The 144,179-nt window shown below is 32.7% G+C and overlaps 5 protein-coding genes across 9 annotated transcripts in view; 3 read left to right on the top strand and 2 right to left on the bottom strand.

The window, feature by feature from the left end:
• The window catches only part of LOC143052492 (uncharacterized), a 55,413-nt gene extending 12,612 nt beyond the window's left edge, over window positions 1–42,801 (bottom strand). The window contains exons 1-3 of one of the 2 annotated variants that reach the window (XM_076225538.1): window positions 42,732–42,801; window positions 11,360–12,323; window positions 7,909–8,049 (exon numbers count right to left, since the gene is read on the bottom strand). In XM_076225538.1, coding sequence (XP_076081653.1) covers window positions 7,909–8,049; window positions 11,360–12,310 — 1,092 coding nt within the window. In that variant the 5' untranslated portion in view covers window positions 12,311–12,323; window positions 42,732–42,801. Of the gene's footprint in view, window positions 1–7,908; window positions 8,050–11,359; window positions 12,324–25,004; window positions 25,063–42,731 lie in introns of those variants that run through there. The other variant, XM_076225537.1, reaches the window with a different exon arrangement.
• A 7,014-nt stretch (window positions 42,802–49,815) lies between these two features.
• On the top strand, window positions 49,816–81,611 carry LOC143052490 (uncharacterized). 2 transcript variants are annotated; one of them, XM_076225534.1, is made up of 20 exons: window positions 49,818–50,157; window positions 55,046–55,168; window positions 55,619–55,780; window positions 57,547–57,613; window positions 60,074–60,156; window positions 61,001–61,186; window positions 62,243–62,455; window positions 62,870–62,995; window positions 66,219–66,383; window positions 70,641–70,762; window positions 71,016–71,175; window positions 72,962–73,038; window positions 74,071–74,224; window positions 74,643–74,812; window positions 75,236–75,347; window positions 76,208–76,406; window positions 76,766–76,835; window positions 77,581–77,810; window positions 78,745–78,880; window positions 80,340–81,611. In XM_076225534.1, the coding sequence occupies exons 1-20, from the start codon at window positions 49,956–49,958 to the stop codon at window positions 80,550–80,552; spliced, it is 2,970 nt and encodes a 989-aa protein (XP_076081649.1). In that variant the 5' UTR covers window positions 49,818–49,955; the 3' UTR covers window positions 80,553–81,611. The 2 variants fall into 2 exon arrangements, with proteins under 2 accessions (XP_076081650.1, XP_076081649.1); XM_076225535.1 differs by lacking the exon at window positions 78,745–78,880 and having other exon boundaries at window positions 49,816–50,157.
• A 5,391-nt stretch (window positions 81,612–87,002) lies between these two features.
• Window positions 87,003–91,457, top strand: LOC143052489 (ornithine decarboxylase antizyme 2-like). Its single transcript, XM_076225532.1, is given in 5 exon segments — window positions 87,003–87,172; window positions 88,739–88,793; window positions 88,795–89,084; window positions 89,560–89,645; window positions 90,675–91,457. Coding segments are annotated over 5 exon segments (657 nt in total). The 5' UTR covers window positions 87,003–87,074; the 3' UTR covers window positions 90,803–91,457.
• Window positions 91,458–96,370: 4,913 nt separating this feature from the next.
• Window positions 96,371–125,159, bottom strand: LOC143052488 (cytoplasmic aconitate hydratase-like). Of its 2 annotated transcripts, XM_076225530.1 has the most exons (22): window positions 125,113–125,159; window positions 121,831–121,923; window positions 120,933–121,101; window positions 120,318–120,455; window positions 118,571–118,678; window positions 116,413–116,482; window positions 114,630–114,813; window positions 114,023–114,162; window positions 113,337–113,508; window positions 112,010–112,110; window positions 110,192–110,320; window positions 109,004–109,151; window positions 108,290–108,425; window positions 107,553–107,637; window positions 106,425–106,581; window positions 105,877–106,001; window positions 105,308–105,412; window positions 103,372–103,514; window positions 102,633–102,780; window positions 100,183–100,305; window positions 97,255–97,440; window positions 96,371–96,720 (listed from the first exon to the last, which is right to left on the bottom strand). In XM_076225530.1, the coding sequence occupies exons 1-22, from the start codon at window positions 125,126–125,128 to the stop codon at window positions 96,610–96,612; spliced, it is 2,787 nt and encodes a 928-aa protein (XP_076081645.1). In that variant the 5' UTR covers window positions 125,129–125,159; the 3' UTR covers window positions 96,371–96,609. The 2 variants fall into 2 exon arrangements, with proteins under 2 accessions (XP_076081645.1, XP_076081646.1); XM_076225531.1 differs by lacking the exon at window positions 118,571–118,678.
• A 3,886-nt stretch (window positions 125,160–129,045) lies between these two features.
• Window positions 129,046–142,383, top strand: LOC143052486 (solute carrier family 25 member 44-like). 2 transcript variants are annotated; one of them, XM_076225529.1, is made up of 4 exons: window positions 129,046–129,122; window positions 132,413–133,293; window positions 133,718–133,845; window positions 137,468–142,383. In XM_076225529.1, the coding sequence occupies exons 2-4, from the start codon at window positions 132,630–132,632 to the stop codon at window positions 137,654–137,656; spliced, it is 981 nt and encodes a 326-aa protein (XP_076081644.1). In that variant the 5' UTR covers window positions 129,046–129,122; window positions 132,413–132,629; the 3' UTR covers window positions 137,657–142,383. The 2 variants fall into 2 exon arrangements, with proteins under 2 accessions (XP_076081644.1, XP_076081643.1); XM_076225528.1 differs by having other exon boundaries at window positions 129,056–129,182.
• Window positions 142,384–144,179: the final 1,796 nt, after the last annotated feature.

Below are 144,179 nucleotides of genomic sequence, written 5' to 3'. Positions count from 1 at the left end.
AATCCGCCAACCAATGCGGACGGTGCAAAAAAAAACGATTTCTTACTAAATTTGACAAATATGTTATAGTTATTACTATGTCATTTATTAAGAGCTATAATAAATGCAACTGTAAGTTTATTTTCCTCCGATGACAAGAAAAAAAATCGTTTATGTCCCGATTTAAGCACCAGTTATCAATCCGGATTTTCCGATTTTACCGACACCGTGACCGACTTTTAGAATGATAGAAGAATGTGGTCTCTTTTGCGCTTGATTACACCTAGTAAACGAGTGCTTGAATAAAAGCGCCGATAGACATCGACAAAATCTTCGATCTTTTATCAAAGTTTTTTCTCGTGATTTAATAAAAATAAAAAGCAGATATGGGAAAATTGAAGAGGACCAGGAAATTTCAAGAGTTTTTCGGCTTCCCCGAACTTGAAAATTGACTTACCACCGGGTGACAAAGGCTAACCAGATGCTCCGCAGGGCGCAGCTTTATACGACCGCAGAGGTTGAACCCTGAACGGTTGGGGCAAGTATGGACACAACATTCAACCTGGATTCAGCTCTAAATTTGGATTGTGATTAAATAGTTGACACAGCATAGGTTTCTGACACAGAATGAATGTGGTCTAATGAATTTAAAATTTTTGTTTTGCCTTTGAGCAATTCACTATGCTGTTGAATATTAATCCTCTCAAAACAAATGTTTGAATAAATTTTCTTTTTATTTATGAAATCTGAAATGAAAAAAATTGACCCCCCAATTTTTTTTTCACATCCCCCTTTCCCTTATTTCAAAACTGATCTCAATTCAAATTTCTAATGAAGTTTGCAACAATAACTACTCATTTAAATACATCATAAAATATTAAAATGTAAAAAAAGTGCTTGCTATTACTGAATGGTAAAGATTGTTTTAATCTATCAGTTGGTAGTAAAAGTGAATAAACATTGTATATTGTATAAAACAATGATTTAAGTTGATTCAACTACTATTCTGGACAAAGAAAGATAACTCCAATTGAAATCCAATTGGAATTTCTTGCTATTGCACAATATTGTGCAATTAGATATTTCTTGCTATTGTGCAATACTGTGCAATTGAAAATATTTGCTATTGCACAATACTATGCAATTGAAGATTTCTTGCTATTGCACAATACTGTGCAATTGAAGATTTCTTGCTATTGCTGAATACTGTGCAATTGAAAATTTCTTGCTATTGCACAATACTTAATATAATAATTTTGGATCCTGATATGGACCAATTTGAAAACTGGGCCCATAATCAAAAATCTAAGTACATGTTTAGATTCAGCATATCAAAGAGGCCCAAGAATTTAATTTTTGTTAAAATCAAACTTAGTTTAATTTTGGACCCTTTGGACTTTAATGTAGACCAATTTTAAAACGTGACCAAAAATTAAGAATCTACATACACAGTTAGATTTGGCATATCAAAGAACCCCAATTATTCAATTTTTGATGAAATCAAACAAAGTTTAATTTTGGACCCCGATTTGGACCAACTTGAAAACTGGGCCAATAATAAAAAATCTAAGTACATTTTTAGATTCAGCATATCAAAGAACCCCAAGGATTCAATTTTTGTTAAAATCAAACTAAGTTTAATTTTGGACCCTTTGGACCTTAATGTAGACCAATTTGAAAACGGGACCAAAAATTAAGAATCTACATACACAGTTAGATTCGGCATATCAAAGAACCCCAATTATTCAATTTTTGATGAAATCAAACAAAGTTTAATTTTGGACCCTTTGGGCCCTTTATTCCTAAACTGTTGGGACCAAAACTCCCAAAATCAATACCAACCTTCCTTTTGTGATCATAAACATTGTGTTTAAATTTCATTGATTTCTATTTACTTAAACTAAAGTTATTGTGCGAAAACCAAGAATAATGCTTATTTGGGCCCTTTTTTGGGCCCTAATTCCTAAACTGTTGGAACCAAAACTCCCAAAATCAATCCCAACCTTTCTTTTGTGGTGATAAACCTTGTGTCAAAATTTCATAGATTTCTATTAACTTAAACTAAAGTTATAGTGCGAAAACCAAGAAAATGCTTATTTGGGCCCTTTTTGGCCCCTAATTCCTAAAATGTTGGGACCAAAACTCCCAAAATCAATCCCAACCTTCCTTTTGTGGTCATAAACCTTGTGTTAAAATTTCATAGATTTCTATTCACTTTTACTAAAGTTAGAGTGCGAAAACTAAAAGTATTCGGACGACGACGACGACGACGCAGACGACGACGCCAACGTGATAGCAATATACGACGAAAAATTTTTCAAATTTTGCGGTCGTATAAAAAATGACTTACCCGTTGTCCTAATCCACTTACCCCGGGTAACGGTTAATGGGAATCCTAGAACACTGAATGGCGACCATGTTTGTTGATAGATCAAAACTTCGGATACAATTTATAAATTAGATACCCTAAGGAACATTCAGTTAAAGTTTGAAAGTATTTGGCCCAGTAGTTTCAGAGGAGAAGATTCTTGAAATAGTTTACGACGACAGACGACGACGGACGCCAAGTGATGGCATAAGCTCACTTGTCCCTTTGGGACAGGTGAGCTAAAAATGGTTAAAAATTGACTATAAAGGGCAATAACTCCTAAAGGGGTCATTTGACCATTTCGGTCAAGTTAACTTATTTGTAGATCTTACTTTGCTGAACATTATTGTTGTTTACAGTTTATCTCTATCTATAATAATATTCAAGATAATAACCAAAAACAGCAAAATTTCCTTAAAATTACCAATTTAGGGGCAGCAACCCAACAACGAGTTATCTGACTCATCTGAAAATTTCAGGGCAGATAGATCTTAACCTGATGAACATTTCAACCCCGTCAGATTTGCTCTAAATGCTTTGGTTTTTGAGTTATAAGCCAAAAACTGCATTTTATCCCTATGTTCTATTTTTAGCCGTGGCGGCCATCTTGGTTGGTTGGCAGGGTCACGCCACACAATTTTTTAAACTAGATACCTCAATGATGATTATGGCCGCGTTTGGATTAATTTGGCCCAGCAGTTTCAGAGGAGAAGATTTTTGTAAAAGTTAACGACGCCGGACGACGGACGCCAAGTGATGAGAAAAGCTCACTTGGCCCTTCGGGCCAGGTGAGCTAAAAAGTAGTTTTTTTTAGGAATAATTACATTAGATGTTTGTTGCATTATAATACTTTATTCTGATTGGCTAACTGCACATCACGTGTTATTCCGTATGCAATTGCATCACTCAATAAAACTTTTCATTCATGTTAACACGTGGTCTGACAATAAAGTGCACAGGTCATGCAGGTGAATAAAATATTATTTTTTATAAAATTCGTATTTTCATGATCATAGCTTAAAAGGTAATTATAAGTATTGAATGCTTCTTTTTGTAACTTCATAGGGTTGTAAAAGCGTTGACCGTGCACACATTTTTAGAATGAAGCCCTTCCGCGCTTCATACAAAATGTACTTCGGTCAACCCTTTTACACCCCAATGAAATTACAAAAGAAGCATTCTTAATTATTCAATTGCATTGAGCTTATGGAAGCAGTATAAATTTTCAAAAAATTTGGACCAACTTGAAACTGGGTCAATAATCAAAAATCACATTCTTAGAACATTTAGAAAAAGTAACTACTTAGATTCAGCATATCAAAGAACCCCAAGGACTCATTTTTTGTTAAAAATCAATTAAACTAAGTTTCATTTTGGACCCTTTGGACCTTAATGTAGACCAATTTGTAAACGGGACCAAAAATTAAGAATCTACATAAACAGTTAGATTTGGCATATCAAAGAACCCCGTGCAATTATTCACTTTTTGATGAAATCAAACAAAGTTTAATTTTTGACCCTTTGGGCCCCTTATTCCCAAACTGTTGGGACCAAAACTCCCAAAATCAATCCCAACCTTCCTTTTATGGTCATAAACCTTGTGTTTAAATCTAATAGATTTTTATTTATACTTATACTAAAGTTATGGTGCAAAAACCAAGAAAAATGCTTATTTGGGCCCCTTTTTGGCCCCTGATTCCTAAACTGTTGGGACCAAAACTTACAAAATCAATCCCAACCTTCCTTTTATGGTCATAAACCTTGTGTTTAAATTTCATAGATTTCTATTTACTTAAACTAAAGTTATGGTGTGAAAAACAAAAGTATAAGGAGGACGACGCCAATGTGATAACAAAATCCAACAAAAAAAATTAAATTTTTGCGGTCATATAAAAACCAAACAACTTTAATACATATTATTTAAATCATTTTTTAAAAATCTATAAATACCTGACCTTATTCTATTTTCAGTTTCAACACAGACAAAAATGAGACATTTATTCATTTTGTTTGTGCAATTAACAAGTGTATTTTTGTTGTATTAAAAATCAATTATGATAATAACTATCCATTCATGTAAATTTTGATTTGAAGCAAGCTGTTTTTTTTATTGAATCTGAAATAAGATCTGGTAGCTGTGTCATCATTTTGAGTACACAAGTTGATTTGGATCGGCATGACACAGTGTTAACATTAAAACACAATGGCATCTTGTTCTGTGATGCTCCCAATATAACTGAAGTTCAATAAGTTATTCTTAGCGTGCTCTTATAATTATTTACATAAGTTGCAAGTGCATTGACAATCTATTTGTCCATGTAAAAGGTTTATGTAATTACAACAGCAAATGTGCACGACATATGTTGTTTGTTGTTGTTTTAACTATTTGTACTTATTTTTCAAAATAGCCAGATGTTAGCCCTTTGGTGTGGGCAAGCTGTTTAACAAATTGTCCAATATCTTTGGTATTATATCTGTTGCTGAACTGTGAACTAAAATTCAATCCTTAATATTAAAGATTGTCTTGCTTGGAAAATGATAAATTCCAATTTTGCATACAACTGCAAAAATGCCAACCCCCTTTTGACACAAACAGTAACAAACTATCAAATTTTCCGTATTTTTGAAAAGAATTCAGTAATCATTCATAAATGTGCATTTACCAATATAAAATTACTGACGAGTGGTTGCATAGTGATGTGCACTAAAATTTGTCCTTTCACATGTTGTCTGTAGTATGTATTCCATTCATTAATTGTTCAGATGTTCTCGACTCAAACATTTTTGTTTTGTCAAGGAGAAGTAGAGAAAGAGGAAAAGCTACTTCATAAAATGCAAGTTTGCCTCTTTGGAAATCTGTTTGTTACCCAACAATAGGTTGATAATTCCCGAGAAACCGGAAGCATTACATGTACATTGGCGTTTTCTAAAAACCAGACCAGGACGGAAAAACTCATGATAAAAATCCGCCCTTTACCAGTCAAGGATCTAACTTAAATAAGTTATTAGAGAAAAATAACATACATGTTGTTATTGTGAGCTGAAATATCAAAAAACTGTAATAACATATGTATGTTACATGTTTCAAAGGGAAAATATACAACCTTTATTTTATTAAATTTTTCTCAAGTTCTATTGATATTATAATTTTCTTTATGTATACTAATCTTTGCAAATATATAACAGCTCATAGCTTACCAATCATGCATAGTACTATAACCAGTATATTTTAGATGTCAGAATGTTAAAATGTGGAATTCAAATCATTGTTATAAGTTAGTATTATAGTTAAGATATTTATCACTAGCTTAAGAAATAATTTACTTGATAAATAGTTAATATAAATCTTCACAATTTTAGATAAGTGTAAAGCAAATTATTATGTAATCCCCTGAGGCCTAAATGACAATAGAGAATTAAGGATTAAAGAAGTGTTATATATATACAAAAAGGATTTCTTACTTTTTAAGATGATTTAAGTTATGTCACAAAGACTTGATATTTGGGAATATAGATAAATAAGCATTATTATGTAAATTAGCTATTTGAGTATTAATGTTATGTAAATTGAATAATGAAACAATATATATTAGTTGACCATGTAGTTAGGGACACTTGTTTGACAGTCACGTATTGGACACTTGTGTTTTATACTTGGATTTAGACAGTTGTATTGAATTGATATTAGACATGCTGTTTTAATATGTCTCATGAACTTATGATGTGATTTAATTGTGATTGATAACTTTACTGAATGCTGATTAATAAACATTATATATTGAACTTTGAATCTGTGTTACGTTGACATGTATTCATATCAAAGCTACCAGCTAGTTCCCCCAACCTAGCAAGATGAATAACCAGGTCAGGAACGTGCAATGTACTGGCCTTGGTTATAGTACACCTATGTTATTACAGAAAATACATTCCTGCAATAACCAATGGGTGTTATTGCAGCTTCTCTAGATCTCTTTAAAGGCTTTGCTCTGACTTGCATAAGAATGTATTTCAATTCATTGTAAGAAATGATGATCAGAGCTTGTAATGAGGCACTGTGCAAGATTCCAAGTGTCTCATTTACTCTGATATAGTAAATTACATGCTTGTAATAACATAAGCCTTGTTATAACAACTTAATTTCCCTTAAAAGCCTTGTCTCATTGATTTACCATGGTTAATCATAATTGTATTAAAGGAATTAGAAAATTAGTTATCAAGGTAATTTAATAAGCTACTGCGCAAAAGTTTCTAAGAATTCCCAAGTGCCCATTAAAGATAAACATTTTTGGTATATTTCACTGTCAGATAACCAACATATGTTATTACAGATTCAGGAAAAAAGAGAAGACAACTCATGAAAGTGTCTGTAATAACAACATGCATGTTATTTTTCCCTGATAACTTATTTAAGTTAGACCATTGACTGTTTACAAAATTGAACAGCGATGATTGGAAATCCGTAACTATTCGACTTTGATAGTAATAGTGTAGTTTTTATGGCAAAATCGGAAAAACTACGGAAAAATCGTAATGGTTGGCATCTATGCAACTGACAAAAAAGAAATATTTAAAGCCCAAGTAAAATATGCTTGTTAGCAACTGCTTAACCTTTTACTATCAAATGACAGTATACCCACATATTAGGTGTCATTCCATTGTTAGCGTTATATATATATATGCAAGTCATTGACTGATTAAAGGCATGTACAAGAATTTCATTGACACCCCTTTTTTCTACCCCACGCTCTATTACTCTATTCTCAAAGCAATGGAAGTGTTTTTAGTTTGATGGATGCTTTTGTCACAAATGTTTGTGCTTTTTTGTAAAATTGTTTGATTTAAGATTGTAACACAGTGATGACTGCTGTACTTTGACTATTTTATTTATTATGTCTGTTTTGTTCAGGCATCCTGGTTAATATAACGGAATTGATAAGACTGTCGTACAAGTGAGAAGTTTAGCCCTATAAGACCAGACCTGTTCAATCCACCATTTTCTGCATTTGAAAATGCCTGCAGTGTATCATGTCAGAAATATGACAGTTGTTGTTCATTCATTTGATGTGTTTTGTTATTTGATTTTGCCATATTATTAGGTATTTTCCAGTTGAATTTTCTTAGAGTTTAGGAATGACATCAAAAGTTCAATGTAGGATAAAAAAAACTTAATTCAGATAGTTTTTTTAATGACCCCCTACCCTCCTCTTAAATTGATTGACCCATATGGATATATGTAAAATCGATGTAGGATAAACAAAACTTGCAGCACAGGCCATTCATTAGGAGGCGGTACCCGGTACTTTTACCCTCCTATGATATTGACAAGTACCGCCTAAATGTAGGAATTTTTATATAAGATATTCATGGAATAAATTGAAAAGTACCACCTAGAAACAAGGAAAGTACCAGTCAACATGAAAGATAATGAAACCACTGGCAGCAAGTTTAACCCCCCACCCCCAAACTATTTGAATTAAGTTCTTTATCCTTCATTGATCTTTTGATGTCATCCCTTAGTATTTTTGTGATTTTACTTTTTACACACATAACAGTATACACACCTCACTGAGCGAGTCCCTGGAATCAGTACTTCTTGTCGGACTGTTGACTTGATGATGGTCTGTCAGCTCTCCACTACAACTGGGTTCCACTGACTCCTCACTCTGCCTCGGTCTGAAGGAAGGTAATGGAAGAAGATGATGCTGAAAAATAAATAAATCAACATTAGTAAAATAGAGGCTAAAGATACCAGAGGGACATTCAAACTCATAAACTGAAAACAAACTGCCATGGCTAGAGGCTAAAGATACCAGAGGGACATTCAAACGCATAAACTGAAAACAAACTGCCATGGCTAGGGGCTAAAGATACCAGAGGGACATTCAAACTCATAAGTTGAAAACAAACTGCCATGGCTAGGGGCTAAAGATACCAGAGGGACATTCAAACTCATAAACTGAAAACTAACTGCCATGGCTAGGGGCTAAAGATACCAGAGGGACATTCAAACTCATAAACTGAAAACAAACTGCCATGGCTAGGGGCTAAAGATACCAGAGGGACATTCAAACTCATAAGTTGAAAACAAACTGCCATGGCTAGGGGCTAAAGATACCAGAGGGACATTCAAACTCATAAACTGAAAACAAACTGCCATGGCTAGGGGCTAAAGATACCAGAGGGACATTCAAACTCATAAGTTGAAAACAAACTGCCATGGCTAGGGGCTAAAGATACCAGAGGGACATTCAAACTCATAAGTTGAAAACAAACTGCCATGGCTAGGGGCTAAAGATACCAGAGGGACATTCAAACTCATAAGTTGAAAACAAACTGCCATGGCTAGGGGCTTAAGATACCAGAGGGACATTCAAACTCATAAGATGAAAACAAACTGCCATGGCTAGGGGCTAAAGATACCAGAGGGATACCAGAGGGACATTCAAACTCATAAGATGAAAACAAACTGCCATGGCTAGGGGCTAAAGATACCAGAGGGACATTCAAACTCATAAGATGAAAACAAACTGCCATGGCTAGGGGCTAAAGATACCAGAGGGACATTCAAACTCATAAGATGAAAACAAACTGCCATGGCTAGGGGCTAAAGATACCAGAGGGACATTCAAACTCATAAGATGAAAACAAACTGCCATAGCTACAAAAGAAAATTCAAAGAATAACAATAGTACACAAAACACAACATAAAAAACTCATAGACCTAATCATTTCTAATACAACTCCCACCCCAACAGAAACTGGTGGTGATCTAAGGTGGGCTAGAAGGGTCAGTGATATTGTTTGCCTCAAATTGCAGCCGAAATTCTGCCTTTTCCCTCAGAGAAAATTCCCATTTAATTAAACAAATGGCTTTAAACTCCTCCCAAAAAGTTTTACATTTTCCCAAAACAGTGATGCCATTGGTAGTAATGTTTGTAAATATCGTATTCATGTTATTATTTTGATATTAGAAAGCACTTTTGACAGGCCTCTACATTAACATTTTTTCTAACTTGTCCCTTCGGACAAGTGGCAAGAAAATCAGCTTGTCCGAACTCTTAACTCACTTGTCCGAATTCATAATTGAAAACCTAACATATTGATGATTTATGCAATAATAACACTTGGGCTTTGATTGTACCTAATAACAGGAGCATTTTGTAATGTTATATGAATACCGCATATCAAAATACATTTCATTATTTCAGAATGAAAGTTTTTTTGCAAGACTGTGTTCTCTGACTCAATGTCACTATCATTTGTCAATCATTAAATCATCATTTCTTCCCAAACCACTACGTTCCCCTATGGACCTATTCATTCTTTAGTAGTGGTATGGGTTAAACCAAGAATGTAAATACACCTGACCACCTTGAACATGTATATGAGTAAACCTTTTTAATTTATTGATGATTTCAAAACAAGCTTTTACAATTTATTTTGATTTGTATATACATTGATATATGATCATGGAGTACATACACATTTCACTAAAAAATCTGTCTTTTTAGATTTTTTTTTTTTTTCATCTTAAATTTTTATATCACATGTCATAGATCTTATCAAATAAAACCTCTTTTAATGTATTGTTATGCATAAAAGCAAAATCAAATGAAACATACTTTAATTTAATATTTTAAAGTTTAGGTAAAACTCCATATGGAGGTGCTCCTAATTCAAGGAAGCTTATACTAAGAAGATACATTAACATTGGTTTCTTTCCCCTTACTTATATCCCTCTGGTCAATGCATGGCTGCCAGCATGTTCAAATACTGCAAATCACAGAGACATATTATACAAGTTTTATATGTCTCTGGTTCAATCAATGAATAATTATTTCATTAAGTATGATCAATAAAACAATCATTCATATTTTTGGGAATGTATAAGTCTTGAATTTGATCTATTTTTATCTGACCTTGATTTTTCACTTGTCCCATCGGACAAGTAGTATGGTGAATCTACTTGCCCGACACCTGTGTGCACTTGTCCCGGACAATCGGACAAGCGTTAATGTCGAGCCCTGTTTGAGATCCAGTTTTCTGTTCAGAATCATCATGGTGTTTGTAACACATGTAGTTTTCAATTCATAAAGTCATGAAAGTACCATCATTGCTTCTGTTTCTTTCCGAAAAAGTACCTTTCAGGTTGAAAATGTCTGACAACCAAAATATATATGAAAAAACAGTGCAAAAAAGACAGCAAAGGTCAGCAAAAAATTGGAGATGTGCTTAGAATAAAATATACAAATTTCTTAATTTCAATAAAAAATATGCATTTTTCCCAATAAAAAACGGTAGAGGTAGTTTTGAAAAAAGACAACAATATCACTGAGGGTAATTAGCAGATCTTTGCACACATAACTGAGAACTTTAAGCGGTGAAGATTGAAATGTGTTCATGAAACCTTTTATATGATTTTTTAGATTTCTATTTACTTAAACTAAAGTTATAGTGCAAAAACTAAAAGTACGACAACGACGACGCCAACGTGATACCAATATTATACGACCAAATATATTCCTGTTTTTCACGGTTTGTATGGATAGTACAAAACTTTGGGTAAGAGTTGGTAAACTAAAAGTGGTTGATTTTAGACTCAGTTGTCGAGCCTACGAGTTGACATGTATCCTGGTCCAAATAATTATTATGATTATGACGTCGTGGAAAGCTAATTCAAAATTTTGCTTTGACGCTTTCCTGATATGTAAGGCGTCAAAGAAAAAAATATATAATAGCCTATAAAGACGTCATAGTAATTTATTTGGACTATATTAATATTAAGATCTGTGTCATGTATGTCTGTACAGGGAAAACGTTAGTATTACATTTTCCCAGCATGAGGTTGGCCTTGTGTGTACCCAAGACAGGTGAAGGAAGTCAACTTAGGAGCGCTGTGATTGGATGTAAGGGTACATTTTTTTTTTTATTTACCTATGAATAACTGCAGTGTGTAAATTTACAATATATATACTTCCTGTATATTTTGTGGGTGGTTTTTGTCAATATCACCTTTTGATGTCCATGGTTATCAACAGTTTTTGTCTGACTCAATGGAGTTGCTTCTTTTAAATATGTGTTGTGACTGTCATCTATCTCCTCTTTTGTAAGGGCATCAGATCTTGGCTCCATATCTGTTTTGGCGTACTTATTCCAGGTTTTATATCTCATAGTGAAAGTTCTTCCCAAAGACTTTTTTCTATTTCCAAGATTGTTTTTCCTTTTTCTTAATGTTTTGGTACACCTATTACCACTTCCTTTAAAATTACAAGTTACTCTTAATTTGTGTCGGTCTTTAGATAATCTACTTTTTTGTAATTGGTTAATTTGTTTTTCTAAAATTCTAGATACTTCTTCATTTATTTCAATCCTTTGTAGTTTTTGGGGTGAATGCATTAGGATACCTACATCCTCTAAAGCTTCTCGTTTTATAGGTGTAACATTAGAAATAAGCTCAGATATGGTTGAAGCATATTCCACTGGCGTATTGGGTAGTACTACTGGTTTTCCATACAAACTTGCTGTTCGAGGTATGGCTCCTTGTTCTATTTTCTTTTGAGCATAGCTTTTGCGGCGTTCTTTATTAATTGCTTCCTTCTTTTCTGCGGGTAATTTGCTTATATATTTCTGTTTGTCCTCCCTCCATTTCTTTCTTTGATGATTATGTTCATCTATTGTTCTTGTAGATCTTTTTTTTTCTAGTGTGCCTTCTTGTTTTTTCTTCTCTCTGTACCGTCTTTGCCTTATCCTATTAAGTTCCCTCTCTCTCATTAAATCCACTTCAGTTTTCCTTGATTTTATCTTTTTCCTATAGTCTCGTTGGTGTTCTGCATTTAATAGACTACTTTTCTTCTTCTTCTTCAGGGTAAGAGATGTTGATTCTGAACTTTCTGTTTCAGAACCTGAACTGCATATGTCATCATGGTTGTATTTAACGTGTATCTTTCTAGTCTGGTATGCCATGTTAGTTCTAGATCTATAAGAGAAAGAAAAATCATATACATGTATATATGGACCATAATTTGGTATTCGGCCTTTGGTTTCTTTTTGTATCCTTTTTTATAAGTTCTAAAATTTTAACTTTTATTTTGTGGGTTGTGTTGGTGTTAGAATAGTATGAATGGAACAATTGAGTTTTTCGAGAAAAAATTAATACATTTTGATTCACCGTTTACGTGACAGGAAACCAAACAGGAAACCAATCTTTATTTTCTTTATTTTGCACAATATAATTCAAAAGGCATAAATAAACACCATTACTAGTGTTACTTGCTTCATGTTAATATTTAAAATCTATTTTCAATGTTATATTAAAGTTTTTTTTAAACGTGACAGGAAACCATAAGAAACCGAAAGCATTTTTTTAGTTTTATTTTATTACAAAATCTGCTTAAAATAATCTGAACAGTATACTTTTTCTTAAAATCCATCTTAAATGTAACAGTATTATAAAACTCCTAAATATGTGCTTGTTTTGAAAACAATTAGTACAATTTATTCAGAATTTTCCATATTTTCTTCATTGATACAGGATACCATAATCGTTGTATCTTGATGTTTTGGCCAAAAAAATATATTTATATTTGGTTTTGAAATTCCAGTTATATAAAATTTATTCCAAATCATTGGCAATGTAAAATTCTTTAAATCCAGTAAAGAAAAAAACTTTTAACTTGGAATTAAAATCTTTAAAATAGGCACCATGTGATATTTGTGACCTGTACACCATCTACATGGTTTCCACATTTTAACCTACTTTAGTGGGCTAAAATCAATAAAGTACTTCCTTTCAAGTCATGCCTGGTAAAAGTTTACTTTTCCTTTGACAAGTTTATTGCGTTTCTGAAAAGTGTTTGCAGAACATGAATTAAAAAAAATAATTAAAAATTGTGACAAAGTTACCAACTTTGTACATTCCTAGTGTAACGGTATATTAACATGCATTTTTCATTTAATTATCTTTATTCACCTAAAATATCCAGTAATATTTACTGCTGAAGCAAAATCAATCCAACGAACATCGGCACCATGATAAGAGACGTAATTTCGATTGAATTTTCCAAGGACCCTTTACATCGTTATTGGGAAACGTAGTGTGTTTTAACGTCAGTCAAATTTGAAATCGATTTTGTCAAGTCATTGGGCATTTATTTTCACACAAGATCGTATGTAACATTATGCACATAGGAATAATAATAGACCCCCGGCGCAATCTCTTTGAAAATTGTATTTTCCTTTTTTAAACAAGTCGAAACAAGTCTACAGATTATGTTTGCTAACATCCCGTTGGAAACAAAAACAATGTTTAGAACTAGTATATCGTATGTCCGGCTGTAAGGGCGTGATCACATGTTAGTCACATGTTTCACGTATGACCGGAAATGATTAGAACTTGAGGACAAAAACAATTTTAATAAATAACTGGACTTCTGTTTCGTGTGAAATGTAACGCATAACGATAACGTCATTTTCTTACTTAATTATTACGAAGATCAAAACAAGAATGTAAATCATCTCTGATTTACCTGTTTGAACATCTCGCGAGAGTTCATATTTGCATATTGTTTTTAAGAATTCTATTACAACAAAGCAGATTACAAATGTACATCATCTAAAATTTGCGTTACGAAATCGGACACAAAAATCACGCCACTGTTCTTACATCTGCTACATAAATACTTATAGTTCTCGGCATTTTCTTCTCACTATTCTTATTGGTCGATGTTCTTTGTTATTTGAAAGCAAAAGTTACGAATTTGCCGGTGACGATTATCTATAAATCAGTCAGCGTTATGCTCTTCGGAAGCAAAAAGTAACGCGAGAAACGACACAAAAATACGGTTGTAGAATCTTTGAAATTCGTATATTTCAATTTTTTTTCTAGGGAAGAGTAGCATACACTTGTATGTTAATAAAAATAATGGCATCTTTAGATGTAGTTACAACTTTTCTTACAGTAATTCAAATTTTATCACTTTTCTTTAGTTATAGGAAACGGAGCCCAATAGCAAATTATGGTCCATATATATACATATATTCTGAACCTGAGGTGAGCTAAAAACCTCTGCTGATAAAAACAAAGCTTAGACTGAAGTAACTATAATTTTGTATAAAAGACCATGAAGACATTTGTGCTGTCTTCCATTTTCAAATTGGCTTTATATCCATGTGTTCAATGTGATGAAAAATGTGTTGATTGCACCATTCAATGCAGTTGCTGTGATCGTTGGGTTCACAGTGCTTGTGTCCTAATGGATGATGCATTGTTATTGGCCTGGTCAGACGGGTCTCTAAAGTTCCTGTGTAAGGACTGCTGCTTTACAGACAACAAGTATGACAAGGCCAAGGCCCTAGAAAGGTCAGAGTTCGTGAAAAGTGGCAGTCCTCAGGATTTAATATATTTTTAACACCAAAATTTTGCATAGGACTTACACAATTTTAGCATTTTTCAATAGAATTAATAGTGAGGACCAGTAGATTTTCTTCAAGGACCACCAGGGAAAAAAAGATTTCGAGTTTTTATATTATTAATAGAGAACAAAAAATGGTACAAGAAGAATAAAATAAAATATTTAATTTCAAAGGAGACAATCTTTCACTAAGTTTATTATTTTTCATTTATTTCTTATTTCATTTAAAATGTATTAAATTTACTTAATTTAAGTTACTAAAAAATCAGAAATAAAATTAATAAAAGGAAACTCAATTAATATTCTTCTAAAATTAGTATTTACCATTTTTTTTATTGCTACTTTCCTTTATTTTCATTCATTGAACAAGAAGTAATTGTAACAGGATGCTGTTACGAAGTCTCCCAAACAAAGCTCCCATAACTCGCCATTCATATGGTCCCATGTTCATTTGATTTGATTTTTTGTCCCATACAAGAATATATATGGCTTACGAGTAGGGATCTCCACCATTTACAAGTATTCAAACAGGAGGGGGTGGTGGTGACCCCCAGGGAATTTACCTACATTTCATTTCATTTGTTTTATTGTCCCCTACAAGAATGTATATGGTTTAAGGGTGGGGATCTGGACCGTTTACAAGATAATAGCACATTCTCAAATTGAACGGGGTGGGGCAACCCCCAGGAACTTCCCTTTAATTTCATTTGATTAGCTTTATTGTCCCATACAAGAATATATATGGTTTAGGGGTGGGGATGTTGACCGTTTACAAGTTTTCAAACAAGAGGGGGTGGGGTGACCCCTAGGGACTTCCCTCTTATTTCATTTCATTTGTTTTATTGTCCCCTACAAGAATATACATGGTTTAGGGGTGGGGATGTTGACCGTTTACAAGTTTTCAAACAAGAGGGGGTGGGGTGACCCCCTACGGAATTCCCTTTTATTTCATTTCATTTGTTTTATTGTCCCCTACAAGAATATATATGGTTTAGGGGTGGGGATGTTGACCGTTTACAAGTTTTCAAATAAGAGGGGGTGGGATTACCCCCTAAAAACTTCCCTTTAATTTCATTTCATTTGTTTTATTGTCCCCTACAAGAATATATATGGTTTAGGGGTGGGGATGTTGACCGTTTACAAGTTTTCAAACAAGAGGGGGTGGGGATGACCCCCTAGGGACTTCCCTTTAATTTCATTTCATTTGTTTTATTGTCCCCTACAAGAATATATGTAGTTTAGGGGTGGGGATCTGGACCGTTTACAAGATAATAGCACATTCTCAAATTGAACGGGGTGGGGATGACCCCCTGGGACTACCCATTAATTTCATTTGATTTGTTTTATCATCCCATTCAAGAATATATATGGTTTAGGGGTAGGGATCTGGACCGTTTACAAGATAATAGCACATTCTCAAATTGAACGGGGTGGGGATGACCCCCGGGGACCTCCTTTTAATTTCATTTGATTTGTTTTATCATCCCATTTAAGAATATATATGGTTTAAGGGTAGGGATCTGGACCGTTTACAAAATATAAGCATATTCTCAAATTGAAAGGGGTGGGGATGAACTCCCAGGGACTCCCCCTATATTTCATGTGATTTGTTTTATTGTCCTATAATCAATTCTGAAGACTGCATGTATCTATCACTTACAGTTTTTAAGTTATATTCATTTGAAATTTTTAGAAAATAAAATCCCATAGGGTTCTATAGTAAACCCCTTCCTCCTTTCTACCCCCCAAAATACCCCTTAACAGACCCCAATGCACAAACGAAAGATTGATGGCTAATCACCTAGACATATTAGTCTACCATTTTATGAAATTCTAAGTCAATCTGACAAGCGGTTTTGGAGAAACGCTGCGGACAAGTTCATTTTTTAAAGTGGCGGAAGAAGAAGAAGAAGAACTAGATTTGTAATTGCTAGCAATAACGGATGGCACCCTCGTTCCCCGATTGCCAGGCGAGCGGCAGCCATTTTGGAAATTCCAAAGTCAAAGAGTGCATCTACACCTGCAGGTTTTCATTTTTGCAAAATTTCATTAAGTTTGGAGCATTTTGAAATTTTGGACAATTTTGCTGTTTCCATGGTTACGGCGGCCATTTTGGAAATTCCAACTTCAAAATGCAACTCCGCACATGTCAGTCACTATTCCTGTAAAGTTTCATCCAGTTTGCAGCACTTAATTTTTTTTCGAAAATTTTGAACATTTGTGCTGCAACCATGGTTACAGTAGATAATTCCAAAATTCTAAAAGCGTACATCTCATTGCCACATGTCATGTTATATATCAATACAGTTTCATTAACTTTGGTGCACTACTCTCTGAGAAAATGCTGATTTTATGCATTTTTCCATAGGGTCAATGCAAAACTTGGCCCCAGTTTCCATGACAACGGCGGCCATTTTGAACTATCCATATATTGTCTTGACATCTTGGCATACTGGAGAACATTTTCATAAAGTTTCATCCAGTTGGATGTTATAACGAAAGAGTTAGAATTTTTGATATTTTAGCTGTTTCCATGGTAACGGCAGCCATTTTGAAAATTCCAAAGTCAAACTGGAAATCAGCACATGCCAGTTAACATTCCTGTGGAGTTTCTTCCAGTTTGGACTACTTTGATTTTTTTCGCATTTGTGCTGTTTCCATGGAAACGGCGGCCATCTTTTACCATTCCATAGCAAGGTGCACAACTTCAAATGGGGGTCCTCATTATGTTATAGTTCCAACAATATTGGATCACTCAATTCTTAGAAACACGATGGACAAAATGTGTGGAAGAATAATAAAAATAACTAGATTTGCCATTGCAAGCAATAGCGGATGGCACCCTTTCCCTATTGCCAGGCCAGCGGCAGCCATTTAGAAAATTTTTGTTGTTTCCATAGCAACGGCGGCCATTTTGAAAATTCGAAACTCAAAAGTTAAGTCTACATAAGGTAGGCAAAATTTGTTATAAGTTTCATTAAATTTGAAGCATTTTAAAGTTTTTCATACTTTTGCTGTTCCCATGGTAACGGCGGCCATTTTGAATATTCCAAAGTCAAACCCCCGCTGCAATTTTTGCCCTCCATAATCATATACCATTTAATGTCTCTAGAATAAATTTAACATTGATGTTCTGGAATGTTCTGTGAAAATTCAAAGTTTTGACCTTTTTGCATTGTTTCCATGGTAACAACAGATATTTTGGAAATTCCAACGCCAAATTCCACATCTTCCAATGTTGCTCATCGTTACTGTGAAGTTTCATGAAGTTTGGAGCATTTTGATATTTTTGAAATTTTTGGTGTAGTTTCCATGGCAACATAGTAGTTCCAATGAGTGCCAAAATCATCCAACACCTGTATATGGCCGGCACCTACATTATATCAAAATATAATGTTTCCGAGTTTAAGCATATCAAAACAGTTCACCAAAACAAAAAACAAGATTTTTTCACATTTGTTTCGTTTCCATGGTAACGGCAGCCATCTTGCACATGCTAAAGTCCACTGCACAACTTATCATGGTGGTCCTTATTATAGTAGAGTTTCACCAACATTGGTCCATTGGATTCCGAGAAATAAGCTGGACAAAATCGGTGGAAGAAAAATAATAAGAAAAAAAAGAAACGTAGAATAACAATACGTCACCCCAACTCCGTTGAGGGTGCCATAACTAGATTTGTAATTGCTAGCAATAACGGATGGCACCCTCGTCCCCCTATTGCCAGGTGAGCGGCAGCCATTTTGAAAATTCCAAAGTCAAAGAACGCTTTCAGACATGTTTTTCAACATTGTTGTAAAATTTCATCTCGTTTGGAGCATTTTGAAATTTTTGAAATTTTTGCTGTTTCCATGGTAACAGTTACTATTTCCAAAATTCCAAAGACAGGTGCCACTTTGGGACATGCCACGTAATATATCAATAAAGTTTTAATAGATTTGATCTTATATTCCTTTAGAAAATACAGCTTTAATGTATTTTCCCATTTGGCCAATGTTAAACTTTCGCCTTGTTTCTATGACAATGGCGGCCATTTTGGAATTTCTAAATATTGTCGGTATATCAGGGCATACCAAGGAACATTTCCATGAAGTTTCATCTAGTTGGGTCTTACAATGAAAGAGTTGGAATTTTGATTTTTTTTTACATTTTTACCGTTTCCATGGAAACGGGGGCCATCTTGGACCATTCCATAGCAAGATGCACAACTTCACATGGGGGTCCTTATTATAGTAGAGTTCCATCATCATTGACCCATTAGATTCTGAGAACTAGCGTGGACAAAAAGTGTGGAAGAAGATTAATAAAAATAATAAGAAAAAAAAGAAACGTAGAATAACAATACGTCACCCCAACTCCGTTGAGGGTGCCATAATAACTAGATTTGCCATTGCAAGCAATAGCGGATGGCACCCTTTCCCCATTGCCTGGCCAGCGGCAGCCATTTAGAAAATTTTTGCTGTTTCCATGGCAACGGCGGCCATTTTGAAAATTCGAAACTCAAAAGTTAAGTCTACATTAGCTAGGCAAAATTTGTTATAAGTTTCATTAAATTTAAGCATTTTAAAGTTTTTCATAATTTTGCTGTTCCCATGGTAACGGCGGCCATTTTGAATATTCCAAAGTCAAACCCCCGCTGCAATTTTTGCCCTCCATAATCATATACCATTTAATGTCTCTAGAATAAATTTAACATTGATGTTCTGGAATGTTCTGTGAAAATTCAAAGTTTTGACCTTTTTGCATTGTTTCCATGGTAACAACAGATATTTTGGAAATTCCAACTCCAAATTCCACATCTTCCAATGTTGCTCATCGTTACTGTGAAGTTTCATGAAGTTTGGAGCATTTTGATATTTTTGAAATTTTTGGTGTAGTTTCCATGGCAACATAGTAGTTCCAATGAGTGCCAAAATCATCCAACACCTGTATATGGCCGGCACCTACATTGTATCAAAATATAATGTTTCTGAGTTTAAGCATATCAAAACAGTTCACCAAAACAAAAAACAGGATTTTTTCACATTTGTTTCGTTTCCATGGTAACGGCAGCCATCTTGATGATGCCATACCCCACTGCACTATAGAATGTGGTGGTCAACATTATGGTATAGTTCCATCAATATTGTTCAAGTCAATTTTGAGAAATAGAATGGACAAAAAAGTGTGGAAGAATAAATATAATAACTAGATTTGTAATTGCTAGCAATAACGGATGGCACCCTCGTCCCCCATTGCCAGGCGAGCGCCATCCATTTTGAAATTTCCAAAATTAAAGAGCGCATTTACAGATGTCTATCAACGTTGTTGTAAAATTTCATCAATTTTGGAGCATTTTGAAATTTTTGATATTTGTGTTGTTTCCATGGAAACGGCGGCCATTTTGGAAATTCCAAAGTCGAATACCAACTTTTGATGTGCCACTTAACATGTCTGTCAATTTTTAGAAAGTTTGGACCAATTTGAAATTTTTGGACATTTCTGCTGTTTCCATGGTAACGGTGACCATTTCAAAAATTCCAAAGACACCTACCACATTGCCACATGATAAAGAACATACCATTAATGTTTTAATGGTTGGATATACCATATTAAGAGTTTAAATACTACTTTAAGATTTTCCCCATAGGGTTTAATGCTAAACATATTTAGTTTCCATGGCAATATAGTAGTTCCAAAGATTCCCAAAATCATCTAAAACCTGTATATGGTGAACACCAACAATATATAAAAATTTGATGATTTTCAGATCAGGAATATTCAAATTATTCACCAAAAACCAAAAAAATATTTTTTACATTTGTTCTGTTTCCATAGTAACGGCGGCCATCTTGCACATGCCAAAGTCTGCTGCACAACTTCACATGGTGTTCCACATTGTGGTATAATTCCATCAACATTGGTCCATTCAATTCCGAGAAATAGCGTGGACAAAATGTGTGGAAGAATAAAAATAATAAGAAAAAAAGAAACGTAGAATAACAATATGTCACCCCAACTCCGTTGAGGGTGCCATAATAAGAAAAAAAGAATCGAACAATAACAATATGTCACCCCAACTCCGTTGAGGGTGCCATAATAAAAATAATAAGAACTGAGCAAAAACAATAAGTCTCCAAACTTTGTTTGGGAGACTTAATTAGTTTTAATAGTGAAATGTTCAGTACCAGTTGTATAATTTAATAGTGATAATGAGTTAATTTGTTCCAATAAACAGAATAATCATTACCTCACACTTCTGTTATATTGTTAATTCGGTTGTTGTTTACTGACACGTGCCCATTACATAATTAATCATTAAGAGATAATGAAATTATATTACGGTATGGACACTCTGCATTAAACAGGCTTGTGACTGTCTTGGTATACCAAGGCTGCATTACCAACACCAATAATTATAATGAAAAAAAATTTTTTTTTACCATAAATTCTAAATAAAGTATTTTCGCTGACTATGACAGATAAGCCCGTGCCTTGTGCAGGATATCTTAAAAGTTACAAATTTTTTACAATAAATTCTAAATAAAGTATTTTCGCGGACTATGACAGATAAGCCCGTGCCTTGTGCAGGATATCTTAATAGTTACAAATTTTTTACAATAAATTCTAAATAAAGTATTTTCGCGGACTATGGCAAATAAGCCTGTGCCTTGTGCAGGATATCTTACATTGTCTTAGTAGTTCAGAGCTCCAGATAAGCTGTGTATTTGCGTGATCACGCAATACAAATAATAGAAAACCCAATGCCATTGTCCATTGAAGGGTTCAACAACCCAATTCATTCAACGGAAAACCCAATTATATGCCAAAACCATGAGTTCTCAACCCCTTTATTGGCTACTGTTTGTGTTAATTACCATCTGTTTACAGTCGTCGCGTAAACTTTTTTTATAATATTTATCACTGGAAATTTCCTGTCGTTCTAAAAACAGATCCCTGCATCAAGTAGCTGAAATGGGTCCCTGTTCGAGTTTTCCGTTGCTCAATAGGTACACATGTTTTTGTAAATATTTCGATCTTCTCTGTGTTTATCCAATTAGCGTGTGTCATGTAGTCATATTTTTATCGCATTGCTCTGGATTTTCCATAACATACATTGAATTAAAACGAAAGTGAAAGTCCAGTTAAAATATTGGATAGAAGCATTTTTCGGCTTCTTTTGGAAAACTGAGGGAAAGTTATAATGATAACAAGACTCAGCCAGTGTTTTTAGGAAGCGTCCATCGAATGCACGGGATTGTGTGTGTACCATAACGAGAACATTGCTAATAAACACGGGGTTTCATCAAAAACGAATTCAGTTGGAAAAAGTGAAAGGCCAAATCAATTATGAAATGATAAAGCATCAGAAACCAAAAGTTCTAATAAGAGACAACTAAACCCAGATTTATGTAAATTGAATAAAAGAAAATCATTCAAGTATAATTAGAGTTTAGGCCAACTAAAATTAATTAGTAGATTTTCATCCAAATTTTTGAAAAAAATGGGGTGGGTGGGAGGATTTTATTTTTTAAATTTTATTTCATATGAAACCCTTTTGCATGTTTTGTGACGAGTTCTTCATATATATGCAAGTGTAATAATCATGATAATAAGCTTATATCATGTATTGTTAAGGCTGTACAGTGACCTATAGTTGTTAATGTCTGTGTCATTTTGGTCTTTTGTGGATAGTTGTCTCATTGGCAATCATACCACATCTTCTTTTTTATATACACAAGTATGAGGAATCTTACATAATTTTTCAAATCCTTAAATAAATATATCTAATTACGGCTTTAAAAACTTAATAACAAAAACGTGTGAGAAATACTCTCTTCAGTTAGACTACCTACACCAAATGTATTTGGGTATCTAAACAATGGTTTGTATTCCCATAAAATGAAGCAAATGCATTGGTATGCAACACAATTATTATGAGTACAGAATAAAATGAAAACTCAGAGAGTGTTGAAAATAATAGGGTTGGTACTTTATATGCAAGATGAAAATATAATTATCATGTAAAACATGAACTTAATAATAAAAAAAAAGTTGTTTTTTAATGACTCTTTTTGGGTGTATTGGGACATTTGCTGTTTGTCAACATAAAAAAACAGCCATGGGTAAAACCAAAGGGCTTGCACAAATAAAATGCATATGTTAGTCGACTTTTTAATTTCAATAAACGGTCATAAATCTGACAAGTTCGTGCTTGTGTTTCAATATCTATAATCCAGTCATGTTTTCTGTATCAATGGTTTCCAGGAATCTTGCGCTTTGGGTATCATTTACAGTTTAAATTTCCTGAGACAAAGTCATTGCATAAATAAAAAAGTCCGCAGTTTTCTAATCACAGAAATTTGTGACATACCGCGATTTGCAGTCTTGGAAACAGCGTGTTTCTCTTAACACCAATATTTCACGTCATTCTCGTTATCAATCTGTACTCTCGGAAGATGATGCTGTCATCATAGAGCAGCGGAAAGGTCGACTTAATCATTTTTGTTAGATTTACTTGAGGTACAAAACCGAAATTTGAAACAGGTAGCTTTGAGGATGAAACGAAATTTTAACGGTTACCGGTAACGGGAATGAACGAAATCCGGAAATCGTAAATTTTATAAAATAAAAAAATTCGGGGAGGGACGATTTCAGAAGGGCGGGCGGGGATGAAAATCTATCAATTAATTTTAATTGGCCTTATATACTATTTTTTATTCATTTTACAGTTAATTAATGAATACACACACCATGCACACAGCCACTGATCAGGCACTGGTCTCAGAATTTATTATATAAAGGTATAAGACAAGTGCCTGTGAATACACATATCCTTTTTTGTGAGAAAATACAAAACTGGCAAAAGGTTTGAAACGGGACACAAATTAAACCTACAATTGCTCCTCAGTGAATAAACCAAATAAAACAGCTAGCAAATAATTAACCCTAACCATAACCCTAAACCAAATAAAAGAGCTAAACAAAGACAGAAACATATTAATTTAAGATGGAAAAAAATTGGGGTTGATATTGCCTAAATATTCAATATTGCGTCGATGAAAAAACCCAATACATTAGGGAGCTTGGTGGTGAAAAACCCAATTTGATATTAACCTGAGGGGTGAATTGCAATTGATAATGCAATTAAAAAACTTTATCACCCAATTATATAAGAAAATGGTGGGTAAATACCCCAATTTATGAATTCTTATCTGGAGCTCTGGTAGTTATAAATTTTTCACGATAAATTCTAAATAAAGTATTTTCGTGGACTATGACGGATAAAGCCTGTGCCTTGTGCAGGATATCTTAGTAGTTGTAATTTAAGAGTTTTAAAGGGGCTTGGTTACCATCCATTTCTAAATTAAAAATATAAAAAAACGATGCAAATAAGCAAAGGTTGAGTAATAAGAGACGTAATTGAAGTGAATTTTACTTAGTCCCTTTCAATCATTATTCAGAAACGAAGTGTGTTAAAACGTCCATGAAATTTAAAATTGATTTTGTCAAAGTTATTGTAATTTATTTTCAATGAAAATCGTATGTAGCACATTGCACATAAGATAAATAAATGGACCCCATCCTTACTCTTTGAAAATTGTATATTTCTTTTTTAAGGTTCATCATAACCTTTTGGCAAATATGGCCGTATTTACACCCCAAATTTTTCTCTGAGTACAGACTAACCTATGCACGTGCAAAAGTTTAAAGGGATGGCAGGAACTAGATATATAAATTTTAAATGCATTTTATGTTTAAGAAAATTATAAACTTTTCTAGATTTTGACTTCCAGTTTTTTTCGTTCCTGCAGAAGGTGCAAAAATTAACTAAGTAGTGAAAATGATTGAGAAGCTCCCCTCATATAATCAATGTTGTGAGTAGTATTGATTTAAATGGACAATGGATGGACAATAGACACCTGTCAACAATAGGTGATTTAAACTGTGTAACTGAGTGGACCGTATCAAATGAAACTCGGGTGTTTGTTTATTTTGCTATCTACTGCAGACTGAAAAAAACTGGACATGAAAATCTAGGTAAGTTTTTAATATTCTGAAACGTAGATTTCGTATAACTTTTATATATCTAGTTCCTGCCATGCCATAAAACTTTCCTGGATGTACCGTTTGTCTGTACTCATAGTAATTTTTTAGGTGTAAACACGGCCATAGTTTTCAATTCCTTATGATGAACCTTAAACAATATTTTTTAGAAAGAATGTGTCTGCGATCATCTCATCACAAACAAACTCCATACAACCTACCATAACATACAACCAGCCATCTTGTGCTTAACCGGATGCTTCAATCAATACCGGAAATGAATTTGATTGGACGAGAAAATCAATTTTAATTAAAAAAACATAAAAACATAATCAAAGAGCTGAATAGCTCTGAGGGGAAAGACAAGACGGCCCTTGTTTCTATTTCGTTTTTTTTTTTTTTTGGGGGGGGGGGGGTATCTTTTGATAGTCTTCATATAAAGAATGCAAAAAAGATCAGCTTGAACATGTAGAAAGGTTGGCAATATTGAAATCCATTGATAAAGTTCCCAGTTACAACTCTCATCACAGGGATACAGGTTATTATGGAAAAAAAACAATATGATTGATGTTAACTGTGTGAAGTTTGTTTCCAAATCCTACATTTTGAAAATTTGTAAAATTTCATGTATAAATAAGTTTAAACTTCAAAATGCAAACTACAAGTTTGTGCATTTTTTTTTTTTGTTACCATTACAATGATTATGTTGGTACACAAAATTTAGTTTTAATGGAAGACTACTTATCATGTACTAAATGTCACATTTTAAGTGTTTATTTCAGTTGATAATTACTCATAAATTGAGGTACTCCTGAATTGGAGGAAGATTCTCAAAACAGAATTTTACAGAAAATCAAAGAGCTGAAAGCTCTGAGGAAAAATGACGCCACTGTCTCTAATATTGGGATATTTTTTATGCAAGTCTTGATTTTCACATACTGTAATTAATTTAACAATGCAACATGTCTTGTAAGCATATAATTGATATTCGTATATATGTGAGTGTGTGAAGTGACTGTTTTTTTTTAAGACAAATGAATAGGTCAAGACTACCTGAATTGTACAAATAAAAACCGTAGAAAGGCTTGTATATTTCTCACTGGTACATAGTCCCTTCTCTCAGAAAATTTTAATTAATTTTAAATAATCTTTTTGTTACTGTTATCAAAGGTCTAATGAAACTCAGGTAATTTAAAAAAATGATAGTCAAACCGGCACCTGGTTAAATTGGCACCTGGTCAAATCGACACCCTATATAGTCAATTTGTCACCCATGTTAAATATATATTTTTAACAGTATTTTAAGCAAAAAGAGTAAAAATAAGAAAGGGGTTGCCAGATTTGTTTTTAGTATTTAAGCAAAAAGAGTTAAGGAAAGGATTGTCTGAAAATATTAACTTTCACATTTTTGGGGGTTCATGTACATTTTGTATATATTTATTTTTCTCCACTAAATCTGTATGTTCCAGACCGTATGAGTATTTGGACCGTACACGTGCAGTCTGGACCTTATGCGTACTTTTTCAAAATAATCTGATTAATATCATTAAGAAGTGGCTTAAGTTTATAAGTTACAAATGCATGTAAAGTTCATTTACAGCTCAACATAACTAAACTCTCAAATTAATATGTAAAAGTTCCAATAGTAATTGGAATAAAAACGTAATTTTTTAACTAATACAAAAATTCACGCTTATTAAATCTGTTCATCATGTTAATATCTTGTATTTAGCTTGTCGATCAGTAATACATTAATTGAATTATGATCATAGAAATTTACATTATCGGAAGTTAACATGATGTGGAACTACAATTTTAGAATATTAGAAACTTTATAAAATAATGCAAATGCAAAGGAACATGAATGAACTGCACACATGTAAATGTAAATAATTTATCATTAATTGTGGTAGTAAGAGTCACCATAGGAGAGAGTACCAAAATAGGATTCAGATATTCAATTAAACAAATATTTAAATTCAATTGTTCAATTATTCATTTGATCCATTTAAAAGTAATTGTAATGATAAAAATTTATAACCAGGTGCTCCGCAGGGTGCAGCTTTATACGACCGCAGAGGTCGAACCTTGAACAGTTGGGGCAAGTATGGACAAAACATTCAAGCGTGATACAGCTCTGAATTTGGATTGTGATCAAATTTTTGACATTACATGTTTTTTTTTACACAAAACAAATGTCAAGATTTTACAAATCAATTAAAGATTTCTTCTTCAAATTTATTTAAATCTAAAATTAAATAGTTGACACAGCATAGGTTTCTGACACAGAATGAATGTGGTCTAATGAACTTAAAATTTTTTTTTGCCTTTGAGCAATTCACTATGCTGTTGAATATTAATCCTCTCAAAAAAATGTTTGAAGAAATTTTCTTTTTATTTATGAAATCTGAAATGAGAAAAATTTAACCCCCCCCCCCCCCCCCCCATTTTTTTTTTTCACATCCCCGTTTCCCTTTTTCCAAAACTAATATCAATTCAAAATTCTAATGGAGTTTGCAACAATAACTACTCTTTTAAATACATCATAAAATATTAAAATGTAAAATAAAGTGCTTGTTATCACTGAATGGTAAAGATTGGTTGGTAGTAAAAATGCATTGTTTATTGTATAAAACAATAAAAAAAACTTCATCAGCAACATTTTATATTGGCAAATTTCCAATGAAGTTATTTGCATAAAGTTATTGGCAAATAAAAATAGAAAATGACATCATAGTCATGTCTGGCAAATATCCAACATACATTATAAATCTAAAAACATTTTAGATAAGATAAGGAAAAAAAGCTTCATCAGCAACATTTTATATTGGCAAATTTCCAATGAAGTTATTTACATAAAGTTATTGGCAAATAAAAATAGAAAATATCATTATAGTCATGTCTGGCAAATTTCCAACATATATTATCAACTACTATTCTATACAAAGAAAGATAACTCCAATTGAAAATTAATTGCTATTGCACAATATTGTGCAATTAGATATTTCTTGCTATTGTGCAATACTGTGCAATTAAAAATTTCTCGTTATTGCACAATACTTGATATGGAATCCTGATTTGCACCAACTTGAAAACTGGGCCCATAATCAAAAATCAAAGTACATGGTTAGATAAAGCATATCAAATAAGCCCAATAATTTAATTTTTGTTAAAATCAAACTTAGTTAAATTTTGGACCCTTTGGACCTTAATGTAGCAAAAATTAAGAATCTACATACACAGTTAGATTTGGCATATCAAAGAACCCATTTATTCAATTTTTGATGAAATCAAACAAAGTTTAATTTTGGACCCCCATTTGGACCAACTTGAAAACTAGGCCAATAATTAAAAATATAAGTACATTTTTAAATTCAGCATATCAAAGAACCCCAAGGATTCAATTTTTGTTAAAATCAAACTAAGTTTAATTTTGGACCCTTTGGACCTTAATGTAGACCAATTTGAAAAAGGGACCAAAAATTAAGAATCTACATACATAGTTAGATTCGGCATATCAAAGAACCCCAATTATTCAATTTTTGATGAAATCACACAAAGTTCAATTTTGGACCCTTTGGGCCCCTTATTCCTAAACTGTTGGGACCAAAACTCCCAAAATCAATCCCAACCTTCCTTTTATGGTCATAAACCTTGTGTTTAAATTTCATAGATTTCTATTTACTTATACTAAAGTTATGGTGCAAAAACCAAAAATAATGCTTATTTGGGCCCCTTTTTGGCCCCTTATTCATAAACTGTTGTGACCTCAACTCCAAAAATCAATCCCAACCTTCCTTTTGTGGTCATAAACCTTGTGTTTAAATTTCATTGATTTCTATTTACTTATACTAAAGTTATTGTGCGAAAACCAAGAATAATGCTTATTTGGGCCCTTTTTTGGCCCTTTATTCCTAAACTGTTAGAACCAAAACTCCCAAAATCAATCCCAACCGTCATTTTGTGGTCATAAACCTTGTGTCAAAATTTCATAGATTCCTATTCACTTAAACTAAAGTTATAGTGCGAAAACCAAGAAAATGCTTATTTGGGCCCTTTTTGGCCCCTAATTCCTAAAATGTTGGGACCAAAACTCCCAAAATCAATCCCAACCTTCCTTTTGTGGTCATAAACCTTGTGTTAAAATTTCATTGATTTCTATTCACTTTTACTAAAGTTAGAGTGCGAAAACTAAAAGTATTCGGACGACGACGACGCCGACGCCGACGACGACGACGACGCCAACGTGATAGCAATATACGACCAAAAAATTAAAAATTTTGCGGTCGTATAAAAACTAAAAAATAAAGATTCTGATAAATGGTTAGCTCGTACTGGACCATACATGTTTACTCATACGGTCCGACCATACGAGTATTGTCAGACTGTATGAGTATACGTATACCGTCCGGAACGTACAGTCCAAATACTCATGGTCTGGAACATGTATTTTTAATTATATATATGAGGTATATTTAGGAATTAAAGATATTGAATATTCATTTTTTTATGCATTTTTTAACCAGTTGAGCATTTTACAGGATTGTTGGTTTGATGTTGTTTTAACTGTCCTGAAAAAAAACACCTAAAATTAGCTATTATTTGGCATGAAAGTTAGATTTATTGAAAGGGACTCATAGTTTCCATTTTATTTTTCTAATTGTTTCATTGTTAAGTAACAGCTTGAATAAGGAATTCGTTGTTTACCTTTATACACAACAACTAATTAACTATGTACATGTACTTTGTAAAAGTTATATAAAGTTGATTGAATAGAAAATATTATAACAAATATTATTGGATGCCAAATTGACTTCAAATAGGTGCCGATTTGACTATATGCCGATTTAACCAGGTGCCGATTTGAGTTGAACATTTCAAATCCTCTGCGATCGTTTGCGGTATTTTCTTGAGAAACCCTGTTTTCGATCATCAAACAGAAGTACAAACTGTTTTAAAATGATTCTAGAACGCTTCATGATTGTTGAAATAAGTTTAATTCACTTAAAAAACAATTTTGAAACTTTGCGATGTTTTGAAAAGAAGTTTAAAACGCACGTGTAAAAGAAGAAATTACCGGTGAAAGTCGAAATCCGTACATGACAGATATCACTATAATACGATTTTGAAAATAAAAAAGTTCCATCCTTTTGTAAAACAGTCTTTAATATACCTATCACATTAATGTTTGAAGGGTCTAAGCTTATACAAACCAATTTTAAGTCGGTATGAAACATCAAAACGGAATGAACAATAACCGATTACGTTTTGTAATTTACAAATTATAAAGGCAGTGTCTGCGCGTACCCGCATGTGGGTACGAATAGTCAAATTGCCGTTCTAGGCTGCACGTACCCACATCCGGTTTTCTATTAAAATGCCATCGGATCGGGAATGAAATGTGAAATATATACGGAAATTATCGATAATATGGGGATTTCGTGTAGAAAGAGTGAAGAGTATGAAAAATAACATTTTCAAATTGTATTTATTAAATAATGATACATAATAAACATTGCTAAATTAAATGCACAATGATGTAAAATGAAACTGTACAGTCCCTGTAAAAGAAAAACATGATAGAAATTAATACTATTATAAAATTTAAATGAAAATTTAAAGAATAACAGTTTAATAATTTAAAAATATACCCATATGATATTTTAAAATAATCTTTTAGTAAAATGTAAAACAGAAACTGAAATTTTAAAAATATATAAAACTACTAAAATTAAAGCTTGAGTTTATAAAAATTAAAGAAGCAAGTAATAAATCAATTTAAACCAATTATAAAAGATTCATGTAACCATGGAAGTAATATTGAATATATTACTTCCATGATGTAACTGACTAGTCAAGATTTCGAACAAATTTTACAAATACCTTGTATTCGGCCTTTTTCCTGTCGAATTTGTTTGGAATTTTTTCCCACCATGAATGCAGGAAAAATTATTCTGTTATACTTTAAATCTTCTTTAATTTTTGTGCTCCCGGTTCTTCTTTTCTCTGTGGCTGCTATAGACTGCGAATTTCTTTTATACAATTGTATGAAATTTAACGCCTGATAGTTCTGTACAAATCTTTCTAATTCATTATAAGTCTGAAATGTCTTCCCCACAGCTATAATATCACTCTCTTCCATTTTAAGAATATTTACTAACTGAGAAAAAAAACTGTTCACTTGCCTATATATATATGTGTATATTTATAAAAATTCTGGGTAGTTTTAATCAATTTATTCACTAATTGCAACAAATTCCGTATATATTTCACGTTTCATTCCCGATCCGACGGCATTTTATTATAAAACCGAATGTGGGTACGTGCAGCCTAGAAAGGCAATTTGACTATTCGTACCCACATGCGGGTACGCGCAGACACTGCCAATTATAAATGCATTGAACAGAAAGGAGAAATTTGTAATGAAAGGTTTAGTTTTTATATTTATCACTTTTGATTTGATATTAAATAGAAATAACTTATTAATATGGACGAGTTTGAAAAATCATGAGAGCGCCCTCTACAATATCAATAACAAAGATGGCGGAATGTAAACAAACAACCTCGCCGCGAATATTGAACTTGTTCTCTTATTTCTTGCTAATTGTACTATTTAATGCGCATCCCTACTGGAAGGTCCAATTGTTGAGAATAAAAGCGCGGACTATACAAGACTTCCTATGGACAGTCAACATTTTTGTTGTACTAAATAAAATAAAGTATGTAAACTGGTTCTCGTCCGAGGCTAACACACTTTGTTCTAGTGTAGCGGAATACAAGCAGATACCAGTTAGTTTGTAAAATAGTAAATATGAAACCAAGTGCGGTAGGCGGAGGCAATAATCGACTTCCTGTTGTTCTGGTCAATAGTAATGGAAGAATGCCGCTGACGCGTCATTTTCCAAAAATCAAAAAAATCGTTCCTCTCCCCAATGTCATGTAGCCCTCGGACTTTGTTTACTTTGAAAGTTGTTGACTTACAAATTAAAGTATTGCATGTTGGTGTTTGAATCATCTACAGCAAACATAATTATGTTTAGGCAGCAACCATTTGATTTTCTGGGGGGGGGGGGGGCTTTGGGTTTTTTTTCTGTGCAGACTTTTTTTTTCGCCTTCGGGGAAGAGGAATCTATTTTTTAGCGACAAACCGAAAACAATTTTTTTCTTTCAATGTTGGCATAACATAAAGTGGCAGCTGAGGGTGAAACAAACAAATTTTTTTTCTCAGGGTCCAAAACAAATTATTTTTTTTCACCAAATCCTGGAAACAAACTTTTTTTTCCAAAAAAAACCAAAGCCCCCCCCCCCCCCCCCCCGCCAACCCCCCCCAAAAATCAAATGGTTACTGCCTTAAATTTGACAAATACCATTTTTTAATTAGTGCACAATCTTTGAGAATGATTTAAATAACCAGTGAAGGATATCCCTGCTTCTGTGTAGTGTGGCATTCCAACAATGACGTCACTATATTAAAAAATATAATATAGGTTGGATTTATTCATACTGATTTTTAATTTCCAGATTGTCAAAGAAATGTAAATAAGGTTACAAAGGAGAGCTCAATATTTGATAATTTCTAGAGAAACAGAAGGGAAATGTGTAAAAAAGTGTTTAAAGTCAATCTATTCATTTGTGTCTCCCCATCTAATCAATCTCAGAAAGATTTGTTGGGGGGTTTTCCACACTATAAAAACAAAATGAATGATGTGACATAATGTCACTCTGGTCAACCCCATAGAGGATTGACGGCTTGAAGCCGTCTTTCCCCTAAAAAATAGACTTTTGTTTTGGGTGAAATATAATGCATAACAATAACATCATTTTCTAGCATAATTAACAAGAAGAACGAAACTCAAATGTTAATATTCATTGATTTACCTGTTTAAACATCTCGACTGCAATCATAAGAAAGCATGTGATTAACCATTTAAAAATAGCGTTATGAAATTGGAAACTATAGTAACACCACTGTTTTTACACCTGCAACAGAAATACTTACAGTTCCCGGCAATTTCTTCTGACTTTTCCGTTTTATTCATTGTAATTTTAAAGCAAAAATTACGAATTTGCCGGTGACGATTATTTATAAATCAGTCAGCGTTATGCACTTCGGAAGCGAAAAGTAACGCGAGAAACGACACAAAAATACGGTTGTATAATCTTTGAAATTTGTTAATTTCAATTTTTTTTCTAGGAAAGAGTAGCATACACTTGTATGGAATCCATGACAAGTCGCCCCACTGGCAAGTCGCCCCACTTTTTCACCAACTCGCCCCACTTTAAAAAAAAACGCCCCAACCTGGATCACCAACTCGCCCCACTTTTTAAAAAATCGCCCTACTTGTGAAATGTGTTAAATCCCGTTAATATTACTCCTGATTATATTATTAACCAGGATGAATGTAGTAATGCCAACTCGCCCCACTTATGGAAAAAGATGTTATCCCGATGTATATAAGTTAAATTCCGTAAATATTACTCCTGCCAACTCGCCCCACTTATGGAAAAAGATGTTATCCCGTTGTATATAAGTTAAATTCCGTAAATATTACTCATGCCAACTCGCCCCACTTATTTGCTATCCCATTGAAAACCTTATAGAAACTTCTTATATTATTCCTTTTTTTTAATATAGCAGTACGAAGTGAGTATTAATATTTCGGTAACGTGAATGTCAACTAGCCCCACTTATGAATAGTATAAGTATGAATAGAGTTAAAGGCTACAAACTAGCCCCACTTACGAATAAAATAATTAAACTGAAATGTGTGTTGGCTTTCCAATTGGTCCCACTTATGAGAATGTTTGAAAGGCTTCCTTTTTTTGTTGTTCTTTTTGTTCTTTTCTTCTGCATAGTTGAAATAAAACAGATAAAAGGTTAGGAACAGCATTTTTGTGACGTGTTTGTCATGGTAATATATGCAATTTTCTATAAAATAAGTCAAGAATCATGTGTGTTTACATAATTTTATTCTCAGATGTTTGCACATCTACATAAGTATGCATAACAATAACATTTTAAACAAACATTCATTAGATCAATTATGACAAGCACTGGCATGATAACATCAAAGAAGTACTAGATTAAGTGTCAGCACTAGAAACATGAGAAACAAGAACATGAAGACATGAATACATGAATTGTCATTTGAAAGTTCAATAGCTGTCTGCTTCCACGACTGGACCGTTGACCCGACCACACTGGCGTAGTAGTCTGGTTGTTGATATGGAGCCTGCAATATACTGTTCCCACATGTTGAAAAGAATGGCCTCGGACACTAGCTTAATCTGGATTGGTAGTAGTTGCGCTTCTTCGTTCAGTCTCTTGATGAGTTTGGTTCTTGTTGGTTGGTTGAATACGCACCACGTTGCTATTTGGTAGAATGCGCTGGTGATCCATGTCTTGCGGACATAACTGGTAAACTTCTTAAGTGCTGGGTCAGTAACACGGCTGGTTAGCTCTCTACATGTTGGCTCAATGTGACTAGCAGGTAACAATGGTAAGGCCATGATGTTACGGCAGAAAGAGAATACATCATTTCAATTGTTATGCAAATAACTAATCTTAAAAAAATACAGTTATTCTTCAATAATACGAAAATTATTTTTAAGTGGGGCGAGTTTTTATATTTAATTTTATATCTAAATATTACCGTTTTCCATTAAGTGGGGCGAGTTGGCAGGAGTAATATTAAACATGATTTAACCAATTTCACATGTGGGGCGATTTTTTAAAAAGTGGGGCGAGTTGGTGATCCAGGTTGGTGCGTTTTTTTTAAAGTGGGGCGAGTTGGTGAAAAAGTGGGGCGACTAGGTGTGGGGCGACTTGCCAGTGGGGCGACTTGTCCTGCTTCCCTTGTATGTTGATAAAAATGTAACATATAACCGGGCGGGGACCTTTAGATATTATTATCCTCGGGTTCTAACCAGTTTCCTGGGATTTGAAGAGCAATTCCAAAGTTCTAAAGTCAATAAACAGTTAACACTATCACTATCAAATATGAAATAAATACTATACAACATAAAACGAATTTCAACACCTATCAACCTAACCCCGAAACCTGTTTAAAGCCCTTTCAGTCTGATACTTTTTCTAAAACCAACCGTTTGAAACTTCGGTTTGAATCCTAAATGTATGAAACCAGTCTGAAACCTAAATGTATGGAACCGGTCTGAAACCTAAATGTACGAAACTAGTCAGACGGTTTGGAACTGGTTGAAACCTAAATGTTAGAAACGGGTCAGACGTTTTGGAACTATTGTCTGAAACCTAAATGTTTGAAAAAGGACAGATGGTTTGGAACTGGTCTGAAAACGAAATGTTTGAAACGAATGTATGAAAACTATTTCAACTGTTGGACGTATGAAACTTTATTAAAATATACCAGGATATTTATAAAACTGTTGAAACAGGGTAGCACTAAGATATGGTTTAACAGCAAATACTCACTGTAATAGTGAGAGATGTGGAACGCAAAATCTTAGCACTGACCCTGTTTATACAACTTCCACGGAACCCAAACTATCTATTTCTTCTCAGCAGGTTTCAAACGGGGTCGCCCGATATTCCGACACCCCGTTAGTCCGACACCCCATTAGTCCGACACCTCATTAGTCCGACACCCCATTGGTCCGACACCCCAATAGTCCGACACACCAATAGTCCGACAAAGCACGGTAAATAACCGCCGAAATATAAAGGTCAGGGAATAATTGCAAACAGTATAAAGAATAGAGAAAATTGCATATCAATTAAAGAATATCTATATGAACGACCCCTTCCCAAGTCCCTACACTCCTTCGTAGAATCTTGATATTTGAACTATTATTGCTTATGTGTATATCACAGAAACAGATAATATCATGTCACCTGTTTGATATTACCATTGAAAAAGTACCATAACTACGTCCATATAAGAAAACCCAAGGTCCTTGCAAGTTTTGGTAAACTAATTTAAGATATGTTCTATTATGGGAACACATTTTACTAAAAAATAAATGTCATTAGCAGTCTCTCATCATAATGAATCGTGTAAACGTGATAAGGTCTAGGATACAGTCAAAACTGGAAAAACTGTCATTTTACCATAAAGAGGGACTATTGATTCCAACCATTACTATTTCGATTCATATATATACAGTACACGAACTTAATTACCGAACACTGAGAGCCATGGCGAGTGTGTTTAAGTTTATAACATCTATAGTGATACTGTCCAATCGGTTATCATATTTCTATACAAAGAAAACTTGATTAAGGTTAAAACTTCGATATAAATGGATGACATGTGCTGTCAGGATGAACATGAACTGAATAGTCATGAAACATTTGCCACTGGACAGTAGACAAAAATTAACTACCGATCATGTATTCAAACCGTCATGTCCATGAATGATGACATAAGCAACAATATTTGTAAAATTTTTTGCATATTCATAAAGCAGCAAACTTTCTGTAATTATATTTTAGTTATTTTCATTTGTGTTCTTTGTTGCATCTTTAAAAACACTACTTATCCGTTGTCTTTCAAACAAACCAGACAAACATGTGACATGAAAATAAATATAGCTACAAACTCCACTTCTCTTGACATTGACACTGTACAGGAAACTACTTGTTTTCATTATTTCTTTTTACCAGTACAGTTTTGGCTGATTCTTTATGGAGAACGCACCAAACTTTACAAAGTTCTGTTTGGTTCACCTCTATTTTAAGTGTTTAATGTATTTGCTTTAAATAATTCACTCTTCAATAATACACCACACCAAATCAACTTCGCATCTTACATGTACAAACTTTTATTCAGTAAAGCCTAATTGGAGCCTTAACTTTCTTATTTCCCTCCTTTGGGAGAAACACAAAGTAGCGTATCGCCATGTTAGTTATTTGACAAAACTTCAAAATGTACATTTAGTTTTACCAAATGGTCGCTACTCGGCACCTTAGTCAGATTTTCTGTATTTGGTTTGAGTAAATATATGCCATTATTTTCACTATTACCAACCAACCTTGATATTCCTAAGTTGCATTACCTGTCCTCAGTCATTTGATGGACAAGATCAATGAGTTTTGATATCAATTGAAAATTAAGGTGAAAATAGAATTATGATCACTTTGGCAAGTTTTGCCTTTTTCCAACTAGCAGTAAACCTTTGGTGCATGGGACGTCCGTTTGATTGGTCGAGGTCTATAATTTTCCACAAATGTCAGAGAGGTGACGTTTTATCCGATATCTCGTGTAGAGAGAGTACCACGATCTCTGCAGGTTAAAAACATTGCAACAATGAGGGGTCGACGGTAGCCTTTTGTCTGAGCCTGTTGCAAGGTAAATGTGTGTCCCTATTAAATATACGTTTATCATCCAGCAGCACTCCAAGTTTCATGGACCTTTTTTCACCCCTGATGGTATCTATTACAGTACCTACCTGTTGTATTTATTGTTAAATTGTTTTCGCATGTAATATTTGTCACTGTGCATTAAGCAAAATTATAATATTGTAAGTACTTCATGAATTATGTTATTATAATTATGAGGACTCTCAGGTGGATTAGTTTTAACTAATGATATTATTATCTTGAAATGAAGGTAATGTATTTCTTCGTTCATTTTTTCCTAATGTGCTTTGTCTATTATATGCCTTTTCATCTCATCTGGCCCAGCATTTGGCGTTTTTCGACTGTCGTCGTCCGTTAACTTTAACAAAAACCTTCTCCTCTGAACCTACTGGGCCAAATTTCAAATTCAACCAAATTTGGCCACAATCATCATTTAGATATCAGCTAGTTTAAAACATGTGTCCGATGAACCGGCCAAACAAAGCAGTGGCTGGCATGGTTATAAATAGAACATAGGGGTAAAATGTAGATTCTGGAATATATCTCTCTAAATCCAAAGTAATAAGAGCAAATCTGAAATGGGTATAAATTGTTTTCTAGATCAAGATCTATTTGCCCTGAAATTTTCAGACAAGTACAACCTGTTGTCGGGTTGTTGTAACTGAAATTTGTAAATTTTCAGGAAATTTTGCAGTTTTAGGTTATGATCTTAAATGTTATGATAGATAGAGCTAAACTGTACGATCTACAAAGTCAAACATGACCAAAATGGTCAATTGACTCATTGATTTTTCTTCTCCTCTGAAGCTACTGAGAAAAATTTAACCAAACTTTGCCACAATCAGCATTATAGTATCTAGTTTTAGAAATGTGTTTGGTGACCATGCCATCCAACCAACATATAAATAGCAGACATGGCTAAAAATATAACAAAGGGGGGAAATGCAGTTTTTGACTTATATTTCTGAAACTAAAGCAAAAGAATAACGGTTGCATTGTTTCATGCATCAATTATAAATAAAAATATCAGTAAAGCGACACAGGTTCCTTGTTACATGCTTGTTGTTGTAGAGATTAAAACACAATTTGACTATTGTACCCCTATTTTTGACATTTTTACCTATTATGTTTGTTTTAATTTGTTCAAATATTGTTGTCAATATAGTGGAATTTTACACGACTATCATGCAAGAGAGAGGTTCAGAGAATATGTCCATTATGTAATGAGGGAATAGGGATGAGTTTCATATATTGTTCATCTGTAAAAATGCTGATGCAACTGATCTTAAATCAATGTGTATACCATATTATTATGTTATGAATCCAAGCAAGAACAAAACTGGCTTGCTGCCTATATGTAACGTACAGGTTCAAAGGAAATTATAAATTTTTGTGAAAAAATTATGAAATACTTTAAATGATTATACCAATTATCCTTTATAATATAATATGTATTTATGTTTCGTCTGTTCTGTTTTGATATGTATTATATTGACCTCTTGTACACCTGTATGAGTCTGAGGTTATGAATAAAATCTTGAAAATATATCTATAAACCCAGATTTAAACTACAGTTTATAAGGAAATGCTTCTACCAAGTCAGGAATATGGCAGTTGTTATCCATTAATTTGATGAGTTTGGGCTTTTGATTTTTCCATTTGACTAAAGACTTTCCGTTTTCTTCAGAGTTTGGTATTTCCTAATTTTACTTTTTATTAAATGATATTGTTCAATTATACCTGTGTCGGACTAATGCGGTGTCGGACTATTGGGGTGTCGGACTAATGGGGTGTCGGACTAACGGGGTGTCGGACCAATGGGGTGTCGGACTAATGGGGTGTCGGAATAACGGGGCTGCCCCTTTCAAACACTCTACTTTGTTTGACTAAGGGAGCTACCATTTGATTTTTATGGGGGGGCTAGGATGAAATTTGAAAAAATAGGCAGGACAGGAGTTTTGAGTAAAAAAAAAAGGCAGGATGAGACACTTGCAAAAAAAAAAGTCAGGATAAACTAAAAAAAAACCAGGACCGGATTGAGTGAAAAATAACAAGAGGCTCTCAAGGCTCTCAAGAGCCTGTGTCGCTCACCTGTTACTGTATTTACTGATGTTGGTCATCTTGGTTGGTAGGTGGGGTCATTAGACACTTTTTTTTAAATAGATACCATAGTAATGAATGTGGCCACGTTTAGTTTATTTTGGCCCATAGTTTTAGAAAAGAAGATTTTTGTACAAGTTACAAAAATGACGAAAAGTTGTTCAAAATTGACTATAAAGGGCAATAACTCCTTAAGGGGTACTCTCACAATTTTTATCATGCTGACTTATTTGTAGATCCTACTTTGCTGAACAAAATTGCTGTTTATAGTTTATCTCTATCTATAATAGTATTCAAGATAATAACCAAAAACTGCAAAATTTCCTTAAAATTACCAATTTTAGGGCAGCAACCCAACAACGAGTTGTCAGATTCATCTGAAAATTTGCAAGGGGATATATCTTATTCTGATGGACATTTAAATCTTGAAAGGTTTGCCCTAAATGTCTTAGTTTTAAAGATATAAATCAAAAACTGCATTTTACCACTATGTTCTAATTTTAGCCATGTCAGCCATTTTGTTTGTTAGGCAGTGTCATCGGACACATTTTTTAAACTATATACGACAATGATAATTATGGCCAAGTTTGATTTAATTTGGCCATGTAGTTTCAGAGAAGAAGATTTTTGTACAAGTTACAAAAACGGACGAAAATTTGTTAAAAATTGACTATAAAGGGCAATAACTCCTTAAGGGGTTGACTGACAATTTCAGTCTTGTTGACTTATTTGTAGATTTTACTTTGCTGAACATTATTGCTGTTTACAATTTATCTCTATCTATAATAGTAATCAAGATAATAACCAAAAACTGCAAAATTTCCTTAAAATAACCAATTCAGGGGCAGCAACCTAACAACGGGTTGTCTGATTCATCTGAAAATTTCAGGGCAGATAGATCTTTACCTGATCAACAATTTTATCCCCTGTCAGATTTGCTCTAAATGTTTTGGTTTCAAAGATATAAGCCAAAATATACATTTTACCCCTGTGTTCTATTTTTAGCCATGGCGGCCATCTTGGTTGGATGGCCAGGTCACCGGACACATTTTTTGAACTAGATACCCCAAGGATGATTGTGGACAAGTTTGGTTAAATTTAGACCAGTAGTTTCAGAGGAAATTTTTGTAAAAGTTTACGGACGACGGACGACAAGTGATGAGAAAAGCTCACTTGACCTTTCAGGTCAGGTGAGCTAAAAAGGCAGGACAGAGATTACAACTAAAAAAAAATGCAGGACAAAATTTTTCATCCTAGTCCCCCCATAAAAATCAAATGGTAGCTCCCTAATCCTGCTACTAGTCCTTAAATATTATCGGTCCAACCTTTCTATTCTTCTTCTTTCAACGTCTCGGATACGAATGACAATTTACACTGAAAGCTACCCACTATTTATACTTCTAACGCGGACCTCGAAGAAAGCACCCTAGCAACAACTGTACAGGTAAAGCGTCTGATAGCAACCAAGGACATGAAGGATAAAGGGATGATTTTAGATGTAGTTTTCAATGATAAAAAGATTAAATGGGAAACTCATATAAATAGATTACGGAAAAAATATAACTGTAGAAATATTATAGAGGTTACCACTGGGAAAATATATCTGTGATATATATCAAATCAAATATATTTTATTGTCAATTAAAGACACCAATTACAGGCAGAATAATCACAAGTTAAATTTGGTGCAATGATTACAAAATGATTACAATTATTTGAACATTTTGAATACATTTTTTACAATCAAATCAATGATTACAACGAAAAGACAAGAAACACACAATGTGTATTTATAAACTGTATTGTGTTTCAACTTTGACAATTTATACGGTGATCCTAAAAAATATAGGAAACTGAATTTCAATATTCTGGGTTTTCCCCTGGTGCTTTCATGATAGGAATAGAAATCATTGTGTCTACTACTAATTTAACGTCCCCATTTGGAATGAAAATAAACTTTTTTAAGTCAGTGCTTCCATGATGAAACAGGTTTAAAATGTATTGAAATATCGTATGGCAATCTGTACATCTGTTAACATTTGTGTACTTTTACAAAAAAAAATCCTGCGATTTCAATTGTGGTGTTTGAGCCCTAAATAGATTATCCAGTTCTTTTAAATAAAGTGTGTATGGTGTATTGTGAATGAATATTAATATTTAACGTAATCAAGTTTAACAGTTACCTTTTTTATGATTATTTATCAGGGATAAGATTTTTGATTTATATGAGATATTCTGATTGATAGATGTACGAAAAAAACGTAAAAAAAATTCTCGAAAGAATGCCACATTTTACATGAAAATGACGAACTAGATAATTAGTAAACACGTTAAATAAGTTGGTTTTATAGTACTAACAAGCTTATGATCCTGTATCATTTTTTTACATCCGTTTTAAGTATACTTTTAAAGCATTTTATTCAGTTTGCTTCATTCCCGCCAAAATCGCCCTTTTGACGCCTCCTATTGACATTGTCAGTGCCCCCCGAGTATTGTGACGTTACCATGGACCTTTGACGTTCTACACAAATCAACAAGATTTGTGTGTAGAAGCCATAAATGTCCCTTTGGCAGCCAGAGGGTTAAGTAATGGGGACATATACAAGTATTAATTATAGTCAAGGTTTCCACAATAACCCAGTATTGCATTGATGGTGTCATAAGAATTCTTTATAGCTTTGTGTCACAGTTACAGTATAGGGAAAACGGTATTAATACATTTTCCCAGCATTAGGTTGGCCTTTTGTGTACCCAAGACAGGTAAAGGAAGTCAACTTAGGAGCGCTGTGATTGGATGTAAGGGTACAATATATTTTTTTATTTATCTATGAATTACTGCAGTGTGTAAATTTACAATATAAATTTTAAAACCTATTGAAATATTTTCTAGAGAATTATTCGAAAAGGCTTCTAAAATTTCATAAATTTGGTGCAAAATGACGGTGGGCATGGATAACATAACCTTAAACAAGCTCTGTTGGAAATTGGCCGTTTCAGAATCTAAATCATCATGGGTAATTTCATTGTTCGTACCCCAAAATGAAAATAACGTCACGTCATTGGTTAAATTTCCATTGTTTATGGCATTTTTAACCAATAAGGACGTTTTGGTGTACCTTACCTTACCTCTGTATCTTTACCCCCTTCAATGGAGAACCACACAGTTTCTGTGTGTTGAACAGGTGTACACTTTTGAAATATTACACAGGATGCATTAGATTCTGAAACGGCGAATTGGTCATGATACTATTTGGCTTCAATTTTTAGAATACAGTACTAACAGCACACATAACTGTTTTATCCAGGTTTTTATTATAAAAACTGGTAAATTTTATAGAAAGTGTTAGAATTGTCGCCTATGGCATGTATGGCAGAATAAATAGTACCGTTTTCCCTATAAGTATTGTGATGTACAGTCAAGCAAACTGCCTTATATATTGCTTTGCTAATTTTAAAGCTAAATTGCAGTACTTATTCATAAGTTTGTCGAATGCAAATACCCAATATTTACTTATGAGGTTTCAACTGCTTGCCTGTGTCGATGAACTTTCCTGCAGCCGATAATAATACAAGAACGACAACTCTATTGAGTAGGTATACACCGAAAACTAGTTCGGATTAACAATGGAAAATATCCGTATTGATAAGCTATTTGATCAGATGTCTGAACAATGGAAAATATCCGTATTAATAAGCTATTTGATCAGATGTATCAACAAATCGGCACTAAAGTACATCCACCGATTGAAGGTGTTCTTGAAGGCTATAATATCGATAGTCCCTCTAATAGAAGAATTGATGAGATATTGTATGAATCACAAAAAATGGCCAAACTTTTAAGCTTAGAATTAAGAAAAAATGGAAAAGAGAAATGGATCGGGTTTTCTTTCAGTAACATAATGTTTTACTTGAAAACTTGTGCGATTATGTTTTATTTTGTAAGAGTATCTTTAAATCATATTTGTTTTACTGTTAGTTCAAGCTATGTTGTATCCAGACCTTCGAATTCTTTCTTTAATGCAACTTGAAGATTTTTTCACAAATATTTTAGCATTCTCCCTTACAGAACTGAAATGTTTGCAGCAGATCTGCTGCAAACTTGCTGCAGGTCTGCTGTAAACAAAATGCTTGCAGGAACCCTTTGAATAATGTTTGCAGATGTTCGCAGCTAGCTGCAAACCTCCTGCAAACATTGCAGCTTTTTGCTGCAAGCTTGCGGCAAGCTTGCAGAAACAAATATGTTTGCAGTAAGATTGCAGGAAAAACTAAAATATAAGGGATGTTCGCAGCTAGATTGCAGGAATCTTTGACAATTTTATATATGTTTGCAAGAGCATTGCAAGAAACTACATAAAACGACTGAGCATGCCTATTGGTAACTTCCTGGAAGATATAAAGATTTGAAATTTGAAAAGGTTGGTGATGTTTGTGTCATGATATATATTAGTGTTCAGGGAGGCATTATAGTTTTGCAATTAACAGATAAGTTTTCAAAGACATTATTTGTAAGTACATATTCATCGTAGAATGTTAACTTATGAAATTCATTCCTTCCACAGATATCTGCATGAGGTTTAAAATACATTTTCAAATATGTAACCATGCAATATACAGTACTCCCTATATGCTTAGAGATTATTACTTACAAAATATATGTAAGTCTAGTTGAATTTTGTGACAATTTTAGTTTAACTATAGCTGTATATAATCATATACATGAGCAAAGAAATTTTCAAATAAATCTTTTTAACTTTAGATTCATGCATGTAATTAATTGAGAACGTACTTGGAATTAATTTAACTTATTAAACATGTTAAAGGGTATAAACTTATGCTATGACAATTTTTCAAATGATAAAGTAATTGAATTATTTTATGAATGAATGGATGTAACATAACTTTCTAAGAATTTACTGTGTAATATAGATTAAATGATGTGTACACAACATGCATGACATGACATTGGTTAATTGTATAACAGATTGATTTGAATAAAAATGTTTGCAGCAGGTCTGCAGCAAACACACAGGAGAAAGATTAATTTGCATAAATATGTTTGCAGCAGGTCTGCGGCAAACACTCATTTGCATATAAATGTTTGCAGCAGGTCTGCAGCAAACAGGCAGGAGAAATATTAATTTGCATAAATATGTTTGCAGCAGGTCTGCAGCGAACACTTATTTGCATATAAATGTTTGCAGCAGGTCTGCGGCAAACACTCATTTGCATGGTAAATTGTTTGCAGCAGACCTGCAGCGTATTTGCACCAAACACGCCGCAAACACGGACTCTATGTTCGCTGCAAGTCTGCAGCAAGTTCGCAGCAGACTTGCAGCAAATGTTTGCAGGAGGCTGATTTTTTCAGTAAGGGAGCTTGTGTTTTGCATGCTACAACGTTAGTTTGCACCTGAGACAAAAATAGGGAAAATCAAATAATATTGGACAAAAGTTACAAGTAACTCTTTCAAGAAGGTCGTCAAAGTTGAACCCTATATATAGATCAACCATTGTTAACTATTAATTAAAGTGGCATGACATACATTGCCTCAATGTGTCTGTTTGAGGTTTCCCTATCCATCTTATCCAATTATTAATACTAATTAAGTACTATACTGTTTATCCGCAATTATAAATTTATCAAAACTTGTTAAACAGAGATTATGTGATCAATTTAAGCAGAATTGGTATACAACTATTTTTAACTCACCAAAATGTCTTAACTACAAAAATTTTAAATATAATCATGGTTTAGAATTTTTTTAACTTAATTTACCAGATGATTTGAAAAAAGCCTTATGCAATTTTAGATGTCTAAATCATCGACTCCCTATTGAAAGGGGTCGCTTTTGGGGTATAGAACGTGACGACAGAATTTCTGACATATGTAACAAAAACCAACTAGGTGATGAATATCATTATTTATTTAATTGTACTTTTTATAAATAATGAAAGGAAATCTTTATTACCTTGTAATCTTATTACCAACCATAATACTGACAAATTTTATGAATTATTTAATTCTGACTCTTACAATGTTGTTCTTAAAATTGCAAAATTTTGTAAAATTGTACTAGCTGTTATTAATTAAACTAATATTGTTTCAGCCATTAATATGTCCATTTGAAGTTTACTGTCTTCCTTTAAATGCATTACTTTTTCAAATGTATATATGTTAATGAATGTTTATAATGTTCACTGCATTACTTTGATACTTTGTTATTTTGTTATATTATGAATACTTATGTAGTATTTGTTATTGTTCACATATATATATATACCCCTGTTGGGGTCTTTGAGAAATAAAAAACTTGAAACTTGAAACTTGCAAGCTTTCATTTTGGCAGGTCGTGATTGTATTACAATCACTAGAGTGGTATCGAGGTACCGTTCTGGCATTGCATATGTGTGTACAGCTGGTTGATTAGATCAAACATCATTGAGACGTCACATATTTGCTCTAATTTTGAACATTGCATTGGGTCAAGTGGTCAGTTAGCTTGTACGTATAACGTTATAAATCAGACTGAGCTTGTCGATTTATCCAAAGCATAGTATTCTTACATCATGTCAATACACCACTGAGTACTATAAGAATAAAAGAGAGTCCAAAGACACCAAAATGATAATCAAACTCATATGTCAAAAATAAATTGATATAGTCACAACAATAAAAAGAAAAAGGCAAACAACATAAATATAAAAAAAACTATAACTATGGATCACGAGCCCCACCAAAACTTGGGGTATTTCAGGTGCTCCGGATTCCTGATTCACCGTTATTGGCACCCTCCGTATTAGTCACTTAATTACAAACCTGTTAACAATTTTAATATAGTAAGTCATATTTGAGGAAAGATGATGGGATTGTTTGTGGTTACGACATTTGTAACATATGTATAGTCATCTTTGAAAAACATATTCTATAGCGTCCAACTAGACCTTTGCCATAACGGTATACATTGTAAAGTATGAATTTTGAAGACTGTAACATGTGTAAGGATATCAATATATTTCATGTAAACTTGAAATTACATGGTTAATAAATTGTACATATGGAAAAGATGAGCCCTAACACAGAATAAAACTTTAACCTGCCAAGTATTTCTTTATTTATTTGAAACAAAGGCAAATTCTGCACAGTTTTTTTTTAAAGAGACTATTAAATAGGGGAAACAACTGTGCAGTGTGGTATTACTCCTTTACAAGAAGTAATTATATTATAATGATATTATAATAGCAGCAATAACCTGTGTCTCTATGTATGTTTTTAATACAGAAATGTTTAATCTACCGGTTTTTTTTATATGTTGTTTTATTGAAAAATTAAAACTCAGACTTTCCAGTTTAAAAAAATAAGAACGAGTCAAGAAGTGATATGAAACCCGTCTTAAACATCTCATGCATATTTTGACTTGACCTTTGCGCTAATCGAAAGTATGCATTTTTATAAATGTAAGATAATAATAGCTTTCAAAAAGTCGGCTAATGTCTCGTTAGTGATGCTGTGATGTTGTTGGGATGTACAAGTATCCGGCCACGTCCACTTGTTTGTGTAGTATTTGTAATTTTATCCATCTGATGAGTTAAGCCTTTTTCAACTGATTTTTATAGTTACGGTTCCTATGCCATACTGTTATACCACTGTCCCAGGTTAGGGGTAGGGTTGGGATCCCGCTAAGTTAAACATGTTTAACCCCGCCACATTCTCTATGTATGTGCCTGTCCCAATCAGGAGCCTGCAATTCAGTGGTTGTCGTTTGTTGTGTTACATATTTGTTTTTCGTTCATTTTTTATGCCCCATCTACGATAGTAGAGGGGCATTATGTTTTCTGGTCTGTGGCTCCGTTCGTTCGTCTGTGCGTCCGTTCGTTCAGGTTAAAGTTTTTGGTCAAGGTAGTTTTTGATGAAGCTGAAGTCCAATCAACTTGAAACTTAGTACACTTGTTGCTTTTGATATGATCTTTCTAATTTTAAAGCCAAATTAGACTTTTGACTTTAATTTCACGGTCAACTGAACATAGAAAATGAAAGTGGAAGTTTCAGGTTGAAGTTTTTGGTCAAGGTAGTTTTTGATGAAATTGAAGTCCAATCAACTTGAAACTTAGTACATATGTTCCCTATAGTATAATCTTTCTAATTTTAATGCCAAATTAGATTATTACCCAATTTCACGGTCCATGGAACATGCAAAAGGATAGTGCGAGTGGGGCATCCGTGTACTTTGGACACATTCTTGTTTTTATATAAATTAGGCCGTTAGTTTTCTCGTTTGAATTGTTTTACATTGTCATTTCGGGGCCTTTTATAGCTGACTGTGCGGTATGGACTTTGCTCATTTTTGAAGGCCGTACGGTGACCTATAGTTGTTAATTTCTGTGTCATTTTGGTCTCTTATGGGGAGTTGTCTCATTGGCAATCATACCACATTTTCTTTTTTATAATTTATAAGAATATAGCCGAATCCGGTCAAGGATTCAGAGCTTTGTATGAAGGAGATATATTCCGTAATTCAAAATAATTTCCAAAATTTAATTACAGCAAATTTCACCCAGCGCTAGAATTAAATACAACAACACCATGTGTCGAAATTTGGATCCAATTGTTCCGGTGATTCAGACTTCAATATTCTTCAACATATTTATCGATGCTGGACGGATGACAAACGATATAAGGGTTGTAAGATACATATCACAGTAGTTTGTTCTTAGCGATAAATACCGTAACGTTTAGAGAAAACCACAAATAACAGAAAACAAGTACTTTTAAATAATTCAAAAGAAGAAGAATAATATCAATATGAACTGTCAACGAGGAAGTCATATTTTGGAGCAGAATTTACATGAAACATAAATGTTAACTACTATGATATTTTACGTAAATTAATTTAGACATAAGATATATACAATATAAACCTGATAAACTTTTATAATGCATGTGTGTATTTCACCATTGCATAAAAATCTGTCTTATCTACCTCTAATTTCACATATCAATTTATTTGGGCGTTTTTCAATAAGAACATGAATTCTTGTCCCAGTCACTTTTAAAGTAATGTGTTTGGTCTTTACAAGTATTTTTTTGTGAAGACAGTACATTGAAATAGATTCAACATTTGTAAGCAAAGAACCATACTATTTTTAGAGGAATTAATAAGATATTGATTCCTGAATGGTTCAAAATAAACAGAATTGCATGTACCTAGACCTCTTGTTCAACATTAAAAAAAAAGTCATTCATACTCTAAAATATTTAAAAAAAAAAGTAGAAATAAAAGTTATTTTTACTTAACATAAGTTCTTTGATTATTCAAAATTATGTTAAGAGCCAGCTAAAGGCAACAGTAGTATACCGCTGTTCAAAATTCATAAATCGATAGAGAAAAAAACAAATCCGGGTTGCAAACTAAAACTGAGGGAAACATATGTTAATAAACAGTTTTGGACAAAGGAGTTTTAATTTTAGAAGGTGTGTCCCTGACATTCCTGACATAATGTCCACTACGAAACGAAGTCTTTAAATTTTGCTAATAAACAGTTTTATAAAATCAATGTTTGCCAGAGATGTAAACATAAGGGACTTACAATAGAAGGGATGCTTTTATAACGACAGTTTAATTGTTGGCCCAAAAAAATGGGCACATCAAATGGACCAGAGTGATATCGTATTTTTTTAATGTCCACTATGAAATGGGCCAAATCTCCTTCAGTATCTGATTTTAAAATTATGAAAAAAAATATCAGTGTACAGCTTAATATGAGCTTTGATGAATATAATATTTTTTGTTGCTATTTCAATAGAGGTATTGTGGGAAAAAATAAATAAACGTATGAATACATCCACTACGTAACGAACAACTACGAAACAAGTAGTACGGTTCGTAGTGGACACTTTCACTACCATGCAGTAGTTTTTTTTACTCCTTTTTTAATTATATTTGTTCTAAATAACAAGGGTTAGTTTTATGTATTTTCGGTATGTTCAACACAGAATAGGGTTGATGTCAACTACGAAACTTTTTGTCCACTACGAAACTGTATTGTCAACTACGAAACTCATCAAAATGTGCACTACGTAACATGAGTTGTACCTTCATATGTGAAGTACTGTCTAATCTTTATCGATAAAAAAAATGGTTCTCCAATTCAGAAAAAAAAATCTTTCTAGTACTAGTATATAAAATAAAACAAACTGGAATGTCAATAGGAGACATTAAAATGACATAAGATGTGCGTTTAGAAGCAGTTTCGTAGTGGTAGTGGACAAATGTCTCCTACGAAACAGTACATAAATTATGAAAAAAATATCATTTTGAAAAGTATTTGTGATTGCACTTTTAATCACAAACAGTTCTATAAAAGAGATATTCAAAATAACTCTTGAAATAAAATTTTAGACAAGTAGATTTTCCATCCTTTTTAGGTCTGAAATTTACTCATTTATTGAAAAACGCCCATTTATTGAATCTTAAACAATTACAATTTTCAGTGTTTTTAAATGAAAAGTAACCACGAAGTAGGAAGTGATATAACATATGTCTTAAACCACTTAATGTATATAACGACCGGCTCTTTGCCATAACGACGGAATGAATTTGACGACAGTTTGGATATAATTAGCTTTCATAAAGTAGGTTTAAGTAATTGCACGCGAATACTTATGATTATACAGTGTTTATTGCAATACTTTGTGTGTATAATCTCATCAAGTTAAAAGGAGTAACTTGTTGTACTAAAAATGAATGATGTTAGTACTTTAATGTTAACTTTTTCATTATGTATCGAACAAAGTAATGGTTTCTTTGCAAGAACAATTCGAGATGGAAATTGGAGGACAAGGACACACCTAGATATAACAGCTGCTGGAACATTTAGAGCAATTGATAAGTATATCAAACTAAACAAAAGATCTGGATCTATTAACGACTTCTTTAATGATGGTAAGATACCTTGTATGACAATTAATGTTTAACTTTAATATATTTACCCAATCAACACAGTTCATCTATTGTTCAAGTATATGGTTATCAATTACACAGATTAAATATATCAACGATAGCTAAGAACTACTTTGAATTCCATGGTGCACACATGTTATTTTCTTTAAATCGTCATATATATATATATAATTAGTTTAAACACCAGCCCAACAATGTTAGATCTGTAAATTTGCTTTCGCAAATTTTTTGTTCTTCCCTCGCCGGGATTCGAACTTATGCTACTGATATATCGTGACACCAAATTTCCTGCACTGTATCCGACGCGCTAGACCACTCGACCACCTTAGTTTCACTATAATAAAGCTTTCGGTGGTCGGGTGTTTCCTTTCTTCGTCAGTTTTAATCTAGCGTCGTAATATAGTACATGATATATAAGGCATGACAATGGAATTGTTACAGATCAGCTGAATTGTCTATTGTAAAGGATCCTACAAATTAATGCAAGATACAGTCACAGAAATTATGATATATATATAAGTACTCTGCACCAGTGACGACTCTACAACAGATTTATCCGTCGGATCACCAGCAGTGATGGTGATACATGGCTTTGTACATTCTGTATATATAATTCGTCTAAACATCAGCCCAACAATGTTTGAAAAATGATACATAACAAAATAAGTAGAAACTGATGTAAAATTATCCAATAACTAACAAATAAAGCACTTGCAACGATTAACAGTAATCAGAGATAGGTTTGTTTAAAACTGTTTTGACCCAACTCATCCTATGTTTTTGTATACCGACTAATATTCTTTTATTTAGTGAAATTGGTGTTGATAGCAGATCTTATAAAAAAAGAAGATGTGGTATGATTGCCAATGACACAACTGTCCACAAGAGACCAAAATGACACAGACATTAACAACTATAGGTCACCGTACGGCCTTCAACAATAAGCAAAGCCCATACTGCATAGTCACCTATAAAAGGCACTGATAAGACAATGTAAAACATTGTTTATAATGATTTAATTCGCTGTAATGATTTAATGTTGAGATGATTATACATTATATAGACACCTGTCTGTTGTCGAATAGTTATCAAAGGTACCAGGATTATAATTTAGCACGCCAGACGCGCGTTTCGTCTACATCAGACTCATCAGTGACGCTCATATCAAAATATTTATGAAGCCAAACAGAACAAAATTGAAGAGCATTGAGGATCCAAAATTCCGAAATGTGTATTGCCCCTGCATGTCTTTTGTTAATTTCTGTCATTACGTTTTTGTCTCATTGAAATAATTAACACATCTCCTCTTATTCAACTCATAATTATCTTGACAATCTCAGTGTATGTAAAGTGCGGATCCTAAAATATCATTTTTACTGTATATGCCATAAATGTCTAATGTAGAATGATAAATAAACAGACGAACTTTTCTTAATTTTTGAAGAAAATGAAGAAAAATAGTTAAAATGTATATGTTCAGAAATACATAATACTAATAAAACAAAGTAAGAGATGCGAGCGGGATTTATCGCGCCTAAAGCCATCCAACTGTGAAATATATACCAAAATAGGTGAATTTTTAGGACATTTCACGAACAGATCGTGCAGGTGCTTTATAACTAACAGGTGAGATGTTGTTGCAGTAAAAAGTATTTATTTTAATACAATTATTAAAGTTGTATAACGTAGAATATGTTTTCCTCGTCATTCAGTTTCTTCACATTTAACTAAATTTCACTATGATGATTTCGTAATGCTAGTCATGTTTACTGTCGAATAATGATACTATTCTTTCATTTTAACTGTGGAGCGAATCATTAGTATTGTATATGCGGTGCATTTTCACTGTATAATTATTATTTTTTTTATTTATTACAGCTCATTTCTTTAAGCATGTAGAGCAAGACTTTAGTTGATTTGCTTGCCTTTTTATTGGATAATCATTATGATAACACCCAATTTAATTCAAATATTAAAAATACAGGTTAAACTATGCCTATTCATATTGTTTAAAACTGTCAATCTTATTTACAAAGTTCGTATAAACAATTATACAAACAAAGCAAGCAAGCCAACCAAAGTTTTGCTTTACATGCATTAGGAAATTAGCTGTAAAGCCTTAATTTAGCCGACTTGCTCAAATAATAGATAAAGTAAGAGAAAGATTTGATAAAATTTAACTTACGGATAAAAGTTTGGTTTTAAAACACTCTACTAAATTCAATAGAAATAACATTTATTTCAAATGTATTCCATTTAGTTTCTTATAAAGCGTATAGAGATCTTTATCCTTATTTTTTTTATCCATTTCCATGACACTTCACCACTAATTACGTACATCTTGATATAACTGCACCTTTGTTTTCCCGTTTAAAAGGTTTTACACTGGAGCCCTTTATAACTTGCTGTTCGGTGTGAGCCAAGACTCCATGTTGAAGACCGTATTTTGACGTATAATGGTCTACTTTTATAAATTGTGACTCGGATGGAGAGTTGTCTCATTGTCACATACGACATCTATATGGCTCAAAAACGAAACGAGACGGGATAAAAAGGGATGAAAAAATCTACGCTATTTTTTTTAATATATTTATAATGGGCTTTATATGAGTCAAAATAGAGTAAAATAGTGGGTCGCATTTGGCTATAAGCGTCACGCCGGATTGCCGATTTTTTGCAAGCGTGACAGGTGAAAGTCAAATGATTGTGTAGAGAAAAACGGAAAATGAAGTCTAGCGGGACACGGATAATTACAAAAAATTAGAACTGCATAGTATAAGCGGGATACGGGAATCTGACAAAACAATAAGTGGAATACGGGAATCTGCCAAAACAGTAAGCGGGATCCGGGATCAGAACCCCCCAATGAGACCCCAGAAAAAGATATTTTTGTATATTCATCCTATTGTTACAGTCATGCCTTCAATAACAAAAGTATCCGATGCATGCATTTTTTCATATTTTTGGTCCCTTTTTCAATTTTGTGGGGTCCAAATTTATAGACAAAAGTCCTTTAATATAGATATTTGGAATTCGTTGACATGCTGAATCTGACCATGTATCAAGTTTGGGGATTGTTTGCCTAGTTGCTGAAATAGCCCACATAGAGTTCCAAAGGGTCTAAAATCAACAAAAATGAATTGTAGCATGCATTTCGTGTACAATAACGCAAATGTGCATGGTTTTACCTCTGTGGTAGTATCCATTCGCGGATCTAGAATTTTTCATAAGTAGGGGCCCACTGACTGCTTAAGAGGGCCCGCTGCTGTCACGCTCCAGTGATTCACTATATAAGTTAAAATCAAGGAGAAACGTAATCTGAAGAATACAATATGACATTTTGAGAATCGCTTTTGTTACAAGTTTGAAAAGCTATATATTTGATGAAGAATGAATGAGGAGTTTGTATTTCAATTGGAAAATACATGTATCATAAATCCTAAAGTCATCAACTAAGTTTTTTTTCATTTGTTGCAAGTGCATTTATCACATAATTCTACAATAAAAATTCCTCGCATTTTTGAAAATTCTACATTAATAATGACTGCACTAACAGTGATAATTCATCGCATCTATAGTTAAAATGGATCGCTTTCAATAATCGATATGCTATATTATGATGCTTTTATAACACTTATTTGAAGTTTAATGCTATGTTTGTATATTATAAAGACATATCACAATGAAAATATGTTAAAACTTAACTTAAAATCCTTTAACTTGATATTTTCAAAACGTAAACAAATACAGTTTTCCCATGATCCTTTATTCTACAATAGACATACCCGCATATAACAGTAAAAATGAACTAGCTGGATTCGCACTTTATATACACTGAATCTTAGATCTTAGGAAAGGTACCAGAATGATATTGCCAGAGATGTAAATTTACCAATTTTATTCTAATCCTAATCCTCAATGTGAGTGGCAAATGTATATCTAATATGCAAGTATTTAAGGTAGATTCATGGTATACCGCCATCTTGGATTGTACAATCACAGTACAAAATCGGTCTAGTTATTTGCCAAAATCTGCAATTTTTGGAGACAGATTTACAATTAAATGGTTAAACTGTTTATTTATATAAAGAAAACTTGGTGATTTATTGTATTGTACAAAATATTATAAACAAATAACATTTTTGTTTGTTTTTAGAATCATTTTTTTTTCTTCAAATGAGCCATTTATGGGGGGAAACTATTTTATTAAAAAAATTTACTGGACGAATTGCTTTTTTTTATATTTTTACTTGTAGCAAGAAAACAAGTTCGGTGACACCATTTTTTTTCTTTTTATATTCTTAAAAAATATAATAAAACCTATCTTCTCACAATTTATTTCAAAATTCTATCTCATAGAATATTTTTTTATGCACACAAATATGTTTTTTTCATGAACAATCTAACCAAATTAATGCAAATTTCAACGACTCATAGCTTGAGAAATAGCACGGTGACCCTTACATTTTATTATATTTCTCAAAGAAGCATAGTAAGATCTTCATTTTGGAAAATTATAAGAAAATTCTGTCTCAAAATGTCTATAATTATGATCTATCTTAACACTTTCTCTCCCGAGTCCGAGAAACGTATTTTACTACATGTTAGGATACTCAACAATATGTAATAGTACAGCGAATTACCATTAGGTCTTCAACACAGCAAGAAAATCTTGCACCAGGAGTCGGGAATCAGCAGTTCATAAAAAAAAAATATTCACTAGTTTAGTGAATATTAACATGATTAACGTCACACTAAACTCCGAAACATATAAATTAACTAAAATTTAGACTTCAGACAGGCGCAAACATTGGCGGGTTAAATGTTATATGGGATTCCATGCATTCAATGTCTAGAAATATTGTTTAAGATCCCAATGGCATGGATACAATGATGAAAACAGTATTTGCATTGAGAAAGGCAGTTGCTGATACGCAGGAAAACAAGAAGGATACAGCTTATATTCACTGTCATGCCGATCAAATCATCCTAGGTAAATGTTATATAATATAATGCTATTATCGTAGAACGTACATTCATTTGTACCATTCTCCGGAAAAAAATATTTTCTGCTTTTTTGTCTTTTCCTCGGATGTCTCAAGCCTTTTAGAATTAAAACTCGTAAAAGAACAAATAAAAACAACAATCACGCTAATTTCTGTTGCCTTGAAGGATATAGACCAAACAATCTTTGAAAAAGATATAAATATGAGAGTTATGATTTAAAACGCAACAGCATACATTTGTACATTAGTCGAGTATCAAATATTATATCCCTAGTCTTACATCATACGACTTAGGAAGGATACTCGATAATTTTACAAGTGGTTATTTCCCCTTAAATATAATTATCTAATGTTTTTATTTCATAATTTCAACCCCCTTGTTACTTTACATCATGGTAGGTGTTGTAAATGTATGTCATACACACTTTTTATTTCAGCGCATAACTTCGTAAAATCTTGTAAACAGAAATTGATTGCCCGAAAGAATGACCTGGACGAATTCATAACACAGCTGGGAGAATGCCTGTATACTATACAGTCGTTCTATAGTAATACTAACTGGGTGGAAATGTATGGCGGAGTTGCGTATGAAGATTTTGGTAAATATGAGAAAAAGAATACACAAGATACACGTCAAAAGAGACAGGACGCTATTTCCCCATATAGAAATATAGATTCCTACACTGCAACAAGTGTATTACGATATTTCTCCACTCGAGACAGTTAAATTTTATTATTTAAAGCACGAGGCTTGCCGAGCACTTTAAATAACTAAAATTTAACTGTCGAGAGTGGAGAAATATCGTAATACACGAGTTATAGTGTCGGAATCTGTTTCTCTAATGATTTTTATCCTTCTTTTTCAAAGATTTTCAGAAACTTATGTTCATTATATGCGACGTCATCAGGCATTGTCGCCTTTTTCATGACGTCACAATAGGAAAACTCAGAAGAAAACAAAACATTTAGACGTCATAATCAAATTTCGACTAATCATTTACCGAGAACAGATTTTTCACTAGTGAGGAGAAATATTTTTCTCACACCGGTCAGGAAATGTGAAAATAGCACAAAAATTAGAGAAAAAATAAATAAACCCATTTAGCATCTATTTTATGAACATTTTGATGAAAAATTCAATTTGCAGAATTTTAATTAGGAGTAAACCGAATATCACAGAATCGACCCAAAAGTCGTTGATTGCTGGAAGATCTTCAATAGATGTATTACTTGATTTGTTTTCACTTGACTGGATGGAGTTTAACTAGTTCGCTTATTTTAGACAAGTCCATCTATAGACAGGTGTTTAGGGATAAACTCGTCAATTATTATTCGTCCCATATCTAACCCTCAGTTCATTTGTATATCAGTTTGGTGACACTGATAGGTGATTATAAATCAATTGTAATAATAACGACCATTATCCTTATCACACACATCTTCAATAAGACTGTCCTTATGCAAATTAAAACTTAATTAAGCTCCACCCGATCAGTTTGAATTACATTGGTAATACAATAAACAACACATACAATTGATTTGAATGAAGAATTGGAACATACTCATCAAACGCTCATGATGCTAGTTAGCATGGGGGCTGCTTACTATGTCAAGAGCGATAGGGATAAGGCTACAATAAATCATTAGATTTCATGAGCGCAGCTAATTTATGAGCATAACATGGTATTCAGATTTAAGAGTACGTGTAATCCTGATTGGTCGATATGTGCGCCCGTTTTTGGTTTTTTTTATTATCAGAGAATTCCTGCACTGTACCAAATGCAAAATAAATTATTTTTCTTAGAACTAACGGAACTGTGAAGCCTTTTTCAACGCTAGAATGAGACATGTTTAGGTGCAAAATTGAGAGGCATGGTAGACAAGTACAATTTACGTTAAGAAAAGCCAAGGGAACCTATATTTGTCGGACCAAAAAATACTGTCCGAATATTTTTTTATTTAATTCTACCAGGGTTTCGTTAAACAAATTAACTTTCTAAAGTCTGTATTTCGAAAAAGGCTATCATTGTCGTCTATTGGGAAATTAATTGTTTATTACAATCACAAGGCTTTTGTATAGAGCACTATATCAAGACACATGCTATATGAAAATATAAAAATTGAGGTAAAATATCTGATAATTTATGCGGATATTTCGTATGAATCTGAAAAGATTTTTGTTTCTTTCTAAAGATACCATTCAAATCACGGTCGTAAATGCATCAGTCATATTTGTCTTATATGTTTTATCTCTCCTAGTAAAATATGTGTATTAATAAAATTGTGAATTGTTTATCTATTATAATACTGTATTACCCTGAGTTACAAGACAAATAATTATTTTCATCATATCTTTTTATAATAGGAATAAGAAATTTAATGGACGTAGCGGCCTTGGAAGAAGACACCTGTTTAGATAATGCGGATTTTAAGTATGTTAAATTTTATCAGAATTTAATAAACAAGGAAGTATGGGTTTTTAATGTCAACTTAGAGTTGATAGATTTTATCGATTACTAGAACCTTAATGAAATAAACTCATTTGAATATAACTCATAAGTTTTTACCTAAATAAAATGTGAAACTGACATTTATGTAATTTACCAGTTTCATACTTCGAAATTAGTTTGAAAGAAAATGTATTTATGATTTTTTAAAGAAAATTAAAATCATCGATAATCAGAGGAATATGAAACAAATAGGGTTATCAACAGTATCTTCTCCTTTTACACGTCTGTCTGTGGTTAATTAAAGCATTGTTTTCGTTTATAATGTGTCTGCATAAAATCAAATCCTTACATTTTAGTGTTTTCTGTTTGTCTTTCTTTGTCTTAAATAGTTAGATTGTTTACATTTTAAAAAACAATTATACGAAAAAGACATATATAATATATATATATATATATATAGGGTAGAAGGCACATAATCGAGGACCATGAATTAAACATAGGCCAGCAATAGTACATCATACCCCCCCCCCCCATTAAAAACTGTTTGCCAAAGTATGAATTCTTTGAAATACTAATGATTTTCTTAGCCCAGGCACAGATAACCTCAGCCGTAACTGACACAACATTTTCGAATTTTGTACTTGTTTGGCTTTCTAACAATTTTGATCTGAGCGTCACTGATGAGTCTTATGTAGACAAAACGCGCGTCTGGCGTAACACATTACAAGCCTGGTACCTTTTATAACTATATTCAAACAAAAAAGATGTATATTACTTAAATTGAATCACAAACAATAACTAGAATAATACCTTTAACTGTTAATGAAAGCATTTATAAGTAAAATAATTTAAAAAATATTTGTTTTGAATTACAAAATTACTGATTATCCTTTTTACAGTTCATATAAACAATTTCACAAAATCGACACATTAAACAATCAGTTTAGGAAATGCCTGTCATCGGTAACATCTGTCAATGACACACTCGATAGTCATATTGCGTCAGATCTGCATCTGAATGTTAACAACTATCATTCGCTTTTTTTGTTAATCAATGTTAAACAAGAAACAAGATGAAACAAATGATAAAGGTTAGTATTCCTATAATTTATTTAAACTATAGTAGCACCCTGTAGGGTGTTTTTGTCTTGCTGTTGCAATGCAAGTATGTGCCCCCAAAGGCTTCAATTGTTATGTGAGGATCTCACGGAATGCCGAGCTACGGGAGAGGGGTCAGTTGTGTTGAGGTCCATGTCACTATCACACGTACCATTTGCAACTCCATGTTCATCCTGCTAAGAGTAGAAAAATCATTGCATCACTACATGAGGATGCCACATAGATAAGACTTATTAAGAATCTTTATTCTAATATATATATTGTATCTTTTAATTATTTAATCAATTTTTACCTTTTTTTTCTTCAGAAAAACTCATCATCCGATACCCTTAAAAATGTTTTACATGATTCAGGAAAATAACTCAATAATCTCGTTTCATATTATGAGTTTTATGTAGACGAAACGCGCGTCTGGCGTACAAGTACATTTGATAACTATTTCCACTACTGGGTCGATGCCACTACAAGTGGCCGTTTCGTCCCCGGGTGTTTCATCAGCTAAGTAGTCAGAACTTCGATGTTGACATGAATATCATTTATGTGGTCATTTTTATAAAATAACTTGTTTGTAAAGTTTGAACTATTCGAAATACTAAGGATTTATTTTAGCCCAGGCATAGATAACTTTAGCCGTATTTGACACAACGTTTTGGAATTTTTTGTCCTCGGTGCTCATCAACTTTGTACTTGTTTGGCTTTATACCTATTTTGATCTGAGCATCACTGATGAGTCTTATGTAAACGAATCGTGCGTCTGGCGTTGTAAATTATAAGCCTGGTACCTTTGATAACTATTTACCATTCAGAGACTCTAAAGAGTGCTTGACACTTACGGATGTCTATTGGGATCTTCGACAATGAATACTCTCTAACAGTGTGGACCAGAATAGCACAATTTCATTTTTTTGCTGATCACTTTTTATGTGCACATATTTACTCTATGTATAAAATTGAACAAATGTGTCAAATAACTAAGACATTTGACATTTGAGACGAATCTTTTCTACATAAAAAGTTAATGATGTCGGCAAAATTTTATTTATTTGTAGATCCTTTCTTGATTATCATCATTTTTGCTTTCATGAGTGTCCATCTATCTTTTAAGATCAAAATCTCCAGTAAAACAAATCAAATACTTTCTGTCCATTATCATAAAAACTATCAGACGAAAAAATAGTTTACAATGTTTGAAAGGAATATTTGGACGAGTCGATTTCCTTCAAACTTAACGATCCATATTCATATTGTTGCGCTCTTTTCTTTTGTGAAACACTTTTAAATAAATTCCATATTTTGCCATCTTTCATTGAATTATTTTTTTAGTTCTCATTGTATGAACAACATTATAGTGAACGGAAAGCTGACCAGTGGATACCATCACAGAAGAGGCAATACCAAACCTGCAAGTAGGTTACCTTTTGATAAACTTTTAATTATTCAGAGAAAAACGCAAAACAAAGAAAGTAAGATGAACTCATATTATTTTATTTTTGAGAATTCAGATTATAATTTTACTTTGGAGTGGAATTCTAATTGGTGCCGATAAATTTACATATTGAACTGTGAATGAATGGACACATGTGAGGGTCTTGATGCGGTTTACGGAATAGATCATAATAAGAAATAGAGAATAATGGGGTGCTTATTTATAAAGAATAGAGATCTTGGGCCCCTAAAAAATGAAAATAAACAAAACGGTATAAAGACTAAGGAATAAAGAATCGAAACCCCATACAGACCCTTATGCATTATATACATACTTCATTGTTTTTTATTGAGTTAAGAACGGAATTTTATAGTTTGTTCTTCTGTTATACCACAAGGTGTTGATCGGGTTTGGCGCCAACAAACTAGTTTAACGCTGCCACGTTTTGTTAGTGCATGTCTCAAGACAGAAGCCTGTAATTCAGTAGTTATCGTGTGTTGCTGTATATTTTTCGTTCATTGTTTTGTACACAAATCAGGCCGTTAGTTTCCTCGTTTGAATTGTTTTACAGTTATCTTTTCAGAGCCTTTTAAAGCTTTCTAGTATGTAGTACATGTTTTACTCATTGCTGAGGGCCATACGGTGACCTATAGTTGTAAACTTCTATGTCATGTGGTATCTGGTGGAAAGCTGTCTCATTAGCAATCAATCCAAATTTCTTATTTATATACGAAATTAAGTTGCTTTAATTTTAAAATTGAATAAATGATATTTACTTATTAATATGTGAATAGTTTTAAAACTGATTGTTTTTTGTACTTTAGAGGCAATTGGTTCATCAACTGGTAAATGTAGTCATGGAGGTCCTGATGATGACAGCAGAAAACTTGTGGCCAGATGCGGCATCAATAAGGATTCCGTAACTCCTGAATGGTCACCACATTCACATTTACACGAACAAGCATATACGGCCGCTGTCCAGGCTACAGAGAACTTCCTTGTTGCTAATGGTAAGAAAGATAGCCTCATTTTCAGTTATATGATAATTTTTACAAAGGACAAAGTACGATAAGGTCCGTTTTTGGCCCCTTATTTTAGCACTGGCATAGAAAATGTAGCCGTATTTGGTCCAACCTTTTGGAATTTGAGGTCATCAATTCTTTTCAACTTTGTACTTGTTTGGTTCCGGACTTTTAGCTTGAAATAATAGCGAGGTGACAATTCCTTTTTATTATATTTTTGAAACAAGCTTAGTAAAATATACAAATTGGCGAAATATGACTATAATAGTCCGAATAGCAAGGTCTATGATGGGTATGCAAATTTAAATCAAAACGTTAATAAGACAGCAACCGATAGCCTACACAAAATACTAGCAAACTAGAAGTCGATATACTAATGATAAGTTTATTAGACACTAAAAAGTTTCTCAGCAACATGTTTAAGTCATATTTTATTCAGAACAGGTATTAAGCCTCGCGGTATTGTGATTGGACTGTCACTAGTAAAACGAGCTCATCAAAAGTTGTCTATCGTTATAACTTTAAGGCAATTGTGTTGACAAGATGTTGTTGTAGATCTCACTAACATTTATTGACAATTTTTGTACCTTAGTGCTTAATCTATTTTATAACATTAATGTATTGTTTTGTTTAAGCAGATTCGTTGAAGTCAAATCTTCTTTTGTTCACATTTTCCATAGAATATCGTTTTAACACACACATGACACAAGAACAAAGCAAAGTAGCATCATTGGGTTGGTTCACACCAAGAATATGAATATTAAGATGTTAATCTAAAATATCAATATTGCATTATATCTTTTGTGACTTTCCTTATTTGATTCATGCTAACAATTAAATTGTGCAAGATATGTGCAGATTATGGAAAGGGGTCAATAGGTTTTCGTCTAGAAAATGCATTCTCCCAGCTTAACTTTCATCGATTAGTACTTACGCATATACTTCCTTTCCTATAAAAGAAGTCGTTCCGTTTTGGAGCCATCTTTAGACATTCCAATGTATAATATATATATGCATTTATTATACCTTTTCTTTTTCATCAAGGAACTGGATTGTTAAAGACAATTGTATCAAAATTGTTTGAAGATACATTTAAAAAACGGAAGGACATGACTCTAGCTTTTGCAATAGACTATACTTCTTCTATGGCAGATGCTATTGATACTATCAAAAGACATGTGATAGAGTTGATAACAACCACTGTCGGTTCTGCCGATGAACCTGCTGATTATGTTTTATCTTTGTTTCATGATCCAGGTAGGAGTTTTTATAGAATTTTATTTTTAAATTATCGAGGCTCTAATTATTAAATTGCTCTAAAAAAAAAATCAAAAGGCACTCAGTTGATATACTGAGTTTTTCTGATTTCTAATTTTATGTAGTTCGTAATTACAATTGTTAACTTAAAGAGAATGATACTTAACTTAATAAAAAAAATAATTGAAAAATGGAAAAAAGGTTCTGTTTGGCAACTTTCGTCTGGAATGATTGTACTTTTAATCTGATAATTTAGACCAAATTTATCGTTATTTGAAAATCTATTTAGATTGTTTTGAATAAAACTTCTGCATGGGACCACCATATTTCTTTTTATAGATACTACTTTTTTTTCTGTCCTGGTCAGTAACGTGTTGTAACTTGTACTTTGTATAATCGAATTTTACTTTTCAGTAAGTTTGAATTCCGCCCATAGGTACGTTGATGGGCATGTCATGATTAATAAAGTTCAAGCAATTGAGGCAGAAAATGGAGACAATGGAGACTGTCCGGAATATGCATCCGCAGGAATCTTAGCAGGTATCATATAACCATCAGATATAGAACTACTGCCTAAATTGAAGTTAACGTAATCTGCAGTAGAAGTCTATCTTGTTAACATTTAAGGCAATTTCAAACCGGAAATCAAACGTCATTATAAAGCTTTTGGTATTCTCGTTTGCATTGTGTCGCATTTGTTATATATTAATGCCTTTTTATAGCCGACTTTGCAAAATGGGTTTTGCTCATTGGTAAATGTCGTCAGTGAAAATGGTGAACTATAGTAGACATCATTTGTCATTTTTATCTTAAAGTCTGTTCGTTTTATTCACACATCATTGTCAACATAATGCAATTTTAATCGATTGTCATATAAGTGAGATTTTTAGATCGCTATAAAACCAGGTACAATCCACCATTTTCTACATGAAAAATGCCTGTACCTGGACCCGAAGGGCCAAGTGAGCTTTTCTCATCACTTTGCGTCCGTCGTTCGTCGTCGTCATCGTCCGTCGTAGTTAACTTTTACGAAAATCTTCTCCTCTGAAACTACTGGACCAAATTAAACCAAACTTGGCCACAATCATCATTGGGGTATCTATTTTATAAAATGTGTCCGATGACCCGACCAATCAACCAAGATGGCCGCCATGGCTAAAAATAGAACATAGGGGTAAAATTAGAATTTGGTTAATATCACTGAAACCAAAGCATTTAGAGCAAATCTGACATGGGTTAAAATTGTTTATCAAGTCAAGATCTATCTGCCCTAAAATTTTCAGATGAATCGGACGACCGGTTGTTGGGTTGCTATCCCTTAATTGCTAATTTTAAGGAAATTTTGCCGTTTTTGGTTATTATCTTGAATAATATTGTAGATAGAGATAAACTGTAAACAGCAATAATTTTCAGCAAAGTAAGATCTACTAATAAGTTAAAAGACCAAAATGGTCTCAATTGATCCCCTCAGGAGTTATTGGCCTTTATTTACCAATTTTTTTAAATTTGTGTAATCTTTTACAAAAATCTTCTCCTCTGAACCTACTAAGACAAAATATAACCAAATTTGTCCGCAATCATCATCAGAGTATCTTCTTTAAAAAATATGTCCGATGACCCTACCCGCAAACCAAGATTGCAGACATGGCTTAAAATAGTACATAGGGTAAAATGCAGTTTTTGGTTTATATTTCTTAAACTGAAGCATTTACAGCAAATCTGACTGGTGGCAAAATGTTTATCAGATTTAGATATATCTGCCCTGAAATTTTCAGACAAATCCGACAACCAGTTGTTGGTTGCTGCCCCTGAATAAGTAATTTTATGGAAATTTTGCAATTTTTTGCTATTATCTTAGATATTATAATAGTATCTAATGATATCTCATACTATAAATTATGATTTTAACCTTATTTTACATGATTTCCAAAGCATCAGTAAATACAGGTAAGCGACACAGGCTCTTTAGAGCCTCTAGTTTATAACAAAACATAAACACGAATACTTGGCCTTTATATCCTATACAGGAATATATTCTTGCTTTATCTTTTGAATTCAAGATTAAAAGTTGTATTAGCATTTTGTCTTAGAGGCCGCGAATAAGGGCTAAAACATGTATTTCATTGAAGACAACATGTATCATTCCAATTGGTCTTTTTAATGTGTTTTTTTTTTTTTTATTTCTCTTTGAATAATAAACCTGTATCATTTGTATTACCAAAAGATTTGTTAAACGTGAAACAATGCAAATATCAACTAGTGTGGGCTTATAGTATGCGTTAATACCCAGAGACTGAAATCAAGTTAAACACCCAAATAATGGGGCAATACATACTCTTGTATATAATAGTATCTTATCTGGGAGTTGTCATTTATTTTGTCTGAAATGGTACTCGTATAACACATTATATGCCTTAATGTTTGAATATTTGAATGTCTGATTATAAAAAGGTAGATTTGGTATGATTGGCAATAAGACAACTCTTCACAAAAGACCAAATGACACATAAATTAACAACTATAGGTCACCGTACGGCCTTTAACAATGAGCAAAGCCCATACCACAAAGTTAGCTGTAAAAGGTGCCGAGATGACAATGTAAAACAATTCAATCGAGAAAACTAACGGCCTTATTTATGTACATAAACGAACGAAAAACATATGTAACACATAAACAAACGACAACCACTGAATAAATGCTTCTGACTTGGGACAGGTACATATTAGAGAATGTGGCGTGGTTAAACATGTTCGCGGGATCCCCAACCTCCCCTAAACTGGGACAGTGGTGTAACAGTACAACATAAATCGAACTAAAAAAATATGTTGAAAAAGGCTTAACTCGTCAGATCATGGATAAAAATATAAATACAAGTGAATGTGGCCGGGTACTTGTACATCCCAACAACAAAAAGACACTAAGTACAGATCTGAGAGTACTCAAAGTTACTGATAGCTAGTTCAAAGCCACTAACATCTATTTAAAAAAAATCATGCATCTGAGAATAAATTATCAATCAGTACACATCCAACATCCAATGGATTTAGTGTAAATACTTCATAAACAGTCAAAGAAAAACATGACATTGTGCAATGCCAAGATACAGGTATCGACTGATTGCAGATCCATAAATGTGTATATGTATATAACAATAATATTTAGTTTGCTTTTAATTTACTGATAACAAAATCACCATCAATAGCAGTAATACAATATTCAGTGATCTAATTACAGTGTTGGTAACCTTTTAGGGTAAGTTTGAATTGTTTACCAGGATCGTTTCTAAATTTCCGGGCACGCTAAACAACATTTCCGTAAAAATGAGGATGTGCTATCCCGTTTGAAATAAGTTTTCTAAAGGTACAACCAAACTTCAAAACCAAATCTTTATATCTATGGAAGAATCTAGTAAAGATTTTAAGTAATTAGTGGTAACGATCTTTTCTAACCAAGTGTAAACAGTTTACTAATGTTAATGAACCACGTTACTCTTCTTCTTTTATTTGGCAAAACTAGTATACGGCTTTATACAGTATAGTCCTATTCATATTTTGTGTGCTCTGCGTAATGTTATCTGTGGTTCGACAGTTTGAACCTCGTCCTCGCTCTTTTAAGTAAAGGTTTTTATCTGAATATAAACTGCCAATTTTTTTCTGTCAATAATATCCCAAATGATTATTGGTAATTCTAAATTTGTAAAATGTGTATTTGGGAAGGTGATATCACACGCGTGAAAAAAATAGTATTTTCTCATTTGTACAGCAATAGCACTGATGAGAGATAACTCCCTTCTCTATGTTTTTACGGATGCAAATGCAAAAGATGCTGACCGCCAGCAAGAAGTCATTGATGCAGTGAGAGCAAAGAATATAGTAGTGATGCCATTCTTAACTGGTCAGTGTTCTCGCAGAAAAAGATCAGCTTCAGGTAAGTATAGTTATGATACAAATAAAACTGGAAAACGGTATTCGTGTTATTAAGTTCGTCGCAAAACTATTAGTACTGCAACTGACATCGAAAAAGACGCTTAGTTAACGAGTTTAATGGTCCGGAATAACACACGGCTGCAAATTGTTTTAAATGATAGAATAATATCTATATTTTAATTTCCGTCGGGTCGTAAAAAGTTTCTATGGTCACATTTTTGTATTTTATCCCTTTAATGGGGGTACCCCTCAATTTACGGTTTTGGGTAGTTACCTTAAAATCCAAAAATATATTTTTTGGTTAAATTTCCCGCTATTTTCATAAATATTTTCTATGCACATATCATCAAGGATCATCGGAATGATGAAGACATAAATATACCATCTCCAAGTAAAACTTTCAAACTTAAAGTTGGCTGTTTTTTAGATAGAAATTTAACGCGTTTTTCTTTGAAAACGAGAAAACATATGATTCAAAAACAGTATTTGACATTTGAGAGGACACAACATATTATTGCGATACTGCATGCAAATTGTGTTGGGCAAGTTCCAAACAATTTTGTCAAAAACTCAAAAATAAAAACATCATTTGTACCTTTTTTAATTACGGAAATTTCCTATCCGTCAATCAGCTCCACCATTTATTTTTTCATTCACAATCAATTTGATAGTTTCGATGTGATTATGTAGATTTTGTAGGAGAAGTTAATTTATTTTTGAGTGATTTGAATATATATAGTAGTTCTTTCGTGTATTTTCTGTAAATAAGTTATATTTTTGTTAATAAAATTTTGACTTTATATAAAAGTTAACCAAATCCTTCGGATAAGAGGTTTTTCCGGATAATGACTATAGTTGACATTGTGTGAAAATACATTGTATACATGTCAATGTTTAACTTCAGAGCAATTAATATGCATGCAAGTGGTCGGGGGAAAAGTACTATTGAAGTTTCGCAGAGATTTGGTGTGTGACAAGGTAATGCTAAAACCAACTTCCCTTGATATTCTGCTTTCCGTGGGCGAATCATCAGTGATGTTATGAGACTTGCACCAGAAGGCAACATTGGTGCGTCTTTAAATTACATTGATTGATTGATTGCTGGTTGCTTAAAGTCCAGTGGCAAATATTTCATGCATGTTCAGGACGAGAACAAGCTAACAATAAAAACAATAGGTAGGTTTTGTCATAATAGAGGCCATTCGGGATGATGATCTGGAAAATTTAGACTGCCACTGGAAAATGATGGGATATTAGATTGGGACAGAAATTTTCCATTGCAACATGCCACCTACGGACCCCTTAAAGAGTTGATGCAAAGGTTTTTAACGTGCAAAGAACGTGACTTTCCCTTTACACGAGGCAGCGGATTTAACGTCCCCATTCTGACCGGACGTGACTGCGAACTTGATACATCCCGCACAGCCAAACGGACTCCCAACTTCGTTTTACTGCCGGTCGGGGGAAGACCAAGTGACCATATTTCGTTTCCCCAGTCACCCTTGGGGAACTTTAAATTAGAAACAACAGAAATCCATATATGTGATCAAACTGATCGACATATAACCTCACAACCTGACACTTTTATACGATCTCGCGCTCAGTTTCTTCCTTGTAGTTTGGATATGAAAACAGGGTTTTTGTGTAAAAGAAAAACCTTTAAAAAAAAACCAGAAAACTACGTAAAACTGAGTCCTCTAAACGTGTTAACAGTCTTTTAAGTTGTGCTTATTAATGTGCGTAATCATCTATCCATGCATAACCAAGTACTTATTGAAGTCAACACCTGTGCAATTAAGTAAAACAGTCACTGAAAAATAGAATTTGAACTTGCTGTCAGTTCATTAATAACGATTGTTAGTGATGTGATTTGTTTTTTCATAAGAAAAAGCCTTTCTCATGTAGCACATCCTCTATATATACCGATCAATTTTACCCAAGATTGTCTCTGATGCTTACCAAACTGCCAAACTCCAGAACTAACTAGATATTGTGACACCTTACAATTCAGACACAGTGGGGCCAAGGGATATGAATTATAGAGTTTAGCTCTGAACTCAATTTAGGGAATGCCATATCTGCTGCCGGAAAATTGAAGTCTATACTTTAAAAGAAGAACAATTACTTTATCCTGCCACCAGTGGTCTTATGAGCTATGTCCTCGTTTTGGTATTTCTATGGAAATGATGCCCGCATAGCTTGTTAATAGATATAGGAAGATGTGGTATGAGTGCCAATGATACAACACACCAAGTCACAATTTATAAAAGTAAACCATTATAGGTCACGGTCCGGTCTTCAACACAGAGCCTAGGCTCAAAAGTTCATTTGATAGTTTATCGATGAAAAACAACACAAAGGCGCTTCTGAACCGTATATTGTCCCTAAAGATAACGAAAATTCGTAAATGTATGGCTATTACAAAATCAATCGTTTCTATTGCAACACTCGCCCCTTTACATTTGGGACTGGCAGTGCAGATACATCATGCATATGCATATGGGAATATGGGTCACGAACATTGATCGAAACTTTGTACTCACATTTCTTTTGTGTTTCCTATGCAAAGGGAAGACTATATCTGACGAGTTTGACCAAATCATGACGGTATTTACGCTCCAGATAGCATTTGTACTAAAAAAAACTGTATTTGCTTTGAACAAACTCTGTCCTGCGCCGAACTTGTTCTTATAAAAAAAGGAAGTGTCTTGTAATGCTAATACGCGTACTGAATCCGCATATGATGACTAAGATATTGATTCATGTCCCTATTTTATGAATACTTGAGCTATTGTGTGTCGCTTTTAAAAGTTATATAAGGATCATGACTGAATTTGAATTACAACATTAGAAAATTGGCATTGCATTGTATAATTTTTCATCCTTCCCTTAAAAAATCAATGAGTTAACTTTTTTACCAGGATTATCCTACTAAAAAAATGTTCATGCACCAAACTGACTTTGTTTTACACTCAATTTTTTTTTTAAACCTCACATTCGCCTCGAGTGACTATAGTATATTTTGTGTTATTACTGCTCTGTCCAGACTTTGCAAATACACAATATGTATTTATCTATAACTAGATATTAATTTTCACAAAATACACAACCTTTAAGATGCAAAATTAAATACACTGTTTCAGCGCTTGAATTTTGTTTTTTTTCAAAGATAGAAAAAATATTGAAATAATTTGATAAACTGGTGTTTTGTACTTTAGAAAATAATTCTGTAATATACTATAGTGAAAAACTATACACAATATGAAAGTTTATGGATGTGAAAAGGTCAAGGCCACTTCTTCTTTTGCTATGTCTTAAATGGAAAAAAATCAGAAGGTTCCAAATCAACGCCATTTTGTAATGGCAGCTCTTCATATAATTAGTCAAATTTGTCGTTTTAACATCGTTTATAGCATATGCTTATGATTGAATCGTTTTTGTAGCATTCTATTGAATAAATATCAGAATATTTCTCCTTTTTGTTCTTGTGTTTGATATATTGATATTTTTAGGTCTGACCTTTGACCTCAATTTCACAAAATTGTGACCACTCTGGATTTTTACGACCCAACTTTTCTTATTGTACACGTTGTCCTCTTTCCATCGATATATAATTTAGGTGTGTGTTCTTCCGGACCATTAAAGTTTTAAAAAATGAACTCTGGTTGCAGTACTATATTGACAGTATTTATTATTGTCTTGCATAGCCATTTCAATTATCATTATCAAACATATCAAACATTTCAGAGTCATTACATATAGTATAAAAATGTCCAGTTTATTTGGTCTCAAGTTTCCTGATTCGGCTTATCAGCCGCCATAAGATAATACAGAATGCAAGATATATCGATATCGTTCTGAATATTTAGGAAATGTTTGTCACTGTACACACAACTCACCAAACTCGGGTTTAATCTTCAAATGAGCAGTAGCGTTCAAATGAAAACAACTAGAAGGATAAAATCAACAAGGAACTTGCATGGCATTTAAAACAAGAAAAATTCAAACCATGTGGCCAAAACTTGCTAAAGTGTAGGCCATATATGCCCGAATGTTGAAAAAAAATAGTTTTTCGAATTAACTTCTAACGTTTTATGAACAGTAAATTTTCAAAAAATGTCGCTCCATGATATTTCATGTCATTAAAGACTTTCATCAATAAATCTGTAAATTTCGACTTATCCTTGATCTTTGACGTAATTGTAAATTATGTATTAAGTCTGCATTTATGTTTGGTGAATTTGTTCTGATATTTTAGGTCGGCCTGACAGGTATGCATCTGAATTGTCCTTTTTCCAACAAATAGCTGAAGCAACAGGTGGAAATGTCCATGAAACAGACAAAGAAAATATTGGCAAAGTCCTAAAAACTGTTATAGGGGTAAACTCTAATTCTGTTTAGTTATGTCGAACAAATATACAGCTTACACTATAAATTCAGTGTTAAGAACTCAATAGCAATGCGTAAAGAAAAATAATATCGATATCCATAATGTGTTGTGATTCTAATGGTAGGATGGGTTTATATAAGGAAAAAGAACCCAGCCGTCTTATTTAGAATAAAAATGATGTTAGCTTTAATTTTAGAAGCTGTTACTTTTGGGAAATAAAAACAACTTTTCTTTATATTGTAGGAAACATTCCCTTCTACTGAAATAATAATAGACTCGTTTGACTGGTCTGCCTCTGAAACTATTGACAAAAATATTACCATTGATAGTACGATCACAGTGCTCAAGATAAGTGTTACTGGGTCATCTGCAGAAACAGATGTAGATATATATCATGCTAATGGTATGTAATAGTTTGGTATGTTTTACAATATGTGTATTGAACACTAGTTAGCTATAAAACAAAGTTCAATCCATAATTTTCTACAAAAGATAATGCCTGTACTTAGTCAGGAATATGACAGTTGTTATCCATTCGTTTGATATGTTAAAGCTTTGATCTTGCCTTTGATTAGGGACTTTCCGTTTTGAATTTTCCTCGGAGTTCAGTATTTTGCTTTTTTGTTTGATTATTTTTACTAGAATTCAAGATGCATGTCAAACTTCTGTTTTGAGTGGCGGAATTGAATTCAGTACCACACCAAATAGAAGAAGACATTTACGCTAGCTAAGGGTTACGATCTGACCTACTTCTCTTTACCCATGGCAGATTAATACAGTATATGTGTAAACAACGTAGAGCTATCTAGCTACAGACTGAAGTAACATCAACTACCACTACATCACAATTGACCAATGACAGTACTTGTACCCTTTAGTTCAAAGGTGTAAAAAAATACTGTGTCCAATGTTTTATCGTGTTTATAAATTTCGTAAAACAGAAATCGCATTTATTTTCGTTTACATTCCAACCCTTTCACAGTTTAGAACTTCAATTAGTTGATTGAGAACTTCAACAAAATTGTCACTGAATATCGTACTATATTGAGACGCTTTTTAATTTACATTTACACGAAAAAAATATTGATTGGAAGCAGCTGGCCAGAACCAAGTCCGATTGAAAGCATTTCCTCTCGATGGTTTAATTCTGACTTAATCTTAATCTTGACAAAGAAGAACAGTTTGAATCGTAACCCTTAGGCTAGCGAAGATGTAAAGAATTGACATATAAATTAATGAACAAGATTCAACATTTAAAATATACTCTACCCTTCCATGTAACGAAATAAAAGCAACAGTTGCATGCGGATATTCAAAAGTCATAAACCGATTGAGAGAAAATAAATCCGGGTTACAAACTAAAACTGAGGGAAACCAATCAACTATAAGAGGAAACCAACAAAACATCAGAGTGTGTTCCGACTTGTCGAATCTCCATATCATTCAACATTTACGGTTTCCGAGTTACAACTGATGTTTATAAAATTCTTTGTCATGTATTCTAACTGAATCGAATTTTTTTTTCTATCTTCAAAATCAAATATATTTTTTTTCATATCTTTAATATTTGCATGCCTTATGTTGTAACTTTTATTGAAAAAAATATCTGCTGCACAATCTGAATAGCAAAACTGCACAGTGATCAAAGAAGCATGATTTTTAAGGGTACAACTGCACAATATTTCAAACACAACTCCTCTAGGAAACAATAGTGTATCATCGGTATTTGATAGGGTGCGTATTGCTGAATCTATAGGTATTGCTCGTCTTCAAGTCGTTGTTTTTCATTATGTGGTCTGTTTTCAATGTGGTCTGTTTTGTGTTGCCCATTGTTTTGGTTTTTTTTTCCTTGTTATGATTAAACGATTTTAGGCAAATTTGCAACACGAAGATCCGAAAGAAGCAACAGCAAATTTGGTTCATAAAATATGAATAATTAGTTGCTTGCCTACCGTCAAATTAAGAACAAATCATATACATCCAGAAGTTAATAAGTTTACAAAACAGTCATTTTTATGGTTTATAGAAGGCCAAACCTGAACAAATAGTTGTTACATTGGAGACTACGCATGGTTGCACATTAACGGAAACCTTGATGAGATAATTAGCTACTCATATATACATTTTGTTCACTTTATTCGTGTCTATAATTTTAAGGATTTTGTTTTTTATTCTGTATTTTATTATAGGTACATTGGAGATATATACATCTGGAAAGTCAACAAGAATATATACCTCATCAGGCGAAACTATCATATCAATCCAGGTATAATATCAAGTATATACCTCATCAGGCGAAACCATTATATCAATCCAGGTATAATATCAAATATATACCTCATCAGGCGGAACCATTATATCAATCCAGGTATATGTTATTTGGATGGAGAGTTGTCTCATTGGCACTCACACCACATCTTCCTATATCTATAATATAATTTATGAACATATGTAAAACCCTGTTATAGAGTAATGATGTAACTTAAAATTAAAAGTAAAATTTAAAAGATCGAATATTATAAGTGTTCATGGTACGCAAACTTCAATTTGAAAAAAAAATGGTTTTCACAAAACACATAAAGAGGTCTTGATAGTACTTTCGAGACAGGCTTATGCACTTCACACCAAAAACTGACTTGTCTATATCAATTCAGCTTGGTAATAAATTTCATTTGTATTGCCAATATATAACAATGTCCGTTCTAAGTATTGCAAAAGCGGTACAAATAGTGTTCATGTAGACTTGAAGTATAGAGCAGAGCCTCCTCATGAAGTTTTTGATTATCTGATTACTTGGCCGTTTTTAAAGTGATTATCTGATTACTTGGCCGTTTTTAAAGTGATTATTTGATTACCAGACCAATTATTTCATAATTATTTGATTATTTAGTAATCTATGACTGTATTTGGATTATTTGATTATTCTGTTGACAATGTGATTATGTGATAATTTGGACACCCCATAAGGGTCCTCAGAGCAAACTGAAGACATTCTGTATGTGCCTGTCCAAAGGCAGGACACTGTGGTTTCATGACTGTCATATTTTTTTCTCATTAATTGTTTTGTTTTAGATAAGGTCGTTAGTTTTCTCAATTAAATCGCTTCATAGTTTTCAACTATAGGATATGATTTTACTCATTGTTGAATACTTTGCGGGAAGCCTTTAATTGCTGACATCCACTTCATTTGATCTTTGGTTGAGAGTTGTGTCATTCCACAATCATACCACATTATTGTTATATTTGATACCCTGCAATAAAAATATCGATATCGATACAATGATTCTTTTTTATTAAGCATCCTCCCTGTAGTATCATGAACCTAAGAAAGAATGTAATCAGCGATTGGAAGGTAAAAATAACATCACAGAGTTCTATCAAGGTAGACGGTGAACTATTGGAAAAATCAGATACCGGTGAAATGGTTTCGCTGAAAGGCAGTCCAATTTCGGGTAACTATTCTTTTATAACAACAATATTAGTTATCATAATAACATATCTAGATTGAATGCTTTCACCAATTTGTGTTGTTGTGTAATTTAAAACGAATGCATACTCGTGGAATATGAATTGACCTTAAATATTTGTATCCATCCACACACATCTTGCGTTGAAACATAATTTGTAAATAGAGTACAACACCAGCCAACATAAAAAAACGTCTGTTGAATGGGAAAATTCAACTCCTCGTAGCAAAATTTCATGTGATGAAACATCAACAATCAAAACACTGCATGCGCCTTTGGTTACTAGTATAATAAACTCATCATAGATACCAGGATCAACATTTTATATTTACGCCAGACGCGTGGTTTTTATATACGTTCTACACTTATTTATTTATTTCTAATATTTCCAATCGTTTCACAGATAATAACTATACTGTTGAGTTGTTCGTGTATAGCTTGGGACTAAATGGTACATGTCACACCATTGCATTGACCGATAGTACCGGAAATGTTATATCGTCACACGAGGCTTCACAGTTGAAACGTGATTTCGACACTTTGTGTGCTGCAACTTTCAGAATGCCGTATGTTGTAAGTTTATTTTAAAATAACGATTTTTTTTTAAGTCTAACCATAACCATTTGTCCATTTCCTCTTCTTTATTTTATTGAATTGGATTTATAAAAAGATTTATTTAAAGAACGGACTGTGTATTGAAAATAGTCATACGTATTAAATGAAAAACTCAAACACTGACCCCTCATACAAAACTCCGAGTCCATGCCCAGGTTTGTTTCAGGTCTTTGATTATTCAAGTTGTTATATCACTAAAGGGACATTAATTGTCGAAATGCGCACTGGTGCAGTTTACTAATATTATCAATGTTCATAACCGTAAATCTTGCAACGAATGAAGGGTGTATTGCTCTCCCTTTGTAGTCATTCCTATGAAATATGTATTGTTGATAGTTGAACGGTGTTTAGTGTTTATAGAATTCATCATATTCATTTCAGGAATTCCAAGTTAAACTATATGGGAATGATGATAGAGGGAGACCATTCACAAGGAAGCTCTCGGAAATTCACAAACCTTGTAGTGTTGAATTGAGTATAAAGGCATCAACTGGTATGTGTGTTAAGCTAAATACAGAAGGGAATTGTGTCTCAGCATACACAATTATAAATAGACGTTTGGCTACGATTTACAAAATACCTCTCATGCTAACTCGTATATTGATTTTTTGAAAAATTCAAGACACATACATGTATTTCATTTGAAAATCATCACACATTTATGTGTACATTAGTTTCCAGACATACAACTGTCTATATCTTATTTGATACAGGACATAAATCATCCCTGGATTTTGGTGGGGTTATTGTTTCTCAGTCTATAGTTATACAGAAAATAAACCTTTTTGATCCATTGGCTACCTGTAAATTGATCTCCATCGATAAATATGACATTCCAAAATATGTAACACATACCAGCGGCGCGTCTTTGTATCCTTTTTTACATTAGCATGATTAAAATGATATTTAAAGCTCCAGTAAGTGTAGCAAAGTGTATATGACTGTTGAGTACTTACAATTTTAAGACAATTCGATCTATGTATTCACAGCTTATTTAACACCGGTATAGGCTTTAACTATTATTGTTTAGTACCTAAAGCAATTGAAATCTCTTTATGTTTTCCCTCCTTCGTGGTTTTCGTGGTTTGCCTTCGGATAAACATATATATAGTTAACGGTTTCTACATACTAGTGTGTACAAGACTGCATAATGTATCCTTACCTCCTAAATAACTATGTAAACTATCGTTTTTTGTCCTTGTTTAGTCTCCATTCTATTATTCATCCTTTCATTTGTTTCTTGTCCGACATCATGTACTGTCCATTTATTATACACCCTAGAAGCTTACTGTCAAATCATATTTGTTTATATTCCTGCAAAAACACTTTATAACAACAATTATTTTTTTTCAGATGACGTTATACTTGGAAAGATAAGACTAATTGGTTATGAAATTAAAAATCGGGGTACTGTGCCAGAGACGTATCAAGTGTCAATATCAGACGACCATTCATTTGTCAAAGGAACCACAACTGTACAGTACACTCTTCGTCCTGGAGAGAGTTCTAATGGAACCTTTGCTGTTAAGCCTACTACACCTTCTGTTATATTGTATGTTTTATTGGTTGTTATGCTAATCTTCCCATTCTATTATATTACAATTCATCTTTTGTCTTTTAAAATGGTTCATTTGAAAAAAAATCAATTTATGTTGATCACCGTATTCTTTCTATTAAAATTTATTAGTATCCTACTGTGCAATAGTCATATTGTATAATACAGACATGTTTTAGGTATCTCATGGCGACATAATACAAAATCCTATTATGAATGATAAGAATCTTTATGGTAGTTGATATATAAAATAAAGGTTTCGAAAAATAATTTGTTGGTTTGTATTCTTATATAACATAATGAACTCTTTCAGAATAAGACATATATATTCCCTAAAATTTCAACTTTTATTTCAGCTCATATACAATATCAGTTTTAATTGTGTCAACTGGAAAGATTCAACAGAGTATCACCAAGAAACTTGTGGTATGTTCGAACTCTGAAAGATAATATTACTTAACTGTTTTTATCGATGCCACTGATGGTGGACGTTTCGTCCCTGAGGGTATCCCCAGCCCAGTAGTGTCAGCACTTCGGTGTTGACATGAAAATAAACTACGGGCTCATTTTTATTAATTTCCTGTTTATAAAACTTAGAATTTTTCGAAAAACTAACGCGATTTTCTTATCCCAGGCATAAATTACCTTAGCCGTATTTGGCACAACTTTTTGGAATTTTGGATCCTCAATGCTCTTCAACTGTGTACTTGTTTGTCTTTATAACTATTATGATAGGAGCGTCACTGATGAATCTTATGTAAACGAAACGCGCGTCTGGCGTACTAAATTATAATCCTGGTACCTTTGATAACTACTAATATTTGAAAGCTTTCTGGAAAGCATATAATATTATACTGGTGTTTCGAATCATATTATTAATTTTGCTTTTTAATAAAACGCATATAAAAATATGAACTATCAAGACTGATATTTGCTTAAAGCAATATCTCACGAGTATAGTATGCATCAAATGAGTTAGAGAAACTCATTATTCGTTGAACATTTCAGGATCCATACAACGATAAAAGAAACAATTTCATGGCACCATGATAAGAACATTGCATCATATTGCATTTTTCATTTTTGGTTTGAAAATATTTTTCGCAACATTCTTCAAACAAGGTTTGTTATTATTACTTGCTATACATTTTCAAATTTTCCTTTGCATTAGGTAACAGATGTGGAGAGACCTGATTGTACTGTTATACATACTGATGAAGTATGTGGTATATCATCCCTAAATACAGCTAATTGTTCGTTGTATCCATGGACTGCTTTAGCTGAAGTGACATTTTCAGGGACACTGTTAGATAGTATATCTTCCACAGTAGGAACGTCTGTTAAATTGGCTCACGTCAATATAACGGGGTTATCAACTGGACCAATAGCTGTTAACATCGGGTAAGTGCATGACTAGTATGAGAAAGGGGTTTATAAAGATGCGCGACATTCGTATGAGAAAAGGGGGAAATTAAGATTAAGTTATTATTAAGTATTGCAACCATCCTTTCCTATCCGGTTATGAACCGATTTAAACAAACTCGATAACTTAAAATTCAGCTAAAGAGTTTTTTATATAATAAAACTTATATTTAAAGGGATAGGCCAATTAACACAGAAAGTGTTTCCGAGTGTCCCAATGTAATAGATTCACCCTTACAACCTTGTGTTCTCAAACTTATCAACATTCTTATGTGACAAAGATTTGTACTTGGAGCTTGACTCTTTTCTGTCAAGGCAAGCGTGTGACTGAAATGTTTACTTCATGCTACTACAAATAAGTCTGCTTATTAGGAAAAACAGTTCCCTTATCTTGTCATCACACCCCCCCCCCCCCCCCCAAAAAAAAAAGAATAGAAGTATTTCATATTAATGAAGATAGCATGTATTTTAAAAACATTTTTCACTATAATTTTGTAAGTAAAGCGACCACTCACCTGTCGGCATTGGGGTTGTGAGTTAGGATTGCCAGCTGAACCACCGCTGGATCTTTCATTCACTCCTCATTTCACCATCAATACACAACACAGCCAAGAGTTCTGAAAGTCGCATTAAATACCAACTGTTTATCATTGATTTTTATTATGGTTCAATTATTGGGATCTCTTCTTTTAATTTCAAAAAACAACCTCTAATGTTAAGTAAAACAATGTATTATATTACTTTCTGAACTCTGTCAGTCTATGTTTCCTTAGTGACCGTTCATCAGTTGTGATGGAGTTTAAAATTTGGAAAGCCAAATAAATAAAACGTTTCAATGCATAAAAACAAAATGGACAATAGCAATAATGCCCAACTACAAAACGTTTGAGCTCATACAGTTATTTGTTTTCAGTGGTGACTGTTGCACGCCATCTTTATCAATACATGTGATCGATGTTGATGGATTTATATCTCAATGTGATCTATCCTTTGCTGATGGACAGTCAGTTCAGACAGAAGATGTTGTGTCCGACACTTCCGGTTCATCAGTAAGTTATTTATATAGAAACCTTTTACCTGCTTGATAATCCCGCAAACATTGTGTATTTTCTTTTTTTTTTAATAAATATAACTATACTCTGTCTTGACTTTTTTACTGAACTGTAAGATTTTGCAACCATTTGTATTACTTATCTATTAACCGGTTTTGTTTGACAATTTTTATTGACAAACTATGTTGGTATACCATGTATTCCTAAAATAACAAACTGTTAATCCTACTTTGAAGTCTAATATCGCCTTGCTGATTCGGACATACATGTTCAGTGGTTATCGTCTGATTATGTGGTTCATAAGTGTTTCTCATTTCTCGATTTATATAGATAACACCGTTGGTTTTCCCGTTTAAATGGTTTTACACTAATAATTTTGGGGGCCCTTTATAGCTTGCTGTTCGGTGTGAGCCAAGGCTGATCAAGGCTCCGTGTTGGAGACTGTACTTTGAAATATATTGGTTTACTTTTATAAATTGTTACTTGGACGGAAAGTTGCCTCATTGGCACTCATACCACATCTTCTTATATCTATATACATGTTTGAAAGTCACACATTCAACTGACTCCCTTTTACTGTCAACCACAACACTAACCGACTATCGAAGACACAATCTAGTTTTTGCTTTTACCCATTTATGACATCACCAAGAGATATATTGATTGGTGCTTGCCAAACGTCAAGTGAACACTATTTCATGGAAACTCATACCTAGGATAACACAACCTCAAATGATACAGTAGGTATGATCTGGTAAGACCGTTCCGAGGGGGTTGGAAATTGGGACTGTTACAAGAAATATGAGGGATGTTTGAATAGTAGGGGCAGATAATTTTTAAGACAAGAGAGCGTGATACAATATCTGAGCAGGGATCAAGACGTGAATGCGTATATTGATACGTCTGCATATCCGTATAGCCCCAATTATTACAACTAATTTAGCAGACTGATATTTGAACTCCTTACGTCAATTTATTCATATTTGAGGCGGGGCAACGAAGAAGACTAGTTCTGCCTTTAAGTTACTATGGAAAAAAACAGCCAAACTGTGATTTCGGACCATAAAGTTGTCAGTGATCTCTTTATTATCTCGTTAGAACGTGTCTTTTAGTATCTGGACATGAAAAGTCTAAGCAAACATGTTTTCTACTTTATGTACGTTATGTACAGGCGTATTCCACCATTACTTAAGGTTTATATACCCTTCTGTAGCCATTTTTGTACGAATTTTTCAAACCTCAATTGTATCAAAACTAAAGATATAATAAATAATAGAGATAGGCCATTTAGTACATGTTCCAAGGGGAAACTTGATGCAAAGCATTATTTTTTACTGTTTCATTGCATTTGATAGAAAAAGAGGACTTTGTGGCAAATAAATCAAGATTTTTATAGAAAATCCACAGCCTTTATCCTTGTATTCTCATATTTGGCAATTTGATGATTTACTTTCAGGGAACAGATATCTACACAATCATTATTGTAATGACCGCTTGCATAGCAGTTGTAGTAGTTGCAGTAATTATTGCATTTGTTTTGCGCATGGATCAGCTTAGGTCGAAAGGTGCACTGGTCAGATCTAAAGTCATCTTAGATACTTCAACGAATGACAAATTCAACTCTGAAAGGATTTCTAAACAACAAGGATTAGCTATCATTGAACAATGATTGAATACAAAAATTGCTTGTATATATCAGCTGAGCAGACATAAACTTTAATAATAATAATTCAGATAATGTTTAATGCTAATTTTAATCTTACTTTTTCAAATTTCAAATAGTTTTCATCTCCTGTAATTCAGAAATAATTGGACGTTTATTTATTAATGGAATAATGCGACGTGGTGGGTATCACAATAACATCAATAATAATTAAGAACTTGCATTTTGATATCTGATATATATGTATGCATATGTGACTTTTATCGCAATTATTATTTGAATTTTACTCTTTTCTTCAAAGAAATTTTGTCTATTCTTTTAAAATTGCAATTATTAATCTTGTATTTTGGTCTATTCTTCAAAAATCGCAATTATATATAAATGGACGCACCAATTTATGTATTTACAGTATTCCCACATAAATGTATTCATCAAAGTTGTACAAAAATCGAACATATGTAAAAATGTTGTTTGTTTATAGTTGGTTAATTATAGTAAGGTCGGTTCGATTGGGATATGGAGTTCATGCACGAGTGAACTGGGTGGTTTAAAGTCATTCGAGCCATTGCAGTCAAAATGTACAGTAGTATTTTGCCAAATAAATCAAATAAATAATATTATTTATTATATTATTTATTTTCAGATTTATAAACTAGTATGGGTAAACCAGTACATGTACAAGCTGCTTAATACCTGTGTATTTATATGAACTTTCCACAATATTATACTCATATTTATAATAAAATGTGCGCTTGTCTCTGCAAGTGGCGTCTCCCATGTAAGAGTTTGTGGTTATTTGATAAATATTTTATGGTCGTTTGAGTTAACGAATTCGAATTTAACAGTCATTTGCCTAATATTTCAACTATGTTTAATTTTAATTGCAAAGTAAGTGTTGATTGAAAGATATATGTTTTAATAAAGTTTGAATGTGTTATTGAACTGATTGGCGTATCATGTGTATCTAAAGACTGTGATAGTGTATTGTGCCAAAATTATTTACATATTTATTCAACAATGTTCCATGTATATTTTCTCTGCAATATAATTAAAAGCATAACTTAATCTTGTCGTATTGAATAGGGCTCTTCACGGTTAATTCGGCCATATTGGATTGGGGCAGATTTTATTGAAAAAGGTGGAAATAGTATGAAAGTGTGGGAAATCCTATGCATGTTTCTAAGAAACTGCTCTGTTTTAATGATGTGTTCTTGTATTTTTCACACCATTTTTACCTCCATTATGAAAATCTGCCCCCTTTCCAATATGGCCGAACTAACCGTGATGAGCCCTATATAATAGTCACTGTGATAGTTGAAGCTTTGATGGTTCATTCATCTTGTCTTTCTTTGTTGATTCCTTGTTGTGTGTTGTTGAAAGTCCAATGACAAATAGTTCATGTATAATTTGCACAAACGCAAAAGGAATAGGTTTCAATTGAATTATGTTTGGCCAGGGCTATGCAGGGCATGAAATTTGGACAAAAATTGCATATCGAAAAGGATTTACTTTAGCCACGACACTGCAGGTTAACGAAGAATAACAACTTCTATTTGAGGGAATCTACGTCCCAACAATTACTCCGAGTTTTTTGAGATTTATCATCTTCTTAGGTAAAAAACCGAGACTAGCGATATAGTTATAATGACTAAAAAATCCAAATCCACGAAAAATCGTGCAATGAAGTGTATGGTGGCGAAATACGTGTACACGTCATGTGACAAAATGCATGCGTGTAAACCGTTGAAAAAGCGTGTAACGCACGCAAATATGTGAGTTGCCTTGGCAACTATAATAGGCCGGGACCCATATGTGGTTTGTCGCAGGGCAGACTAGCTGTTTATCTCTATCGAACATATCCTCACCTTCCAGTGACAGCCCATATTCATCGCTCTTTGCTCCTGTCATCACACCTTGCAAACGCTATCATTTGTAGTAATTATTATTATCGTAAACATTTTGTTTTTTCTTTGTTGACATAGTTGATAGTGGTTTTTATTAATCATTAAGACAATAGCATAGTGTTGACTGCTGTAGCCCAAATTTTGATATTTTTACCTATTATGTCTGTTTGTTTTGCTAACGCATTTTTGTCAATAAGAACAAATAGAAATTGTAAGTTGTGTAGTCACATGTAATGCCGTACGTACCCATGATAAGATTCCTGCATTAATATAATGGAATATAACAGTTTCCTTGTGAGCAGTCCTCTATTAACGAAAGTCCCGAAAGGAAATGCAAACTCCGGAATACTAGTATCGTATCAGCCGAGAGATTGTAATGTGGCAACATAAAGATGGAAATTTCTCAATTGATAAGCTGATCAAATATACAAATCATCTCCTTTAACAGACCCTCGTTGTCAATTTCTAGATATGGATCAAGTTATGAAGCAGACTTTAAACTGTATCTGCTGTATCCATTATTTCGAGTTCGATGGGATAGATGCGTTCAATAAATTTTAAATGATTAAGTGAGAGGACATATGCATCTTGTACATGTACCGTTATGTGAAATATTTTTCCAAAGAGGCTCCTTTATCATGTTTATTAAGTCAGCCTCGGCTGTATGAAAGAACAAGTCAGCAAGAAGAAGAGCACAGTTGCCTCACATGGGAATGTCGATTGTTTGCTGAAAAGACTTTGTATCTCAACTATCATTGATGATAAGACTGGTGTTATTAATTGATAAATAGTAAAGGTTTCGTGAAGCACTGCCCCCCCCCCCCAAAAAAAAAACCAAACAAACAAACAAACAAACATCAAAAAATAAAACCAAAAAAACTATATCATAATATTATTTGTAAGCACAGTTATGTAATTTGGGGACGGAAGATTTGGTTTTTCATTTTTGGGTGAATTCCAAAACAACAGACCTACAATTATCCTGCAGGTTATCTTTCTTGGTAAGTTTCGATGGGGAATTTTCATTGAAGTGAATTAAAACGAGTTTTTTGGGTAAATTACTGTACCAAGTCAATTATATAACAGTTGTTTTTCACTTATTCCACTGGTCGATAACGTTAGATTTATATATAGTTTTTATTAACTATATCCGTTTTAGCTTACCTGGTTCAAAAGAGGCAAGTGTTTTAGATTACCTGGTTCAAAAGAGGCAAGTGAGCTTTTCTCATCATGATATGTGTCTTCAATGATCGATCCGCTCATCAAACAGGATGGCCGTCATTGCAAAAATGCAGTGTTTATCTTGTTTCTCTGAAACTAAAGCATTTAGAGTAAATCTGACAAGGGGTAAATTATCATCAAGTCTAGATCTATCTACATGTACCTTTTTTTGGTTAGTATCTTATATATTACTAGAACACACCCGTGATATCGCGGGTCCGTGACTGAATTAAAGTATATAACTATGCGTATGCCTTATTTTAGTATTGATATTGTCATCTGATAAAGTCAGTGCCGATTATAAGATGCACAGTTTTCTCTGCTTTCAAAATCTTTCTGTTTGAGCCCGTCGAGCTGGAACCTATCAATTATTCGTAATATTAATAATTTGGAAAAACAAAAGGGCCTGGAATGGAGTATTTTTTACTCAACAGTATACAGCAAAATTCTAAATACACCGTTTGGTGGTGCGCCTGTCAGATGCGGAACGTACAGATAAGGTATAGTCCGTTTGACTTCTATAAATCTTCAAAAAATAATTCTTAAAATTTCATTTTTAAAGATAAATATTTTTTTTCTTCATGTATGTTAATGTATGATATATACGAACTCTGACTATGAATATCATAATTTTAAACCTATAATCAAGAAAGTTACTCATTAGGTCTCTATGTTACTTCAATTTATTTTAATATAAAATACTCAATGGAGTACGTATGAGTAGTGTAACAGCCTTCCATTCAAAACAAAAACATTAGACATGTGCTCTTAACCTGTTTCATTGTACCATGTGACTTTACTCATTTAAATAACTCTGGTCATGTGTGCATGCTTTTGTATTTCTCATTGAATACAGAAAGCTCAGTAATCACATGACCAGAGTTATTTAAATGAGTAAAGTCACATGGTACAATAAAACAGGTTTAGAGCACATGTCTAATGTTTTTGTTTTGAATGGAAGGCTGTTACACTACTCATACGTACTCCATTGAGTATTTTATATTAAAATAAATTGAAGTAACATAGAGACCTAATGAGTAACTTTTTCGATTATAGGTTTAAAATTATGATATTCATAGTCAGAGTTCGTATATATCATACATTAACATACATGAAGAAAAAAAATATTTATCTTTAAAAATGAAATTTTAAGAATTATTTTTTGAAGATTTATAGAAGTCAAACGGACTATAATAGGTAACAGGTGAATATACTATTGGTATCGGTGTCGGACTCGATCCGGAACTTCTTGAATTATTAGCAATATTAATTACGTGGAAAACAAAGGGGCCTTGACTAGTGTAATTTTTAATCAACACTATTGTACTATATTAGTTATATAAAAAGTTGAATTCTTTGATTCATCGTTTTTACGTGATGACGGCTGGCAAATTGGACCTCGTTATTTTAGTATTATAGATAATAGATAAAGACAAAATGTAAACAGAAAAATTGATCAGCAAAGTACGATCTTCAAATTAGACAACATGACCAAAATGACCAATCACCCCTTACAGGCGGTATAGCCTTTCATAGTCAATTTTTGGCAATTTTTGCAAAAATCTTCTCCTCTGAAACTACCTAGACAAATTTTACCAAACTTGACCACAATCATTATTAGGGTATATATAGTTAAAGAATTGTGTCAGATGACCCTGCCTACCAACCAAGATGGCTGACATTGCTAAAATTGAACATAGAGGTAAAATGCAAGTTTTGTCTCTAATTTTTTGTATACATGTCTCTCAGCTGCGTGTCATCTAACTCACCGACTGATTGAAACTTGATAAATGAGTGAAGCCTGGTCACCACCGACTCTCTTTATAATTGTAAGCATATACTATTAAACAAAGATTCATAAATTAGTGTACATATAAATATTTTTAGTTTTACAAATTGTTATTATTGCAACTAGATGGATAAAATGTACAAACGAACAATTTAAATTAAACATTTGTTAAATTGTATATCTGAATCCTATTTTGGTACTCTCGCCCAAGTAACGTAATATTTTTTGCATTTATACATGTTTGCAGTTCATCACGGCATGCATGTTCCTTTGCATTTGCGTTTATTTTGTAAAAGTTGCTAAATATTCTAAAAAAATTGTCCTCCCACATCATGTTTACTTCCGATATCTTCAATTTAAGTTATCATAATTCTATTAAATTGTAGTACTGATCGACATGCTAAATACAAGAGATTAACAGATTCAATAACCGTCAGATTTTTAAAAATAGTTAAAATATAAAGTTTTTATTTCATTGAATTCAAGGTAATTAACTTTTCAAAACACTAGTTTATATTGATAGGGAATTAAAAAAGGAATCCAAAGAACCGAAAAAATATATAGGTCACCGTGTTTGTTTTCGAGATATTAGCCATTGAAATTTTGGCGGGAAAATATTCTCTCTTGACTTTTCATAGCTTTATCATTGACAAGTCTATGTTCTTAAAACCTATTAAAAAGTAATTAATATTTTATAAGCCTTTTACAGATGGTTTTTATTAAACATGTAAAAGATTTTCAAAAAGAAAAATGGGGGTCACCGGTCAAAATTTTTCAAGGCATTTAAATGGATAAAACCAGAGGATTCCGAAAATCTGACAAAAAATCCAAAACATGACAAGCCAGCTTCCTTAAAATTGAAGTTTTTTAATACTAATTTGACAGTTATGCTATGTTGATCTGTTATGTGCATTTGTATCTAATAAACTTGTCCAACTTCTTAATATTAGTCAGACCGTACCGCATGAGTATTTTGAAAAAGTACGCATACAGTCCAGACCGTACGGATACAGTCCAGATGGTCCAAATACACATACGGTCTGGAACATATACATTTAATATAATTTATCTACTGGCATGTTAATAATCTCATTACGTACGTATACTGTAATTTACATGTTTTGATATATACTGATATTATTGATCCCAGTAGAAAATCTAATATTTTGAATTTTCTACCCAAAAAAGGGGAAAAGTGTGTCCATCAGTCTCAACAGAGACATATGATGTCTCTGGTCTCAATAAGCGACTATGAACCGACTATCAGTATGATATATAATGGTTTTATCTTTTGAAAACACTAACTGCAGTCATAATGCTTTTTTTCTATAAGTATTTGTGTAAACGTTACAGATTTAAGCCTTTTCTGGTCAATGAATTAACACGTGCTTGGACTGTTCAATACTACGACCAATCCTACGTACGTGATCATATGTGTAACACGTTTCCGTTATCGTTTTATTCAGCACGACATAATTTGAAGTTCGTTTTTTCCAAGATTTGTAAAAATATTACAGATGACGTAAAGATTTGATATAAATAGACGAGATCTTCCGACGTGGTTTAGTAAAAAATATTTCGTTGCTCGTAGGAAGCTGCGAGAATTATCAGAGTATGTTAAGGGCCGCTGAGGCAATCGTTATTGACGAAAACTTTGGCCCGAAAGCGAAAGAAGAAAGGGAGAAGATGCCTGCTTTACACAGTACTCAGATGTAAGATATTTGTCATAAGATCATACAGTCATTTCTTTCAAATAAAAACGAAAAACAAAAAGGGTGTCACTGTCATGGCGGATATTTGTTTACAATGGAAATTTTCTAAAATAAAATTAGACTTTCACTTTTTAATATTCATTGTCACACATGCTAACTTTTTTAAACGTCAAATCATTTTCTTTTAAGATGCATTCGTTGTGTTTAGCGTTGTCGTTAATCAATCCGATTTTGTGATCAAATGACTATCAGCTGATCATTATTGACTAATTTTCGAGGTCATTGACAGTACATATGTGAGTGTATGTTACATATTTTATTACTCAAATTATTAAATGAAGATGTCCTTTGATTAATTGGAATTGTGCGTTATAAAATTTATTTGAGATAGGTGAAGAAGGAGGAGGAAGAATATTGAAATCCATGATTTTGGGGTCAAGGTCATTACTATAAATGTTTTAAAATAGTAAATTTAAATATTTTTGATTTTAAAATGTTTTTTATCATGCCTATCAAGGGGAGGTCATTTAGATAATTAAAGGTTTAATTAAACAGGAATAATCTGTCTGAACAGTGTTCACAATGAACTGTTAAATCTACAGACCCGAAGCTCAATTTTTGAAAATTTTTAGTTAGATTCTGTTGGCCTGTAGATATATTTTTACAGACCCGAGAGCAATTTTACAAGCTAGGGCTGCCATTCAGCTTGAAGACTGAATCTGATGCCTTGTCAAGTTGGACATTAAAATGATTATTAAAATAGATATATTTTATAGAGAACATTAATATCTAGAGCTGTATAGAAGGGGGGAGGAGGGGTCTTGATCCCGAAGTCCCAAGCTTAAAAACACGAAATCCCAATGTCCTGAATTTAAACATGTTAAATAAAGTTAAATCCCGGATCCCGAAATTTGAAAAAAAGAATTCCCAGATCCCGAAGGTGTAATTCCCGAAATCCAGAGCTTAAAAACGCCTGATCCCGGAGTCCCGATAAAGGTCCTATCCCCCCTCTGTATATATCCATGATATATATATATATATATATATGATATATATATATATATATGTTATTATCTACATATATATATACTGGCATATATATATATATATATATATATACAACTCGTCTAAACATCAACCCAACAATGTTAGATCTGTAAATTTGCTTTCGCAAATTTTTGGTTCTTCCCTCGCCGGGATTCGAACCCATGCTACTGTGATATCGTGACACCAAATCGCCTGCACTGCAGCCGTCCCGCTAGACCACACGACCACCTGGGCTCTATTTACAGATCTAACATTGTTGGGTTGATGTTTAGACGAGTTGTATATACATTATGTACACAGCCATGTATCACCATCATTGATGGCGATCCGATGGATACATCTGTTGTAGAGTTGTCACTGACTCAGACGTACTTATATATATATATATATATATATATATATGTTCTAAAATCAAAACAATTAAAATCATTCTTATTTTACAGTATTGATAATAAACTATTTTTCATTTCAGCAAAGGTCAGCGGTACAGTATTGATAATAAACTATTTTTCATTTCAGCATGTCCAGTCAGCGGTACAGTATATCACTGGGCCCAGGGCCTCTGTCGTGTTCCTGATGTTCCCCATGCCGCCAGTGTGTCATTCGTGACAGAGGGCAGCGGTGTGGGGGTTTCAACAGAGCCCCCTGTCAATGCTAAAAGTCAGTTCACTGATAATCAGATGTTCCAGAATGCTGATCGAAAGATCAGCATCAGTCTTTTGGTAGGAGCCCAGGTAGCCTCGAACTTGTGCTTCAAAATAGTTTTGGCCGATTCCATAAAAGTTTGTTGGGAGACCGTCTTGGTGGATAAGAGGTTGTACGTTGAAGTCCCAAATGGAATCTTGCCTGAAGGATCTAAAGAAAGGTATAAATTGTCAGATATATGTCCAGTTATTTTCTTTAAACAGAAACTTTTAAAAAACTTAAAATAAATAAATAAACTAGTTTTAGCTTATTTTCAAATTAAGTCACTTTTCATAAATGAATTCCAACTTCTGCTGCTTAAGAATGTACATTGTACATGTATGGACTGTTTACTTTATTTTTTATACATTCTTTAATCTGTGAATCCTGCTTTAGAAATTGATCATAGCAAATGTTCCCTTGAAAAAATTTCCATATTAACTATATATGTTAGTTGTTGTGGTTTCAAAGGTTGTGAAAACATTAACATTGTAAATGCTTTATGAAACAGGTTCAGTCAAGCAGTATAGCAATACATAAACTCGCTATTTCCAATCAGATTATTGGAAAAAAATAGTTGTACATTTTCTATTGTAAAAAGTAGTTAATAGCACACCTTCATCATGTTCATGACCTTGAATTTTTTTTATTATTAGTTTGGTCAGATTGTTAGAATATGCTGAAGAAGTCTTAGGATGTGATGATGTGGTCATCTGTTTTAAGAAGAATCGGTCTGACCAAGGTAAGTGAACTAAATGTACATTTTAATAAAACAAAACTACATACATCAGTGTGTACCAAACACTGTATGACTGACAAAATGTCAGACAAAAAATTATACAGATAGAAATTTTTTAGATTTTTTATTTGAAAATATAGTCAATTTCTTTCTGTTCAGGCAAGCCATAAAACCATTTGGCACAGACTATATACATGTACAGTGATATTATTGGTATACATATGTACTTTTTGAGGATATTAGTGTTCAAGATTGTTTTCAACTTTAGAGGACAAATTGGTATATGAATAAAGCATCAAACACTATAACTAAAAAAATAATACCAGGGTTCTCACTAAGACGAGTCCATGAGTCCTGGACTCATCTAAATCTGTCTGGACTCACCATTTTCAAAACTGGTGAGTCCACAGATGCATCAAGATTGAAATATTTTGTATAAACTGAACACAGTTCAACACAAATATCATCATTTTATAGCAAAAGTTTAAAAGTGATCTGAATTTGATTTCATTTCATTGCCCTGTTAGGAAATGGAGACTAAAATATTACTTTATATTGCAATAAAATATTTTCTTCTTGCTGTTGGACACATCATACCTAAAAATGATGAGTCCCTGGACTCACCTTCAAAAATCCTTAGCGAGAACCCTGAATACATAGAAACTTATGACTAAGACACATGACCCAAACTTATGACTAAGACACATGACCCAAACTTAAAACCAATAATCTCAGGTGCTCTGAAAGAGTATATGTACATGTAAGCAGTGTGTTGCCCTACATCATGTACATGTCATGTGACAGTTTGATTAACACAAGGACAGATTGAGAGGGGGGACAGGCCCCTTTTGTAAGAAAAAAATGTAAATGTTGATTACATAGGGATACACTAAAGCATAACTGGAGAGGGTCCCCTCTTAGGCAATCAGTGGACCCCCCCAATTTGAAAATTTCTGTAACTGCCACTGAAACATCCTACAGACTGACCTAAATTTTAAACAATTTAATGTAATTTTCAATTTTCTATTTCAGCTTCCTTGATAAGGACCTTCATGTTCATGGGATTCACATTAGCGCCACCAGGAGGAAATAATTCAATTGGTAGTGCCGATGTGATGTTCATGGTCTACAATATTGACCCCGGCGACTTTGATGATTAACAGCTTGGGGATTAACGTCTGATTTCAATGAATTAACTTTTAGCATATATTTAGCACCGCCTGTCAGATTCATTATTTGATGTTGTTTGTATATATTGAACAAAACATTTTTTTCACTTGTGAATATATAATCATGTCATTTGAATTTTTTGGGGGTAAATTTCATTTTAACAAAAAGTAAATTTTTGTAAATTTCAAAATATTGCAGGAAAAAGTTTTGAATTTGGACAGAAAATATTTGTTTCTTTTGTCCCCAAAAAGTAAAATAGCTAAATTTGATTATCAATTAAGATAGCTAAATAGTACTTAAGCAGTCAACATTTTTAACTCCAAAAAAGAATATTAAGGAAATAACACACAATTGTTTGATATTAAAAAAAAATATTTTTCTCATTGTTAATGATTCCATGAACGACATGATTATTTATTTAAATCCCATTTATGTTCTCTGTCACTGATTAGACACACTATAATAAGTATAGAAAATCTTAGGAGAAAAAAATATAAAAAAAATGTAAAAGTTAAAAAATACAAAAACATGGCAACATATGAAGACTACTTTGTAAAGCAGGCATGGATATTTTTTTTTTATTGTACTTTTTTGTTTTATTGTATTTTTTTTTGGTTTCAGTTATAATTTTTTAAAAGCCACGATCTGTCCTTGTTTTAAAGAAAATCATATGTGGAAACATTTTGTACTCAGAAAAGTTGTATCAAACGAGAACAAAGGCAGAGGTTTATGTGATTTGATAAAAATTGTGTAAATATACAAGTTTGTAACAAACTTTTTACACTGTATGCTAACATTCTCTTGGTAAAAAATGACATTGTGAAATGTCTTTATGATGGTTGAGATTAAGTTTTATTAAAATCCCTGAAGTTTGAGGAGGTGTAATACAAAGTACAGAAACAAGAAGAAATCAAATTTACATTCTAAACTCTTAAAAGATCTGAGACCCAATATACCATACGAACAAATCTGTGATAATGTTGTATATAGAAAAACAAGGTCAGATTGTGAATTGTTATTTTGTTTTGCAGCAATAATATCAAAGAATTGTTGATAATCATATCGGATATAATCCATTCCATAACAATGGCTTTTAAACGACCAAATGCTTTTCCAAATCTAAATCTGAATTTCAGCAAAATGTGTACAAGAAAAATTGCCATTTATTGTGAAAAGTGACATACTATGAACAAATAGTTAAAACTATAAGGTGACAGTTTTCTGTTATTAAATAATTGTTGCTTCAATAAGGAAATGCAATCTAGACCATGTAAACATTGATTATTAAATGTTCTATATGAAACCTATATGGCAAAAGTTAGAACTGAAAATCTTGATAACACATTTTGATGAAATACAGATATATAATCAATATTTTAATTATTTTCATTTGATTTGTATTATTACAGGTTAGTATATATAATGTGCCAAGCATTCTCAATAATTTTCACAGTTTGAATTTTTCCATTAGACTTTAGACAATTTTACATTTTTTAACTCCCTAACCTTACATTTATTGAACTTTTCTGGTAATAAATTTCATCTAAGAATTATTTGTAGTTTTAGTTATATTTACTGGCTAAGGCAGCCAAGATTACAATATTCTCTGGTTTAAAGAAAGCCTGAATGACTATTTATGTTATCATTGACCATACCAAAGGATATATTCAAGACAAATTAGAATTTGGTACATTTGAATACTGTAAATTCAGAAATTATTGCTTGCATTTATTATTGCGATTTTGTCATTTTAGACTTTAATGCGATTTTAATTTTTACGATTTTGAGAAAAATCCTGTTTAATTCATATAAAATATTTCACAATGCGAGTTTAAATTATTGCGTTTACAACTCTGTCGCATTTTTCGCAATAATAAAAACCTCACATTAATTTCTGAATTTACAGTAGTATGGGGCATTTTGTTTCTCAGTCTGTCTTTCTTCAGGTTCCAAGTTTTTAGTCGAGGTAATTTTTGATAGTTAAGTCCTATCAACTTGAAACTTAGTATATATGTTCCCTATGATATGATCTTTTTAATTTGAATGCCAAATTAGAGATTGACATGATTTGAAGGTCAACAGAATATACAAAATGATGGTAAAAGTGGGGAGGGAATCCATGTACTATGGACACATTCTTGTTTTCAGAATTATACCAATGAGACCACTTCATGATATTAGGCCAGCATTGATACAGTGATGAGTTGTAGTATGTATCAGCATGAGCTTTTCAGTCTAGTAGATACATTGGATTTTTCAACATGTTGAATGAACCAAAACTTTGAATCACACACTTCTCTAATACAACCAAACAGAAAAAATGCATATTTGGTCAGCAGATCAGCTATGGAGAATGATTGGGATTGATGACTACTTTCTGTTGTCTGCTACTTTAAATTATGATGGGTGAACACTAAGCACAATAACATGAACATTCCTGTTTGTTACATGATAAATTTTACAAATCAGATTGGCATAGTCAAAGCTTTTGTTTGCATCTACTATGCCTTACAAATGATGCTGCTGCTTCTGATGATAGTGTGATGCATATCTTAATAAAATAGAAAATACAATAAAAAATTTGAGTTATTGGGTTCAAACCTAGGACTTGAAAAATGTGTATTTGCTGTATCTCTGTTAAGCACATGGCATAAACAAGCAATGTTGGTTGACTCCCAAGTTTTACAGCAGATTTCATTGAGTATGTAGCCAAAGGTTGTATCTTTGGTTAGCTTGCTTGTTAGCTGAACCGTGAATTCATTATCAGGTCAGGTATACTACCCTTCATTCGAAGTAGCCTAATCCAACAGACAGATAGATTGGTTATCTGCCGGACTAGTTTACTCTTAAAGGAGGGTAGTTTACCTGACCTAACAATGACTTCACGGTTCAGCTAACAAGCAAGCTAACCAACGATATTACCTTTGGATACACTCAATGAAATCTGCTGTAATAATGTGTCTGGTTAGTGTGATATATCGTCCTATGGACTGATAGTTTGTGAACTAGCAATTAAAAATCTGACTGAGCGTCGGTTTAGTAAAAAGCAAGTTTTATATTTATGTGATGTCCTAAAAATGCATTTAATTTGGAGTTTCAGCAGTCATCCTTCTTCAGAATAAAGAAGGTCTGACAACACCATGGCTAAAAACCCCTGACAGGATTTACTAAACACTTCACACAACACAAACCTCAACTAAAATGAGGTGAACTTAATGATAAGTTTTGGTCCTTGTTAAAGCTACATGGGCACTAGTAGTTGTTTCCACCCTTGTTACTTGGTTTATTCATTTCTGTCTCATTTGCAATCAAACCACATCTAAGTTTTGTATTGGTGCTGTGGTTGTCAGTATAAAAAAATTGGAAGAAACAAATTAGTATCTACTATCATGACATCTCATTTATTGTATGGCCTGCTACATATAATGAATGTTTCAGGAGGAGTCATTAAGCGGCCATTACAATGTTTTGTTCCTGTAAACCAAATGTTTGAGAGCTGGATAATATATAAATATTCTGTATCTTGTATTCAGATTACTTATTGTTAGAAGATGATTGTCCTTTTGACCTTCATGATTAAGATTAAGGTGGTACCCAAAACTTTCACTAAAATTAATTTGGCTCGTTTAATTTTCATACAATTTTGTAAAAGTATTTACTTTGAGCCTTAAATAAAAATATAAAAATTAAATTTTTTTTGAACCAACCTTTTTGTCAGAAAAATTACACTGGTTATATAGCAATTTGACTAACACCAATTTTGATCATTGAGAAGCTTAATATTCCTTTTACAACACAACGTAATTAAAACGTTTAGCTGACTTTACAGAGTTATCTCCCTGTAGTGTTAGGTACCACCTTAAATCGGAATACTAACAGCAGAAAAGATGCAAAAACTTGTGTGCTTGCACATCTAAAGTTAACAATTATGATCATCTTACCTTAGATCTAACAAAAGTTACTGATGAATTTAAGCATTTTACTAAGCAATAGAAAACATATTAACTAGGCTAGTGATGGTAAAGGAAGCAGGCACAGATCATCGCTGTTTAGTTCATGAGTTTTGGAAACAAAAGTCAAGACAACAGCAAGAATAAATTTGATATAAATTTTATTATAAATTATGACACAAATGAATTACAATATAAAATTTCTGATTGAATAACTCATTGTGAAGCTTAAGTCAATCCGACTATAATAAATCATTCACATTTTGTCAAGTCATTTATTAAATTAATGATTTTAACCTATTGACCTAATTACATGTACTATATATATGTGGTGTTTGCTTACTTTTCATTCACATAAGACCAATCTGAATAATTGTAAAAATTTATTCACAATCCATGAATTTTTCTCAATATGAAAATGCCCAATTTACAACAACATAAAATTATCATTTCTTACTAATTTTTAACAATCACTTAAATGCACTATAACTGAAGAAATAAAAATGATTGCTAATGTTCTTTTTAATATCAAATAACTATTGAAACATGTATGTAAATATCATCCCGTCTCAGGACATCCATTATTATGCATCATCCTTCATACTTTTGTATTTTAAAATTAATGTAAATGGGGGAAATGTGGGTGGGGCCAACTAAATTATCACACATACACAAACACTGTAATTATACAACATGTATTGGATAAAAATTATATTTTCAATAATTTATATGTTTGGGACCATCAGCCTTAACAAAATTTGAATAGTATCAGGTCTTCAGAGAAAGTTGAACTGATTAAGATATAGGTTGTTGGGCATTGTGAACCAGGTTTTGTGTTGCTTTAAACATGTTAAAGAAATCTGACAGGTCTTCTAGTGTTTATCTATCCCTAAACTTTAAAAAATAACGAACTGATGTAGAACAATCAATTATGTATTTTTAGAAGTTTTATCATGTGACTATTTCTAATTGGCCAATCAAGCCCAGCTTCTAACATACTTCTAATTTCATCTAACATTCAACAGATACATCCCTAACAGTCAACAATTATTATTCAAGTAACACATATTTGCTAAGGCCAAGTAAGCATCTTTTAATGTTTTTTGATTTTGAGGTCTGACTTGACTTTTTTCAACAATGGACTAGTTTAGGTAACCAAAGGATTCAATATTAATCAAAACCTTAAACTAAATTATTGTTGTAATAAAATGGTTCAAAATCAGGTTAATAATCGCTTCTTTTTCATGGACAAATTACAATTTGCAAACCTCTGGGAAACCTCAAGCTCTGGTAAAATAATATGTTCAATAATTTAACATAACTGATTGAAGTGACAAAAAAATAGTTCCCTGATCCAACATATTTTAGCCTAAATCCTTACACCAATTAGTATGTTAGGACAATCTTTGGATTATTTCAAAAAGAAAACTATAATAGTGTAAATATTGCTAATATAGCAATGATTAGTGATTATACCTAAAAGAAAAATTATTTTTTTATTTCATTGAGGGCTACCAAAAAGGTTCTAATTGTCATGGATGTCAACAACTGAAAATATCTTTAAATACAGAAAAAGAATTTTCGTCTATCAAAATTTAGAATCTGACCAATGTAGTTGATGTTTGTTACAGAATAAGTTCATTAAACAAATTAATTTTGTTATTTAGTAAGTTTTTCATCTTTAAACAATATAACTAATACATTTACGGTAATCAAATAATAAAGGTAGCATCCACAAAAAAAAATCCTCTTCTATCAAAGAATCAGACATAAACATTTATTAATAAGTCAACAATAAATTTTCCCCAAGTTCTATTTTTGTAACAATGTTCTATTTTTAGTGGCTGTTATAACATTTGACGGACCATGTAGTTTAGGATTCCACCATTACGGAAATACACCAGTTCTACCTCCGTGTCAAAACGTACTTTAACTTGGAATGTTCTGCCATCACTTAGCTGAAAATAAAATAATTACATTTAATAATTAATATTAAAATATGCATGGATTTTAACTTTTGGTTCTATGGTTTTAATGGCTTGATGTCTATAGATTTATATATAATATATATCTATTTCCCAACTGGACCCCATTCAGTTTACATGAGTAATAAGATAACCCTACTAACACCCTTCAGATGCATACAGTAAATATTTTGGTTTTTGGTGGTTTTTTTCATAATTCTTATCTATTCCTATCTTTATCAATTTTTTTTGTGATAATTTACCATCTAAAGTATAACTTGATATAAAAAAATTTTTTCAAACCTTGAAAATTCAAGTGGTTTTTTTGAAGCATAGGAAACTCACCTATCTTTACAATAAGGAAGTTGATTTTGGGTATTGAAAAAACCCCAGAAAATGGGACTATTTACATAAAATTTTGAAATGATTGTAAAAGAATTATCTGTTGTAAAAAAGGCTACACACAAAATGGCCTTTTTCTAAGATTATGCCCTCTAAAATACTGGTCCTTGGCCTATAAGTACAAACCTTAACATTAGTAACTTGTCCAGGTTGTATATCTGATGGTATTTCTATTGTGTACGACTCTTTCCCTGTTAATCCTAGTGAAGTAGCATCCTGGCCCTCTAAATACTGACATGGTATGATACCCATTCCTACCAAGTTACTACGATGGATTCTCTCGTAACTCTCAGCAATCACAGCTCTTATACCCTGGAATTACAAATTTGCAATATTTCATTACCAAAAAGTATGGGATTTTTATGATAGGGCCACACCAATTTAATTCCTTGTTCGACAGACCCGCCCGCACCTATTTTTTTCAAAGCAGAATTTTTTTTATATTCCCGCTTCCCGCATCCGGAAATGTTATCGTGTCAATTTCCCGCACCGTTTTTTTTTGTTTTTTGTAAATATTATAAACAGATATTTGCACTTGTTTTTATAATCACAATCTAACATGCATTTATAACGATTATAAACATATAAGCACCCAAGTACACTGCAGTGGCGGATCCAGCCATTTTAAAAAGGGGGGGTTCCAAACCCAGAGTAAAGGGGGGGTTCCAACTATATGCTCCCATTCAAATGCATTGATCGGCCAAAAAAAGGGGGGGTTCCAACCCCCGGAACCCCCCCCCCCCCCCCCCCCCCCCCCTTGGATCCGCCACTGCACTATGTCAATGTCTGTGATAATATTTGATTCAGCATGAAACCCATTTATCCCAAATGGGAGTGCTCCGATGTAAATAGAAAACAGAAGAAAATACCTGTACAGAACAAAACATTGGTTTCCTTCCCCCTTACTTAGATTCCCTATTAAAATATGTTCGTTGTTAGAAATAAACTTCAAAGAACTTCGGAAAGAAATGCCTTCAACTGCAATATGTTGGCGATACAAAACTATCCATACCCCCTGCATGTTTATGCACCTGTCCTGATTGATTCAGGGGCCTGTCGTTCAGCAGTTAGATATCGTTTGTTGATGTTCATAAATATTATTTGGTATTTTCCCGTTTGTATATATATAAATTAGATCGTTGGTTTTCCTGTTCGAATTGTGTACATATATTTTTGGGGTCCCTTATAGCTTGCTGTTTGGTCTGGGTCAAAGCTCTGCCATACGTACTATGACCAGATGACCTGTATTTGCTATTATCCCTCAGAAGGGCACATATGGGGTCATTTTACTGTTGTAAAAAAGAAACTTGAAGAAATACCAAGGATTTGCATAGTGTTACTATACAAATCCTTTGAAGAACTTAAAAAAATTAACTAAATGAGAGGAGAAATACATCATATTTAAATAATTTTAAACAACATTACTATATTCTTAAAGAGAATTATTTATGATATTATTTATTTTGAATAATATTAAAGTAAATGTGTTAACATGGCCTAAGTCCAAGGAATATTACAAAATTCTTGGGCATGTTTTGACCATTTAATACCAGATAGATATATAGTTCTTTGGGAAAATATGAGCTCTTTTGTACTAAAAAGTTTTATTTACAAAATAATATATTGTAACTTATATTGCAGAGATGCAACTAATCGTTGGACCCGTCGGACCTAAGGGGCAGAATTTATGCAGGTCCGGCAAAACTCGTAGCTGTGCAGGACCTGATGGCCGGCAATATTTAAGTCCGCTTGGGTCCGCCAAAACTGAAATCCCCGTCGGCCCCGGCAGAGTATTTTGTTTATAAAATTGCGATCATCTTTAATAAAAGTAAATGTCCTGTTCCCCCGCATTTTCTAACTCCGGGAACCAGTATTTCCGCCCAGTAATAGTCTTTCGTACCTTGTCCATCTCGCCCCGAACAATTCTCCGTATTTCCGTCATGTTTTTTGTTTTAGAAATTCGCTCTCTAGGAAGGAGGTCTATTAAGCATAGTTGATAAGTTCAGGAAATATGTCATGGCCGATAAAATTTGTAAGTGGGTCGAAACCCGGTAAAAGACCAAACCAGTCACCTATTCAAGTTGATAAAGCTGTAAAGCGGTCTTTGTACGACTATGAGTCAGATTTTGAATTTGAACAGAATGAAACTACCAATGACTATCTTGTTTCCAAGTACTCTTGTGAAGAATAACTTTTAATCAGATCAATATTATGTAATGTATTATTCAATAAACTACAATTGTTATGAATCACAGGTTATTTTAAAATAATAATAATATCAACAAAATCAAAATTAACGTTTGTTCAATAGCATAATTTCATTTGATTTTTGAGTGAAAATATGGGTCTGGCAGAAATTTGATGGGTCTGGCAAAACTTGGTACCCTGTAGGCCCCATTGTCTGACAGGAAAAAAAAAACTGTTTGCATCTCTGTATTGGCCCCTCATAAAAAGGATATTTATAAAACTGAGGGGTTGTTCCCAACCTGATTATGACTTGGATGGAGAATTGTCTCATTAATTGGCACACATACATATACCAAATCTAATTATTCAATTATTTATTGGTGAACAGGGAAAGATACTTCATAAATTAAAGAAATGTCAAAGTACAAGTGATAAATCAAGTTTTAATATTGTCAAAACCTACTATTTTATGTTTACAAAAAAAAAAATATAATCGCTCGCCTTTACTTTTCAAGCTTCGCCTCAAAAATTTGCTAAATAAATATTTTTTTATTAAAATTTTCAAATCGCTTGCTCGCCCCAATTTTTGGAGTCCAAAAATCCGCAGAACAAGAAATTAAATTGGTGTGGCCTAGGTATAGTTTTGCTTTATATTTTGCCTTCAAATAAAATAACAATTACTGTGGATTTAATATATTCATGTTTTTTTTTGTTTTTAGTCGGTTTGATGCACTTATGTTGAAAAAATGGTTGATGTGTAGCAAGATACAAGTTCATGTATACATATTTGCAGAATTAATCAAATCCTTGAATCCATGCTTCAATATAAACAGACTTTTCCTAAATCAACGTTACTGTTACACTTACGAGAATCCATGGACCTTTGGCTGCCCAGTCTCTGGACGATCCTGAACCATATTCTTTTCCCGCCAAAATTATCACAGTTTTATTTTCAGTCTTGTATCTTTGAGCTGCATCAAAGATGTCCATCTGAAAATAGTATGTTGATACAAATCACTTTATTTGAAAACATGTATCAAAACATTTCATTAATAATGAAAAAAAAAGAGGAAAAAGATAAGAAAGGTACAAATAACAAGTTTAAAAAAGAAAAGACGTCATGGCAAAACTGAAGAAAAAAAAACCCATTTGGACGAATAATCTTATACAAAACTTAACTTAGAAAACTGGGCAACACAAACCCCAACAAAAAATGAGGTTCAGTACTTATATTAAGAAACAATATGAGTAGTCACTATCATAAGGAACAATAAATGGTCACCAAATTTTGTACAGAAAAAAAAACATCATAAAAAAAACATTTTGACTTATGTTTCTATACAAAGACATTTAGGTGTAATATCACCAAATCATGGTACGTCACATCCGGTTGTATACAAAAGTAGGTCTAAAAAAATATTCCCTTGAATTTGACAGTTGTAGAAAATTAACCCTGCATTTCAATGCACTTAAATAAACATGTATGTTGGGTGTCTGAAAGCATCATTCCTTCTTGATTTGATGGTCTTTAAAATATTTTGGAAAGTTAAGGTTACATAGTTACCAAAGTAGGTAACCAGTAAATAACAGTGTAAAAATTGGGTTGTTTACTTCCGGTGATGGCTACTTTTTTATATGCAATGAAATGTAGTGTGATTTTTTTTATTTTAGCACTGGAAAGAATTAAACTTTATACATGCAAAGTATTTCTTTGGTTGAAATAAAGGTAAATACTGTACAATTTTTTTAAAAGTGCCAATTTAACAAAGACTAATAGTAGAAAATCAATGGTGGTATTACACCTTTACCTCAAGTTTTATTCTACAAGTCAAGTAAGAATACATAAATAAAATTGTGAAACTTTTCTACACAATTTTCTAAGGCCAGAAAAAACAAGTGAAACTGCGAGCTACTGCTCACTGATGATACCCCCGCCGCAAGTGGATAATATTAATAGTGTAAAAATATGCAAGTGTTCGGTAAACAGGAAGTTGTCGAGTGATGAATCTGAAAATGCATCACACGGTATAGCTGACTTATAAAAATCCTGAAACCAAATTTCAGAAATCCTTGTATTGTAGTTCCTGAGAAAAATGTGACGAAAATTTTTTACTTGGTTATCATGTGTAAAATCATACAAGTGTTCGGTAAACAGGAAGTTGTCGAGTGATGAATCTGAAAACGCATCACACGGTATAGCTGACTTATATAAATCCTGAAACCAAATTTCAGAAATCCTTGTATTGTAGTTCCTGAGAAAAATGTGACGAAAATTTTCAACTTGGCTATCATGTGTAAAATCATACAAGTGTTCGGTAAACAGGAAGTTGTCGAGTGATGAATCTGAAAACGCATCACACGGTATAGCTGACTTATATAAATCCTGAAACCAAATTTCAGAAATCCTTGTATTGTAGTTCCTGAGAAAAATGTGACGAAAATTTTCAACTTGGCTATCATGTGTAAAATCAGACAAGTGTTCGGTAAACAGGAAGTTGTCAAGTGATGAATCTGAAAACGCATCACACGGTATGGCTGACATATATAAATGTTGATACCAAATTACAGAAAGGGTGGATGTGTAGTTCCTGAGAAAAATGTGACGAAAGTTTCATGGGACGGACTGACTGACGGACTGACGGACTGACGGACTGATGGACGGACGGACGGACGGACTGACAGACAGAGGTAAAACAGTATACCCCCCCTTTTTTAAAGCGGGGGTATAAAAATAAGAGAAGATCTAAGATTTACATGTTCCTAAGCCATACTTTATTGCTAATCAGATGTTAAATATATAGGGACTGTGTCCATGTGACCATATAACTTTATAAAGGGAAATAACTCAAGATAGTAAGAGTGATGCAATCCAAATTCATACTTGATGAGTTTTGTGAAAGTAAGCATTGTGTATAAGTTTATTAACATTTGGTTGAGGCAAACTTAAATAAGAAAATGAAAACATAAAATGCAGCTATAATTTCCATATGTAAAGGTGCATAACTCAAGAACAATAAAAGAGATACCACCAAAAATAGAACTTGATCTATGTTTTGTGGTAATCAGCATTGTGTATTCATAACAATTAGTTGAGACAAACATAAGTTGGAGAAAAGAACCCAATTTCAGGACATACTGACGGATGTACACACAGACAAGAGTAAAACTTAATGACCCTCTGCTATATTGGGGGCATAAAACGCATTATCATTTTATTTTAAAATTTCTACTGTTGACAAGGACTAACAGTGCCCCAAAGAATAATGTAACTTTTTTTCTGGAACAGCTTGAACTTATTTATGTGTATGTTTATTTACCTCTTGTCCTGATGGTAAATGGACTGTCCTAGCTCCAGGTTTACCAACAAATTTATTAACTAATCTAATATTTGCAAATGTCCCTCTGGCCATAACATCATCATTACCACGCCTGGAACCGTAGGAATTGAATTCTCTAGCTGTTAATCTGAAGAAGAAAAACAAACAATAATCAAATCATATACAAATATTTTTAAATTTCATAATTCTAGGTTCAGATGATTGGAGATTGTACCCTACTATATATTCTTATAATTCAGTTTCAAGGTGTCTAACATTCAATAATATTCCTAAGATAGAAAATATGCCCCAACCTACACCAGGGAGTGTTAAGGAACCAGGCAGTATCTGTTATTATGGAGGAGGAAGCCATAGTGCTTGGAGAAAACCACCGGGTCACTCGGTGGAAACAGACAAACCAGACAAATATCAGCAGATTGATCTCCAGGTCAAACCAACCAAGACCCCAAAGTATCATTCTTGTTTAAACTCTGGTCTGGATACCAGAGATGTTTGTGAGAGAGTGAAAATTACCCTTCTGATGTACTGATATTTTTGCACCCCAAGTGAGAATCGAACTGGGACCTTCAGCAATGTAGCCAGCAGTCTTAACCACTCGACCACAAACTCACATCATTTCAGTATTACGTATAATTTATTTATTGTCTTATTTAGTGGTATAATGAGTCAACAGTCATTTTACAGCTACATTTACCTTTAGATCTGTAACATTACTAACCCTTTCGATCCTAGGTATCTGGCAGCTGGACTGTTCCTAGCTATACTACCAGCAGGCGAGATATGGTCTGTTGTGACAGAATCACCAAAATTTAATAGAACACAAGCATCCTTTACACCTTCAACTACAGGAAGATCTTTCCCCTGTAATTTAAAAGAAATATTTTCTTGCCAATCAGATGGAAATATATCATTGTGTACAAGTATTTTACCAATTAGGGAAAAAAATCAATTTTGGCTGAAAAAAGTATGGTGGTTTTAAAACATGCCAATGAAATTGAAGTACAAAATGTATCTGTATTATATAAATAAATCATTCATCCAAAGAACCCATAGTCAATCATCAACAAAATCACAGACTACGCGAATGAATTTTATTATTACAGGACATTCGGACCGAATGAAATTTTACCAGACCAATTTTTTTTTTACATCTAATTGTATATTATCCGACAAAAAACAACAAACATATGACTTTGTTGTGCCCTACTCCTCCACAAATTGCACAAATTAAAACAAAATGATGTAACAAGAGGGGATATTGTTATGAAAGTTGTGCACAATTGCTTGAATGCATTTCAGTGAAAAGTAATGTCCCATTTTATTGGATTTTGACAATGTTTGTGAGCTAAACATAATTTAGAGTTTCTGTATAAAATATTATTTCCTGTTTCTTCTTTCTTTTTCATATATCTTTTGGTTTTCAATTCTTGTGGTTATATTTCATAGCCAAAATTTGTGATCTGCTTGGATTTTTATTCATTTATTGTATTTAAATCGGCAAACCCGGAATTATCCTTATCCGTTCCCAGAATCTGATCCGGTTTTATTTACATTTCCGGTTGTGCCAATGATGGCATCCATTGTTGTTTTTGACAGTCAGATATGTTTTTACCCGGATTTACACATTACTGGTTGTCGATGTTCGGCATAAAGCTAGCGGTTGAATAAAATAAACATCGCTGTGATGAATAATAAAGATGAAAATGAATTTGAGATCGATTGGCAATTTTGCTAGAATGTTCCATGAAAAAAAAACACCGGACATTCGGACCGGAATTCAACAAAATTTTACCAGACCAATCCATTATTCACCGGATTTGTCCGACGGTCCGACGTATTTCGTGTAGTCTGCAAAATCGCTTACAACATTTTACAACAAAATAAACCATACATAAAATATTATCTCCTAGATGAAACAAGTGAAACTGCGAACTACTGCTCACTGATGATACCCCCGCCGCAAGTGGATAATATTAATATTGTAAAATTTGCAAGTGTTCGGTAAACATGAAGTTGTCGAGTGATGACTCTGAAAATGCATCACACAGTATAGCTGACTTATATAAACCCTGAAACCAAATTTCAGAAATCCTTGTATTGTAGTTCCTGAGAAAAATGTGATGAAAATTTTCAACTTGGCTATCATGTGAATCATACAAGTGTTCGGTAAGCATGAAGTTGTCCAGTGATGAACCTCAAAACGCATCACACAGTATAGCTGACTTATATGAACCCTGAAACCATATTTCAGAAATTCTTGAATTGTAGTTCCCGAGAAAAATGTGACGAAAATTTTCAACTTCGCTATCATGTGTAAAATCATACAAGCGTTAGGTAAACAGGAAGTTGTCAAGTGATGAATCTGAAAACGCATCAAACGGTAAAGCAGGCTTATATAAACCCTGAAACCAAATTTCAGAAATCCTTGTATGCAGAGAAAAATGCTACAAAAAATATTCATGGGATGGACGGAGTGACGGAAGGATGGATGGACACAGAGGTAAAACAGTATACCCCCCTTTTTAAAACGAAGGTATACTTATCTAGTACATTGATGAAAATTGAGGTACTGTGAGTATAGGTCATAAATTGATCCACCCAGATTTACCCAGAATGCATTAGATTTAGAAATAGTTATTTAGTAACTGACTTACCATTGTTTCAAAGAACGGTGGTGATTTGATATAGGTAGATTTATCATCCCATGGATAAATCATCCCCTCGGGAGCCTCTAGACTATTCCATCTGGTGTTCCCTTTCTGTAATAATAAAATGAATAAATTTACAAACTATGTACAAGGTTCTTAATGGGTTAAGAGGTCAAATTTATATATAGCTCATATGTATTATATAAAAGAGAGACGAAAGATACCAAACCGACATTCAAGCTCAAAATTCAAAATAAGTAGAAAATAAGGTAACAATTTGGTCTATTTGAGAATGAGTAACTTAAAGAAGAACAAATGCAAATGTCAGGGTGTTTTGACTTGTGTTTCTATTTTAAGGATGTTCACTGAAGACATTTTACTACCAAAATTATCCCACATAAAATACCAATGCCCATTTAAATGCATTTCACACAGCTATGAAATTTTTTATTTATCAATCACTGTTTTTTTATTTTGGTTTTTTACATTTTTTGGGGTAAGACAATGCTTCATTGGAAGTTTGGAAAGTATATATTCCTAGGTTTGAAGTTTTTGTTTTTGCAGTTGTTATTTACCTGTATTCTAGAATATACATCATTAAACATAGATGGCACCACTACTGCCTTTTCTACTTCCTGTATCTGACTCCTTGTTGGCCAGATATCTTGCAAAAATATGGGTTTGCCTTCAGAATTTGTTCCTGCAATAAATATATCAATTTATGAAATATATAATCTTTCTTCACACTGACATTGAAAAACATGTATAAACAAAAGTGTGGATAGAGTTTAGAGAAAAGTGTGGGAAAATTGCAAAATAAATGTCAAAAAACATAAAAACAATCAAGAAAAATAGTAAAAAAAAAAGAAAAGAATTGAGAATAATTTGGACTAAATATAAAGATTAGAGAATAATCATGGTAATGGACATAAATTCAGCTAGAGATAAACATGAACAATAAAATTAAAGAAATCTGAAAAAAAATCCCACATAAACATTTAATTGATTATTTCCTATAAGTTTTCTGGTTATCTTTCTAAAATCACCCATCAAATTTTAATTGCACTCTTAATTTACAAAGATTTGAGTTTCTCACTATTGTTATTCCCTGTTTATGACATACCTAGAGGTTCTGTTTCGAAGTCTATAAGAACAGTTCCAGCTAATGCATATGCTATTACTAATGGAGGTGAGGCTAAATAATTAGCTCTTGTCAGTGGATGGATTCTCCCTTCAAAGTTCCTGTTACCTGAGAGGACACCACATGTCACCAAATCTCCCTGAAAAATGTAAAAAAATTATTTTAAACAGATTAGTTTTCTTGATCTCATCCAATACAATGTCAAAACAATAATTTGATACACTAATGAGTTTTCTAGAACAGTTGAGAAACTATACAACAATTTCTCCAATAAATAAGTATGTGAAATGCTGAAGGGATGAAAAAAGAAACATAAATTAAAACAAGAATGTGTCCAAAGTACACGGATGCCCCACCCGCATTATTATTTTACATGTTCAATGGACCGTGAAATTGGGTAAAAAATCTAATTTGGCATTAAATTATAAAGATCACACCATAGGGAACATGTGTACTAAGTTTCAAGTTGATTGGACTTCAACTTCATCAAAAACTACCTTGACCAAAAACTTTAACCTGAAACTCACACTTTCATTTTCTATGTTTAGTGGACCGTGAAATTGGGGTCAACAATTTAACTTGACTGTAAAATTAGAAAGATCATTTCATAAGGAACATGTGTACTAAGTTTCAAGTTGATTGGACTTCAGCTTCATCAGAAACTACCTTGACCAAAAACTTTAACCTGAAACTCACACTTTCATTTTCTATGTTCAGTGGACCGTGAAATTGGGGTCAAAAGTTTAATTCGGCTGTAAAATTAGAAAGATCATATCATAAGGAACATGTATGCTAAGTTTGAAGTTGATTGGACTTCAGCTTCATCAAAAACTACCTTGACCAAAAAATTTAACCTTAAGCGGGACAGACGGACGAACGAACAGACAGACAGACGGACGGACCAACGGACGCACAGACCAGAAAACATAATGCCCCTCTACTATCGTAGGTGGGGCATAAAAAAAAATAATAGTTTTAAAAAAAACCGGAAAATTTGACTTCATAGGTCTGGGATTTTGTCCCTTTTCCAAGGTTATCTTCTTAGTGAAAGATAGACTGAGAGATGACAACAAAGTAGAGAGATACTGATACAGATACAGTTGAACTAACCTTCTCTATGGCTTCCCCAACCTGTTCTGGTAATGGTCCACTGTTACCAATACAAGTCATACAACCATAACCTACCACTGAAAACCTAAAATACAAATAATTAGTACATTGTGTCATTGTTTTATACTAGGCAATGATGTATCATGTTTGATAAAAACTGTTTAAGGATGTATGGTTAACATGCAGGTCTATGGTGGATATTTGTCTCATTGGCAATTATACCATATCCACTTATTTTTGGTATGTTTTCGGTAACATAAGTATAAACCATTTTGTGTCAAACTTTAAAAGCATGCAGAGTTAGTTCTTAATTGATGAAAATGATACCTAATTTCTAGAAAACAGTAAAGTTTAGACAAAAATTTATATGACAAAAAAAAAAAACCAACATTTTCCTTGTGTAATTAACAAGCTAGAATTATCAAGCTGTTGGTTTTTCTCATTTAAACAATTTAATATTTTGTAATTGTAGGGCCTTTTATAGCTGACTATAAGGAATTGGTTTTGGTCATTGTTGCAGACTGTACATTGACCTATAATTGCTTACGTCCTTATTCTCCTGAAATACACAATACCTGTATATGACTATATCTGATATTAAATTTTTCAGATATCTTTTGTAGCAAATTTGTTAATAGTCTATCTTTTATTTTTCATAGCAGTAGAACCTGTTTTGATTGAAAGTGATGACTGCCAATGAGACACATATCAGAGGACAGACTCATTTGTGTACTCACCCTAGTTTTTCCAGATATGGAGTTACACCACTATCTCTGAGGTAAAAGGTCACAACACCACTGCCAGGTGACAGACTAGTTTTGATGTATGGCTTCACAGACAGTCCTGCTTCTATTGCATTCTTTGCTAGAAGTCCTAAAAATAAAATAAAACAAATATATCTAGAACATATCTTTTTTCATTAAAACCAAGAACAGACAAAATACATTATAGATATATGTAGGGCCTTAGTGGCCAGACAGAGGTTGTGAGTTTGAATCTTGAATTTGGAAGGTGCATTTCCACTCCAAATTTTTAATTTCTCTAATTGACTAGGATTGTCAGTTTTCATTCAAAAGGTTGTGGTTCTCTGTTGGCACTCCAGCTTCCTACATCAATTAAAACAGATCGCACAAAAACAGCACAATAACGTTGAAAGTGCCAGTTAACACCAATCAATCAATCAATTTTAAATCTAGGTTGTGTTTTTCTGCTTATTGCTATGTACTTAGGATTTCACTTTGAATGTAGAAATTGCTTGAGAAACTTCATGCACTTGAAACACTAGATGTATCTAGACAACACAAATACAGGTGAATCTTGCTTGTCACAAAAAAAGAAATAAATGTATTTTGTCCCATTGGCATGTTATGCTTATTCTTTTGTAGAAATAACTTTGTTGTCTGACCATGTCGAACATTTATATATATTCTCTACAAAGGGAGGTTACTCACCTGCTCCTAACATGACTGATGGATTACTGGTATTTGTACAACTAGTGATGGCTGCTATGACAACAGAACCATGTGACAATGTGTACTCTTTGTTTTCAAAAACAATTGGTACAGTAGTGGATTGTTTATCTGACGGTATTGCAAAGCCCTGAAACAAAAAACTTTTTTTTTAGGTCATCGTCTCAATGAAGATACATGTTTCAAACAGTTATCAAATTATCAAATTGTTTGATTTTCATATTTATTATTTAGTATTAAACTTAGACATGGCATAACCTAATACATATCTTTAAAACCTGATACATAAAATATTTCCTCTAGAATATGCATATCAGGGTCTTTTATAGCTGATTTTGCGGTACAGGATTTGCTCATTGTTGAAAGCCCTATGGTGACCTATATATCCTCGTGTAATGTGTTTTGTACTAGTAACAATTTTCACTCCTTACAGTTTTCACGGTTGAGTTTTTATTTACGTGTGAACTCAAATTTTAAAAGCATATTCCATTAAATGTTTTTACGTATCTAGATATTTTTTTGACTCATTGGCAATCAAACCACACCTTCTTAATTTTATATAAAATATTTTCCACTGATGGTTTAGTATTTTAACAACAATCAATCAATTGTTTATGAGTTCACATATAAAACTGAGGTCAGGAAAAAGACATTAGGATCAAAAGAAAATCTATAAATAATAAAACGATACAAGATACAAGTGCTACATCTGTTGCTAAGACTTTCTTCCGTGATATCAGGCTAAATTTGCTGATTATTTTTTTGTAAGAAACATAGTCATGCTGAAATCTTTGTAGTCTTTAGCACTGTTTTTTTTTCTTTCCAGGATATCATCTTATGTTTTTTTCAAAATCTTTTTTTTTTTTAACAATTATCTTGTCTGCTAGGTCATTTGGTTAAGTTTATACACATGTTCTCTTTTCTGCTATACCATATATCAGGATTTTTTTCGTGTTGGTCTTATTAATTGCTATGTTCACAGAAGGCATTCAACCATGAAATTAATCCTACAAAAACATTTCACTGTCAATTTTAATGCATAATTCAAGGTTGTGACACATGACCAAAGAAGACAGCATAGATTTATCTGCCCCTTCTAAGACCCTACAAGGAAACTAAATATGACTTGTAAATATTTCATCACACTAACTCTTGTTCTGTTGATTTTACCTTAAAGCTAACTTTATTGTTGAGACATTGTGTAAAATCAGACTTCATGTCTGTGACAGCCACTTTATCCTGAGGTCTCTTTGGTCCAGAACAGCAGGCCCTCACTGTTGACAAGTCTAGTTCATATATCTTTAAAAAAAAACACCAATAGATTATACATTTAATGATCTTTTAACTAATGTATTTTTTTTTAAATTTCAGCTATATATATATATTTTTTAAAGTTGAAAATTGTATTAAAAATATTAATATAGAATCGTGAGTTCTACGTCAGTGTACCTGTAAAAATAGTCCCAACAAGTGAAACTGCGAGCTACTGCTCACTGATGATACCCCCGCCGCAAGTGGATAATATTAATAGTGTAAAAATATGCAAGTGTTCGGTAAACAGGAAGTTGTCGAGTGATGAATCTGAAAACGCATCACACGGTATAGCTGACTTATAAAAATCCTGAAACCAAATTTCAGAAATCCTTGTATTGTAGTTCCTGAGAAAAATGTGACGAAAATTTTCAACTTGGCTATCATGTGTAAAATCATACAAGTGTTCGGTAAACAGGAAGTTGTCGAGTGATGAATCTGAAAACGCATCACACGGTATAGCTGACTTATATAAATCCTGAAACCAAATTTCAGAAATCCTTGTATTGTAGTTCCTGAGAAAAATGTGACGAAAATTTTCAACTTGGCTATCATGTGTAAAATCATACAAGTGTTCGGTAAACAGGAAGTTGTCGAGTGATGAATCTGAAAACGCATCACACGGTATAGCTGACTTACATAAATCCTGAAACCAAATTTCAGAAATCCTTGTATTGTAGTTCCTGAGAAAAATGTGACGAAAATTTTCAACTTGGCTATCATGTGTAAAATCATACAAGTGTTCGGTAAACAGGAAGTTGTCGAGTGATGAATCTGAAAACGCATCACACGGTATAGCTGACTTATATAAATCCTGAAACCAAATTTCAGAAATCCTTGTATTGTAGTTCCTGAGAAAAATGTGACGGAAATTTTCAACTTGGCTATCATGTGTAAAATCATACAAGTGTTCGGTAAACAGGAAGTTGTCGAGTGATGAATCTGAAAACACATCACACGGTATAGCTGACTTACACAAATCCTGAAACCAAATTTCAGAAATCCTTGTATTGTAGTTCCTGAGAAAAATGTGACGAAAATTTTCAACTTGGCTATCATGTGTAAAATCAGACAAGTGTTCGGTAAACAGGAAGTTGTCAAGTGATGAATCTGAAAACGCATCACACGGTATGGCTGACATATATAAATGTTGATACCAAATTACAGAAAGGGTGGATGTGTAGTTCCTGAGAAAAATGTGACGAAAGTTTCATGGGACGGACTGACTGACGGACGGACTGACGGACTGATGGACGGACTGATGGACGGACTGACGGACGGACAGACAGAGGTAAAACAGTATACCCCCCCTTTTTTAAAGCGGGGGTATAAAAATATCATTTCCTTTCCACATATCAAATATAAATAATATGTGTGCAAAAAAAATAAATTGTAAAATTATGGTAGTTGTCGTATAATATAAAAATATTGCACTAAATAATGCACAACATATTCATAAAATAAAAAAGAAAAGAAAAATTTCAAAACTTGTTTTCAAGTAAATATGAGTTGACTCTATGTACTGTTGTTTGTCTGTTTGTCTTTTTCTTTTTTAGCCATGATGTTGACAGTTTATTTTCAAATTATGAGTTTAAATGTTCCTCTGGTATTTTTCGCCTCTCTTTTCCAAGTTCTAAAGGGGGTAGATTTGTGCTACTTATTAATTTAATGTAATACCTCTGAGAACACAGGATCTTCATTTTGATCATTATAGTTTCTGAACATAGTAATAGATCGTAGATATTGCTCTATAAACTGGATCTGTTCATTGCTTCTCCCTGACAGGATAAATTAACATATATTTAGTGTCATAAACTTTACTTTTATTTATCATTAGTAAAAATTGAAACTGTAAAGGTATTGCAAAATGAAAAAGCAGCATTTAAATCTTTCATGCTCTGTTTGTGTCAATGTGTGTACTTTTTAGGATATCACTGAGCCTGTATTTTTGTCCATTGTGAATTTTCTGAATTAACAATTTTTACAGTAATTGTGCTTTTATAAACTATTGGTTGCAGCTGCCTCTAGCAAAGTTGGTCTTAAGACAGTTTTTGCCTTTCTATTTGGAGACTTTTTGGTTTTGATGCTCTCAAAGGATTTAAAAATGTATAATTGTAGGTTTCAAAAGTTTTTGTGAATTCTAATTCATAACAAGTGAAACTGCGAGCTACTGCTCACTGATGATACCCCCGCCGCAAGTGGATAATATTGATAGTGTAAAAATATGCAAGTGTTCGGTAAACAGGAAGTTGTCGAATGATGAATCTGAAAACGCATCACACGGTATAGCTGACTTATATAAATCCTGAAACCAAATTTCAGAAATCCTTGTATTGTAGTTTCTGAGAAAAATGTGACGAAAATTTTCAACTTGGCTATCATGTGTAAAATCATACAAGTGTTCGGTAAACAGGAAGTTGTCGAGTGATGAATCTGAAAACGCATCACACGGTATAGCTGACTTGTATAAATCCTGAAACCAAATTTCAGAAATCTTTGTATTGTAGTTGCTGAGAAAAATGTGACGAAAATTTTCAACTTGGCTATCATGTGTAAAATCATACAAGTGTTCGGTAAACAGGAAGTTGTCAAGTGATGAATCTGAAAACGCATCACACGGTATGGCTAACATATATAAATGTTGATACCAAATTACAGAAAGGGTGGATGTGTAGTTCCTGAGAAAAATGTGACGAAAATTTTCAACTTGGCTATCATGTGTAAAATCATACAAGTGTTCGGTAAACAGGAAGTTGTCAAGTGATGAATCTGAAAACGCATCACACGGTATGGCTAACATATATAAATGTTGATACCAAATTACAGAAAGGGTGGATGTGTAGTTCCTGAGAAAAATGTGACGAAAGTTTCATGGGACGGACTGACTGACGGACTGACTGACGGACTGACTGACGGACGGACGGACGGACTGACAGACAGAGGTAAAACAGTATACCCCCCCTTTTTTAAAGCGGGGGTATAATAATATAAATGTAAAACTAACCTGTTTGTAATAAATATTCCAGACTTTTATTATCAATAGGGAAGTATCCTACAGTAGCACCATATTCTGGACACATGTTTGAGATCGTGGCTCTGTCAGCAATGGAAAGCTTAGAAACACCAGGTCCAAAGAATTCAACAAACTTTCCAACCACACCAATCTGCCTTAAGTGCTAAAAAAAAAGACAACATTCTTTTGATCAAATGTGGGGAGGGCATACATGTTTTGTGGATCTCAACCATATGCATGTATCATTTAAACCTGAAAGTTTCAAAAATAATGGTATCAAAATACAAAATATTGAGAAGCAGACATTTGCTATAAATACTCTTATTAAAATAATATTATTATAAAAAGATTTTTTTAAAAGTTTTATTGCTCCTTATTTTACTGATGCATGGAATAAGTTTTCTAGCATTAAAAATTCAGTTTTTGGAAAAATATTTTAAAGCATAAACATAAAAATGTTCTTTGCGTAGTGACTGCTAACACAGATCACAAAACAGGAAGGCAGATACACACCTTCTGTAACACTAGTAGACATAAGATAAGACGATACACCATTTGGGCCCTTTACTTTTCTTATAAAATGCATTATATGAGTCCCTCTGTTTCTAACATATTTTTGTTTCATGTAGGCATTCTCATCAAGTGGTGTCATCCGCCATTTTGTTTGAACATTTTACCTTTGTTATTGTTAAGACAACATCGGTTGATGTGGTCATTTGGTCAACTTCTCCGGTCAATTTGTAACCAACAACTTGAGGAAGCACCATACTAATGGACTGGCCTAACATAACAGCTTCTGCCTCAATCCCTCCAACACCTACAAAATAAAATGGCTTTAAAACTACAAAAATGGCTTAGCATGACTGCATAAAAATAAAAACCATGAACATACAATTAGACTAGTTAATTATACATGAATGCATAAAAAATGATCTGAATGTATAATCAGACTGGCATAATTGCATAAAAATAAAATAGTTGATAGTACAGTTTTACTGACATATTTTATGACTGCATACAAATCAAAAGGATGAAAGTACATTCAGACTGGCATGTTACATGACTTCCTACTTCCCCTTGACTAAATTTAAAACAAATGAAAATCAAACATTGCCATCTGGTGCCCCCCAAACTGCACATTCATTCTTTGAAATCAATAGTCACAGTTGTCAGACTTATGTTATTTTGTGGAGAGTTGTCTCATTGGCAATCATACCATATATTCTTATTCTAATAGAAACATCGCAGCCTAATTCAAATTCAATTTAAAAAGGAATTGCTTACCCCAGCCAACAACTCCTAAACCATTGATCATGGTTGTATGAGAATCAGTTCCCACTAAGCTGTCTGGATACAATGTCCCATTATCATTAAATACAACTCTGGCAAGGAATTCTAAGTTGACCTGATGAACTATCCCTGATCCTGGAGGTACAATCAACATATTCTTCAAAGCTCTTGCTCCCCACTGAAAAGTAAAACAAACATGTTTAACCCCGCCACATTTTTGCGCCTGTCCCAAGTCAGGAGCCTCTAGCCTTTGTTAGTCTTGTATTATTTTAATTTTAGTTTCTTGTGTACAATTTGGAAATTAGTATGGCGTTCATTATCACTGAACTAGTATATATTTGTTTAGGGGCCAGTTGAAGGACGCCTCCGGGTGCGGGAATTTTTCGCTACATTGAAGACCTGTTGGTGACCTTCTGCTGTTGTTTTTTTCTATGGTCGGGTTGTTGTCTCTTTGGCACATTCCCCATTTCCATTCTCAATTTTATTATACTTTTATCATGTTTATGTAAGTGACAAACACACATGTGTCAATGTTTATTATTTCGACTAATAAAACATCTTGGATATTTAATAACTACATTTTTACAAGGCAGTTTATTAGCTTTTTCCATACCTTTGTCGGGCATGAAAATTGGTAGATTCCAATAACAACACTTGTTTCTTTAAAAGACTCGTAGCATTTCTACCTTTAACCATAAAAAATTCTTCTTCAAATGGTTCCTATAACTTAAACTGTCCTTAGAACGGTCATAACTTACTGACCATGCAAAATCATACCAGTATTATAGTATTTATTTTTCATTTGTTCTTGTTCTAGATAGGAATGAAATATTTGCAAACAAGAATGTGTCCCCAGTACATGAATGCCCCACTCGCACTATCATTTTCTATGTTCAGTGGACCGTGAAATTGGGGTAAACCCTCTAATTTGGCATTAAAATTAGAAAGATCATATCATAGGGAACATGTAAACTAAGTTTGAAGTCGATTGGACTTCAACTTCATCAAAAACTACTTTGACCAAAAACTTTAACCTAAAGCGGGACAGACGGACGAACGGACGAACGAACGAACAGACGGACGGACGAACGGACGCACAGACCAGAAAACATAATGCCCCTCTACTATCGTAGGTGGGGCATAAAAAAACCTGAACATTTAGCAAATTGCAGTTGATCTGTGGATTCATTTAACATGTTTGATTTCATGGAACCAAATTTTGTAGAATTGGAAAGATTAGTGTTGTCGTGGATACTTAATTTCTTGTTTAAACAAGTAAGCATTTAAATCTATAAATTTGTGGTTTAATTATATCCATGAGAGTTGGTACTCCACAAAACATTATGGAGCAACAGCATATTCTATAAAAAATATAAATATCACATGACCATACTTGATAAAACTTTTACTGTAAATTCAGAAATTATAGCGATGTTTTTTTTTATTGCGAAATAATGCGACAGGGTTATAATCACAATAATCATAACTCGCATTTTAAATTTTTAATAGAAATAGAACATTTTTTTTTCTTCTAAATATCGCATCAGTAAAAAAAGCGACACAATCCCAATAATATATGCATACAAAAATTTCTGAACTTATAGTACATATATATTAAAGAAATGATCCTTTGAAAGGAATTGTTTGTTTATCAAATAAAGTAATTTGCTAGTGTTTTGTTAATTTTTCATTCCTTTATGAACATATTTCTTTTCTTAATTTTTTTCTTATCTAAACTCAACTACTGTTCCCCTGACAACCTTAAATTTCTACCAACCTTCAAAAATACAAATCTTTCTTTATTTCTTGTAAATTCTAATTCCTGATTTTGTTCTAAAGCATCAGCACTGTAATGAAGCAACAAAATTGGTGTCAATATAGATCATAATAAGGTGACATTTCATACATTACCAACATTTCATTAACATTTAAGGAAAAATTAAGATTTATGATAATCCAAATTGTACATTTTGTAATAGAGAAATTGAAACATTAGAACATTTATTTTGGGAATGTGAACATACACAATTATTATTAGAACAGATTGAAAATTGGTTTCTAACCAATGGAATTAGTGTACTTTTTACAAAAGAAGCTTTTTTGTTTGGTAACACTGCAAAAATATCAAAAGGCAATGCAGAAAATACTCTTTTTCTTACCATAAAGCAATATATTTATAATTCCAGATGTTTTAAAAAAAAACTGACAATAAACTCAGTAAAAGAAAAGATAAAATATGTGTATGCAATGGACAAAAATATTGCTATGAAAAACCAATGTGAACATCAGTTTCTCCGAGAATGGAATGCCTTTGATATATTACTTAGCATGCTTAGTTAAGTACAAAAATGTATATACATGTTATAAATGAAAATGCTGTATTTACTATACTAAAATAGAATTCAATTTCTAGATGAATTATATTGAAAACTCACCACACTATTCTCTCTCACTCTCTTTCTCTTTCTATCTCTCTCTCTCCGGTGTTCAAACTGCTTTACTCTTTATCTTATATTTGTATATTTAAAAAAAAAAAAAATTGCTTCCTAATAGAAAGATGCATTGATAAGATAATATCTATAGATTTATATATTATATATTGCTATTATATTTGTGTATATTATGTTGTAAATTGGAAGTTATAAATAATAAAAATAAAAAAAAAAAACATTTAAGGAATGACTGTAATATTTTTTCTGTCTATGAAGAAATAACATAAAAAATTTGGTGCACACTGAATAACGCGCGTAGCGGGTTATTTAACAGTGTGCACCACAGTTTTTATGTTATTTCGAATAGACAGAAAAAATATTACAGTCATTTCTTATAATTTAATTCTAAATTCCATTTTAAACTATAGAAAACCATGAAAAAACGTCACGGTCACATGACTAAATTATATCTATGGGCTAATAACAAAATAACGTCAGCCAATCGAAGAAGCGTTGCATCCAAAATTAAATTATTACCAATTAACAGTGTGGATAAAAAAGGTATTTTTTAATATTGTTTAAACATTTTTCATTTTAAAATATTTTTATTAAAAAATTTGTTTTACAAGTTTAATTAATCAAAAAAAATTTACTTCTTGAAAGAGGATGTTAAAATTTAAGAACACCAAAGAAGTAATAATGAAATGACAATAAATTTGAAAAAACTGCATGATGTAAGAGGCAAAAGGAATAAATTAGCCCATCAAACAGCATATTATTTCTTTTTAGCATGTTTAGACTTATGAAGAAACACATGTACATGTATCATAAATTCATAATTTCTACTTGACCAAGTCTAAGTTCATGTTACTAAATAAATTTTACCAGATCAAGCAGGACATAAACAGATATATATATAAATGTCATTGTGATTTAAAGACATTCTGTTTATCATAACAATGGGAAGACAATTCGTCGTTTCAGAATCTATTGCATCCTAGGTAATATTTTCAAAAGCGTACACCAAAACGTCCTGATTGGTTAAAAATGTCATAACCAATGGAAATTTAACCAATGATGTGATGTTATTTTCATTTTGGGGCACGAACAATGGAATTACCCATGATGCTTTAGATTCTGGAACGGCCAATTCCTATATCATATGATCACTTCAAATATCAGAATGAAAGCCTGAATACAATGTAAACAGTGGGGAAACATCTTCAACGATGATAGAAAATTTCAGAATTATGGAATACTTCTGAGTAAAAAAATTTAAAACAATTGTGTATTTTGATAGCAGTTTTGTTACTAACTTTAGCTAAATAAATCTATTGCCAGAAGTTTTCCTCTACATTTATTTAAAAATCTTCCTGGCATTAAGAATACCAAACTATTATCTTTTATGAAGATATTTCCCCACATTATATTAAATATTATGTAAAAGAAAATTGAAAAAAAAATAAAACAACAATCAAACACCTTGTAACTATGGCTACCAACCTAGATGTTTTGTGGCCATGAAATGGACAAATTTTATCAGAGCAAGGACCTTCACAGTTCAAACATTTGGGCTGACCTCCTCCAGGATTTGGGGAGAATCTCAAAGTACTGTAAGGAGAAAAAAAATCTTGAATTTTACAAAATTAATTCTTTTTCACTCACATCCGCACATAATAAAATCTTAAATATTTATTGATATTATCATGATTATTTAGCTCCTATAAAATCATTTAATACACAACATTTTTCCAATACTGCATATCAATATTCAATATTCATGATATAAATTTATCATATTTTAAAGAGTTTCAGAAACTAAGCATCATAATTATACTAATTGTAATGTCTTGCTTTTTTTTATTATTGTTTTTACAAAAAATCGGCATAAATATATTTAAAAAAGCTGTGTTAGATGATCATGATCAAATTTAAAAAAAAGGCTTAATCACAGTTAGTAACGACACTAAGAGGGTCTACCTAAGGTGATGTTACTATGTGGGGCTCTACTAGGTTACTCCCCTTAGGTCACATTTAATAATTGCCTTAGATCACAAGGTCACTTTTAAGCAAATTGATTTTTTTTCAAATGAAGATGTTAGGTTGTTAAGTTGCTGAGGGCGAATTAAATGAGGAGATCATTTTTTTAAAGTTATTATCAGCAGCTGACTATACATGTATACGAATATTTTAAAAAAAGAAAAAAAAAGGGGGGGGAATATATATTTGTCCATTTATGGACAAAACAATCTCACCTACCCAAGCACCTGATTTACATGAAATAATCATTATATAGGACAATTTATTAAGAGATAAAACATGCAAGAACTGGTTAACTGTGCAGGTGGGAATTTAAATCAGAAATGAAAAAAATACAAAATTGGATTTACAAAAAAAATTTCATATTTTGACCATTTTAATTCAGATAATCAATGATAATCAACATAAGTTTTTTTGTCTTCAATATGATTTTTTGTTCAAAATGCAACCAAATCTTGTCAAAAATTAGAAGCAGAACCTCAATTAAAACTTATAATTTAATGTATTATAGTCTTTCAAATTGATTAATGAACTATATCATGTATATCACAAACTTAGATCAATAGCATACTTAATCTGAACTACATGTTTGGATATTCTTGCTTCCATAAAGAATTTTCTCATGTTGACAGATGTACTTTTCAGAACAACACCTTTTTTCATTGAGTCAGAAATTAAAATTTTACCAAGTAATAAACTTTTTTAAGGAAATACATTTTTTTTTTTTACAAAAAAGTACCGGTACTGTAATCATGGTAATGAGGACAAAGGTGCAATTCAATTGAGTAAGTACTGTAAATTCAGAAACTATTAATATTGTAATGTTTTTATTATTGTGAAAAATGATTTTTCTCAATATAGCAAAAATTAAAACCACATTTTAGTTTAAAATGACAAAATCGTAATAATAAATGCACGCAATAATTGCTGAATTTAGAGTGATTTAGAATCTTATGCATTTTTGGTAATATTTTCAAATGAATTCACCTCCTAAGAAACCTCTTAAACAATGGAAATTCAAACAATGACATTATTTACATTATTGGTTACGAACAACGAAATTACCCAAAACCCTTTGGATTCTGAAACGATGAATATTGTAACTATAGGTGATAAACTGGTTATATTTATAGATAGGAATATTTGGGATGGGTAACTATGCATTATAAAATATTGATTGACTGTACTAGCCTAATTATAAAATGTATACCTCCTTGAGACATCCACCTGTATAGAGTGGTCAATAACTAGGTCAGCTGGACACACTGGGTTGATTTTCTGTGGATCACCTCCAAGCCTTTTCACAGCATCTCTCATAGCAGCAAAATCAACTACTGCTGGTACACCACTGTAAATATAATGAACAAATTTTACATTAAAAATATTGAATGGTTCCCACTCATCATTTTAAATAAATGTGCTGTGGAGTCATTAATTTTCAGTGGTTTTACATTTCAAAGTCTGTTTTAAGTTGTTAAAGAATGTGTGGTACATGTTTGAAATTTGAGGTTCATATCAGATATATAGATTTATTGTTAGTGGTTGACAATACTTTCAACACTCTAGGCCTATACCGTCTCAGTCAGTTTATATTGGTGGACGAAGCTGGATTGCCGTTCAGAAAACCCCCAATCTTTACCAAGAAAACTGACAATCCTAGTCAATTCTGATTGAAGTAAACCACAACAAACTTCCAGGTGCAGGGTTACAACTCACAATCTCAGACTCAGGGTTGACTGGCTAGTGATACTGTAGCTGAGCTACTTAGACCACTAGAAACTGAAATTTTGTTTGTAGAACCATTGCATATTCTTCCTTTACTTACGTGAAATCCTGTAAGATGACCCTGGCTGGTTTAAATGGAATTTCCACATTTTTTGTCTGATTTTTCTCCCAGTCCAGAATATGTTCCACATCTTTCTGTAGTACCTGGAAATCATCACAGTTCCTGATGGCTGACTCCAGTAGTACTCTGATGGAATAAGGAAGCTTTTCTGAAAAATTTAAGAAATTAAATATCATCATCACATTAGTGTTTCCTTCAACTCAGAACATTCAGAAATTGATTTGAAGGATATCTTTCATAATTGAACAGAACTTTTGATGCAGTAACCTCTTCCTCCCTTTAACATGTTTAAGACTTTGATCTCACAGCAGAATACATTATTGAAGACCCATTGGTGGCCTTCGGCTGTTCTTATCTGCTCTTTGGTTGTGTTGTTGTCTCTTTGATACATTAGGCATTTTGATTCTCAATTTTAAGTACACACAATACATGCAATACATTTGTGTATTTCAAAAATGTCTTTGAGGTTTGTAATTCAAATTCAATGCATTTTAACTATCTTAAAAAATACACTCATTTTAGTCTAATAATATTGCAGATTCATAATTATTAGGGGTAAACCAATTTTCATGATTATTGGTGAACTTATAATTAAAATCTTCATGATGAATAATTTTGCTATAGGTTTGTATGTAGATTTTAGCAAAACCATGAGACCAAATATACAGGAAAATACATTTTTTCTTTAGTCTTGAAAATACCTGTAAATGAATCCTCCGTACCTTGTAGGACTTACTTACAATAGACATCATGGAGGCTTTGGTGCAACACTAAACTCACCTACTACAAACTCTGTGCTGACAATGACAGAAATAAAATGTTCAAGGTTTTTTATGTCATTGTACGTAATATTGTTGCAACATTAAATTATACTCACGATATCTCGGATCATTTAATGCTGACAGATTGAAGAATTTGTAGTCTTTGCCTCCAATATTAGCTGTTTGCACCAAACGCTGGAAGGGGTTTTCTGAAGAAAAAATTAAACGATATGGATATGTTATGTATTTATTTGACAGGCTTGAAACCACTTTTGAGTTGGGATATTGTTCTGATCCATGAAGTCGCAAAATTAATCGCTGATAAACATGATAAACATTCGTTGGTTTACAGTTTATTTTGAACATAAACTTATCAAAGATATTAATTAGATTTTGCATACAACTGCAGTATGAACTATCACAAAATAATGACTTTTCTTAGTCTTTTCATTTTTTCTTAAATTTGATTATATCTCAATAGACAGAACATTTTTCACTTTGAATAGAAAGCAGGCAAAATGAAAAACATTCATAAAATGCTAAAACTGTCCTTAAACATTAAATCATCGATCATATACAGTCAGGGGACTTACTAAAATAAGTGATTTAGAAAATCACTCATTTAAGTAACAATATTTCCACAAAGGTTGGAAGTTAGAGTTATCTTTCTTTAATAATCACCTATTTAAGTAGTACAAATTAATCACTAGAAGAAGTGATTTAATTTTATTGTAGCTTTAAATATAGAATACTAATGATCCAGGGACTAATTATGTTTCTAAAATTATCAGAACCAACATCTGTGTTGATAGGATGACCAGGTCATTTCAGGTGATGACCTTGTACTGAATCTAGGATAATGACATAAAAATCACTTGTTTAAGCAGGCCCGTAGCCAGGAATTTCCAAAGGGGGGTTCGTTGGCCTCAAAAACTCGACTTTAACAGTCACAATTCGAACGTTGACTTTAACAGTCATTATTTGTTTTCAAAGGGAGGGGGGGTCGTCTAAACCCCCCGAACCCCCCTGACTACGGGTATGTTAAGTATCATACCTATATTTCCTTCCCAAAAATCACTTCTTTAAGTATCATTATTTTAATAACCCCCACTAATTTCAACACCCCTGAACAGTGAAATTTTTATCGCAAACAGTAGAATTTTATTACATAATCTGAAAGATGAAACCTTGAACTTCACAGGAAAAATACTCCCACTGCTGGGAAAAATCTGTTAAAAAAGTATCAGTTCATTATGTAAAGCCATTATTATAGCATTTTTTCAACTAAAATAGAATTTGCAGCTAAATGATAGCATTAAAGGCATAAACCTTGCCACTGAAAAGAAGCAAAAAGGTCATTTTTTTTTCAATTTTACTAATGAAAAGATATTATTTAAAATGTGTTTAAAATTTTGGTAAAACTACAAAATCACAATTTGTGACAGAACTTTGAATTTGTACTTTAATAAGTGATTTTTATTAAGTAAGTCCCCTGACTGATATACATAGATTTTTCCTAATACATGTAAAAATTGATATTTTGTTACATGTACCATGATAACATGTAAATATCTGTTTAATTTGTATTCAAATAAAATCAATGGGTCACCAATACATGTATAAACCAATCTGCTACTGTGTTTGTAATACACTACATGTAGTACTGTACTAAAACATTTTGTAAAATATTGAAAACAATCACAATGGCTTTATGCTTAAATTGACATTTTGTAATTTTGTTGTATTTATCATCAAGAACATCACAGGCTTGTACAGTTCATCTCTACAAGCCAACTGAATCCCACTAAAATGTTCAGTAAATTGAGCTTCAGGCTAGCTTGTGGATTAATATTATTAAGTGTAAATTTACCTGGAATCATTGCATCCATTTTAAAAACAAATCTGTTGCTGAGTTACATATTTAGTTTTTCATGATTTTTTGGGGTACATTAATTAGGCCATTAGTTTTCTCGTTTGCTTTACATTTGTTATTTGAGGTTTTTTTTTATAGCTTACTATACGGCATGGGATTTGCTCATTGTTGAAGGCTGTATGGTGACCTATAGTTGTAAATTTCTGTGTCATATGGTCTCCTGTGAAGAGTTGTATCATTGACAATCATACGGTCATACCACATCTTTTTAATACTTATGTTAAAAGAACAAATTATGACCTTAAACATGCTAAAAGAGAATGTGTATTAACTAGAGTATGTGATTTCACTTCCAAAATTACAAATGCAATGACCAGGGTACAATTCTGTCCAGTATAGAACCACTCTTCAATCGGCAAAGGGAATTTATTTGTTTAAAATGTGTGTAATAACAGAATCGAATTGATAACTGGCAAATGGACTATTGGACCCAATTTTGACTAGGGAGAACATGATTCAACTTCGAACATTACAAATCCACCAAACAGGATTCTTTCCTGAATTCCTTTGGAGATTTAGCCACTGTATACATTCATCCTAAATGGAGTTTACATATAATTATATAAGAAGCATCACCACAACTTTAATATGGGGACGAAGTCCCCTATTACAGTAGAAAAAGCAATCAAAAAATCAAAAAAAATCAATCGTGAAAATCCCAAATTTTCATTGTACTAATGAATGAATGAACTCAAAATCATTCAAATTTTTGTTGTCGCTTTTTTTAATTCCTGCATTTCATGTATTTGCGCAGAATGTAGAAATCTACTTCCTTCTTCTGGTCTCGTTGTCGTGAGACTTTGAGTAGTCTAGTAAAATATAGGAACTTAAGGAACACACTACCAATATTTCATTTTTTTTATTCTTTGTCTATGATATGAATTAACGTTACCTGATGTATTGCGTTTCTTTGTTTACATTGAACATGACGTCATAACTTAAATAACGTCACATTAAAATCCCCAACAACTGAACAACAGAACCAAAATCAGAAACGTTACGGTATTTCCGTTTCTTTTTTTTTTTAACAAATATGTAAGTTACAAAAAAAATAATTCATACAGACTTCGCTCCCAGTCCCATTCACAGGTAATGCCTGTCTCATATTAAATAGGAAAGCTGACACTATAGCAACATGTATTATTTCTACAGTTATGATGTAACATGTAGAGATGAGAGACTCACATCATGAAATATTAAAACAATTAACTGTGTATGATTTTATTCTTATTTAAGTCGATATGATCATATCTCCCAATCTTGTAAATTTTAAAGACGACCTATTTTATGACCTTGCGATTGTTATAACAGGATCTAAGGAAATATGGGTTGACAAGTGATATGAATATATACAAAAATACGTGGGAATCTAAATGTGGATAAGATGAACTACTGTGTCTACTAAAAAGGAATAGTCTAATGTTTTCTTTATAAAGAATGGCAGAAATATAGCAAATTTTAAAACCTGTTGTGGTCGCCATTTTCACTTTTGCTTCCGTCACGTGTGACAATGTCAAATGAATAAACGCAAGATTTCTTTTTATCAAATTCTATTTTGAGAATGGTAGGTACAAAAACCAAAAATAAAAAAAATGACGAAAGTGTAAAAGGATCTAAAAGCTAATAAATTATGAAATAAATTTTACAGAATAAACGGGATGAAATTTAGATTTTCAATTCAACACTATATTTATTCTACTGAATGCGTTTTCCCAGTTCAAACTTTTACAACTTTATGATTGATTGGTTGATTGATTAACTGATTGATTGGTTGAGTAACTTGATGACTAATTGTGTTGATGACTGATTGATTTGATAATGGTTGATTGATTTCTTGGTTGGTTTGTTGATCAATCAATCAATCAATCAATCAATCAATCAATCAATCAATCAATTACTTAGTCTTTTTTTATGTTGTGTTTTGTGTACTAGTGTTTGTGGGTTTGTCCCGGTTTTTTTTAAAACAATGCATTGTCAGTTTATTTTCTATTTATGAGTATATAAAAAAGAAGATGTGGTATGATTGCCAATGAGACAACTATCCACAAAAGACCAAAATGACACAGACATTAACAACTATAGGTCACCGTACGGCCTTCAACAATGAGCAAAGCCCATACCGCATAGTCAGCTATAAAAGGCCCCGATAAGATGAATGTCGCTCTGGTATCTTTTGCCCCTCTTTTACTTAATCGATTGAGGAATTGTTTTAATGATTCATTGATTAATTTGAGTTTAGTGCTATATGTGTAACCGGAGAGCATGTATCCCCCCCCCCCCCCCCCCCCAGAAAATCAAATGGTTGCTGCCTTAGGTCGTTAGTTTTTCTGTTTAACATTTTTCATTTCGGGGCCTTTTATAGCCGATTATGCGTTATGGGCTTTGCTCATTGTTGAAGGCCGTACGGTGACATATGGTTGTTAATTTCTGTGTCAATTTGGTTTCTTGTGAAGAGTTGTCTCATTGGCAATCATACCCGACATCTTCTTTTTTATATGTTCAATGACAAGACGAATGCAATGCAAACATGCGTTATTTCTATTCTATTCTCTGTAAATTCAATTCACAACTCTCCTAGAATAAGGACGATTTAGAGCTTCAAATGTTTTTTGACGACAGCATGTTTCAGTACATATACCCGTATCTTCTTTTTTTTTATTTCAGATAGATTTGTGAAACTTTAAACAATCCAAATATCAATCAAAAGCCTAAATAGTATGCAACCTATGTTCTCTGGCAGGACTAGAGTATCTTTGAAATCGCCCACTTGAGAGACAATATTTACTCTAGTATACAACAGTACCTAATCCAGACGTTTTCATCATATTGTCTGAAATTGACATGGTATATATACCCTATATAGATGATGTTCTTTCACTAAACAATTCAAAATTTGGTGACTATGTGGAACGCATCTATCCAATCGAACTAGAGATAAAGGATACTACAGATACAGTTAAGTCGGCTTCATATCTTGACTTACATCTAGAAATTGACAATGAGGGTCGGTTGAAAACAAAACTTTACGACAAAAGAGATGATTTCAGCTTTCCAATTGTGAACTTTCCATTTCTAAGTAGCAACATTCCAGCAGCACCTGCATACGGGGTATATATCTCCCAATTGATACGATATTCCCGTGCTTGCATTTCCTATCATGATTTTCTTGATAGAGGTTTGCTGCTCACAAGGAAGCTATTAAACCAAGAGTTCCAAATGGTGAAGTTGAAATCATCCCTTCGTAAATTTTACGGACGCCATCACGAGTTGGTTGACCGTTATGGAATAACCGTTTCACAAATGATATCGGATATGTTCCTTACGTCGTAACTACAATCCCCTTCCCTTTCATGAATATGACCTACCGAATTAGACTATTTACCGGATTTGTAATCACTTAAGCAACACGACGGGTGCCACATGTGGAGCAGGATCTGCTTACCCTTCCGGAGCACCTGAGATCACCCCTAGTTTTTGGTGGGGTTCGTGTTGTTTATTCTTTAGTTTTCTATGTTGTGTCGTGTGTACTATTGTTTTTCTGTTTGTCTTTTTTATTTTTAGCCATGGCGTTGTCAGTTTGTTTTAGATTTATGAGTTTGACTGTCCCTTTGGTATCTTTCGTCCCTCTTTTTTTATACATGTTATAATGTCTTAATGTTTTGGTCAATTTTGATTCATTGTCTCTTTTAACAAATTTTTTAAATACACTTCGATTTTATGATTATCCCCCTGCACAGAACCCCTTTACCTTTAAAAGTAGTATACGATTTTCTATTTCTGATCTGTTCATATTTGATATGTTCTGCCGCTAGACCAATGCTTGGTTAGATTTATTAAGCTCTTCACCGGTTGTTAATAATAAATACAATATTATTTGTCTAGTAATGCACTCTGTTTACTTTCTTCTGAAAATAAGTCGACGGTTTGAGTAAAGGTTGTATCCCCTGTTGCCTGCGTGACAGCAGAGACATATAGTATTTATAGAAAAATTTATAGATAATTTATTGGCATGAGACAACTTTGTGTCATTGAAATAACTATTGCATATTGATTTTTTACTCTAATTTTAAACAAGTCACTTGCAAATTTAGATATTATACATTTGTATTTAAGCACAAAAACAAGTATGAATGTTTCAATTTAAACAATAATATATGAATACTATTTCGAAAGACAGATAATAATGGATCACAGTTTATGCGGAAGATTTATTTTTAAATAACAAAATATACGTTTTAATCAAGGACAATATCGTTCATGATTGTCTATATATATTTTTATTTATATTTATTGACTTACTTATATACAATTTTGAAATCTAAAATGTAAAAATGCAATAACACTTTAGATGTAGCATCCTCGGTAGCATCGTGCATATCCCCATTTATATTAAGGACAAAACAATCAATGATTAATTTTTTTTAGGAAAAAAATTATTGTTATAAAATCTTATTATTGTATTCTCCCGGGCGCTAATTTTCCTTCCCCGGGCGCTTTTTCTTTTCCCTTGCGCTCTCGGGCGCTCCCGGGCGCTTTTTAGTAGGACCGAAGATTTCAAATGATACCTTATCAGCAATCAAAATTCAATCAACAGTAATTAAAAGTAATTATAAAATAAAGTGTAACGATGCAGCAAAGAATTTTATTTAATTAATATAAATTTGGTAAATATTCTGTATTTAACTTTTAATAGATATACATAAATATCAATATATATATACATGTATATATTTCGTTCATGAATGTAACATATACATACATGTATCATAAATGAATATAGGGCGAACGAACCCAGGGCGAACGAACTATCAGGGCGAACAAACTCAGTGCGAACGAACCTAGGGCAACATGTAATCAGGGCGAACGATACCGATACCCATATAACCGCCTTACCGAGCGCCTCGGAGCCGAGCGCTCAAACATTGTCAAATTATCGATATTGATAGAAGTCGTAAAACTGCATGGATATTGGAAAAATATGATTATATACAAAATATATATGTATGGCATTTGAAATCAAACCAGATAAAATAATTGTAAATATATGAAGTAAAACAACGCAAGCTTAACATGTTTAATGAGATTATAAAATATGTACACATACTAAGATCCATTCACATTTTTCAAGAGTCACATAATTAAAAGCTATTTATAATTAAAAAATGAATAAAGAAAAAAATATGAATACCGAAAACTGCAATGAATTATTTTTTATAGCCTCAGTCAATCATACTTCGTAATTCCTAGGATTTGTATAGTAAACATTGATTACTATACAAATCCTTGGTATTTCGATTTATTCCGTTTCATTTTGTTCGTTAAGTTTCGTTTCGTTTATTGCGTTTCAATTTCGTTTCTCATTTTAGCACAATCCAGTTTAAAGCGCCTAGATAAAATCCGTCCTTTATTCAGACTTAAACTTCCGTTGTGGAAAGTTGTCTGCTATCACAATCTCAGGGTCAGATTGCATAAATAGTATGCTATTACAGGCTACACGTTTGTTTTTAATGCACACAGAATATACCACAAAGAAAAGTAAACCTTGTTATATAGTAACACATATGATACTTCTGTTATAGTTTGTAAATCTAAGGCTGTCCACTGATATCAACAAAGGTGCTTGTACAAAACTGTCACAAAAACATGTCAAGTTACAGTCAGATACAGGATCATACAGGGAAGAGTTACATAAGAGACATATAAATCCCTTAGAGAGACATTGTTCAGAGAGATTTTGATGATTTGTTTGGTGACATCCCATAAGTCCGACAACCATTATTCCGACAGCCCATTACTCGGACAGCCCACTATTCTGACAGCCCATTACTCCGACAGCCCATTATTCCGACAACCCATTACTCTGACAGCCCATTACTCCAACAGCCCATTATTCCGACAACCCATTACTCCGACAGCCCATTATTCGGACAATCCTTTTTTCTTACATGTATAGGTAAATTTTCTCTAAAAAGACCAACTCCTTTCTCTATATGATATTTGTGGTTGTCCGTTTTGATTCCAATTATTCCTTCCATTTGGGAAATTTTTCTCAGTATATTGGAGTTGATACACATGCTTATAGCAACTGCTCAGTCCTTACCCTCGTCCCTATTTCGTTTTACATGTCTAGGTACTTCATTTATCTTTATATTTCATTGTGTGTGTGTCGACTATTAAGTCTGTGCTGTGTTATTAGTTTGCTGTTTTTTGCATGTGTGTCTTGATTTACCTTCTTTTACTAGACCTTCGGTTCCCCCTTTTCGCGTATCAGGGGAATGAGGTTTCCCCACTATTGACTACATAAATAAATATATCAGAGTTGGATAACACTACCCGTCCTCTTTGGTCGCAACACTTTGCCTCCTTGTATCACTCATCTGAGTTTTATTTAAATCAATTTAGTCGCAAAAATAATGGACTAATGTAGCGTCAGTCAAAATAAGAAAAACAAAGAGACAAATACATACCCAGATCCTTAAAAATAAATAAATATTGGCTCAGAAAAGATGCATGAGCAATTCCAATTATGAATATGGTATCATGTTCAGGAATGTGAATCCACGAAAATACGGAGACAGTACATAGCACTTCCAATAGCGATAGATCAGACATAGTCTGAGAGATGACACTCAATACATTTGTAGGGATACCAATTTTATATCCTGTGCTTATTTTAAAATCTAGAAAAATATGCCTCTTTTATAATGGTTGATGGAGATGCAGGACTGATGATTTACAACAAAACTTATTTTTACGAAAAACAAATATGACGGACATGAATATTTCAGCAACTTCTATCTAAATATTCATATCGGGTCAGTGACTGTATATATGTCATAGAAATATACAGTCAACACATTTTGGCTGCTTAAATAGAACGAGTGCAATATAAAAGCCAATAACAAACCATTAAAAAATCTAAGACATTCTTGTCTCGTTTGTGTCTTTGTCAAATTGTAAAAACTTAGTACATTATATATATGTGTTTTGTGGGAAACTTGACACTTATTTTTCATTTAAAGATTGTTTTTAAGAAGAAAAATATTTAGATATCATTGATTTTAAGAAAGGTAGTTCAAATGTTAATTCAGAATCGGTGCCCTTCCATTACATTAAGAATTGAAAATGCTACATACATGTACTCAAAAAATTGTATTGTACAGCTGATAAAATTGAGGATGAGCGTCATTTTTCAATCGAATGCTCACTTCAAGGTTTATATAAGTCAGTTATACTGTGTGATGCTTTTTCAGATTCACAACTCAAAATCTTCCTGTCTACCGAAATATTTTGGCGGGGGTATCATGAGTAGCTCGCATCATCAATGGTTGTTCTTGATTTATATGCTCTTTAAAGATCCTTTAATTTGGTAAATGAAATACAAAATGTATTCTATATACATGATATACAGATTTCGAATTGAGTATATATAAAGTATTCGAACTACCTTAGCCTTATGTTATATATATATGGAGTTATTTCTTAAAATATATGTTATTACATACATGTATCTAAACGTAATAATACAGACAGACAAATTTTATTTTACCCTGATACCCTGATACTTGATTTGATAAGTGTCTGACTTATGGGTTGTCGGAGTATTGTACTGTTGGAGCAATGGGTTGTCGAACTATTGGGTTGTCGGACTAATGGGTTGTCGGACTAATGGGCTGTCCGACTAATGGGCTGTTGGAATAATGGGGTGCAACCATTGGTTCCCCAAGGTGTGCTCCAGTTCTTTTTGTAAATCTGAACCACTCAATTATATTAATTACCCAGTATTACCCAATAAAACTCGGTAAAACCCTGGTTTTCCCAATATTTCCCACTGGGCTGCATAATACTCATAAAAACTGTGTTTTTGCCAACCCTAGTCTACCATGTCTATGCTAAAGGGCTATGGTATGTTACAAGTGTGATGGTTTGTGCTATTCTGACAATGGAACACGATAAAGCCTGATGTGCAGTTTTTGTGCTAGCCTAAAGTCAAGATTAGTTTTTCCTCTCACATGTGATTGTTTAACAAATAAAAGAAGCTGAAGCTAGCAAAGTTGAACAACATTCTGACATTACAAATACAAGTCGATTGCGAACTAAATCATTCACATGCCAGTCTGTAATATTTTTGATCGGTTAACTTGATTTGGTTAAAAAAAATTATAGGGGCTTCAGAAACAACCATAAACAATTAAAATAAGAAAAATAAAGGCGTGATTTATATTCAAAATCAAATAAGAAAAACAGCAACAACCAAACGACTACTACAGTACTAAATTACATCTAAATAGATTCATGGCGTGAAACTATTTTTATAAAGTTAATACCTAAGTTACTGCAATGTAAATCATTTCACTTTTTAACAACTATCATACATTAAATAAAAATAAAAAGATTAGGTAAAAATGTCAATGAGACAACTATTCACCAAACACCAACTGTACATTATTTGTAGTTAATGTTGCAACTGATAACCAAACAGCTTTTAACATGGAATCTTCATTTGTTTTGTTTTCTATGCATTTTATTTACATTGTCAAGGAAGCACAAGTAGTCATATTTGCTGTATTTTATCATGTTTTTATATGTTATACAAAGTGTAAAATATATAATTGTTTGTTGTCAACCAATAAGATAAGAATTACAGATTCTAATAAAACATAACACATACATTTGTACATGTCTTGTTCAGACGTATAATGATTTTTTTACTATTTGCTGTTAAAAGATATGCAAGACTTTCATTTAAATTTCATCTTTTGTAGATATGATAACCTGTTTTAAAAAATGCTTAGCACATTTTTAAAGAATTATGCAGAAAGTGAAAACTATTCAACCCTGACATAGTATATTTAGTGAACCAATATGGAGAGGGCTCTAAGGATTATCAAAGCATAACAAAATTATAAAAAAATATAAGCAGGAAAACAAATTGAAGCCTTTAAACCAAATCAAGAGTCAAAATATAAACAATAAGAAAATATGGAGTTGAGCAGAGATCTAGAGAATGAAATTCATGTGGTTGAATTCCATATGCTGGACAAAATTAAATTTTATCCATTAACTTTAATGACAAGTTTAAGTGTCCGAGGTTTACTGTATCCACTCACACTGGTAAGAACTCGTTTACAAACACAGACTGGTAAAACAGTGTACAAAGGAATGTTTGATGCCATCGTTAAAATCGGTAGACGTGAAGGATTCCGTGCATTCTATCAAGGATTTGGTGTTAGTTGTATACAGATCCCTTCTTCTGTGATTTATATCACTATTTATGAAAGTGTAAGACAATACTGGGCGGCAAGATTAAATAACACCCACATTGCTTCAATGGTGGCTGGATTCTCTGCGTCATGTGTAAATCAACTTTTTATAGTTCCTTTAGACATTGTGTCCCAACATTTAATGTTAATGGAAGGAAAAAAATCTGCTTCAAATAAACGCATCGAGGAGAAACTACAGAAATTACAAAAAATACATATCAGCGATGAAATTAAAAACAGTAAGTTTGGTGCAGTGAGGGCAATATGTCGAGAGATAATGCAATCAGATGGTTTACGTGGCTTCTACAAAGGATCTGGTGTGTCTTTAGCTGTTTACTCCGCAGGAAGTGGATTTTGGTGGCTGTTCTATAATTTATATGGAAGTAAGTCAATGTATAGAGGGTTTATTGTAGAACTAGCTGTCCATCAAATTAACACTTCATCAATTTTTAGGTCAGTTAACTTAAATGCTTAATTTGGAAAAAAAATTACGACTGAGTTTTAGTATAATGGTACACTTTCTTGAAAGAAAAGTTATTGGGAAAATAGCATAATTTATAAATAATATTTTAAGTGAATGTCTATTTATGATCTTAGTTAAAACTTTCCCTTTATTATTAATAATTTCACACATGAATTTAATATATACTTTTGTTTTTGGAAAAGCATTTGAAATTGACTGTTTATTTAAGTTCTACTTCTTATGGTCCTTCTTGTTTGTCTAAAGAAAAGCCTAACAATCAACAAAGAAAGGGCAACCATGCAGAGTTAAAATGATGATTGCCTAAATATTATACTATTTTGTAGCTTGGATGATTGAAATTTTCCCAGTATCTACATCAAGACTTGCACTTAAAATGGTTGCGGCTCCTTTGGCTGGAATCAGTTCTGTTATATTGACCAATCCATTTGATGTGTTAAGAACCAGAGTTCAGGTATGGTTTAATTTGTGTTGACCAATCAATTAGATGTATTTAGAACACGAGTTCAGGTAAGTCCTGCACAGTCCAGGCTTGTAAAATGTCTGTCTGGCCTGTAAAATTCATCTGAGTTGACCAATAAAATCCAACTAAAATTTTCTGAAAATTCAGACTTAGATTCAAATTTATATTGTGAAGACTGCTGTTCTGTATTAACCAATGACATTTTGAGAATCAGAGTTCAGGTATGTCTTGTTTTCACCAATCCTTTTGACGTGTAAAGAACAAGATTTCAAGAATGTTATGTATTGACCAATCCAAGGGCTCTTAACCTTGTCATTTCCATTGGTTTACATATATCAGTGAAATCAATGAATGTGTTTGTAGATATATGTTTTTGTGTTCTGTTAAATTGTTCCTTTTAAAATTGTTATACAATGATGATTGATGTACCAATATTCTGACTATTTTATTTATGAGAGGGGGTAGGAGGGGTCTTGATCCCGAAATCCCGGGCTAAAAAATACCTGATCCCGAAATCCCGGGCTTCAAAACACGAAATCCCGAGGTCCCGAAATTCGAAAAAAAGAATTCCCGGATCCCAAAAAGGGTCAATCCCGAAATCTCGAGCTTAAAAACACCCGATCCCGGAGTCCCGATAAAGGTCCTATCCCCCCTCATTTATTGTGTCTGTTTAGTTTACTCATCAATGTAAATATAACGGAATTTGATGAGACTGTCATCAAAGTGAGAGGGTTAGCACTATAAAACCAGGTTTAATCCACCATTTTCTACATTTGAAAATGCCTGTACCAAGTCAGGAATATGACAGTTCTTGTTCATTCGTTTTTGATGCGTTTTGTTATTTGATTTTGCCACGTGATTATGGACTTTCCGATTTGATTTTCCTCTAAGTTCAGTATTTTTGTCGAGCCTGCAACTTTTGTTGCAGAAAGCTCGACATAGGGATAGTGATCCGGCGGCGGCGGCTACGGCGGCGGCGGCGGCTACGGCGGCGGCTACGGCGGCGGCGTTAGCTAACTTCTTAAAAGGTTTATATTTTAGAAGGTGAAAGACCTGGATGCTTCATACTTTGTATATAGATGCCTCATGTTACGAAGTTTCCGTCAGTCACATGTCCAATGTCCTTGACCTCATTTTCATGGTTCAGTGACCACTTGAAAAAAAAGTTCAGAATTTTTGTAATGTTGAATTCTCTCTTATTATAAGTAATAGGATAACTATATTTGGTATGTGCGTACCTTGCAAGGTCCTCATGCCCGTCAGACAGTTTTCACTTGACCTCGACCTCATTTCATGGATCAGTGAACAAGGTTAAGTTTTGGTGGTCAAGTCCATATCTCAGATACTATAAGCAATAGGGCTAGTATATTTGGTGTATGGAAGGACTGGAAGGTGTACATGTCCAACTGGCAGGTGTCATCTGACCTTGACCTCATTTTCATGGTTCAGTGGTTATAGTTAAGTTTTTGTGTTTTGGTCTGTTTTTCTCATACTTTATGCAATAGGTCTACTATATTTGTTGTATGGAATGATTGTAAGGTGTGCATGTCTAGTGGGCAGATGTCATGTGACCTTGACCTCATTTTCATGGTTCAGTGGTCAAAGTTAAGTTTTTAAGTTTTGGTCTTTTTATCTAATATTATATGCCAAAGGTCAGCTATATTTGGTGTATGGAAATATATTATGATCTATATGTCAGTCCCGCAGGTTTATTTGACCATGACCTCAATTGCACGGTTCATTGCACAGTGTTAAGTTTTTGTGTTTTGGTCTATTTTTCTTAAACTATAAGTAATAGGTCAACTATATTTGTTGTATGGAAGCTTTGTTAGCTGTACATGTCTGTCTGGCATGGTTCATCTGACCTTGACCTCATTTTCATGGTTCATTGGTCTTTGTTTAGCTATCTTGGTTAATGTTAAGTTTATGTGACAGTTGTAATAAAGCTTTATACTTAGGACTTTCAACATAATATCAATGATTAGTAAAGAAGGCGAGACATTTCAGTGTGTGCACTCTTGTTGTGATTTTACTTTTTACATGGGAGATAATAACATAAATAGTTAATAAATCGAGAGGCTCAAACCATCTTTCATTTTTAAGTTGAAAATCTAGTATAAATTTAAAAGAAAGTTTGGAGACCTGTAAGTGGAAATAACTCTAACATTCTTGAAAAAGAAAATTCAAATTCGACAAATGTTTATTTATTGGGGAAAAAATAAAAGAAACTTTTCTTCAATTGATTCATTATGATGTTTAAATATGGGGATAAGATATGTTACAAGTGACAGGATATGACATACAAAATTTCGTTTTTCAATGATTTTATTTTATTGAGTGAATATACATCATAACATGTACTTAGAGGAGATAATGTAAATTCAGAAATTATTGTGATGAACATTTTTATTATTACAAAAATGTGACAGGGTTAAAATCACAATAATTTTAACTCCCATTTAGAAATTTTCTATATGAATTAAACAGGAATTTTCTCAATATCGCAAATTTTAAAATGGCATGTTAGTCTAAAATGACAAAATCGCAATAATAAGTGCACACATTCTGAATTTACAGTAGATTAGACTTGATATTTGGAACCCCTGCTTCAAATTTTCAAAACAAAGTCCCATTTTGACTTAAAAGGTACCATATAAAATAAGGAGATGACAGAGGTATGATTGTCAATATGACAACTATCCTCAAGAGAATCCAAATACATAGATTTTAGCAATGATAGGTCATCATACAGCCTTCAACAATGATCAATACCCATACTGTATAGTCAGCTATAAAAAGCCTGACATGCCCAAATGTGAAACATTTCAAAGGAAAAAGCCTGATTTATTACAAAACAATAATGGAAAAAAATATAACGACAGCAACTAATGGCAACCATTGAATTACAGGGTCCTGATGTGGGACAGGTACATACTGAATGTGGAAATGAGAGGGGTTAACATGTTTTTGTTTGTACTCAATCCTCCACTAACCTGGGACTATATTCATGCTGAACTCATTGTTCCTCTTTTGAAAAACCTTACCTATTAGACATTAAGAAGAATATTATATAAAAAAAGGAGATGTGGTATGATTGCCAATGAGACAACTGTCCACAAGAGACCAAAATGACACAGACATTAACAACTATAGGTCACTGTACAGCCTTCAACAATGTGCAAAGCCCATACCGCATAGTCAGCTATAAAAGGCCTGATAAGACTATGTAAAACAATTCAAACGAGAAAACTAATGGCCTTATTTATATAAAAAAATGAAAGAAAAAAAATATGTAACACATAATCAAACGACAATCACTGAATTACAGGCTCCTGACTTGGGACAGGCACATACATAAATAATGTGGCGGGGTTAAACATGCTAGCGGGATCCCAACCCTCCCCTAACCTGGGACAGTGGTATAACAGTACAACATAAGAACATAGAAAACTAAAGATTAAGCACCCCACCAAAAACTCGAGTTATATCAGGTGCTCCAGAAGGGTAAGCATATTCTGTTTTTTACATATTGGTACAAAATGTATTTGTCAACACTATGTATGCTTCTAGAAAACAAGTGAACCATCAGACTAATTTAAACTGTATTTTCCAGGTACTTGGTGAGAGTTATAATGAAACATTAAAGATTTTATGGCGAGAGGAGAGATGGAATATACTGACCAAGGGAATCTCTGCAAGAATGACCACCAGCTGTTTATTCTCTTTGATGATTGCTTTTGGCTATGAATCAGTTAAACGTTTTAGTTTAAAGGAAGAGTTCAAAGCTGATGTAAGATGGTGATGATAGAGATTTTTAGGTTATTTAGATGTTTTATTCAGGGTGAATATATGATTGTTTGTAGAGGATGATGATGATAGTGATTTCAGAGTGGAAGATGTGAAAGATAGGATTAATTTTAGTTTTATGTCTGAAAGATTAATGATAATTTTAGTTTTATGTCTGAAAGATTAATGATAATTTTAGTTTTATGTCTGAAAGATTAATGATAATTTTAGTTTTATGTCTGAAAGATTAATGATAATTTTAGTTTTATGTCTGAAAGATTAATGATAATTTTAGTTTTATGTCTGAAAGATTAATGATTTATTTAAGAATTTTGTTTGTTTATTTGAACATGTTGAAAGGATTGTAAGGTTTTTGTCATTATTATAGATTTGTTAATTATTATACTAAACCAATTTTTTACATGCAACTATACAACTAGCCCATATATCCTAACTAGTTAAGTTATGTATGCCCTTTCTGGAAAAAATCTAGCTAGGCTGTTGGTTAACAAGGTAAATGAAAAACAGCTAATATAGGCTGCCTAACCATATCAACAAAGAATTTTACTTAAGGATATTTCAAAAACAATTGGTACTCAGGGTGGGCAATTCAAAATTGCACAACTTTATATTTTATTCTAAAATATAAACTTAAATACTTTTCAATACAGTGTCAATACCAATATTGCCTTTTTATTTGTAAATAGGTCTATTGTTGCCTTAAAGAATAAAAGATTGTAAGTTAAACAACACAAATATTACATATTGTCATGAGTTTCAATACAGTCTATATTAAAGATTTCATTCAAAAAGTGTTTGTAGACTTTTATTTTTAATAGTATGCAATTATATATAAGAAATTTTAAACTATTTATATTTTTAAGTTTGCACACAAAACATACAGGAAAGACATATTTGTATATACTAAGATATTTATTTTTGAATTTTGTGGTGTGAGCTTAATTACACATAGAAATAGTAATCTACATCTTTTTTCACATAAATGTAGTTAGTAATGCTAAAATTGGAGTCAATACTTTTTATTGACTTTGTAATAAAATTGGTTGATTTAAAAATAGAAACAGATTCACAATGTATTTTGATTAATTCTAAGAAATTATGATCAGAACATGTAATAAGGTTCTGCACAAGCTTCCCAGTAATTCCCAAGTGTGTCAAATAATAAGTTACATGCCTTTAATAACTAAGCCAAGTTATGACAGCTAGGTCGTGTAGGTGTATCTTTTATAAGCCTTGTCTCATTAATTTAATTTGTTAAAAATTATGTATTTAGTTTCTACACAAAGTTTCAAGATTTTCCAAATGCCCACTAAAAAATTAGAAAATTTATCATTTATTTAACGAAGAACAAACATATGTTACTGTCGATTTAAAAAATTTAAGGAATAAAGAGTAGACAACTCATTAAAGTATCTGTAATAACACATGACAGATATTTTCTCTAATAGCCCTAAAGAGTTATATCCCTGACTGTTAAAAAGATTTTTTTAACCACCGTTTGTGGATGGAAATGATTAAGTATTAACAGAATTTAGAGTGCTGACCACATTGGGTTGATTGAAATAAAAAAAGAACAACAACCATATAATACTTTTAATAAAGAGATTTCTATTCTCATCAAGTATTTTTGATTGATAACAATTAATTATTAATTATGATCTATGAAACCATATTGTTATTTAATCAGAGTTTTTCATAAAGTGTTTTATAAACAGAATTTCCAGGAATGTAATGGAATTGGGGAGATGCATTAAGAAAGGGGAAATTATGTTTTGTGCCAAGAAATTAAAGCCAAATTGTTCAACTAATTTAACTTTCTTTTACAAAATTAAGACCTTAAGGAGGCTCACGGGTATTAGATTTTCATCAAACATTTATTTTTCATTACAAATTTTATTAATTACCTTTAGTAGTTGTTACTTTATCATATGGTACAAAAATCATTCCAAAAAATCAATTCGTGTTGGGACTTTAAAATGTAGATATCATTGAAAAAGCTCCAAATTATCTCCCTATGGTGCAAAAATGCCATGTTTTTGGCATTAAAATTGAAATATCTTTTTTAACTCATCCATGATCTATATTTTTTATTGTTATTTTCGAATAAGCTGTACATGAACTAAATAATTGTAAAATTTAAGCGATTTCTGTAATTTAGTTCTTTTTTTATTTCGATATTACCGGTTTTTCTCCTATTAGTTCAACAGAGAAAAAGGACATTAACAAAAATGTATGCTTCTTTCGAAGGCAGATTGTTAGCGTAAATGAATAGTGACCACATTTTTTTATTTCATTTTTCTATTAAGTTTAAGATAAAGTTCATTTATAGAAAAATGTAGCAAAATCCTATATTAAATGAAAGATTTAAATAAAAGAAATTGATTTAGACCCGCGAGCCCCCTTAATAGTGCTTAAATTTGATTAACAATCATTAAAAACTGATTATAATTGAATTATCACCAGAATAAATGGTAAAGTATAAAAAAAAATCTGTTTTAGATATTTTAAACTCCTTGCCTTGTGTAATTTGCTTATCTATTTATTAACTTATTGTATATCTATAGATTAATCAGTGTTATCCTCAAACTTGGTAACCAGGGAATTATGACATACCATCTTGTTTCTAGAAAATATAGTATCACATTCTATCAATATAGCATCACAAAATCAATGATGCTAAAAGGCTCTGGGGAGAACACTGCTTTACAGAACGCTGGGTTGTAATTTTGCAAACCTACATGTATAGAACATTTTGTCTCAAATTTGTAATTAAGGATGATGCCAATGAAGACTGAGAAATTGTTGCTGTATACATTAAACATGTGAATGAGATATTTCCAAGGGATCTTACTGAGGAGAGTTTATGAGTTCGTGGCTAATTAAAATCTGTCTGGACTCAATATATGCAAAACTATAGTCGCCGTCAGCTGAAATTCGTAGCGGTTATCGGTAAAAATAATCTAAACTATCAATCGCGTTCACTCGAGATATAGTTTTTCACATTCCATTCATAAATCGCAAAAAGAAAAACCACTACTGACCTACCTTTTAAGTGATCACACTGTAATAATCCTGACCTTCACATTTTCCAGAATATTTTCCATTGTAATTCCGCCATCTTCGTTTCTATGAGGATCATTTGTTTACATATGACATTCGTCACTGTACGCAGTTTCCTGAAATGTTCCTTTCATTGATGTGATAAGGTTTCCCGCGCTTTATGCAAATTTTATGAAATTGAACTCCACGGAAACACTTCCGGTAAAAACAATGGCTGATTCCACCATTCAAAATCGTCTATGAAAAAGTGAAGGTCAGGATTATTACAGTGTGATCACTTAAAAGGTAGGTCAGTAGTGGTTTTTCTTTTTGCGATTTATGAATGGAATGTGAAAAACTATATCTCGAGTGAACGCGATTGATAGTTTAGATTATTTTTACCGATAACCGCTACGAATTTCAGCTGACGGCGACAATAGTGAGTCAGAATATGCATCAAGATTGTGAAACTTTGTATCAACTGAGCACATACATGTATGTTATCATTTTATAACATAACTTTAAAACAATCTAAATTTCCTCTCCCTATATTACAGGTAAAGTGAAATAATGAATTATATAGCATGGGGCTATTCCAGAAAAAAATGTATGGGGGGGGGGGGTTGAAAGGCAGTTTTTATCAGCACCCGCCACCCAGACAATTGTAATTGAGTATTATAGTGCATTATAGTGTGAAAAGTTGCTCTGATACCCATCACCCATGTATTGTTAATACAATGTGCCTTCCAACCCCCCAACCCCCATACATTTTTTTCTGGAATAGCCCATACATTTTTTTCTGGAATAGCCCATACATTTTTGTGTGCATTTATTGTTAAGATTGTTGCACAATGCCCTGAATGGACAAAAATGGGAGATTTATTATTGCAATTTCAGGAAATGCTACATGCAAACAATGCTATCATAAACCAAAATGTATGTTTTTTGTTGTATGAACCTATCTGAAATTACACTACTGTATTTCTTGTTAGGATAGCTCATAACTAATTATCTGTTCAAATTTGTATGAAGGTTTCCTTCCATTAAAATAAATCATGAGTTGGATATCAAGAAAAAGATGTGGTCTTGACTTGAAAAATATACCATATTATATGTGAACTTTCTAACTAAATGTTTTTTTATTAAAAATTTTATCAGTTATTATAGTGGTATAAAAAAAAAAATAATTTAAGAGATTATTAAATCATTTTATTTGATGAAAGTACCCCGACTATCTTAGCTGCATTTGTCAAAAGCTTTGTTCTTAATTCTTAATTTGGCCTATTTGATTCCAGTCTTTTGTAGATGAAACATGTTTTCTTGTGTAAAACATTTTAAGACTGGAATCATTCTTGAGAAAGTTCATAAATCTCCTTATAAAATGTTGCTTTTAACATAATAATCAGTCTTTTGAAAATGAAAATATATGAATTTTTATTGTATTTAGTAGTAACTCCAGAATGAAACTTAGAAATAATATTTATTATCTAGAATAACTTCTTTGGAAGTTGTCAGGCTTGTGTATTATATGTATCAGTTTAAATAACATATATTCATTTAATTTTCACTTGGTTTACCATTTAGGAAGATATTAATATATTTATACATTTGTACAATTTATTATGTTTCATAATTGTTGAAATAATGTATTGTTATATGTAAATTAAAATCAGATTTTTTTTTTGTATTTCTTTGATTTTTAAATGCTTTGAGCAGTTTTTTTTTTGTATTTTGACCAATGTTTAGAAAGGCAAATATCATTGAAACTGGTTTGACCCCACAACATTTTTGTTCCAGTACAATGTGTATATCCTTTTTTGTATGTCTTCTTTTTGGAGGAGTCATTTGTTCAGGGTGTATATGTTCTGTTGAACTCTGCTGGTTTTTTTTTTGTCATTCCTATTTATGAATTACCAGCACACTATTATCAATTTGAATGCTGAAAGAATTTCTATCTAAAAAAGAAGATGTGGTACTATGATTGCCAATGACACAACTCCAACAGAGACCAAATAATGTAGAAGATAAAAACAATAGGTCAATGCATAGCCTCAACAAAGAGCAAAAACCATTCAGCATTCCAAGCTTTACAAGGTCTTCATTTACCTATAACGTTTTATAATGCTCCTGTCTTAAAAGAGGGGGCCTTAAGATTTACCTTTGTCCGTCTGTACAAATCCCTAAATTGTTTTTGATGATGTTTCTGTGCGAAATAGATAATGTCACTGGGCTTCTGAAATGTTGTAAATTACAAATTTTTCAAGAAAAAAATTTCTCACAAACAGGCTTTGAAAATTTTGGCAAAATTCATGCTTCCAAAATGTTGTATGTGAACTTGAACATTTTTGTAAATAGCAGTGAAATAAAAACGTTGAGATTTCTGGATTATCCAAGAACTTAGATTATTTTCACAGAAATAAAGAAATGTACAATTATTTTTTTCCCAAAGCCATTCTCCAACGATTTTCAAGTTTTCATACAACATTTGAAAGCAAACTTTACAAACAACTGACATTGACAATTTTGTAATATGTCTTATTTCACACATTTTGATTGGTCTAACTGTATGCTATTTTGTAATACCAAAGATGTCCTCCCGCCTAGACCATTGGTGTCAAAAAGTATTTTTAGCCAAAAAAGTCATATACGACATTTTAGAAGCCCAGCGACAATATATTTTATTGCATTCTTGACAGAGTCGTTTCAGATGCTGGAAACACCACAGGGAACATTGCTGTAAATCTATCATCAACTTAAAATTCAATTCCTTTGAGGGAATGATTGTTCCCCTTACAACATTCTGGGGGTTTAAAGGAATCAGCCTGTCTGTCTGTCCAGAAATTTTTTATCTTTTATTGAATCACTTCAAATTTAGTAGAATTAAAGATCAAGCTATGCAAACATTAACGCATGCAGGAATTTTCTCTCAGATGAACAATGGACATCATATCTAGGAAGCAGTAGGTTAACAATTTTTTTATACGACCGCAAAAATTGAAATTTTTTTTTTTTATACAACCGCAAAAATTGAAAATTTTTTGGTCGTATATTGGTATCACGTTGGCATCGTCTTCTGTGTCGTCGTCGTCCGAATACTTTTAGTTTTCGCACTCTAACTTTAGTAAAAGTGAATAGAAATCTATGAAATTTTAACACAAGGTTTATGACCACAAAAGGAAGGTTGGGATTGATTTTGGGAGTTGTGGTCCCAACAGTTTAGGAATTAGGGGCCAAAAAGGGGCCCATATAAGCATTATTCTTGGTTTAGGCACCATAACTTTAGTATAAGTAAATAGAAATCAATGAAATTTAAACACAAGGTTTATGACCATAAAAGGAAGGTTGGGTTTGATTTTGGGAGTTTTGGTCCCAACAGTTTAGCAATAAGGGGCCCAAAGGGTCCAAATTTGAACTTTGTTTGATTTCATCAAAAATTGAATAATTGGGGTTCTTTGATATGCAGAATCTTACTGTGTATG

This window comes from Mytilus galloprovincialis, chromosome 11 (assembly GCF_965363235.1).
Source record: "Mytilus galloprovincialis chromosome 11, xbMytGall1.hap1.1, whole genome shotgun sequence".
NCBI classification, from domain to species: Eukaryota; Metazoa; Mollusca; class Bivalvia; order Mytilida; family Mytilidae; genus Mytilus; species Mytilus galloprovincialis.
Note: the sequence above shows the minus strand (reverse complement) of the source record. Positions and strands in the feature narration are given on the sequence as shown.

Bases quoted from the DNA above. Each gene is read 5' to 3' on its own strand.
- LOC143052490 (XM_076225534.1), top strand. From the start codon at position 49,956: ATGAATGATGTTAGTACTTTAATGTTAACTTTTTCATTATGTATCGAA. The intron at 50,158-55,045 runs GTAAGATACCTT...ATATTGTTTAAG, and splicing joins TAACGACTTCTTTAATGATG to ATCCCAATGGCATGGATACA. The intron at 76,407-76,765 runs GTATGTTTTATT...CTTTTATTTCAG, and splicing joins ACTACACCTTCTGTTATATT to CTCATATACAATATCAGTTT.
- LOC143052488 (XM_076225530.1), bottom strand. The intron at 114,163-114,629 runs GTAAGCAATTCC...TTTATTTTGTAG, and splicing joins TTTAGGAGTTGTTGGCTGGG to GTGTTGGAGGGATTGAGGCA. The intron at 103,515-105,307 runs GTAAGTCAGTTA...TTTAAATTACAG, and splicing joins CACCGTTCTTTGAAACAATG to GGGAAAGATCTTCCTGTAGT.
- LOC143052486 (XM_076225529.1), top strand. From the start codon at position 132,630: ATGGAGTTGAGCAGAGATCTAGAGAATGAAATTCATGTGGTTGAATTC. The intron at 133,294-133,717 runs GTAAGTCAATGT...ACTATTTTGTAG, and splicing joins GTTCTATAATTTATATGGAA to CTTGGATGATTGAAATTTTC. The intron at 133,846-137,467 runs GTATGGTTTAAT...TGTATTTTCCAG, and splicing joins TGTTAAGAACCAGAGTTCAG to GTACTTGGTGAGAGTTATAA.